Source organism: Pinus tabuliformis, chromosome X (genome assembly GCF_031772625.1).
Source record: "Pinus tabuliformis cultivar Carrire ecotype Pingquan chromosome X, CPIR1, whole genome shotgun sequence".
In the NCBI taxonomy this organism is placed as follows: Eukaryota; Viridiplantae; Streptophyta; class Pinopsida; order Pinales; family Pinaceae; genus Pinus; species Pinus tabuliformis.
In genome coordinates, this window is record NC_142308.1 from 525,420,472 (window position 1) to 525,564,650 (window position 144,179).

The 144,179-nt window shown below is 37.0% G+C and overlaps 3 protein-coding genes and 1 long non-coding RNA gene across 7 annotated transcripts; 2 read left to right on the forward strand and 2 right to left on the reverse strand.

Moving 5' to 3' along the window:
- The first annotated feature begins 6,410 nt into the window (after positions 1 to 6,410).
- On the forward strand, positions 6,411 to 26,338 carry LOC149141009 (uncharacterized). Of its 3 annotated transcripts, none has more exons than XR_016264044.1 (6): positions 6,411 to 6,970; positions 7,107 to 7,219; positions 7,496 to 7,608; positions 19,511 to 19,555; positions 19,997 to 20,092; positions 26,195 to 26,338. It is a non-coding gene; the product is annotated as an uncharacterized LOC149141009 (long non-coding RNA). The 3 variants fall into 3 exon arrangements; XR_016264045.1 differs by having other exon boundaries at positions 6,415 to 6,868; positions 7,107 to 7,177; XR_016264043.1 differs by having other exon boundaries at positions 6,417 to 6,868.
- LOC149141010 (26S proteasome non-ATPase regulatory subunit 2 homolog B-like) lies at positions 16,486 to 19,377 on the reverse strand. Of its 2 annotated transcripts, none has more exons than XM_089446471.1 (2): positions 18,538 to 19,377; positions 16,486 to 17,127 (listed from the first exon to the last, which is right to left on the reverse strand). In XM_089446471.1, exons 1-2 carry the CDS (start codon positions 18,827 to 18,829, stop codon positions 17,117 to 17,119), a joined length of 303 nt encoding a protein of 100 aa, XP_089302597.1. In that variant the 5' UTR covers positions 18,830 to 19,377; the 3' UTR covers positions 16,486 to 17,116. The 2 variants fall into 2 exon arrangements, with proteins under 2 accessions (XP_089302597.1, XP_089302596.1); XM_089446470.1 differs by lacking the exon at positions 18,538 to 19,377 and adding an exon at positions 17,503 to 17,867.
- Positions 22,906 to 26,338, forward strand: LOC149141011 (uncharacterized). The gene is made up of 2 exons (XM_089446469.1): positions 22,906 to 26,037; positions 26,192 to 26,338. The coding sequence occupies exon 1, from the start codon at positions 23,287 to 23,289 to the stop codon at positions 26,023 to 26,025; it is 2,739 nt and encodes a 912-aa protein (XP_089302595.1). The 5' UTR covers positions 22,906 to 23,286; the 3' UTR covers positions 26,026 to 26,037; positions 26,192 to 26,338.
- Positions 26,339 to 67,861: 41,523 nt separating this feature from the next.
- On the reverse strand, positions 67,862 to 116,939 carry LOC149141012 (alcohol dehydrogenase-like 3). The gene is made up of 10 exons (XM_089453256.1): positions 116,903 to 116,939; positions 116,686 to 116,822; positions 115,814 to 115,857; positions 115,414 to 115,736; positions 68,881 to 68,963; positions 68,709 to 68,784; positions 68,564 to 68,625; positions 68,328 to 68,423; positions 68,060 to 68,221; positions 67,862 to 67,972 (listed from the first exon to the last, which is right to left on the reverse strand). The coding sequence occupies exons 1-10, from the start codon at positions 116,937 to 116,939 to the stop codon at positions 67,862 to 67,864; spliced, it is 1,131 nt and encodes a 376-aa protein (XP_089309382.1).
- Positions 116,940 to 144,179: the final 27,240 nt, after the last annotated feature.

Here is a 144,179-nt window from a genome sequence, read left to right on the forward strand (position 1 = left end):
CATATTTGAAAAATTAATTATTTATGTGAATATCTATAAATAGAAATATATTTACATAATCAATTTTTTTTAACTAATTTTGTTTACCTATTTTTAATGTTAGTGTTTAAATTTTTTTTTAGTATTTTCCAATTTTCCATGCATTTAAAAAAAATTATTCCAAAATTATCTTTCTTTCCTAATTTTTTCAACTTTCTATCTATACATTTAAAGAAAAAAGAAAACAAAACAAAACAAAACAAAACCAAATTTATAGCTACCTTCCCATTCATTTCCTTCTGCCCCATGTGATTCCTACTATCTTCTTGCAAGCGATCACCCTATGCATTTTTTGTTTAGACAAAATTGATCCATTATTTGTTTAGACAATATTACCCTCAGCATTATATTCAAGGGCGTGTTTGGAAAACTACACACCGTTGGATCAACTTATTGCACTGTGAATTGCTTCGAATTTCATCGAATTGTTTGCTTTTTCAAAATTTTCATGAATGCTTTGTTACATAAATGACTCATAGGATGCTCAAATTTCGTTTTCAGGATTCCTGCTATCTTTTTGCAAGCGATCACCCTATCCATTTTTTGTTTAGACAATATTATCCTCAGCATTATATTCAAGGGCGTGTTTGGGAAACTACAAACAGTTGGATCAACTTATTGCACTGTGAATTGTTTCGAATTTCATCGAATTGTTCGATGTCGTTGTTTCAAAATTTTCATGAATATTTCATTACATAAATGAATTATAGGAGGCTCAAATTTCTTTTTTTCACTTTTGGGTATGAGTACTAATCACTAAGCTCCATGTGAGTTGGGGTTGGGACTTATACTTAAAACACTTATTTCCTCATTCCTCATTCCTCATACATCTAAACTCGAGCTAAGGCTTAACCATATAACACCATATGACTTCATTCACCATTGGATGGTTGGATTAGCCTAATAACTCTTCTCACACTAAAAAGAAGAATTCATTTTGAATTTTCAATATTGAGAAGATAAATTAAATTATTTTTTTCATATGAAAATGAAAGAAAAAAAAAAGACAAAAGAAATCATCTTTTTTATCTATTTCTCACACATCACATCTCGTATTGTATCAATTTTATAGACTAGATTAGAACTCTAAGTACACTTGAACAAGTACACATAAGCAACATTGGTTAAAAATTGGTTCACTAGTATTACAATCTAATATTCATATAGAAGAAATTTTATAGAACTATTTACTTACAGTCTATATAAAAATCATAAGGAGGAAATAAAATTGGACTATTTATTTATAATTTATTATGGAAGCATATGGAGGGAATTCAATAGGACTATTTACTCGTTCATCTCCTGAAAACTAGTCTTCAAATACAATGAAATTGTTTTACAAAGAAACTATTCATCTTTCTTATAGAGATTCTAATGAGCTAATTGGTCCAATTGTTCAAAAAGTTGCAATTGATTCATTTATTAATGAGATTCAAACCCATCTAACAGAGGACATCACAAACCAACTTAATCATACATCAGTAATACATTATATTCATTTTATATTTTGATTTTTGAATATTTTAATAATTATAAATAATATAAAAAATTACACAGTTAAAAAAAATATACCTTACTTCCCTCCAAAATCTCTTTTTATTTGAAAACAACCTCGCTTCCCTTTAAAATCTATCTTCATTTTAAAACTTCCAAAATCTCTTTTTATTTCAAAAAAAACTTCACTTCTTTTAAAATCTATCCTCATTTTAAAACTTAAATCTAATGTAACCTATAATTTCAAAAAATTACAAAAAATATTTTTTTAATAAATACATATTTTAAATATGAGTATTCAAAACTTTTTTATCTAAATTTATAGGTCCAAAGCTTATTTATCTATACAATAAAAATAATAAATACATATTTGAAAAATTAGTTATTTATGTAAATCCCCATAAATAAGAATATATTTATATAATCAAATTTTCATAACAAATTTTATTTACCCACTTTTTTTCACCATTTTCTCAATTTTCCATGCATTTAAAAAAAAAAAATTAAAAAAAAAAAGTATTTTTCCAAATGAAAAATTTATATTTCTTTCACAAATTTTTCAACTTTCGAAAAAGACCAAAAAAACCAAATTTATAGCTACCCTCCCATTCATTTCCTTCTACTCCAAGTGATTCCTTCTACTCCATGTGATTCCTATATCTTCTTGCGGGATCACCCTATCTATTTTTTGTATAGACAATATTAGACAATATTACCCTATATTCAAGGGCGTGTTTCGAAAACTACAAACCAACTGGATCAACTTATTGTACTGGATCAACTTATTGTACTGAATTGTTTCGAATTTCATCGAATAATTCGGTGTCGTTTTTTCAAAATTTTCAGGAATGCTTTGTTACATAAATGCTCAATGTTTTTTTTTTACTTTTGGGTATGAGTACTAATCACTAAGCTCCGTGTGAGTGCGAGTTGGAGTTCGAGTTCGGACTTATATTTAAACACTCCTTTCTTCCTTTTTCATATATCTAAATTCCAGTTAAGGCTTAACTACATGATTATATATCTAAATTCCAGTTAAGGCTTAACTACATGATTATATATCTAAATTCCAGTTAAAGCTTAACCACATGACTTTATTTACTATTGGATGGTTGGATTGGTGACTTTATTTACTATTGGATGGTTGGATTGGTCTAATAACTCTTCTCACACTAAGAAAAGAATTATTTTGAATTTTCAATATTGATAAGATAAATTAAACTATTTTTTCATATGAGAATGAAGGAAAAAATGAAAAAAGAAAAAAGAAAAAAAATCTTCTTCCTTTTATCTATTTCTCACACATCACACCTCCTATTGTATCAATTTTATAGACTAGATTAGAACTCTAAGTACATTTGAACAAGTACACAGAAGAAACTGGATCAGTAGTGGTTCACTAGTATTACAATCTATAAAAGAATATTCATAAAGAAGAAATTTAATAGAAAAATCATAAGGAGGAAATTGAATTGGACTATTTATTCATAGTTTATATATGAATCATATGGAGGGAATTCAATAGGACTATTGACTCGTTGATCTCCTAAAAACGAGTCCTCAAATACAATGAAATTGTTTTACAAAGAAACTATTCCTCTTTCTTGTAGATTTTTATGAGCTAATTGGTCCAATTGTTAAAAAAATTGAAATTAATTCATTTATTAATGAGATTCAAACCCATCTACCAGAGGATATCACAAACCAACTTAATAGGACATTAGTAATACATTATAATCATTCTTTTCTTTATTTTGATTTTTGAATATTCTAATAACTATAAAAAATTACACAGTTAAAAGAAAACACCTTACTTCCTCCAAAATCTCCTTTTATTTCAAAACAACCCCACTTCCTTTTAAATTCTATCTTCATTTTAAAACTTAAATCTAATGTAAATCATAATTTCAAAAAATTACATAAAATATTTTTCTAATAAATACATATTTTAAACATGGGTATTCAAAACCTATCTATCTAAATTTATATCTTCAAAACTTATTTATCTATACAATAGAAATAGTAAATACATATTTGAAAAATTAGTTATTTATATAAATCTTTATGAAAAGAAATATATTTTCCTAATCAATTTTGATAACAAATTTGTTTACCCACTTTTAGTATTAGTGCTAAATTTGTTTACCCACTTTTAGTATTAGTGCTTAAATTCTTTCTTTCACAGTTTTCTCAAATTTCCAAGCATTTAAACAAAAAAAATCCTAAATAAAAAAATTAATATTTCTTTCACAAAATTTTCAACTTTTCGTACATTTAATAAATAAATAAACAAAAAAAACCAAATTTATAGTTACCTTCCCATTCATTTCCTTCTGCTCCATGTGATCCGTGCTATCTTCTTGCAAGCTATCACCCTATCCATTTTTGGTTTAAACAATATTACCCTCAGCATTATATTCAAGTGATCCCTGCTATCTTCTTCCAAGCGATCACCCTATCCATTTTTGGTTTAAACAATATTACCCTCAGCATTATATTCAAGTGCGTGTTTGGAAAAGTACAAACCGTTGGATCAACTTAGTGTACTGCAAATAGTTTCGAATTTCATCGAATTGTTCGGTGTATTTTTTTCAAAATTTTTGCCTGGGGAATTTGGTAACTGTGATTTAAAGCATCCTTTATTTGATTTTTTATTTTCTTTCAAATAACATTCTACACAGAAAGTTAATTCTCTGCATTCCTCCGCCAGCACAGAGAAGAAAAACTCACTTTTTTAATCAAAATTTTCACGTTTGTAATTTCTCAGGAAGAACAACTTTGTACCCTTGCCCAACACAATATTTTCCTGCAGTGCACTGTGTGTCAAGCCCGCCACCGAAATCAGAGTGAACAGTACAGAGATGGCCACTGACTCTCTGCAAGCGACGTCGGGCAACTTCGAGGCCTTTCTCATTCTCCATCATCAAAAATAAAATCGAAATACAACAGGGAATTCGACCGAGAGAAACAGTCCAAGGGGTCTTGTACTAATTCCAACCTCACCCAGCATACATTACATACTCGTCGAGGTTCACTGTTGCGAAACTTCTGAGGTAGCAAGCACCTTCCTCTAGAACAAACCCCACAGAGAAATTTCTACAACAGAATCTATAGTGGTGATGCCTTGGACAGATGATTGGGTGAAATGCTAAATTGAATGCGTTGCATTCTGATTCATAGAAATTTTTGCTCCGAATCTAGTGATATCATTTTAGGTTATTTTGGCTTTGAATTCTGTGATACTATTTCAGGAGATAATGTTATTTTGGATCATTTAAAATATATTTTCGAGTAGATAAAATATATTTAATATTTTAAATAATATTTAAATTTATGTATTAAATAATATAAATTTATAATTTTAATTTTTTTCCAAGTAATTAAACTAGCACAATTATATTAATAAATGCTGTTGAATATGCTAAATTAATATATTAATATATCAAATCTAAGATTAATATCAAAAACTCAAAAATTAGAAAGTCAAGGAATCATAAACCCAAAAGATTATTTATATTATAAACCCAAAAAATAAATATTGAAAATCCAAAGAAATAATAATAAGCCAAACGAATTAATATTAAAAATGCAAGAGATTATTAATATTACAAATCTAAGAAATCAGTAAACCCAACGCATCAGCACATTAATATCAAAAAACCTTTGAGACTAATATAAAAGAACTAAGAGGATACTAATAGTACAAACCCATGCATAAATATTCCCAGGTTTTAATATTATTCCCTTGGGCTTACAATATCAATCCCTTGGGTTAACTAATTTAAGATTTCATATTCCTAGGGTTTAATATTATTCCATTGGGATTAATATTATTCTCTTCGGTTTATAATCCCAATGGGATTAATATTATAAGCTCAAGGGATTAATATTATAAATGTAAATGATTATTATATTATAAACCCAAGAAATTTATATTATAAAACCAATGGATTTATACTAAACCTAGGATTAATATTGTAAACCATATCATTAATATTATACCCTAGGTATATGAACCCTTAGATTAAAAAAACACAACAGATTGATATTATAAACCTAAGGCACCAATAAAGCCAAGGGTTTGAGACTAAAAACTCAAAGGAACAATACTAAACCTAAGGGATTAATAAACCTAAGGAATTTATAACATAAACTGAAAGGATTATAAACACAAGGGATTTATATTAATATTCTTAAGATTAATACTATAAAATCTATCAATAATATTATACCTTTACAATATCAACCCTTGGATTAATAAACAGAATGGATTGATATTATAAACCCCAGGCACTAATAAACCCAAGGGATTAATACTAAAAACTTAAGGGAATAATATTAAACCCAAGAGATTAATATTGTAAACCCTAAGAATATAGACCCTAAGATAATTAATATAAACCCTAAAACAAATATGGTCAACCATGATTGATTTTCATATTGAGACAATCTTTGTCACAATGCGACATTGGACCATGGTTGACCATGATGATTTCATATTGAAATAATTTTTGTCACAATGTGATATTGGACCATGGTTGACCATAGTTAATTTTCATATTGAAACAATATGACGTTGGACTATGTTTCACCAACCAAAAAAAATAAATATGTAACACCAAATTCTAACTCTTGAGAAACTATTTGTACATCCTATGCTACCCATTCTTATTGGCTTATGTTCTATTTAGAACCCTAACTACATGGATAGATGGGAATCTATGACAAGACCATTCACAAACTTGTCACACGAAAAAAAGAAAATGGCACGAACCCCTTAATTTGAATCATAATTCAAATAAATTTTATGTCTTATACTATATGATGCTATAAAAACCGGGGATGATTCTACGTATGAAATTCACATCACTGTAATTACGCCGTAAGGCGTTCCCTCTGAGAGGGACCTCCCAAAATGTCTTCGTGTCGAAATTGTAGCCCTTAGATCTAGTGTTAGACGATGGGAGAAAAATGAGCCGTTGATTAAGAGGTTAAAGATTTTTAGGGTTTTGAGAGTGTTGACGGGGCGGCGGCGGACCTGCACAGGCGACCTGCAGAGGCGGACTCTTCTGCTGCCTTCCCATGCTGGCAAAGAGACTCTGCGATGGCGGACCTGCGACCTGCAGAGGCGGACTCTTCTGCTGCCTTCCCATGCTGGCAAAGAGACTCTGCGATGGCGGACCTGCGACCTGCAGAGGCGGACTCTTCTGCTGCCTTCCCATGCTGGCAAAGAGACTCTGCGATGAGACTCTTCTGCTGCCTTCGCATGCTGGCAGAGATTCTTTGTCGACAGTTATTTGGCCTCCATGATTCAGTGGATTAGTAGCTATTTAAGGTTCGACCCACAGCTATCAAACCCTCATCGTTTACGTTTTCCTACTGTTCATACTACATAGCTGTCTCTTCTATAAGCTTACATGCTTTCTGGGTTTGTCAGGTATCCAGTTATGATCCAAGTCCTCTTCTTCTGCACACATAATCCTTTGATATCATTTTTTTATTTTACTTAAATCGCTTCAGATGGGAAGGTAGCCTTCCCAACTTATTTTTTTTCCTGTTCAATGTTTTTCCAGGTTGTTAACTCAGACAGATTACCAATTTGGGGAGGAATTGAACCACTGAACTGGCAGACTGAGACATTCAGGTACTCAAGCTTTGCAAGTCACTGGCAGACTGAGACATTCAGGTACTCTTGACCGGATCCTGGTATAAAACTTCATCTGTAAAGTCAATAATGTTTAATGTCTTCATTATACTCTGTCTTGTATTGTTACTATCAAGTAACTTCTTCTCTAGCTCGGCACAATGACTTTTTAAGGAAAATACATCTGTTTCTAGACTTTCAAAGCGCTCCAGCTCACTTGACAACTCGCTGATTCTCTACTTATGTTCATTAATCACAGAGTCACGTAATTGCAACTCCGTTTTTAGCTGCTCATGTTCCTGTTCAATGTTTTTCCAGGTTGTTAACTCAGACAGATTACCAATTTGGGGAGGAATTGAACCACTGAACTGGCAGACTGAGACATTCAGGTACTCAAGCTTTGCAAGTCACTGGCAGACTGAGACATTCAGGTACTCTTGACCGGATCATGGTATAAAACTTCATCTGTAAAGTCAATAATGTTTAATGTCTTCATTATACTCTGTCTTGTATTGTTACTATCAAGTAACTTCTTCTCTAGCTCGGCACAATGACTTTTTAAGGAAAATACATCTGTTTCTAGACTTTCAAAGCGCTCCAGCTCACTTGACAACTCGCTAATTCTCTGCTTATGTTCATTAATCATAGAGTCACGTAATTGCAACTCCGTTTTTAGCTGCTCATGTTCTACTATTTTTTCATCCAGAGATTGTTTCAAATTTTCTCGTTGTTGAGCTAACCCTTTTCCTTTTTTCACTGCCATAGTCAGTTTCTCCCTTATTACTGATGATCTCTCTTCTGCCTCCTCAAGCTGTACCTGTAAAGCATCCTTTTGTTTTTTCACTGTCTCTAGCTCTTCAGCCATTATTCTATTTTGTTGTATATGACTTTCTATCTCTACTCTATGTGATGCCACTGTGTATCCTGTTTATGGAAACTCTTGTTGCGCTGATAAAACTATCAAATGATGGACACGTAGAACACCTTATATCATTGAAATTCTTTACACAATCATCTGTAGTGTTGGTTACAGTACAGTCTACACATTCAACACTTAACCTTCACTGAATCTATTTTAGCAGAGGGCTTCTTTTATGTCATATGGTTTTATACATATTTGTGTGCAGAGGGCTATATAATCTTCATGATTTCTCTTGCGGTATTTCAATATGATTGGTAATTTAAAAAAAATTTGAGGCTTGCTGTTCAGACCATTTAGGACTAACTCTTTGCCATGCTTAACAAACTTAACATAGATTCACGGACTTAACTGTGTTGCTTTCTGTCACAACATATATAACTCAGGGTTAGGGTCTGCCCATAGACAACGCCTAATGAGTACGGCATCCATTTATAATTTTGTTCATGGCAGTCGAAGTGACCTGGGTCCTTGGGCACTCTTCAAATTGCCTCCGCTCAATGGATCCAACAGTGCTGTTCACAAGAGGAGGGGGCCAAACAGATCAAGCCTGTTGAGAGCTTCAAACATAGCTCCTTACAAGGATATCTTTAATGGAGCAGTGGGCTTATTGCTTTTTTTAAATAACCTGAAATCTCCAACAACTTATGTGTGCCTCTCAAAGAATTGAATCTTGGTGGCTGGCCAACACACCAACGATCTCACTGCTGAACCTTCACTGAATCTATTTTAGCAGAGGGCTTCTTTTATGTCATATGGTTTTATACATATTTGTGTGCAGGCCAACTAATACATGAATTCATTTGTCCATGGGTTTTGATAAATACTATCATGTTTCAAAATTCATTTGTCCATGGGTTTTGATAAATACTAGCATGTTTACAGCATCACACTCTCCTTTCATTTCTGAAAGCGTTTTGATAAATACTATCATGTTAACAGCATCACACTTTCCTTGCAAGCTTATCCCAAATGAATCTTTCCTTATCCAAATTAAATCGATTCAAAATCAGGCCATTGGTATCTTTATAGGCTGGTGCACCTTGCAAGTTTTGCATCAAAATAGCTCTAATTTTGTATAACTGTGTTGCTTTCTGTCACAACATAGCTCCAAACAAGGAAGCCTGTTGAGAGCTTCAAACATAGCTCCTTACAAGGATATCTTTAATGGAGCCTTCCATGTCCAAATCAAACCTCATTCAAAATCATTGCATTGGTGTCTTTAGAGGCTTTTGTGCCCTGCAACTATTGTGGCAAAATAGCTTTAATTCTACCAATGTGCTGCTTTTGGTCATGCTTTAAGTTGCAAACTTAACATAGATTCAGGGACTTAACTGTGTTGCTTTCTGTCACAACATATATAACCCAGGGTTAGGGTCTGCCCATAGACAACGCCTAATGAGTACGGCATCCATTTATAATTTTGTTCATGGCAGTCGAAGTGACCTGGGTCCTTGGGCACTCTTCAAATTGCCTCCGCTCAATGCATCCAACAGTGCTATTCACAAGAGGAGGGGGTCAAACAGATCAAGCCTGTTGAGAGCTTCAAACATAGCTCCTTACAAGGATATCTTTAATGGAGCAGTGGGCTTATTGCTTTTTTTAAAGAACCTGAAATCTCCAACAACTTATGTGTGCCTCTCAAAGAATTGAATCTTGGTGGCTGGCCAACACACCAACGATCTCACTGCTGAACCTTCACTGAATCTATTTTAGCAGAGGGCTTCTTTTATGTCATATGGTTTTATACATATTTGTGTGCAGGCCAACTAATACATGAATTCATTTGTCCATGGGTTTTGATAAATACTATCATGTTTCAAAATTCATTTGTCCATGGGTTTTGATAAATACTAGCATGTTTACAGCATCACACTCTCCTTTCATTTCTGAAAGCGTTTTGATAAATACTATCATGTTAACAGCATCACACTTTCCTTGCAAGCTTATCCCAAATGAATCTTTCCTTATCCAAATTAAATCGATTCAAAATCAGGCCATTGGTATCTTTATAGGCTGGTGCACCTTGCAAGTTTTGCATCAAAATAGCTCTAATTTTGTATAACTGTGTTGCTTTCTGTCACAACATAGATCCAAACAAGGAAGCCTGTTGAGAGCTTCAAACATAGCTCCTTACAAGGATATCTTTAATGGAGCCTTCCATGTCCAAATCAAACCTCATTCAAAATCATTGCATTGGTGTCTTTAGAGGCTTTTGTGCCCTGCAACTATTGTGGCAAAATAGCTTTAATTCTACCAATGTGCTGCTTTTGGTCATGCTTTAAGTTGCAAACTTAACATAGATTCAGGGACTTAACTGTGTTGCTTTCTGTCACAACATATATAACCCAGGGTTAGGGTCTGCCCATAGACAACGCCTAATGAGTACGGCATCCATTTATAATTTTGTTCATGGCAGTCGAAGTGACCTGGGTCCTTGGGCACTCTTCAAATTGCCTCCGCTCAATGGATCCAACAGTGCTGTTCACAAGAGGAGGGGGCCAAACAGATCAAGCCTGTTGAGAGCTTCAAACATAGCTCCTTACAAGGATATCTTTAATGGAGCCTTCCATGTCCAAATCAAACCTCATTCAAAATCATTGCATTGGTGTCTTTAGAGGCTTTTGTGCCCTGCAACTATTGTGGCAAAATAGCTTTAATTCTACCCATGTGCTGCTTTTGGTCATGCTTTAAGTTGCAAACTTAACATAGATTCAGGGACTTATCCATATACAAATTACAAAGCCTAGTGAATGTTGCATCCACAATGTCAATAGTGGTCTTTTTTGTTTGTTCTTTCTCTCTTGCAAATTTATTGTTTTCCCTTGTACTCATTAATGGGTAGAATGCAAAATCCTTGTTTATTCGCACATATGTGCATGAGAGACTTGGGAGGAGTGTGCTGCACCTGAGGTCATGGAGGAAACAGGGCCAAAATCCCTATTAAAATGACACATGCACTGAATTTGTCTGTAAAAACATTTGCTAAGATTATGCCAGATAAATCTTTAATATGGTTTTCCCTGTTCATAGTTTTTATTTTTTCACCAAAGAACTCCAGGTAAACGCTCCACTATTGGCAATTTTAATAAGGGGTCATTTTGGCTATATAATCTTCATGATTTCTCTTGCGGTATTTCAATATGATTGGTAATTTAAAAAAAAATTGAGGCTTGCTGTTCAGACCATTTAGGACTAACTCTTTGCCATGCTTAACAAACTTAACATAGATTCAGGGACTTAACTGTGTTGCTTTCTGTCACAACATATATAACCCAGGGTTAGGGTCTGCCCATAGACAACGCCTAATGAGTACGGCATCCATTTATAATTTTGTTCATTGCAGTCGAAGTGACCTGGGTCCTTGGGCACTCTTCAAATTGCCTCCGCTCAATGGATCCAACAGTGTTGTTCACAAGAGGAGGGGGCCAAACAGATCAAGCCTGTTGAGAGCTTCAAACATAGCTCCTTACAAGGATATCTTTAATGGAGTAGTGGGCTTATTGCTTTTTTTAAATAACCTGAAATCTCCAACAACTTATGTGTGCCTCTCAAAGAATTGAATCTTGGTGGCTGGCCAACACACCAACGATCTCACTGCTGAACCTTCACTGAATCTATTTTAGCAGAGGGCTTCTTTTATGTCATATCGTTTTATACATATTTGTGTGCAGGCCAACTAATACATGAATTCATTTGTCCATGGGTTTTGATAAATACTATCATGTTTCAAAATTCATTTGTCCATGGGTTTTGATAAATACTAGCATGTTTACAGCATCACACTCTCCTTTCATTTCTGAAAGCGTTTTGATAAATACTATCATGTTAACAGCATCACACTTTCCTTGCAAGCTTATCCGAAATGAATCTTTCCTTATCCAAATTAAATAGATTCAAAATTAGGCCATTGGTATCTTTATAGGCTGGTGCACCTTGCAAGTTTTGCATCAAAATAGCTCTAATTTTGTATAACTGTGTTGCTTTCTGTCACAACATAGCTCCAAACAAGGAAGCCTGTTGAGAGCTTCAAACATAGCTCCTTACAAGGATATCTTTAATGGAGCCTTCCATGTCCAAATCAAACCTCATTCAAAATCATTGCATTGGTGTCTTTAGAGGCTTTTGTGCCCTGCAACTATTGTGGCAAAATAGCTTTAATTCTACCAATGTGTTGCTTTTGGTCATGCTTTAAGTTGCAAACTTAACATAGATTCAGGGATTTAACTGTGTTGCTTTCTGTCACAACATATATAACCCAGGGTTAGGGTCTGCCCATAGACAACGCCTAATGAGTACGGCATCCATTTATAATTTTGTTCATGGCAGTCGAAGTGACCTGGGTCCTTGGGCACTCTTCAAATTGCCTCCGCTCAATGGATCCAACAGTGCTGTTCACAAGAGGAGGGGGCCAAACAGATCAAGCCTGTTGAGAGCTTCAAACATAGCTCCTTACAAGGATATCTTTAATGGAGCCTTCCATGTCCAAATCAAACCTCATTCAAAATCATTGCATTGGTGTCTTTAGAGGCTTTTGTGCCCTGCAACTATTGTGGCAAAATAGCTTTAATTCTACCCATGTGCTGCTTTTGGTCATGCTTTAAGTTGCAAACTTAACATAGATTCAGGGACTTATCCATATACAAATTACAAAGCCTAGTGAATGTTGCATCCACAATGTCAATAGTGGTCTTTTTTGTTTGTTCTTTCTCTCTTGCAAATTTATTGTTTTCCCTTGTACTCATTAATGGGTAGAATGCAAAATCCTTGTTTATTCGCACATATGTGCATGAGAGACTTGGGAGGAGTGTGCTGCACGTGAGGCCATGGAGGAAACAGGGCCAAAATCCCTATTAAAATGACACATGCACTGAATTTGTCTGTGAAAACATTTGCTAAGATTATGCCAGATAAATCTTTAATATGGTTTTTCCTGTTCATAGTTTTTATTTTTTCACCAAAGAACTCCAGGTAAACGCTCCACTATTGGCAATTTTAATAAGGGGTCATTTTGGCTATATAGTCTTAATGATTTCTCTTGTGGTATTTCAATATGATTGGTAATTTAAAAAAAAATTGAGGCTTGCTGTTCAGACCATTTAGGACTAACTCTTTGCCATGCTTAACAAACTTAACATAGATTCAGGGACTTAACTGTGTTGCTTTCTGTCACAACATATATAACCCAGGGTTAGGGTCTGCCCATAGACAACACCTAATGAGTACGGCATCCATTTATAATTTTGTTCATGGCAGTCGAAGTGACCTGGGTCCTTGGGCACTCTTCAAATTGCCTCCGCTCAATGGATCCAACAGTGCTGTTCACAAGAGGAGGGGGCCAAACAGCTCAAGCCTGTTGAGAGCTTCAAACATAGCTCCTTACAAGGATATCTTTAATGGAGCAGTGGGCTTATTGCTTTTTTTAAATAACCTGAAATCTCCAACAACTTATGTGTGCCTCTCAAAGAATTGAATCTTGGTGGCTGGCCAACACACCAACGATCTCACTGCTGAATCATGATCCCATTGGTATCATCCTTTATTTTACTTTCTCCTTGGGAAGAAACTGTGTAAAGTGCATGTCAAACTCCCTTCCGGACACAAAGTTATCCAATATTGGTTTGCTAAACTGTGTAAAGTGCATGTCAAACTCCCTTCCGGACACAGGTTATCCAATATTGGTTTGCTATAGGGAGTAACCTTCACTGAATCTATTTTAGCAGAGGGCTTCTTTTATGTCATATGGTTTTATACATATTTGTGTGCAGGCCAACTAATACATGAAATAATCCTGCAACTAGGTTATGCAGAATTAGGGTACATGTTCAATGATTCCTCGGATTTATTATCAATGATTAATCACCATCATTTAATTACACATCAGAACCCAGAATTAGGGTACATGTTCAATGACTCCTCGGATTCATTATCAATGATTAATGACCATCATTTAATTACACATCAGAACCCGGAATTAGGGTACATGTTCAATGACTCCTCGGATTTATTATCAATGATTAATGACCATCATTTAATTACACATCAGAACCCCAATAGATAAATAGAGAATATATTGATGTGTCCCTCTCAAAGAATTGAATCTTGGTGGCTGGCCAACACACCAACGATCTCACTGCTGAACCATGATCCCATTGGTATCATCCTTTATTTTACTTTCTTCTTGGGAAGAAACTGTGTAAAGTGCATGTCAAACTCCCTTCCGGACACAAAGTTATCCAATATTGGTTTGCTAAACTGTGTAAAGTGCATGTCAAACTCCCTTCCGGACACAAGTTATCCAATATTGGTTTGCTATAGGGAGTAACCTTCACTGAATCTATTTTAGCAGAGGGCTTCTTTTATGTCATATGGTTTTATACATATTTGTGTGCAGGCCAACTAATACATGAATTCATTTGTCCATGGGTTTTGATAAATACTATCATGTTTCAAAATTCATTTGTCCATGGGTTTTGATAAATACTAGCATGTTTACAGCATCACACTCTCCTTTCATTTCTGAAAGCGTTTTGATAAATACTATCATGTTAACAGCATCACACTTTCCTTGCAAGCTTATCCCAAATGAATCTTTCCTTATCCAAATTAAATCGATTCAAAATCAGGCCATTGGTATCTTTATACGTTGGTGCACCTTGCAACTTTTGCATCAAAATAGCTCTAATTTTGTATAACTGTGTTGCTTTCTGTCACAACATATATAACCCAGGGTTAGGGTCTGCCCATAGACAATGCCTAATGAGTACGGCATCCATTTATAATTTTGTTCATGGCAGTCGAAGTGACCTGGGTCCTTGGGCACTCTTCAAATTGCCTCCGCTCAATGGATCCAACAGTGTTGTTCACAAGAGGAGGGGGCCAAACAGATCAAGCCTGTTGAGAGCTTCAAACATAGCTCCTTACAAGGATATCTTTAATGGAGCCTTCCATGTCCAAATCAAACCTCATTCAAAATCATTGCATTGGTGTCTTTAGAGGCTTTTGTGCCCTGCAACTATTGTGGCAAAATAGCTTTAATTCTACCAATGTGCTGCTTTTGGTCATGCTTTAAGTTGCAAACTTAACATAGATTCAGGGACTTAACTGTGTTGCTTTCTGTCACAACATATATAACCCAGGGTTAGGGTCTGCCCATAGACAACGCCTAATGAGTACGGCATCCATTTATAATTTTGTTCATGGCAGTCGAAGTGACCTGGGTCCTTGGGCACTCTTCAAATTGCCTCCGCTCAATGGATCCAATAGTGTTGTTCACAAGAGGAGGGGGCCAAACAGATCAAGCCTGTTGAGAGCTTCAAACATAGCTCCTTACAAGGATATCTTTAATGGAGCCTTCCATGTCCAAATCAAACCTGATTCAAAATCATTGCATTGGTGTCTTTAGAGGCTTTTGTGCCCTGCAACTATTGTGGCAAAATAGCTTTAATTCTACCAATGTGCTGCTTTTGGTCATGCTTTAAGTTGCAAACTTAACATAGATTCAGGGACTTATCCATATACAAATTACAAAGCCTAGTGAATGTTGCATCCACAATGTCAATAGTGGTCTTTTTTGTTTGTTCTTTCTCTCTTGCAAATTTATTGTTTTCCCTTGTACTCATTAATGGGTAGAATGCAAAATCCTTGTTTATTCGCACATATGTGCATGAGAGACTTGGGAGGAGTGTGCTGCACGTGAGGTCATGGAGGAAACAGGGCCAAAATCCCTATTAAAATGACACATGCACTGAATTTGTCTGTAAAAACATTTTCTAAGATTATGCCAGATAAATCTTTAATATGGTTTTTCCTGTTCATAGTTTTTATTTTTTCACCAAAGAACTCCAGGTAAACGCTCCACTATTGGCTCTCCTAGCTCAGAATCACTTCTCTCCATCAAGGCAATAATAATTGACTGAGCCACTTCATCATTGCAAGATCCAACATAGATCAATCCAAGAGATATAGCAGTGAAGGCAATTACATCTATGGGAACCTTCCAGACTCATGGACTTAATAGATTGCTACCATCCTCAATTAATGAAACAGTACAAGTCTGTGCTAGGTTTAACATATAACTTTCAGATATATATTACAAGAGAAAATTGTAAGAATTTGATTGGCTATGTAGAAAACAATGAATGCTACCTTATAGCAAATTTAGGATTTTGAACTAAGCTGGGCTAAAACACAACTCCATACCCATCAATCACTGAGAATCTGATACACAAACTAACTTACAAATACATAAAAATAATAAGACCTTTTCCATAAGGTTGTCTCTGCAACAAAGCTGAGTCGCATCTTGCCTCAGGGATAGGTAGAAAGCATTCACCCTCTACCTCTGTTAACATATGTCTATGCTTGCACACATTGCTTGCAAAATTCATATTTTCTGATGTAGCTTTATGAAGCTCAAGTACCATATCTCTCAATTGCTTATCACGTTCTGATTTTTCATCTTGCCTCCTTGATAAATATTCCTTGCAATCATATAGCTCTGCAGAAAGTTTGGCATTCTCCTCAGAGAATCGATTCCTTTCTTCTTCATGTTTTTGGTGGAAATCAGCTTCTTTTTTCATTTGCTCCAGCTCAGCTCTCACTACATGAAGATATTCAGATAGCTCTGCTCTCTCATTTTCTAATTTTTTGACCAAGACCTTGAATTCATCAAGATCATTCATCGCTTTAACCTTTTCAGCCTTTATTTCATGCATTTCATCACTAAGTTGAGATATTTGACCATTAAGTTCATCAGTCAGCTGCCTTGTTCTCATAGCTTCTGTCTCAAGTTGTTCTTTTTCAACCATTGTAGGACATGTCTCCAGCTTATAACATTCAAATCTCTTGTAATCTGTTCTTTAGCTTTAATAGCTTCATCTAGAACAGGTCTCATTTCAGCCAATTCATTTCTTACCTTGAGAACATTTCCAGTCCCTGCATATGCACAGGACTCCAGCGTAACTTGACAATATCTTGATATTTTCTCATTGAATGTCTTTGCTACTTCCAAAGTTGCATCAACTTTTTCCTGTTTATTTCAAGAGAAGAGTTAAAAGCCTGTGACTTTGAGCAAAAGCGAGGAAAACCTGTATTCTTGTTAGCACAGACATTATGCAAGGCATACATCACTACCTAGTGCCATAACATCTCACAAAAATCAAACAAAACACTTCTTTAATACCTATAGCATCATTGGCAATAAATCTTCTTCAACATATTGGAAACACTTCTTTAATTTTCCTTTAAATATACCTCTTTCTTCACTCTTTTTAAAAAAAATCAGCATATCTTATGTTTCTTTTTCTTACAGCATATTCCCAAAGTAAGCACAAATCATTGACCAATATATGTCTGGAGGATATAATGGCAGTTAATGGACTCTGTTCAAAATCAATCCACTCACCTGCTTTCCAAGATATAAGAGGCCAAGGCCTAAACAAAGAAATCGAGTAAGTGGCTCTCCTAGCTCAGAATCACTTCTCTCCATCAAGGCAATAATAATTGACTGAGCCACTTCATCATTGCAAGATCCAACATAGATCAATCCAAGAGATATAGCAGTGAAGGCAATTACATCTATGGGAACCTTCCAGACTCATGGACTTAATAGATTGCTACCATCCTCAATTAATGAAACAGTACAAGTCTGTGCTAGGTTTAACATATAACTTTCAGATATATATTACAAGAGAAAATCTGTGTAAGAATTTGATTGGCTATGTAGAAAACAATGAATGCTACCTTATAGCAAATTTAGGATTTTGAACTAAGCTGGGCTAAACACAACTCCATACCCATCAATCACTGAGAATCTGATACACAAACTAACTTACAAATACATAAAAATAATAAGACCTTTTCCATAAGGTTGTCTGATCTGAGAATACTCATATTTCTGAATTCCTTCTTCAAATCCAAACAGTAGCTAAAACTGATTCCCTTTTACTTTTGTGTTCAGCTAATCTTAATGCTTTAGGGATGTAAAACCAATACAAGATTCTCCTTTTGTATTCTTAGATTTTCCAGGGTAAACAATCATGAAACTGAAAGAAAAATGCACTTAGACCATCCTAACTCACTTTGTAAGTAAATTATTCACATCAGAGACAATCATGTTAACATAAAATGGATTGATGGAGTATCATTCAAGAACAAAGTATAACCTACGATGTTAGACACTTTGCAAGTATATTGTTCACACCAGAGACAACCATGTTGACATAGAATGGATTGATGGAGTAACCTAAGATGTTAGACACTTTGTAAGTAAATTGCTCACATCAGAGACAATCATGTAACATAAAATGGATGGACAGAGTATCATTCAAGAACAAGCTATATCCTAAGATGTTAGAATGTATATGGTTTCTGAAAAGAAAATTAATGTTACCATAAAAAGAATGACCACTTATAGTTCTGAAGTTTGAAACTACTTTACCTGGAGCAATGTAGCCATAGGAGCCAATAACAGAAGACATGGCCTCCGAACCAGTTCGAATCAGCTTTGCAACTCCAAAATCTGCAACCCTTGCAGTCATGTCAGAATCAAGCAATATATTGCTAGGCTTAACATCTCTGTGTACAATGGCAGGACGGCAATCTTGATGAAGATAGCATAAGCCCAGAGCCTCAGGTTCCTGGATTCTTAGATACATGTGCTTCTTAAAACTCTGAACAATACAGATATATGAATTTCCACCATATCTGTCATTTGCAAATTTGTGCAACATTAAATATAAATCTAGGCTTCAACTTGGTGTTTTGAACTATGCTCTCAGGTTATTCAATCAGGCTTTGTTAACTTTGTCAGTGGTTTATCCTATGCTTTATGCCAAATTTTGTGCAACATTAAATATAAATCTAGGCTTCAACTTGGTGTTTTGAACTATGCTCTCATGTTATTCGATCAGGCTTTGATGTGCATATTTATATATCCCATGTAACGAAGTACAGCCTTATATTCTAGCTATACTCTCAATTACAGAGTATAAGTAGGGTAAAATGTTTTTAAATATGAAGGTCTTACAACAAGGTGGCTGGAAGTTCTTGTAACGAGATCCAATCTTGTTAACTTTGGAAGTAATTTGACTCATAAAATGTATTTATATATTTTACTTCTGAAATCACTATTTAAGTTTGCAAAGTTATGCATATTCTATTTTTAGTGTGCAAAGTCATGCATATTCTATCTGTAAATTTGAATTGATAACTTTTGAATGATGCAACATATTTTTTTAACCATCAAATTATATTAAAAGATGATATTAAACTACTTGTTCTCGGATCATCTTGCACGTAGTTTAATCTCTGCTTTGTTATTGAATTTCTCCCTGCCTTTATCTGACAATATCCATTTTTTACTATGTGTGAAGCAGTTGCAAACTAATTTGTAGTTGTTGTTCAACTTTCAGCGTTGAAGGACATTTCTGGACGTTCTCTGTATTGCTTCAACTCCGGTAACAACCTTAATCTCCTTTCCGAGTTTTTGCTTCATTTCTATTTCATCCATGGACCATGATAGAAAATCCTCTTCCATCAATTGTACATTAGCCACTCAGCAACTATAGAGTCTTACTTGCAAGCAGAAAGTGTTTTTCATATATTTAACATTATGTATATTATAGAAGTAAAAGATCAGTCTTTTATCATATTGTTCAAGTTCCTTTGGAGACAATGCTTAATAGTAAGTGGGTATTATGGTAAACATTTTTATTTGCTGGGGCACCCACATTTGCCTAGGATTTTATAGCATAAGAAAGCCTTTAAATCCCTGCAAAACCTTCCTTGCGAGGATTAGATTGTGTGGATTATGTTGGGTTTTCTTCTCGCAAAGACTATTAATTTGCATAGCAATGTGCAGCTTGTTTTGGTTACTCACACAACAATGTTAAATACAGATACTTTGCCTTGGCCTACTTTGTTTTGTCACTGGGCAATCCAACTTTCAGCGTTGACGGACATTTCTGGGCGTTTTCTATATTGCTTCATCTCTGGTAACAACCTTAATCTCCTTTCCGAGCTTTTGCTCCATTTCTATTTCATCCATGGGCCATGATACAAAATCCTCTTCCATCAATTGTACATTAGCCACTGAGCAACTAAAGAGTCTTATAAATTTCATTCAAAATTATTTTCCGATTGAAATGATTCAGTTATATATATGCTTTCTTGATAATTTAAACTTTATTCCTTTGTGTTTAACTAATGCAAAGTGGTGCCATCGTGGCTGTCTTGTTTTTTAGTGTGTGTTGATATTATATTCCACTTGTCATTTTTTTTGTCATCCACACATTAAGAAAGCGGAAAACAAATACATGCATGTACATTTACATTTAGAATGCATGTGGTAATTGATTTAGGACTTTGCGTGTGCTCTCTGCTCTATGTTCAAACAGTTTCGCTTCTCTTTCCTTAGTAGCTAGGCTTTTCATTGCAAAAAAAAGAAAGTAAACGATTGTTTATCATCTTAGATTGCATATTTAGGAATTGTATCTGTACATCACGCGATCAACCTTAAAGGCAAACTTCTTAAGAAAGATCAACTGTAAAATACATTTCAATAAACATAAAAACGCTTTGGAACCTAACGCACACCATTTAGAAGTCTAGGCTAGAGACGTGTTCCGGCGTCGTAAAACCTGGTAACTATCACTTTCATCGTAGGTTGGGTGATTCCTCCTCTTTGAAATGACAAGTGCCAATACGGACTTGTGCTCCCACGTACCGTCGAGTATATATTGGGAGACCACAGTAGGCTATAAAGACAAAAACTTTTAAAGAAGTCCCACGATTGAAATGCGTTATCATAAAAGAAGAAAAACTACATTTCACGACAGAATGCAAAAACATCCTTCGAGAAATTCAGAGCATCTCGACATTGTAAATAAATATTGCAGAATGTGTTCCTTGCTTTTTGGCAATTCCTATTGTCCAATTTTATAAATACAACTTTACAAGATATATTGTTGCATGTCTTCTTATGAAAATTTCTTATATACCATTGAAATAAATATTTGTTCTCCATTGTATCTAGCATTATGTTAGTAGAAAAAATCACATTTTTTTTTTCCTTTTATCAACTTTACACATGAAACTACCTACATGTATGCATCAAAAATACTAATACGTTCTTTCAAAAACATTTCTCAAATAAAAAAAATCACATGGCACTATTCAGAACTTAGATTTTTTTCCCCTTCTTTCGCTTTCGCTTGCATTTTTTACCCTTCTTTCGCTTTCATACAATAACGTGGTTGTTGTCTCTAAATAACATTCTTGTTTTCCCCTCCCTTGCTTATAGGTACCATAAATTTTGCGAATGGCTTCTTCTTCTAATAATGAACGTGCTCGAAGATACTATGCAACAAATAAAGAACGAATAAATGCACGACGCCGTGAGCTTTACCAAGCAAAAAAAAACATCATAGAATGTCAAAAACACAAAAAACAAAAGGGTGACCAACCTTCCTCGTCTGAAATGCCCCACCCTGAAAACAATCCTCCCTTGCAATTATCAGGCTCTTTATCTTCTCAGCAAACCTCTCAAACAAATACATCCATGCCTCATTGCCCTAACCCCTCCTTTGCACATGCTTTCAGCAACGTTTATACCGATCAAGCACATCGAGATTTCCGTTCAAAGCTTGATAAACTTCCACCTAAATGTCCATGCTCCATTTGTCTTGAATCATATCCTGGAATACATATCCGCAATTCCAACCACATGGATTGCTGCTCTAGATGCGCCTCTGAAACAAAGGGTCATCGCTTCTCATTATCAAACAACATGGACCCTGGCCCTCAACCAGCTGCTCTTACGTCTCTTTCGCAAATAGAAGAAATGCTCATTGCTAGGGTTAACCCTATATTGCAGGTAACACATGCACGTGGTGGCCAGTATAAATACAGTGGCCACACAATTTGTTTTCCTCAAGACATAACAAAAATCGCAAACATGTTGCCACGACGTGTTGAGCACTTGGACATCCTAATTGTCACGCGTCATAGTAATGACCATAAGGCTTATGATTTCATTGTCAGTAGACATCGCGTTCTCGCTGCATTGGAATACAAATTGGCTAATGACCCATACTATAAGAATGTTCGTATTGATTCCAATGCACTGGCATCCTTACCAGCAATCCCCACCGATGTCTCCTCCTCGCTTCACCATTCCAATACTACAGAAACCACTGTTCGCCTTCCACTTGAACCACCCCATGAGCTCACCGAAGATTTCGCAGACCCATCTGCTGCCCAAACATCATCGTTCGTACCCATCATACCCAATACAAATACAGAAATTCAAGAAATCCGCCATTATTTGCATGCTTGCAACCACCAATCTGATACTACAATTGAGTGGCCAACAATTGGTTTATCGCCAGTCAATGAATACAACACAGAAGGTCTACTCTCTATGGCTTTCCCCGCCCTTTTCCCGACAGGCGCTGCAATGCCAAATCAGCCAAGAATGAAAACAGTGCAGTTACATGAATATGCACTTCATCTCATACGTTACTGCGATAACAGATTTGGAAGCCACCCACGCTTTCGTTATTACATATATAATCTCATGATGCGGCATCGCAGCCAAGCAACAGCGTCGATTTTTGTGAAAAAAAGCATCACAGATAACTTTCCAATATCTATTCGAGATCTGAACATTCGCTTAGAACAGTTTCCAGATGAGCAATTGGCGGAGCAAGTCATGCGATTCGGTAGCTCTTTACGTGGAACAAGGTCATTCTGGCACAAAGCTAAAAATGAGCTAATGGACATGATATCTCAACTCAGTTGCCCGACATTCTTCTTCACATTAAGTGCAGCTGATACAAAATGGCCTGATCTTCATGCAGTCATGCCCGGATGCCTTCCTACTGATATTGGAAAACAACAAAAGTGGAGAAATGATAACATTATCTCTAACCCACATTTAACATCGCTATATATGCACCATAGATTCACAGCATTTCGTGAGATTATCTTGGAGAAACACCTGAATACAAAAGATTACTGGTACAGGTACGCATTCTACCGCATTTTTTTTTTCCTCCAAGAACTCTAAACATCATTCCTCACCTATTGCAAAATTATCTTACAAAAACGCATTCTTGTTAGGTATGAATGGCAACATAGGGGATCTGCGCACATCCATGGTTTCCTTTGGATAGAAAATGCACCTGATATGGGGAATCTCAACTGGGAAGACACAGAAGCAGTCGATATTGCAAGGCAGTTCTTCGACAAATATATTTCCGCTTGGAACCCTCGTGCTCCTTCGAGTTCAAACCAACCAAATGCTTGGACAAATCCCGAAGACCCTTGCCTGTTGTCCACACCGCAAATCTTCAGAACCAATCCTTTCAGTGACTATGAACAACTCGTCAATTGTGTTGAACGTCACACAAAATGCTTAGAAAGCACGTGCCTAAGAAAAAATGGATCCTCACTCCAATGTCGTTATAAAGCACCGTGGGAATTACATCCAAAATCGGCCTTATTCATTGATTCCAATGGCCAAAAAACATACACCCCTGCTCGGAACGACGATCGACTCAATAGCCATAACCCTACCATCCTATCTATTTGGCGTGCAAATGTTGACTGCCAACCAGTACTCTCCATACACGCTGTACAAAAATATATCGCCAAATATGCATCCAAAGCTGAAAAAAAATCTGAAAGCTTCCACGACATGCTACGTAGAATTGTCCTTGCTTCACCCATTGCTGACCCAGCAACATCCGCATTTCGAAAATTTCTTGCTGAAACCCTTGTTGATCGTGACATTGGAGCCCAGGAAACCTGCCATATGCTGCAAAAATTACCGTTAACATTATGTAGTCGGCCATTCATTTCTTTAAATGTAAACCAAAAAATTCTTATGCGCCTTCCACAAACGGACGCCACCTCCACTACATCCCCGCACTTCATAGATACATATATCCAACGCCCTTCTACCCTAGAGTCCACATCACTAATAGAGTTGGCAAGATCCTGGTCATATGATCCTCGTCGCAAAACAAACAAATGGAAACAAAGGCCTACAAAGGCAATTGTTCGGGTCATACCACGCTACTCCTCCATACCATCCACAACAGAACCTTGCTACGCTGACTTTTGCAGGGTTGAGCTTATGCTATACAAACCTTTTCGCCGTATCGTACAAGATATAGGAGATTCTGCTGCAGATTTCATCGCAAATTGGCAAACATTTCGCCCATTCTACAATCCTTGGCATCAACACCGCACACTATCTGATATTGAATCTGTCGCAAATGATACCTCAACTATGAATGAAGCCAATCCAGCAGACGCCATGGAAATAAATGAATGGGAATTACTTTCCCAATTACACCCTACAAATGAGCTTCTCATAAATGACCTTGACATGCTTGGTCTTCGTGGCTTTGATGACACCCATAACTGGAATCATACCACTATCCCATTGGATCTACAAAATAATGCAATACAATTCATTGAGAATAGCCGCTCCATCCACCGCATTCTTCAAACACATCAACATACCCTGCCGACCCTTACTACATTATCTCCAATGCAAAGAAAAGCTCTGAATATTATTTTTAATCATTTTGCTAGGAAGGATTATTTACCCGCTCTCAGAATGATAATACAAGGCACTGCTGGTACGGGAAAATCCCTCCTTATTAATTGCATCAAAGATATGCTCATAGGCCTTGCAAGCCTGGAACCTTCACCGATCATGCTCCTCGCCCCTACAGGGGTTGCTGCCTTCAACATACAAGCATCGACAATCCATTCTGCTTTGCACCTTCCTATAAAGGATCTTATGCCGTTAGAAGGTAGTGCTCTTGCAAAATTCCAGGAAGAACTCAAGCATATAAGATACATACTGATCGATGAAATGAGCTTCATTGGGCCAAAGCTTCTCAGCCATATTGATGCACGTCTTCGCGAGGCATTTCCCCACCAAAGAAACACTCCTTTTGGTGGTTGTTCCATAATATTAGTTGGTGATCTCGGTCAGCTACCACCCGTCAAAGACATACCTCTGTATGCAGGGACGAGCCACGGAAGCGCACTGTGGGGCACCTTCGACACAGTCATCACATTGGACACAATATTTCGTCAACAAGGCGACGACATCGCACAGGTTACTTTCAGGAACATTCTACAGAACATTAGAGATGCAAATCCAACAATCGATGACTACAACATACTCATGTCGCGCACAGATTCCTTTTTATCAGAAGAAGAAATACGTTCATTCCATGATTCCATGCATTTATTTCCAACAAATGCTCAAACAACGGTCCATAATAAGCAAATGATGAAATCTCTTAACACTCCTATCGCACGATCCATTGCTGAAGATGACACCACATATTCCAGTCTTTCCTCTGAAGATGAGCAACTTGAGCGAATTGTATTGCTATGCAATGGCGAAAAAGTTATGTTGACTTCCAACCTTTGGGTTTCAGCCGGTCTTGTTAATGGTTCCCTTGGAAAAATTGTAACCATCTTTTACAAAGAATCAACTGCACCACCACAAATTCCAACATTTGTTGTCGTAGATTTCCCCAAGTACATTGGGCCTCCTTGGGATGAAAGAAACCCCACTCACTTGCCTATTCCAGCAGTAAAAAGAAATGGTCGTGCACAAATTCCACTGAAGATGGCTTGGGCTTTAACCATACATAAATCTCAAGGTATGACCCTTCCAAAAGCAACAATTGACATTGGAAAAACAGAACGTCAAGGTCTCACATTCACAGCTATTTCAAGAGTGCCTTCTCTGCAAGATCTCCGGATTAACCCCGCATTCAGTTTCGATCGTTACGGTAAAATGAAGGACAACAAAAACATTGCTCGCAGAAAACACGCGGAGGAAATTCTCCGTTCAATGCCGCCTCCAGATAATCTGCTCCAACCCGTACTTTGACATCGCCAAAAGGTTTCCTCCATTTATTTACCTCATTCTCTTTATTAACATACTTTTCATATCTTTCAACAACAACAAACTTTAATCATTATTAGTAAATAAGCAAATATTAGGATGTCTTTATATTGTCTATACATCTCATTCTTACCTTTTCTTTCTTTTGCAGCAGGCCACATGGGCTCAGAAATAACATACCTACACAACTACATGTAGATTGGCAAGCAAAAAAACTGCATCTCCAGCTGTGCATTGACCTCCAATTGTGTTCAATATGCCGTTATTCACCATGCATCTTCCACTAACAATATATGGATCCCCATAGCAAAGGTAACTTCATTACCATTCATTCCAGATTCATTTTAACACAACTCACCTGCAGAGTATTACTAATACATTTCTGCAACTGGTTTACATATTGCTAATTCTAACAAAATATAAATTTTGCAGGCCCATTGCTGCATCTTCAAGGCCTTCGCTGCCTCCGCCATGTTTTCATACAACTTCAAATATGGAATGACAAGCACAATGTTCTTTAGACTATTATATTCCTTCTCGAACCTCTTTTGTTACAATTCACTGTTTGTATTTTCCATTTCAAACTTGAAAAAATATGTTTCAAGATCGAATACCGTTTTCATTGTTTGTTTCCTCACAACTATTTGTGTTTTCCATTCCAGTCTTTAAAAAGGATGTTACAACACACTTTGTATTTTCCATTTCAAACTTTAAAAAGGATGTTACAATACAATATTTGTATTTTCCATTTCACACTTAAAAAAGGATGTTTCAACATCAAATACCATTTTGATAGTTCATGTCCTCCCAACTATTTGTGTTTCCCGTTTCAAACTTAAAAAAGGGATGTTTCGACATCAATGCCATTTTGATAGTTTATTTCCTCACAACCATTTCATTGTCAATGGGTTTTAACATATTTTGTTTACAAAATCAATTGACTTTAATGATTATAATACATGTTTTCAAAATATCTTCATATTAATTTAATTTTCAATTTCAGTAATGGTTTCTTAAATAGCCCTTTCCAAATCAATATGGTTGCTCGGTTGTTGTTCGCATATTAATTTAATTTCCCATTTGAATAATGATTTCTTAAATAGCCCTTTCCAAATCAATATGGTTGCCCGTTTGTTGTTCACATGGACTCATTCATTTATCTTCACCTTTAACTCCACAGTTTTTCCAACAACAAACAAAGGTCTCTAAACAGGTTCAATGCATATTTATGGCTGCTTGCATTCTATTTCAACGGTTTCCGGCATCGCTCCCCCAAATAAAAGCTCGCATTCATCGACCCTTGCTTCCAAAAAAGCCCACAAAAACCTATTCACGTTTCAATATTCTTCCACACACTATGCCTTACGGCGTTTCCTTTGCAACACTAGGTGCAAATGCTAGTATATTCATTCTGGATTAATTTTACCTCTATCTTCCATGACACATGAGGGTGGAGTCTGAAGTATACACGCCACAAACACCATTTGAATAGGAAGCAATACCAGAGTGAGAATTAAGTGGAGCCATGGGTGGCAAAACGATATAGATAGCCACTGGCCTGGACGAAGGAAGCAATCAACTCTTCATTGGGATTTATGTGGACCTGCAATTGTTGTCTGATTGAAGGGCGTCGTTGGGGATCCGGATGTGAGCCAGCAAGTCCCAAAATCAGTGATCATTTCATTTGCTCTTCGTCAAATTCAGCATTCAATCTAGGATCTGCCGCCTCGATAGCTCTTCCCTTCCGTAAACACCCCATTTAAATCAGAATAATTTAACTAATACATATAATCGAACTATTATGAATTTCATAATAGGAATGTATATGTTGTTTGCTATAGGAACACGAAAGTATAAGAAATTGTTGTAATATTCATTGAAATAGAGATACTAGTTATGCATTTTATATTATAATTAATTATTATTATATTTACTTAAGATTAAATGTATTATTTATTTAATTAATATTATGTATAAGACAGATTAGTTAGATTTGGATTAGTCCAATTGATCCAAGGTTATGTTAAAGAAAAAAAGGATATGACTTTAAATTTATTGAAGGAGGGGATCTTGAAATTATCATCTTAACAACAAGTGACCAAGGACAAATGATCGTAGGATCTAAGGTAGGCTTTGAAATTTTCATGCGAGCCAAATTGTTTTAGGGTGGTTGTAGTCACTACAACACTTGGCAACACACTGGTAGAACTCCAACTCTCTAAATGAACCTTGTTCCATGAAAAGTGAGTCTAACCTTTCCAGAAGTATTATTCGATTATTTGATCATCATGGTTTCTACACTAGCTTATATGAAAGATGTAGTCCCTACCATTCTCTTGATCGATTAGCACACATTCCAAGCCAATTCAACTTAGTTATTTCGATTAGGGATAAGGGGTATATTTATGCACAAGTAATATGACTGTCAAAGTTCAAGTTTCATCTCTAGTGTTGATCTACTACCAGTGGGCCTAGACAATACCCCGACGGAGTCACGTAGGAACAAAAGCATCACTCCGCTGCCAACGAGCCTCGTCAGTACCTTGAAAGAGTTACTTGGATCACCTCTCTGTGTAAGAAGCCTTTCTCTTCTTTCACCTTATTCATTTTTCAATTTTTTTTCTAGATCTATGCATAGGCACTTATTTATTTCAAAGGTGAAAGAGGAATCCCAACTTATTGAGAGCAAAATAGGTTGTTCCTTTAGAGAAGTATGTTATGTATACCTATGACATACTTTTTAAGGTTTTCCCCCTCACCTTACTCTATTTGACTTAGCTAACAAGTGTTAATGCAAAAGAACTAATTAGAGTAGGTGGTACTAGTTAACAGTGCAAGTGTTGTGTTTTCACCAAGACTCACTCTAAACAAAAAGTATTCTTCATCAAGGCATCATCGAATGAAGACAAAAAGTTCTTCATAAAGAGAGAGGATAACAGATAACCAAATGTTGATAGCCATACAAGACATCTTAGATTCGCCTAGCTTGTCTCAAGAGCCCAACACAGTTTCATGAGAGGCTAACCTACGGGTACAAGCAAGAAAAGAAAGAAAAAAGAAAAAAGAAGTAAAGTGAGAGAAAAATAGGTAAGTAAATAAAGAAGGAAAGCAGGAAAGAAAGCAAAACCAAGTAAGCAATCAAAAAAACATGCAAACCAGAAAGAAAAGCAAAGCAAGAAGCAAATACTACTCCTACTCCTACGCTAAACAATGCATGGGCCTACTCACGTGAAGTGATATTTCCAATGCAGCGACCGACGCATTGGCTGGCCCATGTTGATGAAGGCATAGTTTGCAAGAAGCACAGTTAAGCGAATCAGCAAACATAAAAGATATAACAATGAACACTAACATGCTCCGAGTTCTAAAACATCCACAGAAAATAAAAGAGTGAATGCACAAGACAGACATTCTGCAGACTTAACATGGTGTTATGACACACTACATGCAGACAATAAACATACACACTCTTTGGATTGTGACATACGAACGGACATTAGAAATATTAACGAATTATGCTTTGCAATCGCACTTTTTTGTGTAAGATTCCTCCAAATCTTGAGTGATGGGATCATGTGATGGGATCATGATGACTCCCTTCCATCTACACCAACTCCGTCAACAACTTGATCCTCGCTCACAACACATGTGGAGTCTGCAATGGAAGGACACAAGACAGTATAATTCGGAGGATCAATGGAATGCGGGGATGGAGGTTGAGAGAACGAATTTACATGACAACCAGCATTCTTGTTAGCCAAATCTATCTAGATAACAAGAGCAGGTGGGGTAGGAGGATGTGATAGTTCAACAGATGTGTGTCCACCTTCTCCCAGCTCGCACTGTGGAGCTAGAGTTGTCTAATGAGAAGACGACGGACAATCGCTTGTGACAATGACCTCGTCTATCCTATATTTGGAAGCTCTAACACTAAGGTGTGTTGGGAGGGGTTCAAATGATTCCAAGAATTGCGGATTTTCGAATATGTAAAGAAGATACTCAAATCTTCCATCAAGAAATTCCCAATCAGTTTCATCTTTGATAAATCGGTATGCAAGATTACAAAGGCGTGTGTTAAATTGTTCAACAAATTCATCAGGTTATTTCTGTAATTTCAGAATTTCTTTATCGAGTTCTCCAAGGTCAAAATGACTGAAAGCGTGGTCTATATCTGCGACCAGATGAGAGAGAGTGAATGGATTTTTCAGGAAGCGTGGCACACCAATGCATTAGGTGCCCTCGAAGCTTGTCTGTGAACATCGCATAGGTCATGTAATATTCAAATATTTCATGTCTTTCACAGGAGCCTACAATGCCAACCACATGTCTGACCAAGGCTACTTGGCCGCCACCATCATATGTTTTATGTGACAAGTTATTCCAGAGCTCTTCCGAGATTTCAAAGTCGTTTCCACAAGACATACACTACAGTAGAGAAACTTTGTAGTTATTCATGATAAGTATGCAGATATTCAAAATAGATTGTGAGGATTCAGCTTATCATATGGCCCTTCTTCTAGTGCCAGAAATTTTGACGTTGTTGGACCCGGCAACATTCAAGGGATCTCCTCGATATGAATTCCCAACTAGACCTCACACCGTTTGATGTAGGAGTCCCATCTAGTATGATGGTGTGGTTTCCATTTTCTTAAAGGTTTGCCTTAGCTCTTTCTTGTCAGCACATGAGAGTGGTCTGCTTTGTCTTCGAACAGAGAGGTTCGCGTGCCTGGTGAGTGCTAGTGTTACTTTTGTCAAGGTTATTTCACCACAGAGGGAGAGGGTGAAAGTGAGTCTCCAGTCGAAAGAGAAGAGTCCCAACTCAATCAGAGACACACAACACAACCCATGCACAGCTTCCGACAGAGTAGTCCACATGGATGTGGTAGTCACAAACACACAAGAAGGGATAACACGTACAACACTCAATGAAGTAGTCCATGCGAGTGCGACGGTCGTTATAACAAGCTTATGGGAAAGGTTGTGTATGATGTTTGGTGAGGCAACCCACATGAGCAAGACAATGTTAACAACTTATACAACACATTTTCATAAACATATGTATTAGAATAACCGAAATAGTTCAATTGTTTTAACACAGGTCAAAGCAACATGAATTACAAGTGTTTAAAGATCAATCTTACAAACAATTACAATACATGCATGAAAATGTGTTGTCCTACTATTAGGCTTGTGAATTAAGCCAAGTTCCAAGACACATGGGTACACCATACATCACTAACCCCCTAAGCGAGGTGTTGGAGCCATTGCTTGCTCCTAAAAGAAAAGGCTACAGACTCTCAAGGCTATGTGAGAGGAGCCAAGGTCAAAATTCTTTTGCATGTATAAATGAGGGGTATTTATAGCCAAGGGTGAAATTGACCCTTGTGACTGTTCAACTTCCCTCATGATTGTTTGACTTACATGACTCTTCAACTTTACATGTGGGTCACTTGGACTTCCACGTTACATTACATTGATTAAAACAATATGGCCCACATTAGTGATGTGGCCGTGATGACTCATGACACAACATTGGTGGAATGTTCATGTTGTTGGTGGTGTCCATGTCGAGTTGCAGTGTTGTTGAGTGATGGATGTGCTCTTGGTGTATAATAGCTTCATCTCCGCATGTCAAGGCATGCGAAGTCTTCAATGGTCTTGGTGTTTGCTTGATGTTTTCATGTGCATGTTCCTCCTTCACTTGTAGTTTGACATGCTTCATGTGTTCATCCATTCGCGAAAAAATCTCCTTGCATGCATTCCTCGTTCATCCGTTTGTGAAGCAATCTCCTCACATGCATTTCTTATTCATCCGTTAGTGAACAAATCTCCTTGCATGCATTCCTTGTTCGTTCATTCATGAACGAATCTCCTCGCATGCTCTCCTTGTTCATCCCATTCATCATCGCATCATTTCTCATACATGTACTTGTATCTGCAATCTCTCATGACGAGACGACATCAAATCGAGAAATCTCCTAGTCTACCATGATGAGTTATTGTTCACTTTTAGATGCAGGTGGCTGAGAGAGAGGACAAAGCTCTGAAACTATGCAAGGAAAATTTCAAGCCGGGATGCGGGCTTCGGGAATTATCAGTGAAAATTGAGAAAAAATCACTAGGAGACTGAGATGGACAATCCAAATCAGAAGTGACTACATGCGGGATCTGGCTAGACTGGCGGGAAGATACGTGTAATTTTTTTAGGGAAGTAGTGTAGACAGCAGAGGGGGTTGGCAGCAAAAACTGTGCAACCCCTCCAGCGAGCTGGCAACGGGGTGTAGGAGGCTTGCTGGGAAAAAATGCGCAGTTTTTCGCGGAGCTGGCAACGGGTTAAAAGAGTGATGCTGGAAAAAACTGCGCAATTGCGGGGGGGTTGTCCTGTTGAACATCCCATCGCAGTGTATGAGTTGAGTGAGATGTTGGGCAGCTCAGAGACTACTCATGAAAACTACACAGTTTTATGGATGAGGAGAAAACCGACTGTCTAGGTGACTGGTTGGAAAAACTGCGCAATTTTTGTAACGAGACAATGATGGACACAGGGTCTTTGTCCAACATGTCTATGCAGTTTCTTTAGTCAGTGTAGTGGGAATTCTTTGCAACTTTTGCACAAATTTTTTGGGGAGTGAGTCCCAAGGTTACTGCCTGGGCAAACTCTCCGGTTGACTAGCTGGAGGCTTGGTTGATGTGCTTGCGGGCAACACAGATTGAAATGGCTTGCAGAGTAACTTCTGTGGTGTTATGGTTAACAGTCAGTTCAGTCAATTCCAGGATTGTGCATTACAGGCTGCCTGAGAGATAGCCTCAAGCTCTGCGTAGTTTTGGGCATCAGTACATGATCACTGAGGGCTAAAATTATGCAATGCAGCTCAGTGAAGGTCTAGTTGTTGGAGGGTGATCTGATCGTCAGAATTTTAGCAAAATGAATGTGTGTGTGAGCAATGAACTTGTTCATACATGACCTTCCGAACACACACTCAACATGACTCAACGATAAGACACCTCAAACCATCAGGATAACATATACTCAGTCTGACTGACCGACAATGCGAGTGACAAGCATGACACTTGTGATAGATCATTGAACGACCACGATGATGCTTGCGCAACAGTGCATAAAACATCATGTGTGAGTGCGATAGATGTTTACGTGGCGAACACAACTCAAACACAACCTTCCACATCACCATAACGAGGTCGCAAGTATTACATAGCAATCAACATGCAGAAGATGACAGTTGGTCGAACAAGTGAAAAAGAAGCAAGACATGTAGAAGAAACACATAAGATGACTTTTCACATTTGCGCACATGCATCTTACCGAGGATAGGGTGATATGACAATGACAAGCAGTTCTTCAAACTCAACTAAGAGGTGTACTTTGAAAGATGTTCCTTACTTACCATACTTACCCTCAATATGATCATGCATCTGACGGAGTTTGCATGTGGTCCTAATCTTTTCCATTACTTGGTTCCTTCGTCCTTCTCCTCAACTCTTTGGAGGTGATTTCAGCATGTCACCTTTTCCTGTAGTCACTGAGAGGTAGATCTGCACAATTTTAGCGGACAGTGACTGCTACTGAAATGAGGCCCTAGGAGGTCTGTCTGCATAGTTTCTGCATGCAAGACTGACAAGACGACTTGGACAACACTGCACAGTTTTGAGGCTCAAGGAACTGTGGCAGGACAGGGGTCTTAGGAGGACACCTCTATGGAATTTATGAGTGTCGTGCAGCTAGACTTCTCTGCACATTTCTAGAGAGTAGTGTTGGGTGGGGCCTCTGTAGGGTGCGAGGTTTTAGCAGGAAAGGGAGGTTGGTGTTTCTACGCATTGCGAAGTTTCAGTAGGCAAGGGAGGAAACTTGATGGTTACAGAAGCAAAGCACACAATTCAGGGAAGGTGGATGAGGCTAGGTTTCTCAGGAAAGTGGCTAAGTGTGAGATCAGTGAGACATATGTAAACATGATAGGACTTGACTGTGATCACACACGTACACTTAGTGACACAATGTAAACCATCCAAAATGCATAAGACATACTTTTCTTGATGTAACAACCTTCTTGAAAAGAGTGCGTGAGGTGAGTGTGAAACATGTCTATGTGATGACAACCACTCATGCACACATGCTTTCCCTTGAATAAAAACAACATTACCATTCCATGACAAACAACAACACCTATGCCCGAAAATTCCACATGCTGCATAAAGATGAGAATGCGGACAACTCTTAGGATCAAGAAGAGGAGCTTGAAATCATCAACTGACCAACAAGTGACCAAGTACAAATGATCGTAGGATCCAAGTAGGCTCTGAAATTTGCATGCGAGCCAAAATTTTGGAGGGTGGTTGTAGCCACTACAACAGGTTTATATGTAATGATTGTATTATTAAAGTTTATTAGGAAGAATTTGAAATCTCTCAATTATGATGTTTTGGTCTCTACATCGCCCTCTATTTAAGCCTATTCCATGATATGCATCTTCATATGATCTTGATGATGAGCCACACTAGCTGGTTCAGAACGTGTCAACAAAATTTTCTCCTATGTGATTTCTACTGAAAAGACTCTTTTAATGTAATATGGATCACAAAACCTTAAATTTAGGAAAAAAGTGCTTTTAACTTGGTTGTACTGAAAAATTTATGTATACTTTCATATTAGGTGGGTGCAAGAAAAAGAGAGTATATAGCAAGTGGATTTAATAGTTAAAAACAAGTGTTAGTTTCTTAAAAGTCATAGGACAAATTTGGAAGGGGTAGGGTATGTATCATTCTCTATGTTAAATAAATTCAAATTGTTGTGTGAATGGGGTTGTAAGACCCTTTGTTTTCATCTTGAGAAAATGGAGTCCTCCCCTAGTCACTCGCATATTTTAGGTTGTCATAAGAAAATAGGTTCTTTGCCTTAAGATGTGAATATTTCATTTTAAGCAATGTGATAATACAACTTGAGGCATTAATAGATGGAACAAGCATGCACATGTGGGATGATAATGTTATGGTATACTTGAGGCAAGAGTGCATGTCTAGGAAGACTCTAATAAGGGTTGAAGAGGTGGAATAGTTGTGAAGCAAACTTAAGACATTTGACGAGTTGCATGAAGGCAACTTGGCATTGGTACTAAGTTAATATTCATTTATCAATGTTGATACCCTCTCCTTGGCACAACCATTTTTCAAGATGAAGAAGAAATGTGAAATACATGTGTGACCCACTAAATAAGTTGGCAAGGTTGTTGCAACACATACAGATGGTTATGTCATGTTTCAAAAGGAAGTGTTGGAACTTGGAAGGTGACCATTGGAGTAGATTTATCATGGAGTGTGAAGGAGGTGCAAGGATCTGATAAGGATTAAATTATAGAAATCCAGCATATAGGACATATTTGGTTAGGATATGACTATTTTCGGATATCCAAAGTTGAAGGTGCATTTTATGGCGGTGTAGTCTAAGAACTTGGGTGCATGTCATATCTTAATTGTATCTTGGACTTTTGGTGTGTGTTGGTGGAGTTAGTGCATTGTGTTTAATGAGAACTAGCTATAATGTGTTCTATGAAGGCAAAAAGCCCACAAGTTAGAGATGACTTAACCATTTTGCATTGTAAGGTGTGTTAGGCCCTAGTTTGGAGGAGACAATTGAAACCATCTTACTGTGTGATGGGTTGTGGCATCAACTTAGGTCCACTTACATGGCTTCAGGTGTAAAGGTACCCCGTGATTTGAGAAAATTGATTACAATGCTTACCTATATAACGTGTTTATGATATAATATTAATGATATTTTGTTGGAGAATGGAAGAGGAAAATAATAAAGGAGAGGTGTTGAGGTTTGTTGTAAATTAATCAAAAGGAAGTGAAAATATCTCTTTTTAGGAGGATTGTTCAAGTTGTCTCTTCAAATAGGACTAAATTTTAGTTGTGGCTAGGGAGTTGGCCTCAAAAGAATTGATTGGGCACTCTCAAAATCTAATACCTAACATATATAAGCTAGTCCAATAGATAGATTCATGTTGGCAAAAGGTTGCAAAGGCTAAGGTGCAAATATCCCCTCTTTAATGTGGCTTTTAAACCTTCCATTTGAGAATTCTAAAAACAAGGTCGCAATCTTGAAGGTAGGTCCTTGATTTTACCAAAACTCAATGCCAATTCTCAATCCATGGTGTGATTCTTTCTATTTGGGTTTGGCCTTGAACGATGAGATCTATATTTGGGTCAATTTACTAGTTTGTTATTTAATTTATGTGTTGAGAAGATATTAAGGGCTATAGGGAATAAAATGGTTATTTTAAATACCCCTCTCTTGAAACCCTGTAAGAAGATGGTGTGACCCGTTTTTTTGTCATAATATTCAACCACGAGCTCTCTTGTGAGGATGTCACTGAAGGGAGGGTATGCAAAGGAAGTAGAAAAAATAAAAAATTCATGTTGAGTCAAGGGAGGAGTATATATTATAGGTGTATCTATAGGTCTTACCAAAGGTGAAGGGTAATGTTTTTTACCTCCTATTGTAATACCTTCTATTCTTCCATTTGAGGTGCTAGAGGGCCTTGAATTTAAGGGTCATAGTTGAAAGTTCGCAAAGATCTTAAAAAGTAGAAGGTATGTGTGATTTAGCATAGGATTTATTCTTAAATAGTTGAATTTTTGGTGATATTTTCTAGGCTTTGTTTCCATGGAACCCCAGTGGAAAGTTCATAGCATTTTGGTTGTGCTTATGACATCCACGACATTTGAATGGGATGCCCTGTATCAGAAGATAAGAAGATAATCTTAGGGTTGAAGTATCAGAAGATAAGAAGATAATCTTAGGGTTGAAGTATCAGAAGATAAGAAGATAATCTTAGGGTTGAAGTAACAGAAAGTTATAGAAATTTTGCCATTACTTAGGCTCATAATATGTTAATAGTGTGAAAGAATACAAGTAATATAGAAGCAAGCCTTATCTCCAATTTTAATCTTTAAAATTTTAATATTTGAAATCAATTTACACCAATCCCACCAATTCCAATCTAATTATCAGTCCCTCTCGTAACTTCCCTTGAACCACCCTCCATTTAAATATCTATAAAAATAAAAAAAACGTGTTCCGCAGAGTTTATTTCTAATTAACAAGTTATGAGTACCCTTACACTGACCTCGTGCATCCACAAAGTCATGTCGGTGTGGCAGAGGGAGGTGTGAGTAATTTTAATACGGACTTCCATAGACTTCGGTGGATCTACTTGAACTTCTTCAATAACCAGTTGTTGCTTCGGCCCCCATGCTACAGCCGCTGCTTGATATTTCAGTAAATTTAACAAGAGTCAGTAGAAAAACAATCCAACAATTTGAAAAAAAAATCTATAATTTTACCTTTGCAAGTGATAACATCACCGGCTGTGCTGCCCATTCTTTGAAATCGTTCATTGACATGATTCATAGCGCTGTTTCAGTTTCAAAATGCTTGTTATTTTATCTTTGACAATTTAATATTTTAATTAGAATATTGTTTTTGTTTTTAATAAGTTTGGTTAATTTTACCTTTGAAATAAGATTTTGGTTTTAAAAATATAATTTTATTTCATTTAATATTTTTAATATAAAATTTTAAGCAATCTGGTATATTATTAATAATCAATTTTATATATATATATATATATAACAACTTTTCTACCACATTCAGTCCATATTAAGCATTTTAACCTCCAGCCCAATGTAGGTAGTATCTTCATTCAGATTCTTAAATGAACTTTAACTCTGTCTAAGTCAGATACAGACTTCAAACCATTGCGAAATAAATGGAGAAAGCGGAAACAGTTGAATCAACGGTGTATATTAATCAATTTAATCATAAACCGTCCATATTTTTTGATTGAATGATTCCCAGTTTTTGATTGAATGATTCCTATTTTAGAAGCAACGCGAATAAGGGCATCCTGTCATCGTTTCATGTGGCTGGAAAAGAATCTCTACAGTGCATTGGTTAATGGAATAAATAGATAAATTAAATTTTTTAATTTATTATTTTTAATAAATTGAGAAATTTAGTTGTTTTAATTAATTATTTTTAAATAGAAAATTAATTCATTAATTTTAAATGGAAAAATAATTCATTATTTTTAAATTGAGATATTGTTTGAATTGAGTTATTTTTAGATGAAGATATTTTAAATTAAAATTTTATTTAAAAAATAAATTATTTTGAAATTTTGAAATTTAAAATTTAACAATAAAATTTTATAACTAATATTTATAAATATATTATCAATATATCCTTAAGGTTTAGATAGATTTTATATAAAATAATTATAACAGATAAGATAGGACTTGCAATTATAGATAATTTTAAATAAGTACATAGTTTACTTTAAATAAGTGATAAACAGTAGTTTAGTTTTTGGTAAAATTTAGAAAATATATAATGGATAATTAAATCTAATATATATATATATATATATATATATAAAAGTAAAGAGTATATTTTATTACAAGATAATTAAATTAAGAACAATTTTATTTATTTGTAGAATTTGTAAAGAAGAATTGAATCATTCTATTTAAATAATAAAATGAGATTTAAATATTTAAGAAACATGTTTATATAAACAATTATCAATGGTAAATTAGGTATTTCCACCATGGTAATATAATATATTTATAATATTTAATATATATTAAATATTAACATTGTGCATGTATAAAATAAATATATATCATGCTTTTTTTTGTGGTATGTATTTTATTTTCTCCTAAACATGAGTGGACATGGATATGCTAGACACTTTAGGTCATTCTTTTTGGGAGACCAGACCATGAAAAAAGGTTCACATGTTCACACTCATAGAGAGACATAGGATAGCATAGTGTTTAAAAAACCAAAAAAGATTATACATATACTAAAAAGCAAGTTGGATTGGTCATTAGGATAGCTTGTAATGCCATAAAACACAATAAGACTAAGCATAGCGTAAGACTAAGCAGAGGAATCGAATTTTGTAGCAACAACCTTAATGGGTTCCTCAATGCTGCTGAGAGTTCTTCATATTGCGGGAAGAATACCAAGGTGTTGCTTTAGGTGATTGAGGTGTTGGGCCAAGTCCCTCATATGGTGATGCAAATGCTATAGAGAGTGTAGGATGTTTTCTCAATGCTTGAATTGGCCCATTGGGATTCTATTGAGGAGAAAATTCTAATTCCAATACAAGTCAATCATGTACATGCATTAGTTGAAACAACCACATGTGTGTCCAACATCTGGCCCTCAATCTGCCAGTTCTATGAGAACCTCTATGTCTCGAAGATGATGTCACCGAGAGGTTGCTTCTCGTGCCATGTGGGTGAGCTCCTCCTGGATGGGACCTAGGGTAATTTCCCAAAACCTGGTAGTTGTTTCCACTATGTGTTAGTGGATACATGAGTGTCCCCAAGAGGTCCATTATTGGTAATAGGACGCGCCTCAATGAACATGTGCATGGTGAAAGGCCCAACAATGATTTGAAAGCAAGCTGTTAAAGGGGGAAGGGTACAAGTGGTAGGCACAAAGAAAGTAGTCATGTGTAGATGGGAAAGAGCAAGGTGATCGAGCAACGAATGAGGCTAGGATATACTAAGTAAGAAAATAGACAACAATCCATCAAAATGATGAGCCAACTTGGGAGGGACTTAAGAGGAAGACATAATGCTTGCCAAAATATTCAACTGAGGAAAGTGAACAACTATAGGAGACAAATAAGAGAGAGATAGAGAGAGCATAGAAACACAAAAGCAAGCCACGAAATGTGACGGAAGTTCCAAACAAGAATGCTAGTAAAGGATATGCCATTAAGGAATTTAAATGTAGAAACAACCACCAAGCAAAGGGAGCTATTCAAACCAGAAGTTGTTAAGAGTACACCCACTAAAAGTGTTGAGAGTCCAGATAAAACCACCATCTTGGATGTAAGAGGAGCCAAAATGGAAGGCAACATCATGAGCGTTAAACTTGTGAGGAGAGGAAAATAGCTAGACTAGTCCTATACTTTACACCAACAATTGGAAATAGTTGCTCAAACTCTAGCTTTTAAGGAAGGGATGAATAATTTTGGACCACAAATTGCATGCCAATGATAGAAGACCAACACCTCACCAAGGCTCAAGAAGGTGGGCTAGCAAGTGACCCTATTTGAGATTAGTAAGAGTAGAGGCCTAGTTCAGATTAGTAAGAGTAGAGGCTTGAGTTACATATGGGGAGCTTTGGTATCCAACAACACCAAGTGAAGGCCTAGCTAGAAACCAGCTAGCAGGATGATGAGCATTCAAAACTATGGTAATGATCATGCATGATTTCAAGTGGATTGCAAGCCCCGAGATCAATAGTGCCATAAATACTCTTTGTAGGAGCATGGTGTCATGTGCCCCACCACTTGGCCAAATTAAACGACATTGAGCTTTGGTATCCAACAACACCAATTGAAGGCCTAGCTAGAAACCTAGCAGGATGACAAGCATTCAAAACTATGGTAATGATCATGCATGATTTCAAGTGGATTGCAAGCCCAGAGATCAATAGTGCCATAAATACTCTTTATGGGAGCATGGTGCCATGTGCCCCACCACTCGACCAAATAAAACGACATTGCATCGTAAACACCCCATCCAAACAAATACACATATCTATTAGTGATATATTTTATTATTATATTTATATTTTATTTATTAATATACAAAAGATAATTAAAAAATATTCAGAATTAAATATTTTAAGTGAAAGAAATAATTAAAATAACATTTAACTTTTCTTTATCAATTATACTATTTCTTAAAAACCTTTTTAAATACCTTTTAATTTTAATTTTGTATTATTCTTATTCTTTCTTTTATTTTTCCTATTTTCAATTTAATAATACATTATAACTTCATTTGTTTTTATCAAAATAATACAAATAAATAAAATTTTAATATCTCCCATAAATAAAAAAATTATTTACATAACACTTAAATATTTATCCTCGGAGATATCTTCAAACTTAATATCGACAGATTTCATACCAAATCGAAATGAATCCCAGAAGCAGCAACAGTTGAATCAACGGTCTCCATTAATTAATTGAATCAGAAACGGTCCATATTTAGAGATTGAATACTTCCCACTTTTAGAAGCGATGCAATTGAATACTTCCCACTTTTAGACGCCATGTGAATAAGGATGGAAAAATAAGGGATATCGTTTTCTCTGAGTTGGTCGGAGGGGGCGGTGGACATGGACGTGGGCATTACAAGCTCAGTCATCGAGGCAGTCTGTGAGGCGGACGTCCACCGCTCATTTGTTGTCATTAAATTAGTCATCGAGTGCAGGCCCACTTAATCTCTCTGCACTCGATGACATTAACCTATGCTGGACCGTCTTTGTGACGATGAAAAGGTCTCTTTCACCAGATATTTATTGAACATCGGACTGCAGATATGCGGTGCAGATGATTAAAAGATTAAATGAATCGCCAGTGATCCCTTGGCATTCTCCAATGATTTGGACACAACGTTTTCCTCGACAATTTATAAAATAAATAAAAATAATTTCCAATATAACTCATTAGTGGAGTAGATTAAAAGAGTTTCACCCTCCACTGAATTTAAATTATTAACAATACAGCAGAAAAATATTTTTTTTTTTCATATTAAAATTTAAAATTGTATTAAATTAGCAATTGTATCAAATGTTGCAAAAAAATGTAATAGTAAAAAGTAGTATAGAAGAGGATATGTGTGTAAATGGATCTTTCAGAAGCTCTACCAGATGAAGTGATCCTGAAAGTCTTTGATGAAGAATGGGTGCAAACAGTAAACTATGAGCATATCCCATTCAGATGCTATAGATGTCACGAACATGGACATATATTTAGACACTGTCTACTCGGGAAAGTAGTAAATAACAGCAAGGCTAATACAGCGAAGGAAAAGCATAGCTTCCAGAAAGTGGTCAATCAAGGAAAAGGAAGCAAGAGAGGACCAAAGAAACATCAAGATGAAGGGCTTAAGGTCAGTCAAAATAAGTTCCAAGTTCTTGAGGAAGATGAAGAAATCACAAAGGAAGATCAAGTTATTGAAGGAAAGCCTGGGGAAAAGAGAAAAGAGGAAGAATGTGACCAAAACCAGGAAACTGGTTATCAGAAAGAAACCATGATGAGTGAAATAGAACTCGAGATGGATCAGGATATGACCCAGAGTGAAATGGACCTGGAGGACCATGAGCTACAGGAGATACTTGATAAAGAAAACCTAGATCTGGAAGGGTTCTTGATTCAGGGAACAACGGGAGGAGTGGATTCGGTACCTCAAGAAGAACTCAATAGAATATAGTAGTTGTTTTTATGGAAAACACAGACTAATGCATTGGAAAAAGGAAAAATATAGATAAGCAGGACAACAGAGGAGTGAAGGTGATGAAAACTACTCCAGAACTAGCAACAAGAAACCCAGGTAAGAAAGGAGGCAAGAAAAAGCAGAATGAACTCTTGATGGAGTGGGGTAAGCTAATGATAGATTCAGGTAAGATAAAAGATCTCGCCAGCTACTCCTTCACAAATCTTTAGTTATGAAGTTTACATCTTGGAATATCAAAGGTCTAGGGAGTAAGAGAAAGCAGAGAATACTCAGTAATAGAATGCAACAAGAAATGTCGGACATTATCTTTATCCAAGAAACGAAATGTTCAATTCAAAAAATAAGACAAATCCATAGTAAATGGCTCAATATATTTGAGTTTCTAGAAGTTAAAGCAGAGGATACAGTGGGGGGAATTCTCACTCTTTCGAACCATCAAAAAATTAGTATTATAGATGTTGAGGCTACCAGGAATTATCTATTAGTCGTCATCCAACCTGTAGGAGACAGGCACCCCTATCTGGTCACAAATGTTTATGGCCCTCAAAGAATAGATGACAAACTCAAGTTTCTAGACTCACTGGGGATCTCAGGGATAGACATGTAGGAATACCTTGGATCATGGGAGGGGATTTCAACATGATCAAATCTCTTTCAGAGAAAAAAGGAGGAATCAAAATCCTAATTAAAGACTCTTTGGAATTTCAAACCTTTATAGACAAGATGAACCTTGTAGATACTGAAATGAATACTGGCCTCTTTACTTGGAATAATAAAAGAGGCGGAGAGTCTCAAGTAGCCTCAAAGTTAGATAGATTCATGATCTCGAAGGATCTGATGCTAACAAATAAGGAAGTAATAGTGGAAGTTCTCCCCTTTGGAAGCTCAGATAACTGGTTGGTTCAACTAGAGATCAAAAGTATGGGCATTCTTAGAAACATACCTTTCAAATTTGAAAACATCTGGCTCTCCCACCTAGATTTCTTTAAAAATATTAAAAAATGGTGGACATAAGATTTACAGATTCAAGGAACAAGAATGTTTCTTCCTCATAAAAGATTAAAGCATATCAAACTCAGACTAAAGGATTGTAACATAAATGATTTGCGCAATATTTTTGTGGAGAAAAAATCAGTTGAAAACAAAATGAAGGTTCTCAACCAAGCTTTGATCAAGGAAGGATTTGATCAAGACAAAAGCAATCAAGTGGATAAATATCAGCAAGAATGGGACAATCTATGCAAACAGGAGGAGGTTTTTTGTAGACAAAAATCTAGAGTCCAATGGCTAAAAGAAGGGGAGCATAACACGAAAATTTTTCACAGGTCCACCATGGCAAATAGAATACATAACAGAATATTCAATTAAGAACAAAGAAGGGAATCTGCTCACCTCCCATGAGAATATTGAAGCTGTGTTAGTTCAGCACCTCCGAAGCATTACTCAAGAAAATAATTCGGATAGAGAACAGTCCATATGCGAGGTAACTAGAAATATACCAAATATGGTATCGAGAGAGGACAATTTCAATCTAAATAGGCCAATTTCTGAAAAGGAGGTAGATGATGTCCTCAAAGAAATGCAGAATGGAAAAGCACCAGGCCCAAATGGTTTTAATTTGGATTTTTTCAAAGCATGCTGGAATATTTTTAAACAAAATATTTTAAATGTGGTGGAGGATTTCAGGTTGAACATAACCATTTTGAAAGCACTGAGTACCTCCTTTATCTCCCTTATCCCTAAGCAAGACGATGCTCAAACACCGGATAAGTTTAGACCCATAGCTCTATGCTTTGTGGTTTACAAGATAATATCTAAAGTAGTGGTGAATAGACTTAAGACTTTGCTTCCTACCCTAGTTTCAGGGGAACAATCAAGCTATGTGGAAGCAAGACAAATTTTACATAATATCATTCAAGCTCAAGAGGTGGTTCACTCGTTAAAAAGAAAAAGGCAAGATGGAATGATCATGCAATTAGATATAGCCAAAGCTTATGATAAAGTAAACAAGACCTATATGAAAAGGGTACTTATTGCTTTTGGTTTTGATCATAATTGGGTCAAGTGGGTGATGGCCTTAGTTACTTCCTCCAGCTTCTCTATTTTGGGGAATGGCTCTCCCTTTGAGATTTTTAGCCCTTCCAGAGGCCTCAGATAGGGAGACCCACTCTCTCCATTTCTTTTCATTCTCATGATGGAAGGACTTGTTAGGTCCATCAAGCATGCTAAAGCAACAGGTAAGATTAAAGGCCTTCTACTAACAGACAATGGTCAGGCTCTAACCCATCAACAATTTGTAGCTGATACAATTCTACGAGGAATCCCCACTGTCGAAGAAGCTACAACTTATAAACAAATCCTGAACATCTTTGCCATGGCCACAGGTATGGAAGTTAACCTCTCCAAATCGAAAATATTTTTCTTTAATACCAATATTATGATCCAAAGGAATATTTCCAGAATTCTTGGCTTTCAAAGGGATGCCCTTCCCTCAAAATATTTGGGAATCCCTCTAATGGCTAAACCAATGCTTAAAAGAATTTGGGAACCCTTGTAATAGTAGATCCGGTGTAATATCCTATGTTTTCTCTCACAGTCTCACCTCTCTGTTTCTCACTCTGAGAATACACATGTTCCACAGCCTCAATACAATACCCTCATACAAAGAGAGAGGTTGCCTTCTAGGGCAAAAAACCCTAAACTAAACATAAATTCTACCATCAGATCATCCGCCTAATGAACAGCCCAGATTGACTAGAAATTACTATACTTTTACAAGGCAATTTACAACTTTTTTTAGCTTCGAGGGTGCTGCCCCCGAAACCCCCGCTGGGGGACCGCTATACCCCAGACCCCCCAGCCGGGGCGGATGGTACCCCCCCGCATGGAGGGGTGTACAATCTTCCTGGGGTATACATCCGACTAAAACGAACACCTTTAAGTTAGGGTGATAATCATGCTCCACACCCAATGCACATAAGCTTGAAGTATTTCTTCAGTCAACCTGAAATGAGTGATAGAGAAGCCAAGTGGATGGATTTTCTAAGTGACTATGATTTTGAAATAAAACATATTAAGTGTGAAGAGAATAAAGTGTCAAATTATCCAGGCTTTCCATGACTCACTATTTTTCTCATTAAATTTCCTGCGATCCTTTTTCTCTTGCAGCAACATTTCTTGCATATAGAGATGCTCTTTTTGAAATCTTTCAGAAATCAAGCAAAGCAAAAAAGATTAAGTGATCCAGAAAATTTTGTTGATGAAAAAATGGCTAAAAATGTTGTAATAATTCCTTCTCCTCTAAGGATTCCAGAGTTTGATCCAAAAGTTCAAAAAATGATAAGTAAACCAAACACCCCTAGAAATTTAGTTTATATCAGACAAAAGGGAGAAGAACTAGTAAGAGAAGTTTGTTCTAATCTTAGAATAAACATGATAAGATCAGGAACTCCTGCAAAGCATAAATGGGAGCTCCTTGATGGAAATATTTTTGAGACAGAAAATGATTTTCCTCCTTGGAAAAATTTGGTCATTAGAGGACAAGATGGGAAATTGTATAAACTTTTGCCTTCCCATCCAGATGATCCAAATTCTTCAGCCAAAGATATGATAGCTGCTACTAACTGGACTAATCTTGCTCTATTTAGCTTGGAAAGATTTGCTAAAGCTAAATTTGATAATTTAGAAAAAGCAAATAGTGAAATGAAAGCACTTCTGGATAGAATTTTGCAAAAGCAAGATTACAATACTATGTACTTAAATGAGCATGTAAAGACCTTGGCTGAAAATGATCAGACTATAGCACAGAGTCTTGATAAGCTGTCTTTAAAGACAGAAAAGTAGATCCATGATGTATCAATTACTCATGGACGAGAGATTGTTAGAGTCAATAACAATCTAGATTTGATAAAAGGATACGTGAAAACTGTTTCTTCAGATTTAGCTACTTTAAAGAAGAAGCCAAACACTGAAAGCTATAAATCTGCAACTTTGTTTTCCAATCTAGTTACTACTGTTCCTTATTCTATTTCTCCTTCTGTGGAAAGTTTAATCAAAACTCCAAGCATTATAAATTTTCCTCCTCCCACTTCTTCTCATCCATACTCTCTATTTGCTAATCCAAGTTTCTTTACACCACTTCTAAAGCCGGTCCCTAAAGAGACTCCTGGTTCAAAGAAAGAAGAAGCAGAATCTAAAGAATTCAAAGGAAGTTTTTCAGAGTTCTTTGCTTCATCTAGTCATGATGAAGAAGAAGAAAAATCAGATGCAGCAATTACCAGTATCAATAAGATAGATGATACACCTAAACTTGAAGAACTAGAAAGCTGCATAAATAATTTTTCTCAGCAGGATAAAGAAAAATTTGGTATTTCAGAACTGGATCCTTCTGAAGAAAAAGAGACTTCTGACATTGACCAGCAAGTCCATGCTACTACCTCTAGATCTACTTGGACTTCTACTTGGAACTCTGCTCCTGACCGTCGTGATTTAATGAAATCAGAATATCATAAGGATTGGTCAGCAAGTTCCACTTATTCATGGAACATTGACAACTATACCGAAGCCGAAGTAATGTTTGTTCTGCATTCTATGCTTTTATGTTATCGTACTTATCTTGCAGATAAAATTGGTCCAATAAATGCTACAAGAAGAATAATAGCTGCCTTTGAAGGAACATTAGACTCTTGGCTTAAAGCTGAGACTTTAAAGTTACCTACTCTGCTTTCACAATGGGAACAATCAGTCATTCTAAATGCAGATGGCACTACATACATGGACCCCGTCACTACTCTCCCTGTAAATAATATGATAGGTTGTTTGATTTATGGCATCACAGTTAATTTCATTGGATTTCCTCAGATCACCAATGATATAACTGTCATTACTCTGCTTGCAGTGAAACTGCACAACATGCAGCACTTTGATGAATATTTCAATAAATATCTGCATCGTCTCCATACTCTTTCTCCTGATTTAATTCTTGAACCAAAATGGAAAGAGATTTTTGTTGCCTCTCTACCTAACTGGGTTTCTTCAGCAATTGTAGCTAAACTCCCCGGCAAAATTGGAGACTACAAATTTGGCATTATTCGTCAAGCAGTTAAGGCAGTCATTGTTGAACTTTGCTCCCAGATGAAGATTGCATGCGCCGCCACTAATCCTAAGAAGCCGCATGGCTATCAGCAGCTATGTAAACAATGGCATTTGGGCAAAGCTGGCAATTCTGAAGGGGTGAGAAGAAAGAAAAAGAGATTCCCCAAGAAGAATTCCCCGCTTCACCACAAAAAAGACGATCAGCACAGAAAACCAAAGCCATACAGAAAAACAGAAATGTTTTCCAAAGAAGTAATTTGTTACAACTGTCAGAAGAAAGGACACACTGCTAATAAATGTCCTGAGAAGAAGAAAGAGTTCTCTAAAAAGAAAATTGCTTATAAGAACAAAAAGGGTAAAGTAAATTACTTTGACCTTCCCAGCAGTTGTGATGAGCTAATCTCCTCTGATTCAGAATCAGAGAATGAATTGAACTTTGCAGATGACTCTTCCTCAGAAGAAGAAGAATACTGCAGAGACCCCTATTGCACAAATTGCAATGATTGTAACTGTAGTGACCCTGATGTTTGCAAGTGCAATATGATAAGTATGATGAAAAGCGAAGATGATGAGATTAGCAGAAATCTCTTCAGTCAGATGATGGCAGCTAGTGATCAGCAGCTAAAAGAAATGTACAGATCTATGCTAACTGATCATCTTTCAAAGAAAACCTCAAAGTCATCTTCAAATCAAGGTTATGTTCCCCCTGCATCATTATTTTCAGTAGAAGCACTAACGAGACAATTCAAGAATGAAGAATTTGGCGAAGATCTACCACAAACATTGCCTGCTATGCATATGGCTATTAAAGAACTGAGGAAAACAGTAAAAGAAAATAAAAGACTATGCATAGAAAATCATAGAGATCTTTCTGTCAAATTACTTCATGCAAATACAACTTCTACTTCATATTTTAAACCAAGTCCTGAAAAAAAGATTTAGATGATGAGTCTGAAGCAGAAAGATCGGGTTTGAGTTGCCACTATGTAAACCAAGATGTAATGTACTGTGTCAAACTAAAGGTACAAATTGGTAATCACACAGAGTTTTGGAATGTTTTGATGGACACTGGATCTCGCCTAAACATTGTCAGTGATATAGTTGTTCCAGCACATCTAAGGAGGCCTAAAGAGTGTCCAAAGGTGATAACTGCCAGTGGAACTATTCCTACAAAGCATGAAGCTGATGTAAATATCTTTTTGATAGAAGCCACTGGAGTTCATCTTGTCTGTCCAATAGTCCCGGGAATAGACTGTGCCATGTACCTTGGGACTCCCTTCTTCAAAAATTTTGAGAAGCATGGCGCCAAGCTAGATCGAGCATCAGGAAGGTATGGTTATTTTTTTAGCTTGGATGAAAAAGAAATTTTCTTTCCTTTTATTAATCCTAATTCTCCAAATAGAATATCTAGGATTGAAAGGATGGAACATCTCTTAGCTAAAATGGAGGTGAAGAAAGAAGTTCTAAAAGCAGAAGAACTTCTTAACAATGGAAAATACGCCAAAGAAATTGCAGATATAACAGCCAAATTCAGAGAATGTTGCTCTGATGATCCAAATGCATTCTGGCATATAAAGAAGCAAGAAGTAGAGTTTCCACTAAAGAAAGATTTTAATGGCAAGCTCAGAAGATCTAAAGCTGTTGCTATGAATGAAGAGCAACTAAAGACATGCAAAGCAGAAATCAAAGATCTCTTAAAAAAGGGGTTAATTAGGAAAAGCAAGAGCCCTATAGCTTGCTTTGCATTTTATGTAAATAATCATGCTGAACAGGCCCGGGGTAAACCAAGACTAGTTGTTAATTATAAGCCCCTGAATTCTATTTTGGATTATGATGCTTATCCATTGCCCAAACCATCAAGCATTCTGGCACAGATTTCCAAATCAAAAATCTTTTCTAAATTCGATTTGAAGTCTGGATTCTGGCAGGTTGGGATCAAAGAAGAAGACAAATGGAAGACAACTTTCTCTGTTCCTGAAGGACATTTTGAATGGAACATTATGCCATTCGGCCTGATCAATGCTCCATCCGCCTTCCAAAGAATTATGGATGAAACCTTTGAAGGTATGGATGAATTTCTAAAGAAGTATATAGATGATCTTCTGATTCATTCTGATAACATTCCTGAACATATCAAGCATCTAAAGATCTTCTATAAAAGAGTGAAAGAAATGGGAATAGTCCTCTCTGCATCCAAGATGAAGCTTTTCAAAACCATGATAGATTTTCTTGGATACAATATTCAGTATGGTTCCTACAGTGTGATACAAAGGAGTCTCAATTTTGTTGATCATTTTCCTGATGAGATAACTGATAAAAATCAGTTACAGAGATTCCTAGGCAGTTTAAATTATATCTCAAAGTTCCTGAAACATTGTGCTCAGGAAAGAAAGTTGCTAAATAAACGTCTACAGAAAGATCCTATTCCCTGGAATAAAGATTGCACTGAAGCAGTCCAAAGAATTAAAGAAAGAGTGAGAAATATACAGCCCCTTTCACCTATAAGAGAAGAATGGAAAAAGATCATAATGACGGATGCAAGCCATGCCAGCTGGGGTGCAGTCTTATGTCAGGAAAACCCCATAGATTAAAAGGTACTAGAAGTTTGTCAATACTCCTCGGGTCTTTGGGCTAAGAACCAGTTGAACTGGTCTAGCCTTAAAAAGGAGCTGCGAGCAATATGCCTTGGCATTTCCAAGTTTAAAGACTTTGTCATTTACACACACTTTACAGTAAGAACAGACTGTCAAGCCCTGAAATTTGCTATTCAGAATTGTGAGTTTGAAGACGCAACCATGGTGCGCTGGGTAATGCAACTCAGCCAATATTCTTTTGATATCAAGTTTTTCAAAGGAGATAAAAATAACTTTGCTGACATGCTCAGTAGAGAATTTCTTGAAGAAAATTCAATGCACGCCTTATCCCTGAATTTTATCCGAAGAAATCAAGAAGAAGTAGAGATTGAAACATCCACTGGATGGGTTTCTTTCAATTTACAGAAGAGTTTGTTTGACCATGAGCATAACTGGATCCCAATCAAAGAAGTCAGACAGAGAATTGGTATACCATACAAATGGACAGATCCACTTCAAGATGAAATGAATGAAGAAGCTTTAGAGGCTCTTGATTATCTCAGACATATTGGAAGCATAGCCTATAGGCTAGAAAGAGATGAAGAAGATAGTACACGGATCACTAGTTGCCACATTACTCTAAGAAGATTCTGCAACTTTCTGGATCGAGACAACTTTGATGAAGAACGGCAAGAACAGGCATTCTACACAGGTATGGGATTACAAAATTTTGTAACTAATTTATTTTACTCTGTACAGTTCTCCTTTTGGTATGAGCACATGCCAGTCGAAGATATGGAAGAAGAAGATCCACTTCCAGAGTGGTTCTTAGATTGGTGGAAGATTTATGGATTATCTCCATTAATCTTAAAACCACATTCCTTCACCTTATTAAAGATTCCTAACTTCACTCCGCAGACACCATGCCTGACAGATGTCCTAAGAAAAACAATCAATGATCTTGTCAATCTGAGTGATCTTGATTTTCTACAAGGAGTACGAAGATGTGGCCATATACGTTGGTTCGTAATGAATCACTACAAAGAAAGAATACTTTACACCAGCAATAATTCCAATTATGAAGATTTTCATCAGCAGATAAGTCCAGAACACAATCCTTATCTTCATCTCAGCTACTTGGAATTACCAGATCCCCATGACACGAATATTTGGGAAACAGAGAAAGAGATATGGGTCTAGTACTATTCAAATTACTTGATTGAACGGTGGAATCTCCAACACTACAGCTGGCCTCAAGTAGATTACTACACCATGATGTAAAGTCTTTCCAACCGACAATGGAGTTGGACGGGTCTTGCGTAGATTCCTCGATCAAGAATATCTACTGTGTAAATAATGAGATATGCAAATCTCATCTTTTCAGTCTTTCGAGGGTTCTCTTGTACGAATCTCCTCTGTGTAAACATAAAGTAAATCTGGTCCCCATATGCCTCTGGCTTTCCGTATCAGAATAGGGATGAGATAACATGAGTAGTCCCCTCATGCTTGGATTTGGTCCTTTTAAAGCATCTTGCTTTTGTCAGTCTGTACATCCTACTGTCAGCAGAAGCATCTTGCTATCTGTCAATCTTGTTGATGACTCATGAGATGCTTGAGTCCTATAAATAGATGAGACCTGAGGATGGAGGGGGCATTCGGGTCTGAAGAGTTTAGAGTCTTGTGAGTCTGGAGTCGAGTGATTTTCCTGCTCTGCATCTGCGGACCATAGTGTCTGATCTGCTTGCATCACGAAAAGTTCACTCTGGTCTTATAGTATTGGTTTGGAAGCCTGCGCATCAGTGTGCTCGGCACTGGTGAGAACCTAAAGTGGCTGAACCATAGGAAAAGTCTGAAAGTCTGTCATAAGATTTCTGAGGCAGAGTCTGTCCATCGCCAGGTAGCCTCCAGTAATACTTGTTCCCAGCGAACGGTATGAAGTCCGGTAAAAGCGATGACAGTCGATCTCTGTAAAGAAATAATCCTTCTGTAATATATGAATCCTATTTCTGATAATATAAATCAAAGCCTCTGGCTATCTTCATTTACTTTCTGCATTTGTGTTGTTAATAAATCAAAGCCTCTAGCTATCTTCATGTACTTTCCGCATCTGTGTTGTTAATTTAATTCGAAGCGTAAAACAAGTCTATGAAATTATTATCAGCAAGAGTGAGACAAAGTTATGGGAGAAAATAAAAATGGTAGCTACATTAGACTGGTCCTATAATCAAATATATGAAAATATGAAAATTTACATGGGATCTGATCAAGAACTTGATTACCAAATTAGTGAAGAAGGGTTGTTGATGTACAAGAAAATATTATATATACCAAAAAAAGGACATATAAAAAAATTGATATTATATGAATCACAAAAAACCATTTGCAAGACATCCTGGATATCAAAAGTTGGCAACAACTCTCAACAAGGAGTTCTTCTAGCCAAGCATGAAAAAGGAGGTAGTAGAGTATCTCGGATAGTGTAAAGAATTTTAGCAAGTAAAAATAGAACATTAATATCCAATAGGGTTATTAAATCCATTACTGGTACCAAAATGGAAATGGGAGGTGATCTCCCTAGATTTCATCATAGGACTGCCCCAAATTAGAAGACAGTGTGATTCTAAAATGGTGGTGGTGGATAAATTAACCAAAGAAACCCAGTTCATTCCTCTACAGTCTACATATATAGTTGCACACAAAGTTAACATTTTCTTAAAGGAAATCTTTAGGCTACATGGTATACCTCAAGTGGTTATTTCGGAAAAAGATCCAAAGTTTACTCAATTTTTTGAAGGCCTTGTTTATGGGTATGGGTACTCAATGGAATTTTAGCATAACATATCAACTGCAGTCAGATGGAGAGAATAAAAGGATCAATTAGATTTTAGAAGACATGTTATTGATGTATTGCATGAATCAACCCACTAAGTGGGAGGCGTATATCCACCTAGTGGAATTCACATATAATAGTAGTTACTAAATGTTATTAAAGATGAGCCCCTTTGAAGCTATTTATGGCACAAAATGTTATATTCCTTTGATCTGGAGTCACCGTAAAGATAAAATAATATTAGGACTTGATATGATTTAGGAAATGAAGCAAATGGTGAAACAAATCCAACAAAATTTAAAGGAGGCTTAATATTGGAAAAAACATTATGTTGATATGAAAAGAACCCCTAGAGAATTCCAACTAGGAGATCATGTGTACCTAAGAGTATAACCTAAGAAAAGCTCTTTGAAGCTGGGAAACTGTGTTAAATTGGCTCCTCACTACTGTAGCACATTCGAGATACTGACCAGCAAAGAGGTGGTTTCTCGAAGACAAAGTGGTATTTTGGGTGAGGTCTAAGTGGTAAGTAGTATTGCAGGGTGAGCACCTGATTCCACTAACCATTCGACACATAGCACAAGAGTGGAGAGAGAAAATTGCTTTATCGGGCGGGTATTCTCCATGCTTGTTGTCTACCCAAAATCAATGTCAACCATCAGATCCATCGAGTGTTAGATCAGTGGTGGAGGACTATCGTGCAAGTTATGCATCCGAAATCCTTGTGAACCATTGGATCAAAAGAAGGAGATCAACAGAGGAGATCGAGCGGATTGGTTGGTGATCAGGCTAAGAGACAACCATCAAATCGAGCACCAAATCAACGGTTGTGATTTAAATGCTAATCGCAGAGGTGAAGGGTTGATCGGAGATTAGAGAGAGGAAGGAGCAGCATTGCGGAGATATCTTTGTTGTGCAAACCCGACGATTTATAGATGTGGGCATAATGTATTTGAAGTCTGGCCTTCTGTGTTCGAGTGCATTGTTCCTGTGTTTCCCGTGTTATCCCAATAATTGTATGGTCCTGGGTTTTGAGGCTTAAGCGAAATATAAAACGCTTTCGATAGTTAAGTGGGCCATAACCCACAGGCGTCAGGATCGAAATTTGTAAATGAAAGGGATTTTGCCTTACCCAAGTTAAATCTCCTTTCAACAGTTGGTATCAGAGCAAGGAAGGGTTAAGGGGAAGATTTCCAGCGAGATGGAAGAAAGAGTGCAAGCAGAAGGAGAAGAAGGTACAGTTGATAAAGCTGGAGAGTTATGGTCTTACTGTCGTCCAAAGAACGGCAGCCGAAGGTGAGGAAAATTGCAGCAACCTAGAGCAAGGAGTGCTCAATTGGTTCCAGAGAAGAGAACTAGAAGGATGCCAAAAGACTAAAGTTCAAAGGAGAAAGCTTGGTGAGGTATCGTGTAGCAGAGAAGACTGTTACTGCAGAGGTTGGTTGCAGCTCACAGAAGATCATGAAGGCAGTTCCACTGAGAAGTGGGTAGAATTGCTAAGAAGAAGGAGAAGCATATGACCAGGAGGTCATAAATTTTTGTGTCTTGGGAGTCTGATACAAGAGCATCTGGAACTCTTTATTAAAGGAGGAATCCAAAGCGGAGCAAGGAGGATGTGGACCATCGGAGCTAAACATGGGACATTTCTATTAAAATAGAGCTAGTTTGATGGAAGCGATAAGTCTCTAGAAGACTTGATTAATGTAATGTAATCTGCCATATGTATACGAATAGAGAGATTTAGGGGTTGTTGAGGAAATCAAGGAGAGGATTGATCGGATCCTTTCAGTGATCCAATCCAATATTCTTGTAATGATGAACCTGTGTGTTCTCTCTCTCTCTCTCTCTCTCTCTCTCTCTCTATATATATATATATATATATATATATCATGAGACAGATAGAGAGGAGACAGAGGGCGAATAATAGAAATTGTGTAACAGAGATAGATACAATGTAGTCAAGAGGGAGTTTGTTCTAAGGCTAAAATTCCTTAGCTTGTAATCATCTGTATATAATAGAAAAGTGTGTGTTCAGTGTTGATTTTGTGCGCCTGTGTGTAATGTATAAACCATCTAAATATTCAAGTGTTGTAGGTTTGATCAACCATCGATCACTGTAGGATCGATGGCGATCCAAAGATATCGAGTCATTGATATATATGTGGAGTTATCGTGTATTTAAAATAAATTATGGTAGAAACCATGGTTTTAACACAGAATCCATCAATAAGCAGAAGATCAATGGCGTAGGCGACAAAGAACGAGAACCATCGATCGTTTAGATAAGCAGTCATAGCATGGTGGAAGAGTGTGAAAGATAACCAGTGAAGAGGTGGTTTCTCAGACACAAAGTGGTATTTCGAGCGAGGTCTAAGTGGTATGTGGTATTGAAGGGTGGGCACCTGTTCGACACGTAGCACAAGCGTGGAGAGAGAAAACCGCTTTATCATGCGAGTATTCTCCGTGCTTGTTGTCTACCCAAAATCAATGTCGATCGTCAGATCCATTGAGTGTTAGATCAACGGTGGAGGATTGTCGTGCAAGTTGTGTATCCGGAATCCTTGTGAACCGTTGGATTAAAAGAAGGAGATTAACAGTGGAGATCGAGCGGATTGGTTGGTGATTAATCTAAGCGACAACCATCAGATCGAGTGCCAGATCAACGGTCATGATTTAAATGCTAATGGCAGAGTGAAGGGTTGATCGGAGATCAGAGAGAGGAAGGAGCAGCGCTGCGGAGATATCTTTGGTGTGCAAACTCAACGATTTATAGATGCGGGCATAATGTATTTGAAGTCCAGCCTTATGTGTTCGGGTGCCTTGTTCTTGTGTTTCCCATGTTATCCCAATAGTTGTATGGTCCCGAGTTTTGAGGCTTAAGCGAAATATTAAATGCTTCTAATAGTTAAGTGGGCCATAACCCACAGTCCTCACAATCGAAATTTGTAAATGAAAGGGATTTTGCCTTTCCCAAGTTAAATCTCCTTTCATCAAATTTTTATTATGCGAACGTTAACAACTTATAAATTATGTAAAAAATATATAGGTGAATGAAGTAAGAGCAAGCCCAGGGATAGTTCACGAGCAATCAGTCTTTTGGAAACCAGCTGCTTGTTACAATCCCCATCCATTCTTTCCATAATCTAACGAACCCTAGTGATACTATGTGAGGCCTAACCAAGAAACTAGATAATATAAATACTTATATCTGTACATGATTTCAAAAGAAGAAAAAGGGATAAATATTCCGCATCAAAGGAATTTTCATACAAAACTATAGAGTGGAAAATAAAAAAAACAATTTATTTGCATACAAAACTATAGAGTGGAAAATAAAACAACATTTTTTTTATATATGTACATGTAGCGAGCAATAAAATATTTCTATTAAGAAAACATTAAACCCTAAGAAAAACTAATCGAATCTATAGAAAAACCCATATATGAAAAATAAATTCATCTAATAATAACAAGAGGCAACATTATAGATAAAAATTTTGGTGTATTCGGATACAGAAACTTTGAGTCTTAATACAAGAAAAAATATATGAAATGTAATGCATCAATCTGAATATTTAGTGAAAGCTTGAGATTAGATATGTGGGTGAGATATAATTTTAAAATAATAAGAAAAAACATTGTAATTGAGGGTATTAAACAAAAGAGATAGAATCGTAAATATCACCGTGCAACTTGAAATCCTTAAGACAAAATCAGTATATATCTTTCTAATGGCTGACATACATATAAATATAAAAACTTGAATGAGACGAAGGCCATTAAAACAATATAATTTTCCAATGTAACACCCTCCTCCCATATCTACCCAAGCAACCAACCAACTAAGGTAAACATGCGACAAGAGGCCACTATGGATAAGATTCAACCTCCTTGGTGACTTTAAGGAAATGGAATCAAAAAAGAAATAAACTAAACAAGATCATAACCAAAACCCCATTAGCCATGATAGGCGTTTTGTCAAACATATCATCGATATGTAATCTACAAGTGTAAATAACATAATTAAGTGTAGGGATCTCATACTTATCTGAGAATCGCTATGAACCATTTTTCCCTCATGCCATTTGTTGCATTATCCTCCATTAATTCATAGACATGTTATCCATTCACATACAAGTAAAAACATGTTGAGAGACATACATAACTACTATCATAAAATGTGCATATAACCAACATAATAGGAACAAGAATACAATAAACATATCAACCATCAAATCCGTAAATACATCACTACCTTTACACATAAAAATCAAGGGAATGGATTTCTCGTTAATGATTGCAATGAACCAACCAGAGATGGGACCACCACGTTCCACCAAACCGTAGAATGGTTGAGCCAAATCTCTATTCAACCATTCGCCCTCGTGTCATATTCCAAGCATGAATGTGGGATCTCATAGAACACATCAATCAAAACTCATCTAGGGCTTGCAGAGGCCATCCACCACAACCCATCAAATAGTGATTCCACCTCACAGTCGAACATCACCAAAAAAACCATCATCAGATCAAGGCTTCCAGAGCATTTATCCAATCAAGGTTTCTAGAACTAGTAATTCAACCCACAACTTATACATGGATTCTAGAGTGTTTGTCCAACCAAGGCTTCCAAGACTAGTAACTCAACCCACCAAGGGCTTCCAGGACTAGTAACTCAACCCAAGTTGTTACAGGGCGTCCAAAGTGTTTTTTCAACTAGGGCTTCCAGAACTAATAACTAAACCCAAGCTAAGGAAACATGAGAACCAACAAACAAAAACACAATGAAATTAAATCCACAATCACCATGGCTATCCAAGAAATGGAAAGGCTAGGCAATCCACTGTCGATTCAGGAAATCTTCCATGCCAATGATAGATCACAACCAAGAAACCACATGCATGTGCCATGCATGCCAAAATAGTGAAGAGATCATGCATGCAACTTGGTACCTGCAAGAAAATCTGATGTAGTTGTTGATGTCGATGCCTTCTTATGCTTTCCTTCTCTTCCTTTGCCTTCTTGCTCCAAGAATCCAAGTATGCCACAACCATCAAGAGTGCTCCAAGAAAAAACTAAGTCTCCAAGAGTATGAGGGATCCAAGAGTATGAAGGAGAGAGAGAAAGAATAATGAGAGAGCTCCAAAACTGAATTGACAAAAGGTTCACTCTGAAAGTAAAAAGCTTGCCAACTGATCCTTAGAAGCCTTTTTTATTAATGAGGCATCAATTTTCTTCATTTTCCATTATTTTCCTTCATTTTCCTCCTCACATGCAACCTGTGACCTTTTACCCTCCTTTTCTCCTAATTTCCATTATTTCCCTTCATTTTCCTCCTCACATGCAACTTGTGACCTTTCACCTCCCTTTTCTCCTAATCTCCATTATTTTCATAAATAAATGTGCCAAAATACCTTTTTTCCTCTTTAATGCCTTAGTCATTGACTTTGCCGGTTTCCTTAACCATAAACAACCAAATGAACACCCACTAGGATGTCGTACCCACCATTCAACTTGGAATACGTGTCCCAGTCATCCGTGGTTATTGATTTTTTTTAACATTTATTACATGTAATTTTTATTGGGATGTTACATCATAGACATAGTAATATTTCAATGGAAAGGTCATAGCCATGAAACTATTAAAATTAAAGGCTTGGTAATTGAAACCCTAATCTTTTATATTGCAGAAAAATTCAAAGAAGCCAACATTGTTGACGACTTGTGGCTCATAATGTTGTGGCCTCTATTGAAACAGACCTGAATGAAAATTAAGTGAAGAGTAGTTAAAACATGGAATTTGATACAAAAGGTAATGTTAGTTGGAAAGCATTGAGAATTTGAAGGTGTCATACGCGAGAATGGGAAAACCCTTTAACAAAACACTAGTAAGAAGGAAAGTGTCTGGAGACAAAATGATACCAGTCCCCAAGGATATTGATTAAGGCATACCCATGGGAGCCCTCACACGGCCACATTTTGCATTCCATGATGACTTAGCCACAATTGGGAGCAAAATAGAATGGAAGAGTTAATAAAAAAATTGAAGTTCTTAAGTGGAAATCTCTAAGAATATGTATGAAGAAAATAAAAGGGGAAAACCCACCTGACATCTGTAATGTGGAGACCCTGATGGCCCATGCTAAGATTGAATCGAACTAGTGTTTGTCCCCAAATTCATAGAACCTATGGAAGAATTAAACACTAAGAAAGAACCGAATATATTAATAAATGAAAACATGTTACAAATACTATCGAATTTGGAAAGAGAGTGAGTTATATGTGAAGTGAAATGATGTGGTTTTATACATGAATGAAAGAAATAACACTATGAATGTTGCAATGGCAATAAACTAATGGCCTCCAATGATTAATTAAACAACACAAGTCATAGCTTAGATTCTAGAAGAAGTACAGTAAAAACCCAAGGTGGCAAGTGTTTTCCCTACCGGTGAGAAGTGTAAATGAAAATTCTGGGCAGAAACGTCAAAGGTGGTTACACCTCTACCTGACGGGAAAAATATTATCCGTCAGATAAGACTAAGGGAAAGTGTACTGCACAGATGAAAAGAGGACAAGATTGTTCCTAATGATGAATAGATGGATGGTTGAGAACCTTCCCCCAAAATATAGCAAATAACTACAAGTTGAAAACTTCACTCCTACATCATTCCACTAATATAATTCATGCCACATGTTAAGGTTTGTGAATAAATTAATAATCTCGTATACACGGGATGTTCGGTAACAATATCAAATATAACAAAATCAAGTATAAACTATAATCAAGGAGTTGGGAATTTCATAACAAGAGTGAGGATATAGTTAAGGTATGGAATAAAACCACACAACATCACATATGAATAGCTAGGTGTAAGATATGTGATGTATAGAAGTCTACATAACAATTTTTCCTTAAGTTGAAAATATCATGTTGTTTCTTGGCAAACTTAGTTGCATCTTAAGTAACGTGGATAGACATTACCTTCACTCTTAGTTGCACCTTAAGTAATGTGGATAGACATTATTGAAACATAAATTTTAAGCATAATAGTAATGTATTGCAAGGGAATGATAATTGTTTCTTGGTAACGTGTATAGACATTACCTTCACTCGTAGCTGCACCTTAAGTAATGTGGATAGCCATTACTGTGTTAAAAGGAAACAAAAAATTTTAAGCATAATAGTAAACACAAATTTTCAGCATAATAGTAATGCATTCAAAGGGAATGATAATTGTTTCTTGGTAATGTGGATAGACATTACCTTCACTCTTAGTTGCACCTTAAATAATGCTGATATACATTACTGTGTTAAAAGGAAATACAAATTTTAAGCATAATAGTAATGTTTTCTAAATGAATGATAATAATTACGTGATTAGTAAGTGGAAAAATTGTTTTGATGACCCTATGTGAAGATATAGTGAGTTAAAAATAAAATATTATCATTTCCTTATTTACAAAATTATCATTTACTGAAAATATCCATAAGTTTATGGGTGATATAACATCATTCAACTAGTTGAGAGCTTTCCATTTATTTAATTTTTACCTCAATCTAAGTCTTGGTTAGAAAGTTATTCCCCTTAAAACTTTAGTTCATTAAATAAGCCATGCCATCAAAAGGAATCTATATGGAATCCACATGGCCACACTTGGACCATGTGGTGCCACATCCCAACCACATGGGATTCGATATGGGAAAAATTTCATATTGGTACCGGTACATACTTTTAGTTCCCTGATACTGTATTTATGGTACTGTCTTTCCCTAGGATGGTATTTTAATGCTTTGTCCTGGTACCACAATCCCTTGTGTCACTCCCCCTTAGGATCATATCCCTAGGTGCCATGTTCCCTAGTATCCTTTCCCTAGGTTCCACTTTCCTTGGTACTACATTTTCATGGGACTCATATCTTTTACCTCCCTTGGTACTTCTTTTCTCTCGTATCACATCCCCTTGGTACCATTTCTCCTAGGTGTCATTTCCCTTGGGATCACAACCCTCAGTTACCATTTTCCTTGGGATCATGTTGGTTGACACCAATTCCCCAGCTTTGATTTCATTGGGATCATTTCCCTTAGGCTCTCATTCCCCAAGATGGTATAATTTATTCCCCCCTTGGCAACACCTCTCCTTGAGGTGGTAGGTTTGATTCCTTGCATAACTTGTAATCAGGTTAAACTTATCCAATTAAATATAAGTATCAATAACTAGGCATGAACACAAAGGTTCTCATAACTATACAGGAAGAGTTGTAGTCTATTAGGCCCCTATACTACTAGTGTAACCCATTATTGTTATTAGTAAAACCAACTTATTATATTGATGTACCTATGTAGTGCCCATATTGTTACTAATGTGCCCCATATAAGCCCACTATTGTTATTATTGTGCCCTTACATTATTATTGTTATGTCGGCTCTGATTATGTTATGACCCCTTAGAATCCTATATATAGAAAGGAGGTCTTTTCATTTGTATCATCCAAGAATTGTTCATTTATGTAATGTAAAGGAGGTTTCCCCCTCGAAGAGGCTGAATTATAAGGCATTGATCTATCTTTTCTATCTTTTCTTGAGCTCGTTTCATAACATTTGGTATCAGAGCTTTGGATTCTAGGGTTTCGCTGCTCCAAACAGGTCATCGTGGAATTTTCGCTATAACTTTTTTTTGTGACATTTCAGGAGTCACAAAAAAAACCCATTTGAGAAGAAATCGCACTGAACCTTGGGTCCGAATTTTAGAGATTTTCACGCGATATTTGCAGAGATATGATCTGAGGAAGTTGGTATTTTTGAAGACTCCTGAATTACATTCAAAACAGGTGACCTGGGAAAAATCGTCATAACTTTCTCTCTGGGGATCGGATTGAAATTTCGTAAGAAGGTACAGAAATATGACGGACTGTAGTTTCTTGTATGCATTTTTCAGATCCATAGGTCGAACCACTGACTCGTGGCACGTCGTACAAGTTCGCTCTACTGAACTAGTCTATAATCAAGTCACTGTGGGAGATTTCGCATAACGTTTCCTTGGAGAATCCAATTTGGGTCAGACTTATGGCATTGGAAAGAGGACGCAAAAGGCTACTAGAGGTAGCAATTTCAGAACTTAAATATCCTCAAGTACAGAGATACAGTCGTTTCAAGATCAAGGTCCTAAAATCAAGAAAAAGCAAGATGAGGAAGTTTGATGGCAAGGATCCGGTAAATTAGATACTTCAGATGGAGCAATATTTTGATCTACATGGTGTACCACTGTTACAAAAGGTATGTATTGCATCTTCATATTTAGAATCAGATCAATTTTTATGGTATAAAGGGCTTTGTTCTCGTAAAAAACTTGTTACGTGGTCAATTCTCACGGAGGAAATGATAGCACATTATGAGGATACAAAGAGCAACACCTTCTTTAGAGCAACACCACAACAATTGGAAAGAGTAAAAGGGCTTTGTGACATATTTGAAAGTAAAATTATGGCAACAAGGAAGTCTACCCCTCACAAATTTAAAGATGGACGTGTTGTTTCTCCTAGCCTTCCACAACCTACAAGGGCTACACCACAACAATTGGAAGAAAAAAGAGAAAAAGGGCTTTGTTACAATTGTGATAGCAAATGCACTAAAGGTCATAAGTGTGTTGAGAAGAAATTATTTTACATAGAGTATCAAGAGGAGGAAGAAAAGGATCAAGAAACATCAAAAGAAGAGGATATATGCTAGGACCCGACCCCAGAGAAATAAGAAATGAATCAAAACATATCTTGTAAACTATTGGCAAGAATGACCACTCCTCAAACTCTCAAGATAGAAGGACATATCAAGAAGAAAAAGGTGCAAGAAGTGAGAGATCACATCAAGAAAGAAGAAATGAATCCAACCATATCTTTTAATTCACTGGTCGGAATTACCACTCCTCAAACTATCAAGATAAAAGGACATATCAAGAAGAAAAATGTTCAAGACGTGAAAGATCACATCGAGTGTAAAGAAATGAATCCGACCATATCTTGTAAAGGATTGGAAGAAATTACCACTCCTCAAACTCTAAAGATATAAGGACATATCAAGAAGAAAAAGGTTCAAGCAGTGAAAGATCACATCAAGCATCAACAACAAGTTCTCCAACTTTTAAAGGATAACGCCACTTCGGTGCAAAATCAAATGAAACAACAGGTAGATCAACATCATAGTGAAAAATGTTTTGATGTAGGTGATTGGGTATTTTTACTGCTACATCTAAAGCAAGCTGTTTATGAGAAGGAAATGTTGGCAATACTACATGCACTTAAAAAATGGCGACCTTACCGAATGGGAAGACTCTTCAAGGATGAGGATGTGGAAGCATTGTTTTGTGCTACTTCTATTATCCAACCAGATTGGATAAACAAAGCAGGGGATCAATGGAAGAAGGACAAAGAAGTATGGCCACTTATTCAAAAGTTGCAAAAGATCCCAATTCAAACAATATTGCCAGATATTGAAAAGGAAGGAAAAATCATATTGGAACCTGGAGTAGTCATAGAAACAAGAACCTGATAGCTACGGAATCGATCAATTTTAGAGTATCTCATCAAGTGGAAGAACTTACCCGCTGAAGATTCCACATGGGAGGACAATAATTTTATACAGAAGCATCAAGAACTACTCAAGCGTTGAGGACAACGCTTTTTGAAGGAGAGGGGCATGTTAGGCCCCTATACTACTAGTGTAACCCCTTATTGTTATTAGTAAAACCCACTTATTATATTGATGTACCCATGTAGTTCCCATATTGTTACTAATGTGCCCCATATAAGCCCACTATTGTTATTATTGTGCCCTTACATTATTATTGTTATGTCGGCTCTGATTATGTTATGACCCCTTAGAATCCTATATATAGAAAGGAGGTCTTTTCATTTGTATCATCCAAGAATTGTTCATTTATGTAATGTAAAGGAGGTTGCCCCCTCGAAGAGGTTGAATTCTAAGGCGTTGATCTATCGTTTCTATATTTTCTTGAGCTGGTTTCATAACATAGTCCATCTATTAAACTTCACTAATCCTCCAGAAAAGTGTAGCTATTATATATATAAGCCATTGTTGTCAACTAAGAGAGCATAAAAAAAAAACATCTCAATCATGAAGATAAGTTCAACATCGCACTGTAGGAATTCATTATAAATCATAGACATACAAGATCTCATACTAATCATAAACATAAAATTGAAAATCAAAGTTCATGATTAAAGTATACAAATGTAATATACTTATTTGGGTGTCCTAAACTAACTCACAATTGAAGGAGGGACTTCCACTTTCACCCAATCATAAGCCATCTACACCGTAAATTACTTGCAGCTAACCACCCCCAAGCCAAATCCAATGCCTAAGAAAATTCTTGCTTAGGGAATTCACACCAAAGGCTTGGATAAACACTTAGAATATGGAGCCTACTATTTTCTGGTTTATGGATTTCCCTCTAATAGAAAACACCAATGTGGTCTATTGATTGTACTAGTGTTAATATCCAAGTTGGTTTATTAGTTGTTCCTAACCAAAAACACAACAATGACACACTCTTTCGTTTGATTTCATTCACAAGGGCTCACCCAAGGTTCATATGTGGCATTTCCCAGTCTCAGGAGTTGGATTCCACTGTCCAGGTGGTTTATCAGTTGTCTCCTCATAGCAAGCACCGCAAGGGTCCAATGTCAATTATTCAAGTGGTTTCTCAGTTACCCAACAAATAACACAATGAACTAGAATTCCCTATCCAAATGTTTTATCAGTTATACAACAAGCACCATAGTGATTCAGTGTCTCATTGAGCCTCCCACTGACCTCATAGAGTTAGACAACATTGTACAGTGGCCCCACAAACAATTCATAAGGGATTCATCGAAAATTCACAAGGGTTTAACTCATGCATAGGTTTATGCATGCTAGCTCAAACACCACTCTATCTTCTTCTACCAATTCCCACTTGTTCTAGCGATCAACTAAGCACAATCACAGGGAGAGAAACTTAGTCTAGGAAAAATATTCGGTAAGATTAATTAGTAAGAGAGATTTTGAATATCAATAAACCAACTAGTGAGAGCCAACCAACAACAACCAATTTCTTCAGTTGTGCCCTCAGATATTTCTCTTCTATTTTCCATCCATTTGTGTGCTTGTATAGGCATATGTTGTTGATGCACTAGGGGAACAAGCACTATCCTTTTATCCATTGCCTCTAATCGTGCCTTGCAAATCGAGTATTAAGAAGTTGCTCGATGATGTTTGCACCACTGCCTCCAATCACATATGATAAATTAACTGTTAAGAAGTGGCTTGCTTAGGTCTGCAAGTAATAGGTCATTAACTTCATGTTTTAAGTTTAGGGATGGGTTTGTGGCTTTCCAAGTAAGCAGACTCCATCAAGCATTGGGATCTGAAATATTTTCCTCTCCTTTAGTTAGCGATGATAAGGATTGAATTAAAAAATTTAAAATACATTGTAACAACTAGATGTGGCTTTTGTTCCCATACTCGCATTATAGTCACATTATAAAAATGGTTTAAACAAGAGGATTGTCACAAACATCATCAACACTCTTTAACCCTTAATATAATAAATATTGTAACATTAATGTAACATTTACATTAACATTAATATAACATAAACCATGGTCAACATTAATGTAACATGAATGTATCAATCTAACAATCATCAACATCAATGTAACATTATTATACTAATGCAACATAAATACATTGTTATATTAATGGTTGATCGTGGTCAACATTGGACAACCATGATCAACCTTCATCAACTATCTTCAACCTCAGTCAACCTCATCAACCCTGTTCAACCATCATCAACCATAAACAACCCTCAACAACCATGTTGAACCATTCCCAACCATGGTTAACCTTTGAAATCCATTTTTAACCTTAGTCAGACAATATGAACTACAGTCAATGATGGTTTATGAATTTGCCCCATGCATGTTGGTCATCTACTAGCATAACCACGTCATTAAATATGGTTGATATATGTCATATGGTGGTATTTTCCACATTTTATATGCCAATTGACATATGGAAATGACACCAATCAACATATATCAATCACATTTACAAATGTGGTTGTGCTAGTTAATAGAAATTTTGGATTTGAATTTAGGACACTATTTTAGATCATAATGTCATTCCTAAAGCACTCACAAAACACTCTAGTGTCACACACCTAGACTAATTTATATCTATAGCAGACTCCTCTCACATCTCTCACATATTCTTAAGCCCTCCCTTAAAGGAATTACACCTAAAATAGATACAAATTTAGAATAATTACTACTACTACTATCATCATCTATTTATACAAGAAATTAAGTCTAAGAAATATTAACTATTTTACCTAACCAATTTAGCTAGTTAAACTAATTGACAACTATAAATTAATCTAGTATCTAGTAACAAACTCCTAACCAAATGACTATTAAATATTCAAACGGAAAGTCATATCTCCCACAGAAATTTAGAAATGAAACATATATATATATTAAAAAGTCAAACCTACTAATTGAAATTAAATAAAATACAACAATAAAAATAATAGATTCAAAAATACATGTTTCAGCTTATTCTTTTAAATGTGTGAAGAATACATGATTATAAAATATAATAATAAATAAACGAATATAATATTAATAAAAATAATTTGTTTTATGGATTTAATTTATGTTAATTTTATATCTAAATTGATTTATATTAATATTTTTTATCAACTCAATTACTTATATTAATATTATTATAAATTTATTGACTTAGATAACTTCGCACTTCATGGGAATACCAGGCTAAATCGGTTCACCACATTAAATAAACCAAAAAAATTCAGTCTTATCTCTAACAACATATTACAATCTTTTTATGGAAAACAATAAATATGACCATGTTATGGTATTGTTGTAATTATGAAATAAAACAATTTGTTAAATTACACTGTAATATCTACAATATATAGGATGTAATTTAAACGGTTCATATATCTGTGGAATAATTTTATGTCGTAATATCTATGATATATTAATTTATTTATTTATTTATGTGGAATTTTTTTTCATTAAAAACTTACTAACGTACCTTGTCCTTAGAAATATAAATACACAAACTTTATAGTGTAGATGACAATAAACATTACTACCTCATTATCATTGGACAATTAATTTAAACTAAAAATTAAAATGAATTTTTTTTTTTATAAAAATAATATTTAATTGAGTTTAGAGGTTTATATACAAGAACTTTATAGTGTAGATCACAATAAACATTACTATCCCATTATCATTTGACAATTAACTTAAACTAAAAACTAAAATAAAAATTATGTTTTTTTATAAAAATAATATTTAATTGAGTTTAGAAGTTTATTGAGTTGAAACTTTTTTTTACAGCCTAGTATAATGTATAAGGTTCTTTGGCTGTTTTTTGGCTGTCATCAAAGTTGAAATTTTGTTCATTTTGATCAAAATAAAAAATTTAAAAAATCTAAATAAATAAATAACTATATAAAACATTTAAATAATATCAACTCATAAAAAAAATTACGCTTATAAAAATTGGATCTATTTAAACTCATAATAAATTGATATAATAAAAAAATAAATAACTATACAAAACATTTAAATAATATTGACTCATAAAAAAATTAGGCCTATAAAAATTATATCTATTTAAACTTATAAAAAATCTATATTTAAAATAGATATATACTAATATTTAATATTTATAAAAAAATAATATCAAAAAATTACTGTTGTCAATCTATGAAGGCCGGGATCAGGGTACATTGACTATTATTGTCATATGTAGGGTACCTGTTATGGCAGGTTGCAGGGCATTGTATATATGTACGGCATGGAATACCATGATTATATTAAACATAAATATTTTTGAAAGTGGATGATTTGGTGGCACCATACTTCGATCATAGATGCATCATAGATACATCACACATCTCAAGCAGTTTCCTTCCAACAACAAATCGAATGCTTTGTTTATATCGGAGAAGGGCAACTCATGTGTAACAAATTCTTCCACTCTGATCTCCTGCAACAAACACACCAAAACTGTTATATATTCTTCAACGCTAAAGACAAATTTGAAAATTAACAGACGACATGAATTTGGTTGCACCTTGTTGATGCATTTTTCAACCAGGTCGGGCAGTTGGGTTTTCCCCTTGAATCCCCCGAATGTTGATCCATCAATCCTCCTTCCATCGAAAAATTCCAATGGACGAAGGCTTATCCTGCGCGAGCTCGGATCGATTCCAACCAGCACTGCCAAACCCCACCCCTGTGCCAAATTAACACTCATTAAGTACATCATCTGTTGCAGTGTAGGGGTTTGAAACTTGCACAATTTTTTTTTTAGAGAAAGAGAAAGGAGAAATGGAAATTACATCATGTGCAGATAAGAATGCCTGGTACATTATATATGCATGTCCAATGCACTCGAAGCTGTAATCTACACCTCCATCTGATATTTGTTGTATCACCTGCCAGAAAGTTGACCTCTTGAGCTAATAAGAATAGAATTTACAGGATTTCCCAAGGATGTTAATAAGAGATGTGTATTGAAATCAGCTACACAGAATTTCAGATGTAGTGCCTTATCCGAAAGGACATGAAAGTATACCTCGTGTATGGGATTGGAGTAGTCTTTAGGGTTGATGCATTCTGTTACTCCTAGGGCCATGGCTGCAGGGAATTAAGAAAATTATGGATTGAGTCTGTGCGTTAACAACTTAGTAAGTTGCAGAAGTGTGGATGTGTTCATTTACCTTTGGGGAACTTGTTAGGGTTGGTGTCAACTCCAATTATTCTGGATGCTCCCCTCATTCTGGCGCCCTCAGCAACCTTCGAAAATTTCGGTGAATCAAATAGGTAAGTCATGAAAAACATTCGAAAATTTCGTGACGGGTCTAGATGTGAAATTAGGTAAAATTTACTGACCGCAAGGCCGACTGAACCGAGACCGAAGATGGCTACTGTTGAGCCCTGTTCTACGTTAGCTGCATTCCACGCAGCACCAACACCTGCATGTCGGATATGTACATCTCCAACAAAAAGTTTAATGGAATCTTATTTCGGCTGGCATGTGCAACGCATAATTTTTAGGCTTTTGTTTGTAAATAATTTTAGTGGGTAATTACTATAAATTAACATATTATAGGTCTTGGAAATATTTTGAAATTTGAATACTCTAAGTAATTTTTTTATTTATCATATTTTAAAATATTTTTGAAATTTGTAATTTAGATAAAATGTTTGGGTAAATAAAAGCAAGATAACTGACGCATAACAATGGCGGGAGCAACCTAGGGTTTGCAGCTGCAACCTGTAACCTCAGCAACAGTTCTGGCAGCACAAAGGGACAGATTAGCAGATTTACTCCACAGAGGTCGAGGAAAGGGACAGATTAGCAGATTTACTCCACAGAGGTCGAGGACTGACCCGACAAATGGTAAACAAGGGGTCCACTGGGACCCCAACCTTCAAGCAGGTCGTCGTGCAAAAGCAAAAAACGTTAGAAGGGTTTAAAATCAATGGCTCTGGAAACTGTAAGGATGGCAGCGGCAGCAGAGGAGAAAGGACACAGCCGCTGCAGAAAGAGACAGGAAAAAACCCCCCGATGAAGGGCAAAGCCAATAATGAACAGGAGACAGAGGGTAAAAGACCGGAAGCAGAACAAAGGAATACAGTACCAATAACAGCCCACAATGAAGGCGGGAAAGAAAATGGTAAAGAGCAGCAATCACAAGCGGAAAAGGAGCAAGCAAAGACAGACAACCCCGGCTCCAAACAGCCAACTCAAGGGGCTTGCAAACCTAAGAAAAAGGAAACCCTCCGAGTTGTTTTCTCAGATCCAGATATTCAGGCCTATAGAGACCACATGATGGAGCACGCAGTTATCTGCAAATTTATGGGACTATGGCCAACAGAACGCACTCTCTGCCAATGGATAAAACAGCACTGGAAGCCAAAAGGGGACGTTAGACTCCACCTTGGAGCTAAAGGCTTCTTCACGGTTGTCTTCACAAACCTAGAAGACAAGGACAGAATCTTCGACGGCGGCCCTTACTTCTTTGCCTCTGCTGGACTCTATATGAGGCCATGGAAGGCAAACTTTGTACCTGAACAAGAGACATTCACACAAGTTCCAGTGTGGATCAGGCTATTTTCACTACCCATAGACTATTGGGGACTGGAAATGCTCAAGCAGATTGGAGACCGGCTCAGAACCTTCATCAAGGCTTCTGAAGCCACAGTGCAACGAAGATATACCTCCTGTGCGCACATTTGTGTTGAGATGGACGTCTCGGGGGCCCTGCATGAAGGCCTGTGGCTAGAATTCAGAGATGAAGACTACTATCAGGCCATCGACTACGAACAGATCCCCTTCCGTTGCAGAAAGTGCCATGAGCACGGACACCTAGTCAGAGAGTGCCCTCTCAACAAAACAGGGGAAGAACACAAACAAGAACAAGCAACAAAGAATAAAGAGGCTTTCACAAGGCCAAAACTACGACAGAGAGCCAACAGGAAACGAACACACAGAGCAGAGACAGGACATGGTATCATCACTAACACCTTCAGCATCCTGGAAACGGACACAGACTCAGAAGGCACTAACAGAGACACAAAACGCATTGAAGCACCAGACAACAAGATAGAACATACTATTCAGGATGGGGAGGAAAATACACTCAGAACAGAAGTGCAAATGCAAGAGCACGACGAGGTACATGATGAAGACACTGATATGTTAACCAGCGATGGGGGAAGTGAGGATCTAGAGCTCAATGCAATCCTAGAAAAAGAAGGAGTCAACCTACCAGCTCTGGAAAAAAGCTGGAAATCCCAAGGGCTAGACAACATACCTGAAGAAGAAATCAGGAAAATCAGTGATCTCTTCATAGAAAGACAAAAAGTGGAAATCGAAAGGCAAAACAGAAGATTAGGCATCGCAAAAGGTACAAGTAAGCAATCAAAACTCATAGCTCTCAACCCTACAGGCCGAAAGCCAAATAAAAGAAGAGGCAGAAGAACCAGCGGAGAGGTATTGCATGACCTCGGGGTTCTAATGATTAATTCTGGGAAAATGAAGGCTCTTCATGCCTTCCAGACCTACCAATGAGTCTTTTAGTTACCAATGAAGGTCATCTCATGGAATGCAAGAGGGCTAAACAGCCAAGCTAAGCAGAGACTACTCAAGAGAAAGTTCCAACAGGAAAAGCCAGATATCATGTTCATCCAGGAGACCAAATGCGCCACCAACCAAATAGAGATCATCAGCAAGAGACTTGGTAAACCAATCAAATATATAGAGGTAGCCAGTCACGGATGGGAAGGAGGCATAGCTACATTTTGGGACACCCGAGCAATAAACATCATCTCAATGGAGGCTGCGCGCTCGTTTATTGCCACTGAAGTTCAAATAACAAGTAACTCTGATACCTACCTATGCATTGATGTCTATAGCCTGGAAAGACTAGAGGACAAATTTTCTTTTCTTAGTTCTCTTATGAATTTAAAGTTAAGATACCCCACCTCTAAGATCATCATGGGGGGAGACTTTAACATGATAACATCCCTGCTAGAGAAGAAGGGAGGTCTCAGAAAGCTCAACAAAGATTCAGAGCTATTTGTTGATTTTATAGACGCTGCAAAGCTCGTAGACATCCTCCCCAAAAATGGTTCCTACACATGGAACAATAGAAGAGGAGGAGACAATAGGATCGCCTCCCGGTTGGATCGATTTCTGATTTCGGAAAGCATCCTACTCGGAGGAGCTACTGTGGATTCTGATATCCTCCCCAGTGGAGGATCGGATCACTAGCCCATAGCTTTGGAAGCAGCCATTCTTGGCACCCCCAGAAACAAGCCATTCCGATTTGAAAAGTTTTGGTTAACTCATCCCGACTTCCCAAATCTGCTGAAGGAATGGTGGCACGAACCATTGGATCTAACAGGTACCAAAATGTTCAAGTTTCAAAGCAAGCTAAAACACATCAAACACAGAATCAAAGAATGGAACACTGAAAAGTTTGGAAACATCTTCCAGGAAAAGAACATTATTGAAGGAAAGTTAAATCAAATTCATACAGAATGGGCTTCCGGGACCTACAAAGAAGACTCAAAAGAACAGGAGAAGGTTCTGATGCAGCAATGGCAACTTCGCTGCCAACAGGAAGAAACTTTGTGGAAACAAAAATCAAGGATCCATTGGCTGAAGGAGGGAGAGCAAAATACAAAATTCTTCCACAGATCAACTATGGACTACAAGGGAGCAAACAAAATCCTTAGGCTCAAAAATGAAACAGGGGAAATCCTTCAAAACCACAAGGACATATCAACGCTGCTCACCAAGCACTTTCAGCACATAGCTAAGGAAACACAAGAAGATAGATCCGAGGCCATAGAGGAACTAACTAAAGCAATACCACGCACCATAACCTCAGAGCAAAACTCTGCACTGCTCAGAAAAGTTTCAACGGAGGAAGTGGAGGAAGCGGTCAAAAGCATGCCAATGGATAAAGCACCGAGACCGGATGGCTTTACAATCAACTTCTACAAAGCTTGCTGGTCAACCATCAAAACAGAGGTATGGGAAATTGTCGAAGACTCAAGACGCTCAGGTTCTATTCTCAAATCCCTGAACGCCACTTTCATAGCGCTTATCCCCAAGGAAGAAGAAGCCAATTCCCCTAACAAGTTTCGGCCTATAGCCCTCTGCAATGTGATCTACAAAATCATTTCTAAAGTCATTGCAAATAGACTTAAGCCTGTTCTTCCTAACCTTATCTCAGAAGAACAATCAGGGTATGTGGAAGGCAGGCAGATTCTAGATAATATCCTTTTAGCTCAGGAGATGATTCACACCCTACAGACAAGGAAACTTCCAGGTATGCTAATGCAACTAGACCTCTCAAAAGCATTTGACAAAGTAAACTGGAATTACTTGGAGGCCATTCTAAAGGCCTTCGGCTTTGACTCGCAATGGATCAAATGGATCCTCGCTCTAATCAAGTCTTCCAACTTTTCCATCCTAGTAAACAGATCCCCCTCTGCTCCATTCTCCCCATCCCGTGGTATTCGTCAAGGAGACCCTCTCTCCCCTTTCCTTTTTGTAATCCTCATGGAAGGGCTCAGTAGGCTCATTCACAAAGCAAGAGAGGAGAGAAAGCTTTCTGGCCTACGCCCTTTCCCCTCCATTCCTGCCACTACGCACCAGCAATTTGTTGACGACACAATGTTACATGGCTCTCCTACTGTCAAAGAGGCTACGGCCTTCAAAAGTATCCTCCATCTCTTTAGTAAAGCTTCAGGTATGGAGATAAACCAGGCCAAATCGACTATATTCTTCTTCAACACTCATCCTGCCATCCAGATCCATCTTTCCAATATCCTGGGGTTTCGAAAAAGCTCTCTCCCTTCTAAGTATCTGGGAGCCCCTCTCACCACCAAGCCTTGGCAAAAAATTCACTGGGAAAACATCTTAGCAAAACTGGAGAAAAAATGCAAGCATTGGACTCACAGGGCGCTTAACCTAGCAGGGAGACTTGTCCTAACCAAAGCTGTTCTGCAGGCCATTCCGCAGTATTTGCTTTCCATCATGCCAGCCCCTAGCGGCATCATGCAGAAGATTAGAAACATCCAACGATCCTTTCTATGGAGTGGTAATGCGGAAAAAAGAAAATGGGCACTAGTGGCCTGGAGCAAGCTTTGCACCTCGAAAGCAGTTGGAGGTTTAAACTTAATTGACCCCCATATCGTCAACAAGACATGTGGAGCCAAGTTATGGTGGCGTTGGCTGAAGGAAACCAACCTACCGTGGGCCAGACACTGGAAGGAGAAATACACTCCCCACTACAACAATCAGGACCTAATCAGGATACAAGAAACTCCGGAGGGCTCTCCAATATGGAACTTAGCCAGAAGAAACCGCAACTTAATTCAGGACCATAGCTTTTGGGAGATCCGCAACGGAGAAACTGCCCTCTTTTGGGAAGATGCATGGCAGCAGCTTCCAAAACTGGAACAACCAGAGCTGGAAGAGTTCAAAACAGATTGCCAGAACAGGGGAAAATTCACAGTCCACCACTACTGGAACCCTAACAGTTGCGACCAGGAATGGAGGGAATGGGCTGTCCAGGATGAGGAGAACCCAATTGAAGAAAATAACAGCACAAAAAACCTCCTGAAAGGCCTAAATAACCGCACTATCAGGAAGACCACAGAAAACGACATCCTGAGATGGGGTATGAAAGGCAGCGGGAACTTCACTCTCAAAGAAGCCAGAGAGCAACTTGAACTCTCGGAGCAACTGGAGGCGACTCAGTGGAGCAGCAAGGTTTGGGACGCCACATTTTGGCCTAAAATAAAAACATTCTTATGGCTCCTCATGAACAGGAAAACCCTCACGTGGGAGAACTTGCGCAGAAAAGGTTTCGAAGGCCCCTCCATTTGCCCCATGTGCAAACAGGCAGAAGAAACCATGAACCACCTTTTCAACTCCTGCAACTGGGCCGATCAATTATGGCAACGAATGGAAACTACATTGAAGCAAACAAACAGAGACAGGGAATCCATACACAATACCATCACGCACTGGCCTACCAATTACTCCAACAACACAAGAATCAACAACATATGGAAAATTCTACCAGGCTTCATCACTTGGACCCTATGGAAAGAAAGAAACCGCAGAATTTTTCAGGATGAGCATAGAAGCATAGAATACCTGCATAGCATCTTAATCCAAAACATGCGCCAGCTAATCCTCGTGAAATGCAAGGTAGATCCTGACAATCATCCTTCGGCCGAGGACCAACGAATACTGGAAGCCTTCAACCTGCTCAATGCTCCTCAACAGGGCTCATCCGATCAACAGCAACACTTCAACACAGAACCAAAGAGCTGGAGGCCACCACCGGAAGGGTTTTTAAAACTCAACTTTGACGGTGCCTCGAGAGGCAATCCCGGCCAAGCAGGGATTGGAGGAGTTATCAGAAATCATGAAGGAGACATACTCTACATTTACAGCAAAGCTCTGGGGGAAGGCACCAATAATGAAATGGAGTTTGCGGCGCTGGAAAAAGGGTTGAGGATCCTCCAAACTAATCAAACAGGCAAGGCAGTAATTGAAGGAGACTCAGAGGTGGCCATTAATGTAGCCAGGAGAATTCAGGGAGGAACGCCGGCTAGCAAGGCAACCAAACATTGGCGACTGTCCAAAGTCACAGATAACATTGCCAAAATGATCGGGGCAATGAAAGGACTCATCTTTCAAGCAGTAAGGCGTAATGCCAATACAGTTGCTGACCACTTGGCTAATCATGGGATTGAACACCCCAACGAAATTTGGGACAGCTGTTGGCAGCAGGTCGACAACCCGCAGTTAAAGAGCAAGTGCATCCAGCTCTCACAATTGGATATGGTGACGACAGTGGAGCCCGTCCGGAGGGTCGAATAGACCTTCTCCATAATGGCATGAACAGGCTGACTAGGCGTATAACATTTATTCCAAGCAGCATGCGAAGGACATACAGGATGAGGGCAACCATGAACGCAGCAGATGACAAAGATTTGGGCAGAGCCATAATCTGGAGTGATATGAGCCGCCGAATCATTACAACGAACAGGGACACATGGCACATTTTGGGGCATGCAGGGCGCGGCGACCGTAGGAGGGCTCAATTATCCCAAATCCCAAACAAAATTCCTTCACGTCGCAATAATGGTGAGCAGACGTGCAAGTTGCACAAATTTATCCGATCACTCGCCGGAAAACTCCCCAATTTTGATTATATAATCACTCTCAATCACCCAACGACAGACATTGTTTCTGTGGATAGCATTCTCGTCCCTCCTCTTTCTGCAATTAACGATCGAGATCTTGCCAGGCAAGAGAGCAACACTATAGCTGGGGAGACTAGCCGCAATCAATCTGCCAACAGAGATTTGCAGCAGGGCAGGGAAATGTTCGAGAGACGAACCTCGCAGCGAAACAAGCGCATAATTATTTATTTAGAGGCCACGGTCAAGGATGAGGAAATCAAACTCTCTGATCAGCAAATCGAAAACGAAGTCGACTGGATCCAGGACCCGGGAACTCCCAGCACCAGAGCCACTCAGTTCGTAAGAACTCAAGCAGAAGCTTGGCGAATGAAGACCCTCCTTGCCAAAGCCATGGACGTCCAGGGGGAGCACGTGGATCAGCTGTGTAAACTCAAGCAGTTTGCTGAAACTATTGCGCATGATCACATGGCCATGGTGGAAAGCAGCGAGTTTAAACTGAGTGCAATCCAACAGCAGGTCGACACCATAACGAAGAAACTCGCTGTGCTGATCAAGATTCTGCAGCAATTCATGGGGAAAGACAACAAGCCTGCTGACGAGCAGAAGACTGAACCGTCAGGTGACCAGCAGGGTGCCTCTTCCAGGCCTGGGCAAAGCTACATGGCAAAACCCAACCCGGCTCTGGAAATGTTCAAACGCCTCTGATTCGGCAGTCCTTCTGGCCTCCCCTGCTCTTCTCTTCTCGGCGGGTTATATGTCTTCGTTCCAGGTTTCTTTTGTCTGTGTCTACTGTCCACTCGTGCTTACTGCCGCCCTGCGTGGTGTGCATGCTCTCAGTCCTCAGTTATATAGTTTTTTCTCATTCGTTTAACAAGAATTAGTATAAAAACAATCCAACTAATCTAGCATGATGGATACACAATCAATTTGAAAAAAATCTATAATTTTACCTTTGCAAGTGATAACATCACCGGCTGTGCTGCCCATTCTTTGAAATCGTTCATTGACATGATTCATAGCACTGTTTCCGCTCATTGTTTCTTCCATGATTCTTTAACTAGAGGCGCTCACCATGTATTTCAGTTTCAAAATCATTTGACATTGTATATTTATAAGAGAAGTTCCTATATGCTTGTTATTTTGTCTTTGAGAATTTAATATTTTAATTAGAATATTGTTTTTGTTTTTAATAAGTTTGGTTAATTTTATCTTTGAAATAAGATTTTGGTTTTAAAAATATAATTTATTTCATTTAATATTTTTAATATAAAATTTTAAGCAATCTTATATATTATTAATAATCAATTATATATATACATATATAACAACTTTTCTACCCCATTCAGTCCATATTAATCATTTTAACCTCCGGCCCAATGTAGGTAGTATCTTCATTCAGATTATTAAATGAACTTTAACTCTGTCTAAGTCAGATACAGACTTCAAACCATTGCGAAATAAATGGAGAAAGCAGAAACAGTTGAATCAACGGTGTATATTAATCAATTTAATCATAAACCGTCCATATTTTTTGATTGAATGATTCCCAGTTTTAGAAGCAATGCAATTGTATAATTCCTATTTTAGAAGCAACGCGAATAGCCTGTCATCGTTTCATGTGGCTGGAAAAGAATCTCAACAGTGCATTGGTTAATGGAATAAATAGATAAATTAAATTTTTTAATTTATTATTTTTAATAAATTGAGAAATTTAATTGTTTTAATTAATTATTTTTAAATAGAAAATTAATTCATTAATTTTAATTGGAAAAATAATTCATTATTTTTAATTTGAGATATTGTTTGAGTTGAGTTATTTTTAGATGAAGATATTTTAAATTAAAATTTTATTTAAAAAATAATTTATTTAATTATTTTGATTTAAAATTTAACAATAAAATTTTATAACTAATATTTATAAATATATTAAAAAAAATATTATCAAATATCGTTAAGGTTTAGATAGATTTTATATAAAATAATTATAACATATAAAATAAGACTTGCAATTATAGTTAATTTTAAATAAGTGCATAGTTTATTTTAAATAAGTGATGAACGGTAGTTTAGTTTTTGGTAAAATTTAGAAAATATATAATGGATAATTAAATCTAATATATATAAGTAAAGAGTATATTTTATTACAAGATAATTAAATTAAGAACAACTTTATTTATTGTTAGAATTTATAAATAAGAGTTGAACCATTCTATCTAAATAATAAAATGAGATTTAAACATTTAAGAAACATGTTTATATGAACAATTATCAATTGTAAATTAGGTATTGCCACCATGGTAATATAATATATTTATACCATCTAATATATATTAAATATTAACATTGTGCATGTATAAAATAAATATATATATCATGCTTTTTTTTTGTGGTACATATTTTATTTTCTCCTAAACATGAGTGGACATGGATATGCTAGATACTTTAGGTCATTCTTTTTGGGAGACCAAACCATGACAAAAGGTTCACATGTTCACACTCGGTAGAGAGACACACGATAGCATAGTGTTTAAAAAACCAAAAAAGATTATACATATACTAAAAAGCAAGTTGGATTGGTCATTAGGATAGCTTGTAATGCCATAAAACACAATAAGACTAAGAATAGCATAAGACTAAGCAGAGGAATCAAATTTTGTAGCAACAACCTTAATGGGTTCCTGAATGTTGCTGAGAGTTCTTCATATTGTGGGAAGAATACCAAGGTGTTGCTTTAGGTGATTGAGGTGTTGGACCAAGTCCCTCATATGGTGATGCAAATGCTATAGAGAGTGTAGGATGTTTTCTCAATGCTTGAATTGGCCCATTAGGATTCTACTAAGGAGAAAATTCTAATTCCAATATAAGTCAATCATGTACGTGCATTAGTTGAAACAACCGCATGTCTGTCCAACATCTGGCCCTCAATCTGCTAGTTCTATGAGAACCTCTATGTCTCAAAGATGATGCCACCGAGAGGTTGCTTCTCGTGCAATGTGGGTGAGCTCCTCCTGGATGGGACCTAGGGTAATTTCCCAAAACCTGGTAGTTGTTTCCACTAGGTGTTAGTGGATACATGAGTTTCCCCAAGAGGTCCTTTATTGGTAATAGGATGCGCCTCAATGAACATGTGCATGGTGAAAGGCCCAACAATGATTTGAAAGCAAGCTATTAAAGGGGGAAGGGTACAAGTGGTAGGCACAAAGAAAGTAGTCATGTGTAGATGGGAAAGAGCAAGGTGATCAAGCAACAAATGAGGCTAGGATATACTAAGTAAGAAAATAGACAACAATCCATCAAAATGATGAGCCAACTTGGGAGGGAATTAAGAGGAAGACATAATGCTTGCCAAAATATTCAACTGAGGAAAGTGAACAACTATAGGAGACAAATAAGAGAGAGAGAGAGCATAGAAACACAAAAGCAAGCCACGAAATGTGAGGGAAGTTCCAAACAAGAATGCTAGTAAAGGATATGCCATTAAGGAATTTAAATGTAGAAACAACCACCAAGCAAAAGGAGCTATTCAAACCAGAAGTTGTTAAGAGCACTCCCACTAAAAGTGTTGAGAGTCCAGATAAAACCACCATCTTGGATGTAATACTTCTGGTTTAGAGATTGAATACTTCCCACTTTTAGAAGCGATGCAATTGAATAATTCCCACTTTTAGACGCCATGTGAATAAGGATGGACTGGCATAGTTTTCTGATGGAAAAATAAGGGATATCGTTTTCTCTGAGTTGGTCGGAGGGGGCGGTGGACATGGACGTGGGCATTACAAGCTCAGTCATCGAGGCAATATGTGAGATGGACGTCCACCGCTCATTTGTTGTCTTTAAATTAGTCACCATATGTCATTAATAACAGAGAGTTCTTGGCAGGCCCACTTAATCTCTCTGCACTCGATGACATTAACCTATGCTGGACCGTCTTTGTGACGATGAAAGGGTCTCTTTCACCAGATATTTATTGAACATCGGTCTGCAGATATGCGGTGCAGATGATTAAAAGATTAAATGAATCGCCAGTGATCCCTTGGCATTCTCCAATGATTTGGACACAATGTTTTCCTCGACAATTTAGAAAATAAATAAAAATAATTTCCAATATAACTCATGAGTGGAGTAGATTAAAAGAGCTTCACTCTCCACTGAATTTAAATTAACAATACATCAGAAAATTATTTCTTTTTTTCCATATTAAAATTTAAAATTGTATTAAATTCAGAGTAGATTAAAAGAGCTTCACTCTCCACTGAATTTAAATTAACAATACAGTAGAAAATTATTTCTTTTTTTCCATATTAAAATTTAAAATTGTATTAAATTAGTAATTGTATCAAATGTTACAAAAAAAATTCGGTAAAGCTTAGCATAGTAAAAAGTAGTATAGAAGAAGATTGAACCATTGCTAGTTTTCTGAACAGCGAAGACAAACTTCTAGGGTTTCAGTGGGTCGCGGACGGTGTTCCTCATGGAGGGTCGTAGAGGAGGGAGAGCCTCTCCCTCCTTCAAGGAGGTTGTTGCTAGTAGAGGTAAGAAACCTCTAGAAAATACTAGAGGTGCTCCAGAGGAAGGGAAAAGAACTATGGAAGAGGAGACAGCAGGAGGCAATACCAAAAAAATCAATGGCACAAAGGACAAGGAGGGAGAAGACAAAAAACAGGGCACTAAAGACAAGAAACAAAAGGGACCCTGCAAACCCAAAGTTGAGATCACACCAAGAGTTGTTTTAAACGACCCTGCCCTACAGGCACATAGGGATCACTTGCGGACATATGCTATTATCTATAAGTTATGGGACTATGGCCCATTGAAAAAGCATTGCAGACATGGATCAAATATCACTGGAAACCTAAAGGGAGCATCAACCTTCATCTTGGGTCAAAGGGTTTCTTCACTGTGGTATTCACGAATATTGAAGACAATGACAAAGTATTTGAAGGAGGACCCTACTTCTATGCAGCAACTGGACTCTACATGAGGTCATGGATGATGAATTTTGTCCCGGAACGTGAGACTTTTACCTCGGTACCGGTCTGGGTAAGACTCTATTCTTTACTTCCTGATTATTGGCAAAATGAATCGTTAACAGCCAGAGGCAATAAATTAGGTCGTTTTGTCAAAGCTTCTCAAGCCATAAGAAGAGGGAAATACACTTCATTTGCTAGGATATGTGTGGAAATGCATCTTTAAGAAGCTCTACCAGATGAAGTGATCCTAGAAGTCTTTGATGAAGAATGGGTGCAAACAGTAGACTATGAGCATATCCCATTCAGATGCTGTAGATGTCACGAACATGGCCATCTATTTAGAGACTGTCCACTCGGGAAAGTAGTAAATAACAGCAAGGCTAATACAGCGAAGGAAATGCATAGCTTCCAAAAAGTGGTCAATCGAGGAAAAGGAAGCAAGAGAGGACCAAAGAAACATCAAGATGAAAGGCTTAAGGTTAGTCAAAATAAGTTCCAAGTTCTTGAAGAAGACGAAGAAATCACAAAGGAAGATCAAGTTATTGAAGGAAAGCCTGGGGAAAAGAGAAAAGAAGAAGAATGTGACCAAAACCAAGAAACTGATTATCAGAAAGAAACCATGATGAGTGAAACAGAACTCGAGATGGATCAGGATATGACCCAGAGTGAAATGGACCTGGAGGACCATGAGCTATAGGAGATACTTGATAAAGAAAGCCTAGATCTGGAAGGGTTCTTGATTCAGGGAACCACAAGAGGAGTGGATTCGGTACCTCAAGAAGAACTCAATAGAATACAGCAGTTGCTTTTAAGGAAAACACTGACTAATGCGTTGGAAAAAGGAAAAAATATAGGTAAGCAAGACAACAGAGGAGTGAAGGTGATGAAAACTACTCCAGGACTAGCAACAAGAAACCCAGGTAAGAAAGGAAGCAGGAAAAAGAAGAATGAACTCTTGATGGAGTGTGGTAAGCTAATGATAGATTCAAGTAAGATAAAAGATCTCGCCAGCTACTCCTTCACAAATATTTAGTTATAAAGTTTACATCTCGGAATATCAGAGGTCTAGGGAGTAAGAGAAAGCAGAGAATACTCAGTCATAGAATGAAACAAGAAATGCCAAACATTATCTTTATCCAAGAAACGAAATGTTCCATTCAAAAAATAATACAAATCCATAGTAAATGGCTCAGTAGATTTGAGTTTCTAGAAGTTAAGGAGAGGATACAGTGGGGGGAATTCTCACTCTTTGGAACCGTCAAAAAATTAGTATTATAGATGTTGAGGCTACCAAGAATTATCTATTAGTCGTCATCCAACCTGTAGGAGAGAGGCACCCCTATCTGGTCACAAATGTTTATGGCCCTCAAAGAATAGCTGACAAACTCAAGTTTCTAGACTCGCTGGGGGATCTCAAGGACAAACATGTAGGAATAACTTGGATCATGGGAGGGGATTTCAACATGATAAAATCTCTTTCAGAGAAAAAAGGAGGAATCAGAATCCTAATCAAAGACTCTTTGGAATTTCAAACCTTTATAGACAATATGAACCTTGTAGATACTGAAACAAATACTGGCCTCTTTACTTGGAATAATAAAAGAGGAGGAGAGTCTCAAGTAGCCTCAAAGTTAGACAGATTCATGATCTCGGAGGATCTGATGCTAAAAAATAAGGAAGTAATAGTGGAAGTTCTCCCCTTTGGAGGCTCAAATCACTGGCCGGTTCAACTGGAGATCAAAAGTATGGGCATTCTTAGAAATAGACCTTTCAAATTTGAAAACATCTGGCTCTCCCACCCAGATTTCTTCAACAATATTAAAAAATGGTGGATAGAAGATTTACAAATTCAAGGAACAAGAATTTTTCTTCCTCATAAAAGATTAAAGCATATCAAACTCAGACTAAAGGATTGGAACATAAATGATTTTGGCAATATTTTTGTGGAGAAAAAATCAGTTGAAAACAAAATGAAGGTTCTCAACCAAGCTCTGTTCAAGGAAGGATTTGATCAAGACAAAAGCAATCAAGTGGATAAATATCAGCAAGAATGGGACAATCTGTGCAAACAGGAGGAGGTTTTTTGGAGACAAAAATCTAGAGTCCAATAGCTAAAAGAAGGGGAGCGTAACACGAAAATTTTTCACAGGTCCACCATGGCAAATAGAATGCATAACATAATATCTTCAATTAAGAACAAAGAAGGGACTCCGAAGCATTACTCAGGAAAATAATTCGGATAGAGAATAGTCCATATGCGAGGTAACTTGAAATATACCAAAGATGGTATCTAGAGAGGACAATTTCAATCTAAATAGGCCAGTTTATGAAAAGGAGTTAGATGATGTCCTCAAAGAAATGTAGAATGGAAAAGCCACTAGGCCCAGATGGTTTTAATTTGGATTTTTTCAAAGCATGCTGGAATATTGTTAAACAAGATATTTTAAATGTGGTGGAGGATTTCAGGTTGAACAAAACCATTTTGAAAGCGTTGAATACCTCCTTTATCTCCCTTATCCGTAAGCAGGATGATGCTCAAACACCGGATAAGTTTAGACCCATAGCTCTATGCAATGATGTTTACAAGATAATATCCAAAGTAGTGGTGAATAGACTTAAGCCTTTGCTTCCTACCCTAGTTTCAGGGGAACAATCAGGCTATGTGGAAGGAAGACAAATTTTAGACAATATCATTCAAGCTCAAGAGGTGGTTCGCTCGTGAAAAAGCAAAAGGCAAGATGGAATGATCATGCAATTAGATATAGCCAAAGCTTATGATAAAGTAAACTAGACCTATATGAGAAGGGTACTTATTGCTTTTGGTTTTGATCATAATTGGGTCAGGTGGGTGATGGCCTTAGTTACTTCCTCCAGCTTCTCTATTTTGGGGAATGGCTCTCCCTCTGAATTTTCAGCCCTTCCAAAGGCCTCAGATAGGGAGACCCACACTCTCCATTTCTTTTGTTTCTCATGATGGAAGGACTTGGTAGGTCCATCAAGCATGCTAAAGTAATAGGTAATATTAAAGGCCTTCTCCTAACAGATAATGGTCAGGCTCTAACCCATCAACAATTTGTTGCTGATACAATGCTACAAGGAATCCCCACTGTCAAAGAAGCTACAACTTATAAACAAATCTTGAACGTCTTTGCCATGGCCACAGGTATGGAAGTTAACCTCTCCAAATCAAAAATATTTTTCCTTAATACCAATATTGCGATCCAAAGGAATATTTCTAGAATTCTTGGCTTTCAAAGGGATGCCCTTCCCTCAAAATATTTGGTAATCCCTTTAATGGCTAAACCAATGCTCAAAAGAATTTGGGAACCCTTGATGAATAAGTTGCAAGATAAAGTCATAAATGGACCTTCAGATCTCTAAATCTTGCAAGCAGGTTCGTTCTCACTAAAGTGGTTCTACAAGCCATCCCTATTTTTATGTTATCTGCCCTCCCAGCTCTGAAAGGAGTCCTTCAGCAACTCAAAAATATACAAAGAAACTTCCTTTGGGGTAAGGAGGAGAGGAAGAAGAAATGGGCCTTAGTGTCTTGGGAGAAAATTTGTCGACCCAAAACCCACGGAGGGCTTGGCTTGGACGATCAGGAAATACTCAGCAAGGTTTTAGGGGCCAAACAATGGTGGGGCTGGGTTCAGAATCCAAAGAATCAGTGGGAAAATATATGGAAAGAAAAATATGCAAGATCCTCGCAAACTAGTGATCTCATCAGAATGTCAGGTAATATTAAAGGCTCATACATCTGGAACAAAGCTTGGGAAAATAGAAGATTAGCTCAAGACAATAGTTTCTAGGAAATCAGAGAAGGGAATCAAGCTCTTTTTTGGGAAGATAAGTGGCAACAGGAACCAATACAGTTAAAAGAAGACTTCCTCGACCTTAAACATGAAACAGATTCACAAGGCTTAATTAAAGTAAAGGACTTCTGGGATAATACTCATTCTATGGAGAAATGGAGAATCTGGAGGAACATTGATTGCAGAAATAATAACCCCTTGAAAACTAAAGCAAAGGAACTAAGGAAAATGGTGGAACAAATGATGATCTTAGTTTCTAAGGGGCAAGACCAGCTAAGATGGGGCAATAATAAAGAGGGCACCTTTAATCTCAAAGAAGCCAAAGGTATTCTCCTTGAGCTAAATCCCCTGGTTCTAGACAAAATCTGGCAGAAACTTTGGAGGCACCAGGGGTGGATGAAAATTAAACTCTTCATGTGGTTAGTTTACCACAGGAAAATCCTGACTTGGGACAACATTAGGAAGAGGGGTGTTCTGGGCCTTCTAGGTGCCTACTCTGCGGGGAGCAAGAAGAAAAAATGGAACATCTTCTCAACAACTGCATTTTCACCGCCTAGTTATGGGACATATTTGCCAAAATCTTTCAACAATCTGACAGGGACAGAGGAAGCATCTTCAATACCCTCATTAGTTGGAGGGGAAAATTTTCAGAACATGAAATTCTCAACTCAGCATGGACCCTTACACCAAGCTTCATTATATGGAATGTTTGGAAGGGGAGGAACAAAAGAATATTCAAGGAGGAAAAAAATCCCCCATATCGCCTATTTGAGACTATACTGAAGCAACTTAAGGAGAAAGTGGGTTCCACAATATGCAACCACCATAATAATCCTCCCTTAGATCTAGAAAGGAAAATTCTCCGATAGCTAGGGCTCTAGGGACTAACTCCTCAAGGTCTTAATAGAAAGGTTACATCAAGGGGTTTAATTGAGTCAGGCTTAATTGACTCTCATTGTGTGCTTAATTGACTTGTTTTGTATCTACTATGAGCCTTTATAATCATGAATGATTTGTTACATAAATGAGTCATAAGATGCTCAAATTTCCCTTTTTCACCTTTGGGTATGAGTACTAATCACTAAGCTCCTTGTGAGTTCGAGTTGAGACCTATACTTAAACACTCACTTCCTCATTCCTTAGACATCCAAACTCAAGCTAAGGATTAACCACATGAATCATTCACCATTGGATGGTTGGATTGGCCTAACAACTTTTCTCACACTAAGGAGAAGAATTCATTTTGAATTTTCAATATTGAAAAGATAAATTAAACTATTTTTTTCAAATGAAAATGAAGGAAAAAGAGAAAAAGGAAAAAAGAAAAAAGAAAAAACCATCTTCTTTTTGTCTATTTCTAGCACATCACACCTAGTATTGTGCCAAATTTGTCGAATAGATTGGAACTCTAAATACACTTTAACAATTACACATAACCAACATTGGTTAAAAATTGGATCACTAGTATTACAATCTAAACATGAATATTCATATAGAAGAAATTTAATAGAACTATTTACTTACATTCTATATAAAAATCATAAGGAGGATATTGAATTGGACTATTTATTTATAATTTATTATGGAATCATATGGAGGGAATTCAATAGGACTATTTACTAGTTCATCTCATGAAAACTAGTCCTCAAATATAATGAAATTGTTTTACAAAGAAACTATTCCTCTTTCATATAGATTCTTCTAAGCTAATTGGTCCAATTGTTCAAAAAATTGAAATTGATTCATTTATTAATGAGATTCAAACCCATCTAACGGAAGACATCACAAATCAACTTGATAGTACATAGTGATGCATTATATTCATTTTATATTTTAATTTTTGAATATTTTAATAATTATAAATAATATAAAAAATTAGACAGTTAACAAAAAAAAAAAACACCTTACTTCCCTCCAAAATCTCTTTTTATTTCAAAACAAGCTCACTTCCCTTTAAAATCTATCTTCATTTTAAAACTTCCAAAATCTCTTTTTATTTCAAAAAAAACCTCACTCCCCTTTAAATTCTATCTTCATTTTAAAACTTAAATCTAATGTAAGTTATAATTTCAAAAAATTACTGGAACTACTAGTGATCTAGGGGAGGAAAAAACTAGGGTTTGAAACAGGGGTGACAGAAGAAAGCTGGTAATTATGGAGGGGCAAGGAGGAGGGAGCTCCACTCCCTCCTACAGTAATGTAGTTTGAAACAGAGGCAAAGCGACGAGTAGGAACAAGCTCTAAAATCCTTCGGAGAATGAGACAAAAACTACTGGAACCCAAAAGACAGAAGGCAACAAACCCCATGATAAGGAAGGGACCCACGAGGAGGGTCGGCAGGATACGAAAGCGGGTGACAGTGGTCAGAGGATGGAGGGTAGAGCTACAACGGGACCTTGCAAACCCAAGTCCAATATTAAACCACGGGTGGTCCTGAATGATCCGGCTCTGCAGGAGCACAGAGATCACATGGCAACCTATGCGGTCATATGCAAGTTTATGGGTATTTGGCCCATGGAGAAAGCACTATACACATGGATAAAAAACACCTAGAAACCAAAAGGAGAACTAAACATACATCTTGGGTCTAAGGGTTTTTTTACAGTGGTATTCACAAACCTGGAGGACAAAGATAGAATTTTCGAAGGTGGACCATACTTCTGTGCTGTCAAAGGTCTCTACATGCGACCTTGGACGATGAACTTTGTGCCGGAGCGAGAAATGTTCACATTGGTCCCAGTATGGATTAGATTATATTCCTCACCTTTAGATTACTGGCTTCCTGAATCCTTAAAAGCTATAGGTAATAAATTAGGACATTTTATAAAGATATCAAAGGCAACTCTGCGAGGGAAATATACCTCCTTTGCCCGCATCTATGTAGAAATGGACTTATCGGGGGCACTCCCAGAGAAAGTCATCCTGGAAGTGTATGATGAGGACTGGGTTCAGGTGGTTGACTATGAACACATCTCTTTCAGATGCTGCAAATGTCATGAACATGAGCACCTATTTAGAGAATTCCCACTCAACAAAAGAGAGGAAAAACTAAAAGGCAACATCAGAAGAGATCCTGAAGGATACACCAAAGTGGCAGGCAGGGGGAAAGGAGGGGGAAAAAGAACCAAAAGAAACCTAGTGAGAACAAGATACCAATTCACAATAGTTTTGATATTTTAGAAGAAGAGGGGCAATAAAATGGACAGAGTAAGGATCTGGAGGAAACTCCATCAGAAAAAAGAAAAAGAGGACAACATGGACATCACATTGCTAGATAATGAACTAAAGGAGAATCCACTTAGCACCATAGGACTTGGAAGGGACCAGGAGATGACCCCAAGTGAAGGAGGAACAGAGGACCAAGACCTACAGGAGATTCTGGATAGGGAGAACCTAGAACTAGAACACTTTCTAGAACAAGGAACCAACAAAGGGATAGACTCTCTACCACAAGAGGAGTTTGATACAGTGCAACAACTATTCCTCCAAAGGTCCCAAACAAAGGTTGTAGGAGTCAAAAGGAACCATGACAGCCAGGAGAATAAATTGGTCAAACAAATGGAGATTACATCTCGATACTCCACCAAAAACCCAGGAAAGAAAAGTGGAAGAAGGAGACAGAATGAACTCTTGTCAGCATGCGGGAAACTCATGATTAATTCAACTAAGATGAAAGATCTTACCAGCTACTCTTTCACAAACATATCATTATGAAGCTCACATCCTGGAACATTAGGGGGCTAGGTAGCAAGAGAAAGAAAAGAAATCTCAGTAACAGAATAAAAGAAGAAAAACCAGACATGGTGTTTATTCAAGAAACAAAATGCTCAGTAGACAAGATCAGAGAATTACACAGCAAATGGCTCTACAATTACGAGTTCCTTGAAGTCAAAGCAATCAACACAGCGGGGGGAATTATTAACCTATGGAATCCGCAAAAATTTGAGATCATAGACGCAGAAGCTACTAGAAATCACCTTTCAATGGTAATACAACCTTTGGGAGACACAGGGTGCTACTTGATCACAAACGTATATGGTCCTAAAATGCTAGAAGAAAAACTAAAGCTCCTTACCTCTCTGGAGGAGCTAAGAGAGAGACACTCTATTATCCCCTATATTATGGGAGGGGATTTCAATATGATCAAATTCCTCTCTGAGGAAAAAGGGGGAAGAAGAATGTTAGGACGCAACTCACTGGCATTCCAGAACTTCATGGACAACATGAGATTGATGAGTATGGAAACAACAAATTGCACCTTCACTTGGAACAAAAGGAGAGGGGGAACCACCCAAGTTGCTTCAATATTAGACAAATTCATAATCTCGGAGGATCTCCTTCTTTCCGGTCACTCTATGACTACATGGATCCTTCCTTTTGGAGGCTCAGACCACTCGTCGATCCAGTTGGAAGTTTCTTTTGTTGGAACCCCAAGGAACAAACCTTTCAGGTTCAAAAATGCATGGCTCACTCACCCCAACTTCATTTCTAATATTAGAAATTGGTGGGTGGAATACATGCCCACCCAGGGCACAAAAATGTTCCTCCCGCATCAAAGACTCAAACATATCAAACAAAGGCTCAAAGAATGGAACAGAAATGAGTTTGGCAACAGATTTGAAGCCAAAAGAGACGTAGAAAGAAAATTACAAGAAGTTAATCAAATTCTCATCAAGGAAGGATTCACTGAGGAAAGGAAAGGACAGGCAGACTTTCTACAACAAGAATGGGACTATAGATGCAAGTAGGAAGAAATCTTATGGAGACAGAAATCTAGAATAAAATGGATAAAGGAAGGGGAGAGAAACACTAGATTCTTTCACAAATCCACCATAAAACACAGGGCTCATAACAGGATCACTAAACTCTGAGATCCACAAGGGAAAGAGTTAAATACTCACAAGGAAATGGAATCGGTTCTGGTGCAACATTTCGAAAGCATAGCTGAGGAAAACATTGCAGATAGATCTCAATTCATCAAAAGCTTCACAAAGAACATTCCAAAATTGGTGACGATGGAAGACAACCATAATCTCAATAGGAAAGTAACAGAAGAAGAGATCAAGGAAGTCATCAAAGAGATGCATAATGGGAAAGCTCCAGGCCCAGATGGATTCAATGTAGACTTCTTCAAAACATGCTGGGAAATTGTCAAATCTGACATTCTAGATGTGGTGGAGGACCCGAGAAAATCGAGAACATTTCTTAGAGTGATTAATGAATCTTTCATAGCATTAATCCCTAAACAGGAAAAAGCCATGACACCTGAAAGATTTAGACCCATAGCTTTATGCAATGTGGTGTATAAAATCATTTCCAAATTTATTGCTAACAGACTCAACCTCTACTTCCATCGCTTGTGTTAGAGGAGCAAACCGGATATGTGGAAGGTAGACAAATTCTCAACAATATCATCTAAGCTCACAAAGTGGTGCACTCCCTCAAGACCAAAAAGCAAGCAGGGATGATAATACAACTAGACATAGCAAAAGCTTATGACAAGCTAAGCTGGCCTTACATAAAGGAAATTCTTAAAGCTTATGGCTTTGACTACAACTGGATAAAGTGGGTTATGGCCCTATTTAGCATGGCAAGTTTCTCTATCCTTCTCAATGCTCTCCATCAAGAACCTTCAGGCCTTCAAGGGGCCTCAGGCAGGGTGATCCTCTTTCCCCATTCCTCTTCATTCTCATGATGGAAGGATTGGGCAGAATGATAAACTCAGCCAAGGAAGAAGGAAGAATTAAGGGGCTAAAACTCACTCAGAATGGGGACACTTTGACTCATCAACAATTTGTGGATGATAATATGCTGCAAGGCACACCCATAGTCAAGGAAGCCAAAGCCTTCAAACAAATCCTACATGACTTTTCCATGGCCGCCGGCACAGAGGTAAGCCTCAAAAAATCAAAAGTTTTTTTTTCAATGCGTATATTTCCATCCAAAGACATCTCTCAAGAATTCCGGGATTTCAAAGAGAGAATCTTCCATCTAAATATCTGGGAATGCCTCTCACTGATAAACCTTTGAAGAAGGAAGTATGGGAGTCAATTACGAATAAACTGAAGGAAAAAGTCAATAACTGGACTATTAGATCTTTGAATTTAGTAGGAAGATTAATTCTAACAAAGGCTATTCTTCAAACCATTCCAGTTTATATGTTTTCATCCCTTCCTGCCCCAAAAGGATTTTTATAGCAAATTAGGAATATTCAAAGAAACTTTCTTTGGGGTAAAGGAGAAGAGAAAAAGAAATGGGTTGTGGTAGAGTGGGAGAAGCTTTGCAAACCCAAAACCCATGGTGGTTCAGGTCTACATGACCCAGACATCCTGAGCAAAGTCTTGGGAGAAAAACTTTGGTGGAGATGGCTAAAGGAAACCAACAACCCATGGACCAAGCTGTGGAAACAAAAGTATGCAATGGATTGGTAGGAAGAGGACCACATTTGGATGTCAGGGCATATTATGGGTTCTCATATTTGGAACAAGGCTTGGGAAAACAGAGCCTTAGTTCAAAATCATAGTTTCTGGGAGATAAGAAATGGAATCTTGCCTAGTTCTGGGAGAACAACTAGCAACAGGAACAAAATCTCAGCAGGGAAGGCCTAGATATCATCAGAGATGACACCCTCAATAAAGGTCTAAAAAGGGTATGTGACTTCTAGGATTAGTCAAGAGAGGAAAGGAAATGGAGAATCTGGAGGGTACCAGAATACAGTGCAGTGACCCCTTTGAAGGCCCAGGCTAAAGTCCTAGAAGAGATCCTAGAAAAAAGGCAAATTTTAACTTCTAACTCGAATGACCTACTAAGGTGGGGTAGAAACAATGAGAGCAACTTCAACCTCAAAGAAGCCAAAAGAATAATCACTGGATTTGATCATCCAAATCCTGACAAGACATGGCGAAACCTTTGGAGCAACCCTCACTAGATGAAGATCAAAATGTTCATATGGCTAGTTCAGCATAAAATGATTCTGACCTGGGAAAATCTTAGGAAAAGAGGTTTCGCAGGTCCTTCAAAATGCCATTTATGTGGCCTGCAGGAGGAGACCATGGATCACATTCTTAACCTTTGTGTGTTCACCTCCTCTATATGGAACTTGGTAGCCTCCATCTTCAACTAGACAGTCAGGAAGGATGATGATATTACTGCTACTCTAAAGAAGTGGAGAAAAGACTTTTTGGACTGTGAGACAGTCAATGTATCCTGGACACTGATTCCAGGTTTTTTGATATGGGATGTGTGGAAAGAACGCAACAACGAGATCTTCAAGGATAAATTTGGTTCAGCTCAAGGCATCATGGCTTAGATCAAAAAACAGCTCAAAGAAACAGTTAATGTCTTTCTGAAGCATCCTCCAGAGAAATCGCCGAGTCAAAGGGACACTCACATCCTTGAAATGTTGGGACTTAAGTATAACGACCCTTTTGACACCCATAAGAAAGCAAGGAACAAATCAGATGGCAAGGCGTTCTAGCAACCCCCTCCCCAAGGCTTCCTAAAACTCAACATAGATGGAGCCTCAAAAGGGAACCCAGGGGACGCAGATTTCTGGGGAGTCATTAGAGATGCAGAGGGCAATATCAAAATCATTTTTCATATTCATTTGGGGAGGGCTACCAACAATATGGCTGAACTCATGGCCATGGAGCAAGGCCTAGAAATCCTAAGAGAGTAGAATTTACATAATATTATCATAGAGGTAGACTCAGAATTAACGATTAACTCAGTCAAAAGGATAAGCACTGGCACAACAGGTCCAGACAAAGTTTCAAACCACTAGAGACTCTCGCAAGCTTTTCATCGAGTTCAATCTCATCTTAGAACTCTTATAACTTTGAGCTTCGTTCACGTGCACAAAGATGCCAGCAGAGTGGCTGACAGGCTAGCCAATGAAGGGGTGATTTGCGCAAGAGAAAACAAGTATTGTTAATGGGAGTTTGCTCAGAATGGACAACTGAGAAAGGTCTGCAACACTCTAGCGCGCGAAGACAGGGATCTTTATCATCACTCCAAGGGGAAACATCCGACAGATATCTAAGTGGTTGGAAGTCAAGGGTAATTCTAACTGGTAGCCCAAGTTTAGGATCTTGTAGGGGACTGGTGGGCAAAGGAGAAAAAACATCAAACTAAAAAGTGGTTCGAAGCTTCTCTTTAGAATCAGGTGGTTTAGCAGTAGTTACCAGGGTTGTCAAAGAGCCGAGTGTTCCCGAAGTGGTTTTACCGAAATGTCTCTGATGCCACAAAAGGAGTTACATGTGTCGCTAGGAAGACCATGACAGTTTTTCTAGTGGGACCGTGACGTTTTTTCTACAATGTCCCTGGGTATCAGGCGTCGGCTATACCATAAGCGGATTTTCGGATATGCCTCTGATTCCACTGACCGTGTTACACGTGTCTCCAAGCTATTTTGATTACTGCCCTCATCAGATGGGTAATCCTAGTTCTTTTATCCTGCCTGATATCCCTCTCAGTCGTTGGATTTTGCAGATGCAGATCAACGACTCCGTTATGTCGTGCATGTTTCCCACCATCGGGTTGACTCGTATTCATTTTTGAGGCCGCCCTTTGGCTTTGTTGGTTTTAATGTTTTGTAGGCCCTTAGTCACGTTCTTGAGCATGTTGCTCAGTTCTCAAACTAAGAGGGTATGTCAAACCATTGACATCTTGTATACTATGTATCCTCCTTGTTGTTTAATTTGAATAGAAGGTCCGTTTCTTGCTTGAGCAAAACAAAATATAATTTCAAAAAATTACATAAAATATTTTTTTAATAGAAACATATTTTGAATATGAGTATTCAAATTTTATTTATCTAAATTTATAGGTTAAAAACTTATCTGTCTATACAATAGAAATAATAAATACATATTTGAAAAATTAATTATTTATGTGAATATCTATAAATAGAAATATATTTACATAATCAATTTTTTTTAACTAATTTTACCTATTTTTAATGTTAGTGTTTAATTTTTTTTTTTTAGGATTTTTTCAATTTTCCATGCATTTAAAAAAAATTCCAAAATTATCTTTCTTTCCTAATTTTTTCAACTTTCTGTCTATACATTTAAAGAAAAAAGAAAAAAAAAACAAAATAAAACCAAATTTATAGCTACCTTCCCATTCATTTCCTTCTACCCCATATGATTTCTGCTATCTTTTGCAAGCGATCACCCTATGCATTTTTTGTTTAGACAATATTGATCCATTATTTGTTTAGACAATATTACCCTCATCATTATATTCAAGGGCGTGTTTGGAAAACTACACACCGTTGGATCAACTTATTGCACTGCGAATTGCTTCGAATTTTATCGAATTGTTTGCTTTTTTCAAAATTTTCGTGAATGCTTTGTTACTTAAATGACTCATAGGATGCTCAAATTTCGTTTTCGGGATTCCTGCTATCTTTTTGCAAGTGATCACCCTATCCATCTTTTGTTTAGACAATATTATCCTTAGCACTATATTCAAGGGTGTGTTTGGAAAACTACAAACAGTTGGATCAACTTATTGCACTGTGAATTGTTTCGAATTTCATCGAATTGTTCGATGTCGTTGTTTCAAAATTTTCATGAATATTTCGTTACATAAATGAATTACAAGAGGCTCAACTTTTTTTTTTCACTTTTGGGTATGAGTACTAATCACTAAGCTCCATGTGAGTTGGGGTTGGGACTTATACTTAAAACACTTATTTCCTCATTCCTCATTCCTCATACATCTAAACTCGAGCTAAGGCTTAACCATATGACACCATATGACTTCATTCACCATTGGATGGTTGGATTAGCGTAATAACTCTTCTCACACTAAAAAGAAGAATTCATTTTGAATTTTCAATATTGAGAAGATAAATTAAAAAAAATTCATATAAAAAAAATCATCTTTTTTAATCTATTTCTCACACATCACATCTTGTATTGTATCAATTTTATAGACTAGATTAGAACTCTAAGTACACTTGAACAAGTACACATAAGCAACATTGGTTAAAAATTGGTTCACTAGTATTACAATCTAATATTCATATAGAAGAAATTTTATAGAACTATTTACTTACAGTCTATATAAAAATCATAAGGAGAAAATAAAATCGGACTATTTATTTATAATTTATTATGGAATCATATGGAGGGAATTCAATAGGACTATTTACTCGTTTATCTCTTGAAAACTAGTCTTCAAATACAATGAAATTGCTTTACAAAGAAACTATTCATCTTTCTTATACAGATTCTAATGAGCTAATTGGTCCCTCAATTTTTTCTTTTTTCTTTTTTTTTTTTTACTTTTGGGTATGAATACTAATCACTAAGCTCCTTGTGAGTTGGAGTTGGAGTTGGAGTTGGGACTTATATTTAAACACTCATTTCCTCATTCTTAGTATATCTAAATTCCAGTTAAGGCTTAGCCACATGACTTTATTTACTATTGGATGGTTGGATTGGTCTAATAACTCTTCTCACACTAAAAAAAGAATTCATTTTGAATTTTCAATATTGAAAAGATAAATTAAACTATTTTTTCATATGAGAATGAAGGAAAAAATGAAAAAAGAAAAAAGAAAAAAAATCTTCTTCTTTTTATCTATTTCTCACACATCACACCTCCTATTGTATCAGTTTTATAGACTAGATTAAAACTCTAAGTACATTTGAACAAGTACACAAAAGAAACTGGATCATTAGTGGTTCACTAGTATTACAATCTATGAAAGAATATTCATAAAGAAGAAATTTAGTAGAAAAATCATGAGGAAATTGAATTGGACTATTTATTTATAATTTATACATGAATCATATCGAGGGAATTCAATAGGACTATTGACTCGTTGATCTCCTAAAAACGAGTCCTCAAATACAATGAAATTGTTTTACAAAGAAACTATTCCTCTTTCTTATAGATTATTATGAGCTCATTGGTCCAATTGTTAAAAAAATTGAAATCGATTCATTTATTAATGAGATTCAAACCCATCTCACAGAGGATATCACAAACCAACTTGATAGGACATTAGTAATACATTATAATCATTCTTTTCTTTATTTTGATTTTTGAATATTTTAATAATTATAAAAAATTACATAGTTAAAAAAAACACCTTACTTCCCTCCAAAATCTCCTTTTATTTCAAAACAAGCCCACTTCCTTTTAAATCTATCTTCATTTTAAAGCATAAATCTAATATAAATTATAATTTCAGAAAATTACATAAAATATTTTTCTAATAAATACATATTTTAAACATGGGTATTCAAAACCTATCTATCTAAATTTATATCTTCGAAACTTATTTATTTATAGAATAGAAATAGTAAATAGATATTTGAAAACTTAGTTATTTATATAAATCTTTATAAATAAAAATATATTTACATAATCAATTTTGATAACAAATTTGTTTACCCACTTTTAATACTAGTGCTTAAATTCTTTTTTTCACGGTTTTCTCACATTTCCAAACGTTTAAAAAAAAAAATTTCTAAATAAAAAAATATATATATATTTTTTTCACAAAAATTTCAACTGTTCATACATAAAAAAAACCAAAAAAACAAAACATTACCTTCCCATTCATTTCCTTCTCTCCATGTGATCCGTGCTATCTTCTTGCAAGCTATCACCCCATCCATTTTTGGTTTAAACAATATTACCCTCAGCATTATATTCAAGTGATCCCTGCTATCTTCTTCCAAGCAATCACCCTATCCATTTTTGGTTTAAACAATATTACCCTTAGCGTTATATTCAAGTGCGTGTTTGGAAAAGTACAAACCGTTGGATCAACTTAGTGTACTGCAAATAGTTTCGAATTTCATCGAATTGTTCGGTGTATTTTTTTCAAAATTTTTGCCTGGGGAATTTGGTAACTGTGATTTAAAGCATCCTTTATTTGATTTTTTCATAAAGAGAGAGGACAACAGAGAACCAAATGTTGATAGCCATACAAGACATCTTAGATTCGCCTAGCTTGTCTCAAGAGCCAAACACGGTTTCATGAGAGGCTAACCTACGAGTACACGCAAGAAAAGAAAGAAAAAAGAAAAAATAGGTAATGTGAGAGAAAAATAGGTAAGTAAATAAAGAAGGAAAGCAGGAAAGAAAGAAAAACCAAGTAAGCAAGCAAACAAATATGCAAACCATAAAGAAAAGCAAAGCAAGAAGCAAATACTACTCCTACTCCTACGCTAAACAATGCATGGGCCTACTCACGTGAAGTGATATTTCCAATGCAGCGACCGACGCATTGGTTAGCCCATGTTGATGAAGGCATGGTTCGAAAGAAGCACAGTTAAGCAAAGCACAGTTAAGTAAAAGATATAACAATGAACACTAACATGCTCCGAGTTCTAAAACATCCACAGAAAATAAAAGAGTGAATGCACAGGACAGACATTCTACAGACTTAACATGGTGTTATGACACACTACATGCAGACAATAAACATACACACTCTTTGGATTGTGACATACGAGCGAACATGAGAAATATTAACGAATTATGCTTTGCAAGCGCACTTTTTGTGTAAGATTCCTCCAAATCTTGAGTGATGGGATCATGTGATTCAAGTGGAGGAAGCGAAATATGGGTGTTTGATTGATCTTCAATGTGAAGTGGAGAGTGATGAGGAGCCTTGGGTGTTTCAAAATTTTTTTGATTAGAAGTGGAACTAACCTCAGGACATCCCTGACATAACCATCAACCAAGGCTAAAGTGCCTCGGTAGCCTGCGGGTTTTCCACTCCATCAATAGGTAGATCATCGGAGACCAATGGCTTAAACATATTAATAGCAAGTGAATCAACATCATGATCAAATGAAGAAGTACAAAGATTATGACAACCACGATCAGAAAATTTTGGATGTTCGTCGGCATCCTAATGATTTGATGAATCATGAAGAGGGGTATATGAGAAGTAAGAATGTTCACCCTCTGTGTTTTCAGAAATGATAAACATTAGATGGGATGGATTTTCAAAGGAAGATGTGTCCTCTCTGCAATGTATTGATAGACTGACATTCGGTGTGCCTTTGAATGATCGGAAATAGAAACATTTGGAAATGAGTTTTCATAGGTAGAATCAAAAGTTGCAGAATCACAAGGGATGTCAAGATAGAGCAGATGAGATGCGGATGGAAGGGAGTCATCATTCACCACAGATTCTTCTTTAGATTACCTCACACAGTTGTCATGAATGATAGCGCAGGTTTCCTAAACAACACCAACTCCATCAACAACTTGATCCTCGCTCACAACACGTGTGGAGTCTGCAATGGAAGGACACAAGACAGTATAATTCGGAGGATCAATGGAATGCAAGGATGGAGGTTGAGAGAACGAATCTGCATGACAACCAGCATTCTTGTTAGCTAAATCTTTCTAGATAACAAGAGCAGGTGGGGTAGGAGGATGTGATAGTTCAACAGATGTGTGTCCACCTTCTCCCAGCTCGCTCTGTGGAGCTAGAGTTGTCTAATGAGAAGACTACAGACAATCGCTTGTGACAATGACCTCGTCTATCTTATATTTGGAAGCTCTAACACTAAGGTGTGTTGGGAGGGGTTCAAATGATTCCAAGAATTTCAGATTTTCGAATATGTAAAGAAGATACTCAAATCTTCCATCAAGAAATTCCCAATCAGTTTCATCTTTGATAAATCGGTATGCAAGATTACTAAGGCGTGTGTTAAATTGTTCAACAGATTCATCAGGTTATTTCTGTAATTTCAAAATTTCTTTATCGAGTTCTCTAAGGTCAAAATGATTGAAAGCGCGGTCTATATCTGCGACCAGATGAGAGAGAGAGTGAATGGATTTTTCAGGTAGCGTGGCACACCAATGCATTAGGTGCTCTCGAAGCTTGTATGTGAACATCGCATAGGTCATGTAATATTCAAATATTTCATGTCTTTCACAGGAGCCTACAATGCCAACCACATGTTTGACCAAGGCTACTTGGCCTCCACCATCATATGTTTTATGTGACAAGTTATTCCAGAGCTCTTCCAAGATTTCAAAGTCGTTTCCATAAGACATACACTACGGTAGAGAAACTTTGTAGTTATTCATGATAAGTATGCAGATATTCAAAACAGATTGTGAGGACTTAGCTTATCATATGGCCCTTCTTCTAGTGCCAGAAATTTTGACGTTGTTGGACCTGCCAACATTCATGGGATCTCCTCGATATGAATTCCCAACTAGACCTCACATCGTTTGATGTAGGAGTACCATCTGGTATGATGGAATGGTTTCCATTGTCTTAAAGGTTTGCCTTAGCTCTTTCTTGTCAACACATGAGAGTGGTCTACTTTGTCTTCGAACAGAGAGGTTCGCGTGCCTGGTGAGTGCTAGTGTTACTTTTGTCAGGGTTATTTCGCCACAGAGGGAGAGGGTGGAAGTGAGTCTCCAGTCGAAAGAGAAGAGTCCCAACTCAGTCATAGGCACACAACACAACAGGACATGCACAACTTCCAACAGAGTAGTCCACATGGATGTGGTAGTCACAAACACACAAGAAGGGATAACACGTACAACACTCAATGAAGTAGTCCATGCGAGTGTGATGGTCGTTATAACAAGTTTATGGGAAAGGTTGTGTATGATGTTTGGTGAGGCAACCCACATGACCAAGACAATGTTAACAACTTATACAACACATTTTCATAAAGATATGTATTAGAATAACCGAAATAGTTCAATTGTTTTAACACAGGTCAAAGCAACATGAATTACAAGTGTTTAAAGATCAATCTTACAAACAATTACAATACATGCATGAAAATGTGTTGTCCTGTTATTAGGCTTGTGAATTAAGAAAAGTTCCAAGACACATGGGTACACCATACATCACTAACCCCCTAAGCGAGTCGTTGGAGCCATTGCTTGCTCCTCAAAGAAAAGGCTACAGACTCTCAAGGCTATGTGAGAGGAGCCAAGGTCAAAATTCTTTTGCATGTATAAATGAGGGGTATCTATAGCCAAGGGTGAAATTGACCCTTGTGACTGTTCAAATTCCCTCATGATTGTTTGACTTACATGACTCTTCAACTTTACATGTGGGTCACTTGGACTTCCACGTTACATTACATTGATTAAAACAATATGGCCCACATTAGTGATGTGGCCGTGATGACTCATGACACAACATTGGTGGCATGTTCATGTTGTTGGTGGTGTCCATGTCGAGTTGCAGTGTTGTTGAGTGATGGATGTGCTCTTGGTGTATCATAGCTTCATCTCCGCATGTCAAGGCATGCGAAGTCTTCAATGGTCTTGGTGTTTGCTTGATGTTTTCATGTGCATGTTCCTCCTTCACTTGTAATTTGACATGCTTCATGTGTTCATCCATTCGCGAAAAAATCTCCTTGCATGCATTCCTCGTTCATCCGTTTGTGAAACAATCTCCTCACATGCATTTCTTATTCATCCGTTAGTGAACAAATCTCCTTGCATGCATTCCTTGTTCATTCATTCATGAACGAATCTCCTCGCATGTTCTCCTTGTTCATCCCATTCATCATCGCATCATTTCTCATACATGTACTTGTATCTGCAATCTCTCATGACGAGACGACATCAAATCGAGAAATCTCCTAGTCTACCATGATGCATTATTGTTCACTTTTAGATGCAGGTGACTGAGAGAGAGGACAAAGCTCTGAAACTATGCAAGGCAAATTTCAAGCCGGGATGCAGGCTCCGGGAATTATCAGTGAAAATTGAGCAAAAATCACTAGGAGACTCAGATGTACAATCCAGATCAGAAGTGACTACATGCGGGATTTGGCTAGAATAGCGGGAAGATATGTGTGATTTTTTTAGGGAAGCAGAGTAGACAACAGAGGGGGTTGGCAGCAAAAACTGTGCAACCCCTCCAGCGAGCTGGCAGCGGGGTGTAGGAGGCTTGCTGGGAAAAAATGCACAGCTTTTCAGGGAGCTGACAATGGGTTACAGGAGTGATGCTGGAAAAACTGCGCAATTGTGGGGGGGTTGTCCTGCTGAACATCCCATCGCAGTGTATGAGTTGAGTGAGATGTTGGGCAGCTGGTAGACTACTCATGAAAACTACACAGTTTTATGGGTGAGGAGAAAACCGACTGTCTAGGTGACTAGTTGGAAAAACTGCGCAATTTTTGTAAGGAGACAATGATGGACACAATGTCTCTGTCCAACATGTCTATGCAGTTTCTTTAGTCAGCGTAGTGGGAATTCTTTGCAACTTTTGCACAATTTTTTTGGGGAGTGAGTCCCAAGGTCACTGCCTGGTCAAACTCTCTGGTTGACCAGATGGAGGCTTGGTTGATGTGCTTGCGGGCAACACAGATTGAAATGGCTTGCAAAGTAACTTCTGCAGTGTTATGGTTAATAGTCAGTCCGGTCGATTCCAGGATTGTGCATTACAGGCTACCTGAGAGATAGCCTCAAGCTCTGCGTAGTTTTGGGCATCAGTACATGATCACCGAGGGTTAAAATTATACAATGCAGCTCAGTGAAGGTCCAGTTGTTGGACGGTGATTTGGTCGTCAGAATTTTAGCAAAATGAATCTGTGTGTGAGCAAGTGGACTTGTTCATACATGACCTTCCAAACACACACTCAACATGACTCGACGACAAGACACCTCAAACCATTAGGACAACATATACTCATTGTGACTGACCGACGATGCGAGTGACAAGCATGACACTTGTGATAGATCATTGAACGAACATGATGATGCTTGCGCAACAGTGCATAAAACATCATGTGTGAGTGCGATAGATGTGTACGTGGTGAACACAACTCAAACACAACCTTCCACATCACCATAATGAGGTCGCAAGTATTACATAGCAATCAACATACAGAAGACGACAGTTGGTCAAACAAGTGAAAACAAAGCAAGACATGTAGAAGAAACACATAAGATGACTTTTCACATTTTCGCACATGCATCTTACCAAGGATAGGGTGATATGACAATGACAAGCAGTTCTTCAAACTCAACTAAGAGGTGTACTTTGAAAGATGTTCCTTACTTACCATACTTACCCTCAATATGATCATGCATCTGACAGAGTTTGCATGTGGTCTTGATCTTTTCCATTATTTGGTTCCTTCGTCCTTCTCCTCAACTCCTTGGAGGTGATTTCAGCATGTCACCTTTTCCTGTAGTCATTGAGAGGTAGATCTGCACAATTTTAGCGGACAGTGATTGCTACTGAAATGAGGCCCTGGGAGGCCTTTCTGCATAGTTCTGCATGCAAGACTGACAAGACGACTTGGACAACACTGCACAGTTTTGAGGCTCAAGGAACTGTTGCAAGACAGGGGTCTTAGGAGGACACCTCTATGGAATTTATGAGTGTCGTGCAGCTAGACTTCTCTGCACATTTCTAGAGAGTAGTGTTGGGTGGGGCCTCTGTAGGGTGCGATGTTTCAGCAGGAAGGGGAGGTTGGTGTTTCTACGCATTGTGAGGTTTCATCAGGCAAGGGAGGAAGCTTGATGGTTACAGAAGAAAAGCACACAGTTCAGGGAAGGTGGATGAGGCTAGGTTTCTCAGGAAAGTGGCTAAGTGTGAGATCAGTGAGACATATGTAAACATGATAGGACTTGACTGTGATCACACACGTACACTTAGTGACACAATGTAAACCATCCAAAATGCATAAGACATACTTTTCTTGATGTAGCAACCTTCTTGACAAGAGTGCATGAGGTGAGTGTGAAACATGTCTATGTGATGACAACCACTCATGCACACATGCTTTCCCTTGAATAAAAACAACATTACCTTTCCATGACAAACAACAACCCCTATGCCCGAAAATTCCACATGCTGCATAAAGATGAGAATGCGGAAACCTCTTAGGATCAAGGAGAGGAGCTTGAAATCATCTGTTGGCATTATGATTCAAGTGTTGTCCTTGATGGCAACTCACTCAGAGGATGGTACAGGTGCTCAGAGGTTGGTACAGGTGATGGCAACTTAATCAGAAGACAGATCTCAGTACAGCATGCCAAGGAAGCTCATACACGCCGTTTTGTTAAGCCCAAGTCGCGTGTACACGCTAGTTCGATTCATAAAAAGCGCGTGTATGTGGAAAGGTTCCTTTGGTCCATGGTGGTTAGTCCTTGGAAGTTGTGCCTATGATTTCGGACCATTGTGTCTCGACGGGCGTGTCGATCCCTAGTTTTGAAGTTGATGGTATTGTGTTACTATGGTTTTGGCTCTTGGTATTGAGCTAGGCCTAAGACTATATAAGGAGAAGAAGATCATTAGGCAATCTCATCTTTCGACAAGGCTTGAATATCTAAGAGAGAAAGAGATCTGATATGCAGGTTCTGGGTTGCTTGATCTAAGCCAAGGAGAGATCACATCGGTTGATGGAAGACTAGATCTAAGGGTAGATCGGGATCTAATGGTTTGAAATGCACTATCATGATATGGTTGATTATGCGTATTTCTAGATCTGCATATTGTCGCAATGTTACGTTTTGGATCTAACTAATGTCTGGTACAGCTGCAAATTGAGAAAGTTTATTTTTAGATCTGTACGCAGGTTGGCTTCGGTAAAAGAGCGTGTATACGCGGATTTTGCTCATTGAAGTAGCGTATATCTTTTGAAGCTTGATTTTGGGTTTACAGTGGGGTCTGACTGTTATTGCAGAGTTCTGTAGTCTGCTCTGTGTTCTGGTAACTGGTGATTGACAGGGTTCAGTGGTTCAGTGATTCAAAGTTTGGTTGTTTTATGCTTCAATGATCTGTTGTGGAAATTGAATGATTTGTGGTCTTCAGATTGTAATGTTGTGCTTCAGGAATATCCAAGTCTGAAAATGTATGAAAAGTGATATCTGAAAGAAGGAAGATTGTAGGTCAGCACCTACGTACTAGTATCTTGGCTAGTACAAGAGCAAAGGGGGTTGGAGCTCCCTTCCAAGGAAGTTTGGAGAACGAGAGAAGGTTGTAGCCTTCTGCAGGTTGTAGCCTGCGTACTGGTATAAGGCTGCACCAGTACAAAAGATTGTAAACTGAAGTTTCATATTAAAGAAAGATAGAGACAACTTGCAGCAGGTGGTTTTCACCCACATTGGGTTTCCACCTTATATCTTGGTGTTCATGTGTGTGGCTTTTTATCTGTTCTGTTATACTGCACATGTTTACTGTTAATGTGGTGAATAATGTCCTGATGCACTTAATTGAAGAATAAGCTAACTAAATTGTGAGTTTTCTTCTTATACGCTGTTTTACTTCGTCACAGTAGCGTGTACACGCTGGTTCACTTAACTGAAGTAGCGTATATGTTTCTGAGCATTTGAAAAGTTTGATTAATCTGATAATACTGATTCACCCCCCCTCTCAGTATTATTTCCAACAATTGGTATCAGAGCAGGTCCTTCAGAGAAGCTTGATCGCTTGAAGGAAGATCATTCATCATGAGCAATTACGAGAAAGAAGCATCAATCAGGCCACCGGTTTTTGATGGAACAAATTTCAATTATTGGAAGGTAAGAGTTACTGCATATCTTCAATCTCTTGGTACAGAAGTTTGGGATATTGTAGAAACAGGCTATGCTTTTCCTTCAGCTACTCCTACAGATCCAGCTGAGAAAAAGGCATATGAAACAAATGCAAAAGCAGTCAGTACTCTATTAGGAAGTATATCTCAAACAGAATTCATGAAGGTCATGCACTTCAAATCAGCAAAAGAGATATGGGACAAAATGATCACTAGCTATGAAGGAGATGAACAGGTAAAGCAAGCTAAACTTCAAACTCTCAGGATTCAATATGAGACCCTCAAGATGTATAATGATGAAAGTGTGGCTAATTATTTTCTTCGGGTAGATGAGATTGTTAATTGTATGAAAATTTGGGTGAAGAAATAAAAGAGACTATAGTAGTTCAAAAGATTCTAAGATCATTATCCCCCAAGTTTGAATCCAAAGTATCTGCAATAGAAGAAAAGGAAAATCTCAAAGTTCTCACTATGTCTCAGCTACATGGAATTCTAACTGCTTATGAAATGAGAAAGGGAGGTCCATCAGACAGAAGGGAAGCTGCTTTTAAGGCATCAAGAAAAGAAGATTACTATGAAGCAAGCCATGTTCCAGAAGAAGAGGAAGAAGAATCAAATTTTGTCAGAAATCTTCAAAGGGGTGCTGGAAGGTTCAGAGGTAAGCTACCTTTCAAATGCTTTGCTTGTGGAAGAGTAGGTCATTATGCTGCAAAATGTCCTAATAAGGATAAAGGAAAAGAACCTGCTAGATGGAATAAGAAACAAAGTGCAAATAAGAAAAGCTACTACACCCATGAAGATAGTGATGGCTTATCAAACAGTGATGAAGATGAACAAGGTAATAAATATAAGCTATTAATGGCATTTGAAGATGATGATTATGAGGATGCTGTAGATGTGGATAATCTCTATAATGAAATCACTAGACTCAAGAGATGCATAGAAGAAAAGAGTGTGATCATTGATACTTTGCAATTTCAAATTGATGAAAAGGAAAAACACCTTGAAAAACTAGAAGGTGAAATTGTTGGTCTCAGAAAAGAAATTGAGAAAACAAAAGCTATTAATCTTAAGTTTGTCAAAGGATCTGAAACTTTGGATGAGATTATCAATGTGCAGCGGTCTCCTCTAAACAAGACAGGTTTGGGCTATAATGGAGAAACCTCTCAAGCATCCACCTCAAAGAGTTATCTTGATGCAGCAAGAAGAAATGAGCAGAAGAACAATGAAGATAATCAGGTAAAGCAGGGACGAATTACAAACAGAAACTATCAGGGACAATCCTTCTTAAGGGTGAACAAAAGCTACAACCAACCACAGGTAAAATCTTCTCAGTTTGGCACAAGAATAGATGAAAATAGAAATTACAATCAGTTGGCTGGTAGATTCAATAACCGCAGAAGCTTCTTCAATGGACAATGCTTTTCTTGCCATAACTTTGGTCACAAAGCAGCTCAATGTGTTGCATATAAAACAATCATGACTAGGGAAGCTCAAAAACAAAGAAGTATGACAGGGATTACAAAGAGGACCTATAACAACTTTTCGGTTCTTGAAAATGAAGTTGAATGTTCTATTTGCAATAATTTTGGTCATAAAGAATCTGAATGCAGGAGCAGGTTTCAGGAGAAAAAGGAACAAGCCACGAGCACCAAAAAATGGAGAATAAAAGAACCTCAGACAGAAAGATGTGGGATAGCGTTTTATGCAGAAGGACAGGAAAATCTATGGTACATTGACAGTGGATGTTCGAAACATATGACAGGTGATAAAGAAAAACTTGAATCTTATTCTACTTTAGAAAAGGGAAAGAAAGTTTCTTTTGGAAATGATACTCCTGCAACTATAAAAGGAAAAGGTATTGCTCCTTTGAAAGAAAAGGTCAAGGCTGGAAATGTTTTGTATGTTGATGGATTGAAGCATAATCTTCTAAGTGTCAGTCAGATGTGTGATCAAAAAACCGAGGTTATTTTCAGATCGAATGGATGTCTTGTTCGTGATCTTGATACAGGTAAAACAGTTCTCAAAGGCAAAAGAACTCCAAATAATCTGTACATATTTGAAGAAGGACAACAACAATGCTATCTTAGCAAGGATGAAGAGCACTGGTTATGGCATCGAAGGTTGGGACATCTAAGCTTCTCACAAATAAGAAAAGCATGCAAATATCAGGCAGTTCGCGATCTTCCAGATATCAAAATTCCAGACAACACTATATGCAAATCTTGTCAGTTTGGAAAGCAAACCAGAACTAACTTTCCAGAAAAGGAAGGATCAGCTAGCTTGCCTCTTGAGCTAGTCCATACAGATGTATGTGGTCCATTTAGGAAAAGGACACGAGGAGAAGAATATCTGATATTATTCATTGATGATTTCTCAAGGTTTGTTTGGTTAGGGCTTATGAAGCACAAAGATGAAGCATTCGAAAAATTCAAATCCTTCAAAGCATTGGCTGAAAATGAATCAGGACACAAAATTAAGTGCCTCAGATCTGACAGAGGTGGGGAGTTCACATCAAATGAATTTTTCGATTTCTGCGATGAACATGGGATAAGAAGAGAATTCTCTACAGCTAGAACTCCTCAGCAAAATGGGGTTGTGGAAAGAATGAACAGAACTATCCAACAAATGGCTCGTGCTATGCTCGATGAATCAGGTACTCCTGCAACCTTCTGGGGTGAAGCTGCACATGCTGCTGTTATCATTCTTAACAAAACAAATGTCCGAGTAAACAGCACTCAAACACCTCATGAGCTTTGGAGTGGTAAAACTCCTTCCGTGAAGCATTTCAAAATCTTTGGGAGCAAATGTTATATTAAGAATACTGATGAGCAACTTGGCAAACTTGAACCTAGAGCAGATGAGGGCATTCTTCTTGGTTATTCTCCACATAGCAAAGCATACAAGTGCTACAATAAAAGACTTGGCAGAATTGTTGACAGTATTGATATAGTGGTTGATGAGAAGGGATATATTCCTAGGCAAGTTCATCATGAAGACATTGAAGAAGATGAAGGTTACTCTCAAAGGCGAAATGATGAAGAAGAAGAACCTCAAGAAGAAGAAGAATCTCAAGAAGAACCAGAGGAGCAGACAAGAATAGAAGAGAAGACTCCATCCAGATATGTCCAAAAGAATCATCCAGAAACTCAGATTGTGGGGCAGAAAGAAGCAGGAGTACAAACAAGAAGGACACTTGCAGAAGCTTCAAGCTACTTGGCTCTACTCTCCTCCATTGAACCACAAAATGTGAAAGAAGCATGCAAAGATGAATGTTGGGTCAAAGCAATGGATGAAGAACTTGAGCAAATCGAAAGGAACAACACTTGGGAATTAGTTCCTAGACCAAAAGATAAGAATGTAATAGGAACAAAATGGGTCTTCAAGAATAAGTTAAATGAAAATGGAGAAGTAATTAGAAACAAGGCCAGACTTGTTTGTAAAGGGTATGCACAGCAAGAAGGAATAGATTTTGAAGAGACCTTTGCTCCTGTGGCAAGACTAGAGGCCATCCGAATGTTCCTTGCTCTCTCAAGCTTTCAAAACTTCAAGGTATTTCAAATGGACGTGAAATCAGCCTTCCTGAATGGAGACTTAGAAGAAGAAGTATATATTGAGCAGCCAGATGGGTTCATTCTTGGAAATGATCCAAACCTTGTATGCAGATTGAAAAAGGCACTCTATGGGCTCAAACAAGCTCCAAGGGCTTGGTACTATCGGTTGGACAAATATCTTCACCAACAAGGCTTTTCAAAAGGATCAGCAGATAGCAATCTCTATATAAAAGTTGAAAATAACAAATTGCTAATTCTTGTTGTTTATGTAGATGATATTATTTTTGGCAGCAATGAAGAGACCATGAGTCAAAACTTTGCCTTGGTTATGCAGAAAGAATTCGAAATGTCACTTCTTGGAGAATTGACATATTTTCTTGGATTGCAAATCCAACAAAATGAAGGAGGTATCTTCTTGTCTCAAACCAAATACCTCAAGCAGATCTTGAAGAAGTATGGCATGGAAGAGTCAAAGCCAGTATGTACACCCATGGTTACAGGATGCAGCCTCAGTGCAAATGATGAATCAGCAGCAGTTCACCAACCCACTTATAGATCCATGATTGGGAGTTTGCTTTATTTGACAGGTACTCGACCAGATATTACACATGCAGTAGGAATGGTTGGAAGATTTCAAGCCAACCCAAAGGAAACTCATCTTCAGGCAGTCAAAAGAATCTTCAAATATCTTCAAGGGACCCAAAACTATGGCTTATGGTATCCTAGAAATACTAATCTCACTCTTCATGCTTACACAGATGCAGATTGGGCTGGAAGTGTGGATGATAGGAAAAGCACAAGTGGAGGTGCTTTCTTCATGGGTTCTAGATTAGTATCTTGGTTCAGCAAGAAACAAAGTTCGATTGCCTTATCTACAGCTGAAGCAGAATATGTGGCTGCAGCATCTTGTTGCACACAACTTCTTTGGATGATGCAGACCTTGCAGGACTTTCAAATCACTTGCACTCCACCTGTCTCTATCTTATGTGATAATACAAGTGCAATCAGCATTTCAAAGAATCCTGTCATGCACTCAAAGACCAAGCACATACCAATCAAGTACCATTTTCTTCGGGAACAAGTGCTTGAGCAGAAGGTCAAGTTGGAGTATGTTCCTTCTAAGGAGCAAGTTGCTGATATTCTCACAAAACCACTGCCCAGGGAAACTTTTGAATATCTCAGACAAAAGCTGGGAGTAGTTGATGCTTCATCCTGTTGTTGAAGTTTGTTTGTTCTACAGAAAAGTTGGTATACGCAGATTACGGAAGGGATATGAGCGTATACACGCGGATTCATGCTGGGTAAGTCGCGTGTATGCTGGACGCTTGTTGCAGAAAGAACATCTGCGTACATACGCTGTTTTATACAGGATAAAACGCGTATATGAAGTTCTGAACAGCAAGAGAAAACTCTGAAGTTCTGAACAGCAATAGGAATGTCAGAATTCTTCAGGCACAGTTTCAGGGAGTGCAACAGGCACAGGTTCAGGGGGAGCAGCTCAAAAGTCTCATAAAGCATTGTTGGCATTCAGATGTTTTGGTTGTTGGTTTCAGGAGAAGGAGCTCAGAAAGAAATTCTGGTTGCTGATCTAACAAGATGTTTATCAGATGCTGCTGGTGTCTTTCCTAAGTCTTGGTCTAGATCTGTTGTCTCTATGTCATGTATCTCTCTTGTCATATCTCTTTTATGGTGTCAAGGTCATGTAACGGCCTATGTTGGTTTCCCCACTATGCCTGGGATGAATGCTGTAATATAATTGGTTGTTTCTGATATGTCCCCTCTTGGTAGGGAGTATGGATGTATGTATTGAGTCTTTTGGTGATAGGAAGGTCCCTTATGGTGTATAAATCTTGGTTCTTGTTGAAGAACATCTTTTTCAGATCTGGCCTACTGTCAGGGGGAGCACGAGTCAGCACAGCCAAGCAGAGGTATCAGCATGTCCTCAGGGGGAGCACAGCCCTTTGCCCTTGATGTCAAAGGGGGAGAGTGACTTGGTGTGGTGGTTGCCATCAAGTCCAAAGGGGGAGATTGTTGGCATTATGATTCAAGTGTTGTCCTTGATGGCAACTCACTCAGAGGATGGTACAGGTGCTCAGAGGTTGGTACAGGTGATGGCAACTTAATCAGAAGACAGATCTCAGTACAGCATGCCAAGGAAGCTCATACACGCCATTTTGTTAAGCCCAAGTCGTGTGTACACGCTAGTTCGATTCATAAAAAGCGCGTGTATGTGGAAAGGTTCCTTTGGTCCATGGTGGTTAGTCCTTGGAAGTTGTGCCTATGATTTCGGACCATTGTGTCTCGACGGGCGTGTCGATCCCTAGTTTTGAAGTTGATGGTATTGTGTTACTATGGTTTTGGCTCTTGGTATTGAGCTAGGCCTAAGACTATATAAGGAGAAGAAGATCATTAGGCAATCTCATCTTTCGACAAGGCTTGAATATCTAAGAGAGAAAGAGATCTGATATGCAGGTTATGGGTTGCTTGATCTAAGCCAAGGAGAGATCACATCGGTTGATGGAAGACTAGATCTAAGGGTAGATCGGGATCTAATGGTTTGAAATGCACTATCATGATATGGTTGATTATGCGTATTTCTAGATCTGCATATTGTCGCAATGTTACGTTTTGGATCTAACTAATGTCTGGTACAGCTGCAAATTGAGAAAGTTTATTTTTAGATCTGTACGCAGGTTGGCTTCGGTAAAAGAGCGTGTATACGTGGATTTTGCTCATTGAAGTAGCGTATATCTTTTGAAGCTTGATTTTGGGTTTACAGTGGGGTCTGACTGTTATTGCAGAGTTCTGTAGTCTGCTCTGTGTTCTGGTAACTGGTGATTGACAGGGTTCAGTGGTTCAGTGATTCAAAGTTTGGTTGTTTTATGCTTCAATGATCTGTTGTGGAAATTGAATGATTTGTGGTCTTCAGATTGTAATGTTGTGCTTCAGGAATATCCAAGTCTGAAAATGTATGAAAAGTGATATCTGAAAGAAGGAAGATTGTAGGTCAGCACCTACGTACTAGTATCTTGGCTAGTACAAGAGCAAAGGGGGTTGGAGCTCCCTTCCAAGGAAGTTTGGAGAACGAGAGAAGGTTGTAGCCTTCTGCAGGTTGTAGCCTGCGTATTGGTATAAGGCTGCACCAGTACAAAAGATTGTAAACTGAAGTTTCATATTAAAGAAAGATAGAGACAACTTGCAGCAGGTGGTTTTCACCCACATTGGGTTTCCACCTTATATCTTGGTGTTCATGTGTGTGGCTTTTTATCTGTTCTGTTATACTGCACATGTTTACTGTTAATGTGGTGAATAATGTCCTGATGCACTTAATTGAAGAATAAGCTAACTAAATTGTGAGTTTTCTTCTTATACGCTGTTTTACTTCGTCACAGTAGCGTGTACACGCTGGTTCACTTAACTGAAGTAGCGTATATGTTTCTGAGCATTTGAAAAGTTTGATTAATCTGATAATACTGATTCACCCCCCCTCTCAGTATTATTTCCAACATCATCAACTTACCAACAAGTGACCAAGGACGAATGATCGTAGGATCCAAGGTAGGCTCTGAAATTTGCATGCGAGCCAAAATTTTGGAGGGTGGTTGTAGCCACTACAACAGGTTTATATGTAATGATTGTATTATTAAAGTTTATTAGGAAGAATTTGAAATCTCTCAATTATGATGTTTTGGTCTCTACATCACCCTCTATTTAAGCCTATTCCATGATATGCATCTTCATATGATCTTGATGATGAACCACACTAGCTGGTTTGGAACGTGTCAACAAAATTTTCTCTTATGTAATTTCTACTGAAAAGACTCTTTTAATGTAATATGGATCACAAAACCTTAAATTTAGGAAAAAAGTGCTTTTAACTTGGTTGTACTAAAAACATTTATGTATACTTTCATATTAGGTGGGTGCAAGAAAAAGAGAGTATATAGCAAGTGGATTTAATAGTTAAAAACAAGTGTTAGTTTCTTAAAAGTCATAGGACAAATTTGGAAAGGGTAGGGTATGTATCCTTCTCTCTGTTAAATAAATTCAAATTGTTGTGTGAATGGGGTTGTAAGACCCTTTGTTTTCATCTTGAGAAAATGGAGTCCTCCCCTAGTCACTCGCATATTTTAGGTTGTCATAAGAAAATAGGTTCTTTGCCTTAAGATGTGAATATTTCATTTTAAGCAATGTGATAATACAACTTGAGGCATTAATAGATGGAACAACCATGCACATTTGGGATGATAATGTCATGGTATACTTGAGGAAAGAGTGCATGTCTAGGAAGACTCTAATAAGGGTTGAAGAGGTGGAATAGTTATGAAGCAAACTTAAGACATTTGACGAGTTGCATGAAGGCAACTTGGCATTGGTACTAAGTGAACATTCATTTATCATTGTTGATACCCTCTCCTTGGCACAACCATTTTTCAAGATGAAGAAGAAATGTGAAATACATGTGTGACCCACTAAATAAGTTGGCAAGGTTGTTGCAAGACATACAGATGGTTATGTCATGTTTAAAAAGGAGGTGTTGGAACTTGGAAGGTGACCATTGGAGTAGATTTATCATGGATTGTGAAGGAGGTGCAAGGATCTGATAAGGATTAAACTATATAAATCCAGCAAATAGGACATATTTGGTTAGGATATTACTATTTTCGGATATCCAAAGTTGAAGGTGCATTTTATGGCAGTGTAGTCTAAGAACTTGGGTGCATGTCATATCTTAATTGTATCTTGGACTTTTGGTGTGTGTTGGTGGAGTTAGTGCATTGTGTTTAATGAGAACTAGTTAGAATGTGTTCTGTGAAGGCAAAAAGCCCACAAGTTAGAGATGACTTAACCATTTTGCATTGTAAGGTGTGTTAGGCCCTAGATTGGAGGAGACAATCGAAACCATCTTACAGTGTGATGGGTTGTGGCATCAACTTAGGTCCACTTACATGGCTTCAGGTATAAAGGTACCCCGTGATTTGAGAAAATTGATTACAATGCTTACCTATATAACGTGTTTATGATATAATATTAATGATTTTTTCTTGGAGAATGGAAGAGGAAAATAATAAAGGAGAGGTGTTGAGGTTTGTTGTAAATTAATCAAAAGGAAGTGAAAATGTCTCTTTTTAGGAGGATTGTTCAAGTTGTCTCTTCAAATAGGACTAAATTTTAGTTGTGGCTAGGGAGTTGGCCTCAAAAGAATTGATTGGGTACTCTAGAAATCTAAGACCTAACATATCTAAGCTAGTCCATTAGATAGATTCATCTTGGGAAAAGGTTTCAAAGGCTAAGGTGCAAATATCCCCTCTTTAATGTGGGTTTTAAACCTTCCATTTGAGAATGCTAAAAACAAGGTCACAATCTTGAAAGGAGGTCCTTGATTTTACCAAAACTCAATGCCAATGCTTAATCCATGGTGTGATTCTTTCTATTTGGGTTTGGCCTTGAACGATGAGATCTATATTTGGGTCAATTTATTAGTTTGTCATTTCATTTATGTGTTGAGAAGATATTAAGGGCTATATGGAATAAAATGGTTATTTTCAATACCCCTCTCTTGAAACCCTGTAAGAAGGTGGTGTTACCCATTTTTTTGTCATAATATTCAACCACGAGCTCTCTTGTGAGGATGTCGCTGAAGGGAGGGCATGCAAACGAAGTAGAAAAAATAAAAACTTCATGTTGAGTCAAGGGAGGAGTATATATTATAGGTGTATCTATAGGTCTTAACAAAGGTGAAGGGTAATGTTTTTTACCTCCTATTGTAATACCTTCTATTCTTCCATTTGAGGTGCTAGAGGGCCTTGAATTTAAGGGTCATAGTTGAAATTTCAAAAAGATCTTAAAAAGTAGAAGGTATGTGTGATTTAGCGTAGGACTTATTCTTAAATAGTTGAATTTTTGGTGATATTTTCTAGGCCTTGTTGCCATGGAACCCCAGTGGAAAGTTCGTAGCATTTTGGTTGTGCTTATGACATCTACGACATTTGAATGGGATGCCCTATGAACCTATTCAGACTTGTTGAAAAATAAAATGAGCCAACCTCTTACCAGTATCATGTTAGGGAGTGTTATGGAGTGCCACAAAAACACAAGGGAGAACTAGTTCAAAATGCATTGAAATGAATAAGAGTGTGTGATAGGGAGTGACAGAGAGTCCTATGTGTGTTAAGGAGGGAGTGACAAGGTTATATGCTAGGAAGTGCCAAGGCATGTTAGAGTGCCAGGATGTGTCATGGAGTGCTAAGGTGTGCTAGGGAGAGACAAGGATTGCCAAAGAATGTAGGGGATGATAACACATGCCACATATCACCAATGGATTGTTAGACATGCGAGGTGCTATGGCATGTCAAGATGTAAACTATGTTGCTTAGTTGTTTTATGGCCACGATTTGATGTGAGCCTTGACTTGGTAACTTTTTAAGTAGGATGAGTTGAGATTGGACATGAGTAGCCTAATATGAGTTATAGGCAGTTTTTAAGTGAACAAAACATAGTCTATTTGTCGTAATCATAACTTGGTCAATTTTTTGTAGTCGAGGCAAGACTTGCTTGGGTTCCCAAGTCCCAAAAAAAGTAAGGGTGGCTGTGAGGGCATGATAGATAATGAGTGTCAAGGAATACCAAGGAATGAAAATGCATGTTAACACATTCCAGGTAGTGTCAATGCATGTTGAGGAGTGATAGGAAGTGTCAGGGCATCACAAGGGAGAACTAGGTCAAAATGAATGGAAATGAATGAATAAGAGTGTGTGCCAATGAGTGTTAGAAAATTCTAGGTGTACCAAGGACGAAGTATGTTAGGAGAAGTTCAAAATGGAACTTGCAAAAGGCAAGACTATGGTTGAAATAAGGGGCTGGAAAAATCAATTTGAAACAAAGGGAGACTTTGGGTTGGGCACAACACTGTTTTGCCAACGACTTGGTTGGATTCCTAAGCCACAAAAAAGGTAAGTCTATCTATGAGGGCATGGTAGCTATGGGGTTCCAAGGTATGCCAGGGAATGCTAGGAAGTTCCAAGGCATGCTATGCATGCCAAGACAAGCCAAGTGTTAAGGAATACTAATATGTGCCAGGTGCCACGATGTGGCACCAATGCATGCTAAGGAGTGTTAAAGCCAAGTGCCAGGGAAACAAAAGGGAGAACTAGTTTCAAATGCACATAAATAAATGAATATCAGTGCATAATAGGGAGTGTCAGTGATATCGAAGTGTGATAAGGAGGGAGTGACAAGGTATGCTAGGTAGTGCCAAGGCATGCTAGAGTGTTAGGGAAGCATGCTAAGATGTGCCAAGTGCCAAGGTGTTCCAATGCTTGATAAGGAGTGTTAGTGAGTGCTATGGAAACACAAGGGGGCACTAGGTCAAAATTCATGGAAATGAATGAATAAGAGTGTGTGAGAGGGAGTGTCAATGAGTTCAAGGTGTGTTAAGGAGGGAGTGACATGGTATACTAGTCAGTACTAATGCATGCTAGAGTGTCAGGGAAACATGCGTTCAAGATGTGCCATGTGCTAGGGTGTTCCTATGCACCTAGGAAGTGTTAGGGATTCCAGGGAAACACAAGGGACCACCAAGTCAAATTAATGCATAGTAATGAATGAATGAGAGTTTGTGACAAGAAGTGTCAGTGAGTTCCAAATGTGCTAAGGTGGGAGTGACAAGGTAAATTCATATAGTCAAAAACCTAATTTAAATTCATATGGTCAAACACCTAATTTAATTATATAGTTAAAACCCTGACTTAAACCATAACAAAACAAAAACTTGCCAAATTCCAACCGACGTCTCAAAATGAAAAAAAAGTAAACAACGCCGATGAAGGGGTTCACACACCTGTTGCTAATCCACAGCCGAGAAGGCATGCTTTTTCGAGAGGAGCGTTGGGGTTTATTTTGACAACACAGGCATAGTCAACAACTGTGTACTCGCTGAACGTGGAGCACATGAAATGATACACCGGTTTTCCACGAACAGAGAAACGAGATTTCTGATCACTCTGCATTACAGTTCTAAAGACGTCCACTCTGAACTTTCCGCATAAATTGGTCTTCTTGGAGTTACAGTAAACACAATCTCCACACTCCCCAACGAACAATGGAAGCACATGGTCTCCTTTCTTTAGATCTGTTGAACCTGCTCCAACGCTTTCCACTATTCTGAAATTCGTCACAGCTTATCAATTAACATTTTCTTTGTTTGTGATAGAAACAACAGTTCAATCAAACTCACTTACCCTCCAACATCATGGTCGAATATGCACGGAAATAGTTTCTCATCCTGCATGCACAAAGAAAGATAGTATGTTCAGGAAGATATAAGTAATATAAAAGCAAGTTTTATCCACAGGATTCACTCAATGACATATCGCCTGTGTTCGTGGCATATTAAACAATATCTTTAATTTGACTACATATTGGAAAATCCCTCTAAAAGTCACATTGTTTAACCCCTACGAATATAAACCCAATATAGCTTCCCAATTTAGAAAACCCCTAATTTCACTAGATATTGTAGGTATCCCTTTTTCATTAACATTTTTTATGCCCTTTTATATTTTTTCATTAACTTTAAGCTCCATTTTTTATATTTACCAATATAAAAACCCTTTACCCTTATATCCCCTAATATATTATGTCATTTTTCCTAATTAAATATCTTGCAATATAAACCCACTTAGTATGATATTACTCTCCCAATCAAGCCCCGTAATCCTATCACCAATTTCAATCTTTAAAATTTTAATATTTGAAATCGATTTACACTATTCTCAACAATATCGAACATAATATATCCCCCAATATATTATGTCGATTTTCCTCATTAAATATCTCACAATATAAACCCACACAATATGATATTGCTCGCCCCATCAAACTCAGTAATCCTATCACCAATTTCAACCTTTAAAATTTTAATATTTGAAATCGATTTACACTATTCTCAACAATGTCGTAACATACTAGATACTAGAGTGCAATTCCAATCTAATTATCAGTCCCTCTTGGAACCTCCCTTGAACCACCCTCCATTTAAATATCTATAAAAAAAAATGTGTTCCGCAGAGTTCGCTTCTAATTAACAAGTTATGAGTACCCTTACACTGACCTCGTGCATCCACAAAGTAATGTCGGTGTGGCAGAGGGAGGTGTGAGTAATTTTAATACGGACTTCCATAGACTTCGGTGGATCTACTTGAACTTCTTCAATAACCAGTTGTTGCTTCGGCCCCCATGCTACAGCCGCTGCTTGATATTTCAGTAAATTTAACAAGAGTCAGTAGAAAAACAATCCAACAATTTGAAAAAAAAATCTATAATTTTACCTTTGCAAGTGATAACATCACCGGCTGTGCTGCCCATTCTTTGAAATCGTTCATTGACATGATTCATAGCGCTGTTTCAGTTTCAAAATGCTTGTTATTTTATCTTTGACAATTTAATATTTTAATTAGAATATTGTTTTTGTTTTTAATAAGTTTGGTTAATTTTATCTTTGAAAATAAGATTTTGGTTTTAGAAATATAATTTTATTCCATTTAATATTTTTAATATAAAATTTTAAGCAATCTTATATATTATTAATAATCAATTATATATATATATATATGTATAACAACTTTTGTACCCCATTCAGTCCATATTAAGCATTTTAACCTCCAGCCCAATGTAGGTAGTATCTTCATTCAGATTATTAAATGAACTTTAACTCTGTCTAAGTCAGATACAGACTTCAAACCATTGCGAAATAAATGGAGAAAGCAGAAACAGTTGAATCAACGGTGTATATTAATCAATTTAATCATAAACCGTCCATATTTCTTGATTGAATGATTCCCAGTTTTAGAAGCAATGCAATTGTATAATTCCTATTTTAGAAGCAACGCGAATAAGGGTAGCCTGTCATCGTTTCATTTGGCTGGAAAAGAATCTCAACAGTGCATTGGTTAAGGGAATAAATAGATAAATTAAATTTTTTAATTTATTATTTTTAATAAATTGAGAAATTTAATTGTTTTAATTAATTATTTTTAAATAGAAAATTAATTCATTAATTTTAAGTGGAAAAATAATTCATTATTTTTAAATTGAGATATTGTTTGAATTGAGTTATTTTTAGATGAAGATATTTTAAATTAAAATTTTGTTTAAAAAATAAATTATTTAATTATTTTGAAATTTAAAATTTAACAAAAATTTTTTTATAACTAATATTTATAAATATATTAAAAAATATATTATCAAATATCGTTAAGGTTTAGATAGATTTTATATAAAATAATTATAACATATAAAATAAGACTTGCAATTATAGTTAATTTTAAATAAGTGCATAGTTTATTTTAAATAAGTGATGAACGGTGGTTTAGTTTTTCTAAAATTTAGAAAATATATAATGGATAATTAAATCTTTTATATATATATATATATATATATATATAAAAAAGTAAAGAGTATATTTTATTACAAGATAATTAAATTAAGAACAATTTTATTTATTTGTAGAATTTATAAAGAAAAATTGAACCATTCTATTTAAATAATAAAATTAGATCTAAATATTTAAGAAACATGTTTATATGAACCATTATCAATTGTAAATTAGGTATTTCCACCATGGTAATATAATATATTTATACCATTTAATATATATCAAATATTAACATTGTGCATGTATAAAATAAATATATATCATGCTTTTTTTTGTGGTACATATTTTATTTTCTCCTAAACATGAGTGGACATGGATATGCTAGACACTTTAGGTCATTCTTTTTGGGAGACCAGACCATGACAAAAGGTTCACATGTTCACACTTGGTAGAGAGACATAGGATAGCATAGTGTTTAAAAAACCAAAAAAGATTATACATATACTAAAAAGCAAGTTGGATTGGTCATTAGGATAGTTTGTAATGCCATAAAACACAATAAGACTAAGCATAGCGTAAGACTAAGCAAGGAATCAAATTTTGTAGCAACAACCTTAATGGGTTCCTCAATGCTGCTGAGAGTTCTTCATATTGCGGGAAGAATACCAAGGTGTTGCTTTAGGTGATTGAGGTGTTGGGCCAAGTCCCTCATATGGTGATGCAAATGCTATAGAGAGTGTAGGATGTTTTCTCAATGCTTGAATTGACCCATTAGGATTCTACTAAGGAGAAAATTCTAATTCCAATATAAGTCAATCATGTACGTGCATTAGTTGAAACAACCGCATGTGTGTCCAACATGACCTCTATGTCTCAAAGATGATGCCACCGAGACGTTTCTTCTCGTGCCATGTGGGTGAGCTCCTCCTAGATGGGACCTAGGGTAATTTCCCAAAACCTGGTAGTTGTTTCCACTAGGTGTTAGTGGATACATGAGTTTCCCCAAGAGATCCATTATTGGTAATAGGACACACCTCAATGAACATGTGCATGGTGAAAGGCCCAACAATGATTTGAAAGCAAGTTGTTAAAGGGGGAAGGGTACAAGTGGTAGGCACAAAGAAAGTAGTCATGTGTAGATGGGAAAGAGCAAGGTGATCGAGCAACAAATGAGGCTAGCATATACTAGGTAAGAAAATAGACAACAATCCATCAAAATGATGAGCCAACTTGGGAGGGAGTTAAGAGGAAGACATAATGCTTGCCAAAATATTCAACTGAGGAAAGTGAACAACTATAGGAGACAAATAAGAGAGAGAGAGAGAGAGAGCATAGAAACACAAAAGCAAGCCACGAAATGTGAGGGAAGTTCCAAACAAGAATGCTAGTAAAGGATATGCCATTAAGGAATTTAAATGTAGAAACAACCACCAAGCAAAGGGAGCTATTCAAACCAGAAGTTGTTAAGAGCACTCCCACTAAAAGTGTTGAGAGTTCGGATAAAACCACCATCTTGGATGTAAGAGGAGCCAAAATGGAAGGCAACATCATGAGCGTTAAACTTGTGAGGAGAGGAAAATAGCTAGACTAGTCCTATACTTTACACCAACAATTGGAAATAGTTGCTCAAACTCTAGTTTTGAAGGAAGGGATGAATAATTTTGGACCACAAATTGCATGCCGATGATAGAAGACCAACACCTCACCAAGGCTCAAGAAGGTGGGCTAGCAAGTGACCCTAGTTCAGATTAGTAAGAGTAGAGGCTTGAGTTACATACGGGGAGCTTTGGTATCCAACAACACCAAGTGAAGGCCTAGCTAGAAACTAGCTAGCAGGATGATGAGCATCCAAAACTATGGTAATGATCATGCATGATTTCAAGTGGATTGCAAGCCCCAGCATCAATAGTGCCATAAATACTCTTTGTGGGAGCATGGTGCCATGTGCCCCACCACTTGGCCAAATAAAACGACATTGAGCTTTGGTATCCAACAACACCAATTGAAGGCCTAGCTAGAAACCTAGCAGGATGACAAGCATTCAAAACTATAGTAATGATCATGCATGATTTCAAGTGGATTGCAAGCCCAGGGATCAAGAGTGCCATAAATGCTCTTTATGGGAACATGGTGCCATGTGCCCCACCACTTGACCAAATAAAACGACATTGCATCATAAACACCCCATCCAAACAAATACACATATCTATTAATGATATATTTTATTATTATATTTATATTTTATTTATTAATATACAAAAGATAATTAAAAGATATTCAGAATTAAATATTTTAAGTGAAAGAAATAATTGAAATAACATTTAGCTTTTCTTTATCAATTATATTATTTAAAAAAAATCTTTTTAAATACCTTTTAATTTTAATTTTGTATTATTCTTATTCTTTCTTTTATTTTTTCTATTTTCAATTTAACAATACATTATAACTTCATTTATCTTTATCAAAATAATACAAATAAATAAAATTTTAATATCTCGCATAAATAAAAAAATTATTTACATAATACTTAAATATTTATACTCGGAGATATCTTCAAACTTAATATCGACAGATTTCAAACCAAATCGAAATGAATCCCAGAAGCAGCAACAGTTGAATCAACGGTCTCCATTAATTAATTGAATCAGAAACGGTCCATATTTAGAGATTGAATACTTCCCACTTTTAGAAGCGATGCAATTGAATAATTCCCACTTTTAGACGCCATGTGAATAAGGATGGACTGGCATAGTTTTCTTTGGGTGGAAAAATAAGGGATATCGTTTTCTCTGAGTTGGTCGGAGGGGGCGGTGGACATGGACGTGGGCATTACAAGCTCAGTCATCGAGGCAATCTGTGAGGCGGACGTCCACCGCTCATTTGTTGTCATTAAATTAGTCACCATATGTCATTAATTCTTGGCAGGCCCACTTAATCTCTCTGCACTCGATGACATTAACCTATGCTGGACCGTCTTTGTGACGATGAAAAGGTCTCTTTCACCAGATATTTATTGAACATCGGTCTGCAGATATGCGGTGCAGATGATTAAAAGATTAAATGAATCGCCAGTGATCCCTGGGCATTCTCCAATGATCTGGACACAACGTTTTCCTCGACAATTTAGAAAATAAATAAAAATAATTTCCAATATAACTCATTAGTGGAGTAGATTAAAAGAGCTTCACTCTCCACTGAATTTAAATTAACAATACAGCAGAAAAATATTTCTTTTTTCCATATTAAAATTTAAAATTGTATTAAATTAGCAATTGTATCAAATGTTGCAAAAAAAAATCGGTAAAGCTTAGCATAGTAAAAAGTAGTATAGAAGAGGATTGAACCATTGCTAGTTTTCTGAACAGCGAAGACGAACTTCTAAGGTTTCAGTGAGTCGCGGACGGTGTTCCTCATGCAAGGTCGCAGAGGAGGGAGAGCCTCTCCTTCCTTCAAGGAGGCCGTTGCTAGTAGAGGTAAGAAACCTCTAGAAAATACTAGAGGTGCTTCGGAGGAAGGGAAAAGAACTATGGAAGAGGAGACAGCAGGAGGCAATACCAAGGAAATCAATGGCACAAAGGACAAGGAGGGAGAAGACAAAAAACAGGGCACTAAAGACAAGAAACAAAAGGGACCCTGCAAACCCAAAGTTGAGATCACACCAAGAGTTGTTTTAAACGACCCTGCCCTGCAGGCACATAGGGATCACATGCGGACATATGCTATTATCTGTAAGTTCATGGGACTATGGCCCACTGAAAAAGCATTACAAACATGGATCAAATATCACTGGAAACCTAAAGGGAGCATCGGCCTTCATCTTGGGTCAAAGGGTTTCTTCACTATGGTATTCACGAATATTGAAGACAATGACAAAGTATTTGAAGGAGGACCCTACTTCTATGCGGCAGCTGGACTCTACATGAGGCCATGGATGATGAATTTTGTCCCGGAATGTGAGACTTTTACCTTGGTACCGGTCTCGGTAAGACTCTACTCTTTACCTCTTGATTATTGGCAAAATGAATCGTTAACAGCCATAGGCAATAAATTAGGTTGCTTTGTCAAAGCTTCTGAAGCCATAAGAAAAGGGAAATACACTTCATTTGCTAGGATATGTGTGGAAATGGATCTTTCAGAAGCTCTACCAGATGAAGTGATCCTGGAAGTCTTTGATGAAGAATGGGTGCAAATAGTAGACTATGAGCATATCCCATTCAGATGCTGTAGATGTCACGAACATGGACATCCATTTATGAAGGGCATAAGGTCAGTCAAAATAAGTTCCAAGTTCTTGAGGAAGACAAAGAAATCACAAAGGAAGATCAAGTTATTGAAGGAAAGCCTGGGGAAAAGAGAAAAGAAGAAGAATGTGACCAAAACCAGGGAACTGATTATCAGAAAGAAACCATGATGAGTCAAACAGAACTCGAGATGGATCAGGATATGACCCAGAGTGAAATGGACCTGGAGGACCATGAGTTATAGGAGATACTTGATAAAGAAAGCCTAGATCTGGAAGGGTTCTTGATTCAGGGAACTACGGGAGGAGTGGATTCGGTACCTCAAGAAGAACTCAATAGAATACAGTAGTGGTTTTTATGGAAAACACAAACTAATGCATTGGAAAAAGGAAAAAATATAGATAAGCAGGACAACGGAGGAGTGAAGGTGATGAAAACTACTCCACGACTAGCAACAAGAAACCCAGGTAAGAAAGGAGGCAAGAAAAATCAGAATGAACTCTTGATGGAGTGTGGTATGCTAATGATAGATTCAGGTAAGATAAAAGATCTCGCCAGCTACTCCTTCACAAATCTTTAGTTATGAAGTTTACATCTCGAAATATCAGAGGTCTAGGGAGTAAGAGCAAGCAGAGAATACTCAGTAATAGAATGAAACAAGAAATGCCGGCATTATCTTTATCCAAGAAACGAAATGTTCCATTCAAAAAATAAGACAAATCCATAGTAAATGGCTCAGTAGATTTGAGTTTCTAGAAGTTAAAGCAGAGGATACACTGGGGGGAATTCTCACTCTTTGGAACCGTCAAAAAATTAGTATTATAAATGTTGAGGCTACCAGGAATTATCTATTAGTCATCATCCAACCTGTAGGAGACAGGCACCCCTATCTAGTCACAAATGTTTATGGCCCTCAAAGAATAGATGACAAACTCAAGTTTCTAGACTCACTGGGGGATCTCAGGGATAGACATGTAGGAATACCTTGGATCATGGGAGGGGATTTCAACATGATCAAATCTCTTATGGAGAAAAAAGGAGGAATCAGAATCCTAATTAAAGACTCTTTGGAATTTCAAACCTTTATAGACAAGATGAACCTTGTAGATACTGAAACGAATACTGGCCTCTTTACTTGGAATAATAAAAGAGGTGGAGAGTCTCAAGTAGCCTCAAAGTTAGACAGATTCATGATCTCAGAGGATCTGATGCTAACAAATAAGGAAGTAATAGTGGAAGTTCTCCCCTTTGGAGGCTCAGATCACTGGTCGGTTCAACTGGAGATCAAAAGTATGGGCATTCTTAGAAACAGACCTTTCAAATTTGAAAACATCTGGCTCTCCCACCCATATTTCTTCAACAGTATTAAAAAATGGTGGACAGAAGATTTACAGATTCAAGGAACAAGAATGTTTCCTCCTCATAAAATATTAAAGCATATCAAACTCAGACTAAAGGATTGGAACATAAATGATTTTGGCAATATTTTTGTGGAGAAAAAATCAGTTGAAAACAAAATGAAGGTTCTCAACCAAGCTCTGATCAAGGAAGGATTTGATTAAGACAAAAGCAATCAAGTGGATAAATATCAGCAAGAATGGGACAATCTGTGCAAACAGGAGGAGGTTTTTTGGAGACAAAAATCTAGAGTCCAATAGCTAAAATAAGGGGAGTGTAACACGAAAATTTTTCACAGGTCCACCACGGCAAATAGAATGCATAACATAATATCTTCAATTAAGAACAAAGAAGGGAATATGCTCACCTCCCATGAGAATATTGAAGCTGTGTTAGTTCAGCACCTCCGAAGCATTACTTAGGAAAATAATTTGGATAGAGAGCAATCCATATGCGAGGTAACTAGAAATATACCAAAGATGGTATCCAGAGAGGACAATTTCAATCTAAATAGGCCAGTTTCTGAAAATGAGGTAGATGATGTCCTCAAAGAAATGCAGAATGGAAAATCACCAGGCCCAGATGGTTTTAATTTGGATTTTTTCAAAGCATGCTGGAATATTGTTAAACAAGATATTTTAAATGTGGTGGAGGATTTCAGGTTGAACAGAACCATTTTGAAAGCGCTGAATACCTCCTTTATCTCCCTTATCCCTAAGCAGGACGATGCTCAAACACCGGATAAGTTTAGACCCATAGCTCTATGCAATGATGTTTACAAGATAATATCCAAAGTAGTGGTGAATAGACTTAAGCCTTTGTTTCCTACCCTAGTTTCAGGGGAACAATCAGGCTATGTGGAAGGAAGACAAATTTTAGACAATATCATTCAAGCTCAAGAGGTGGTTCACTCGTTAAAAAGCAAAAGGCAAGATGGAATGATCATGCAATTAGATATAGCCAAAGCTTATGATAAAGTAAACTAGACCTATATGAAAAGGGTACTTATTGCTTTTGGTTTTGATCATAATTGGGTCAGGTGGGTGATGGCCTTAGTTACTTCCTCCAGCTTCTCTATTTTGGTGAATGGCTCTCCCTCTGAGATTTTCAGCCCTTCCAGAGGCCTCAGATAGGGAGACCCACTCTCTCCATTTCTTTTCATTCTCATGATGGAAGGATTTGGTAGGTCCATCAAGCATGCTAAAGTAACAGGTAAGATTAAAGGCCTTCTGCTAACAGACAATGGTCAGGCTCTAACCCATCAACAATTTGTAGCTGATACAATACTACAAGGAATCCCCACTGTCAAATAAGCTACAACTTATAAACAAATCTTGAACGTCTTTGCCATGGCCACAGGTATGGAAGTTAGCCTCTCCAAATCAAAAATATTTTTCTTTAATACCAATATTACGATCCAAAGGAATATTTCCAGAATTCTTGGCTTTCAAAGGGATGCCCTTCCCTCAAAATATTTTGGAATCCCTATAATGGCTAAACCAATGCTCAAAAGCATTTGGGAACCCTTGATGAATAAGTTGCAGGATAAAGTCAATAAATGGACCTTCAAATCTCTAAATCTTGCAAGCAGGTTCGTTCTCACTAAAGCGGTTCTGCAAGCCATCCCTATTTTTATGTTATCTGCCCTCCCAGCTCTGAAAGGAGTTCTTCAGCAACTCAAAAATATACAAAGAAACTTCCTTTGGGGTAAGGAGGCAAGGAAGAAGAAATGGGCCTTAGTGTCTTGGGAGAAAATTTTCCGACCCAAAAACCACGGAGGGCTAGGCTTGGACGATCAGGAAATACTCAGCAAGGTTTGAGGGGGCAAACTATGGTGGGGCTAGGTTCAGAATCCAAAGACTTAATGGGTAAATATCTAGAAAGAAAAATATGCAAGATCCTGGCAAACTAGTGATCTCATTAGAATGTCAGGTAATATTAAGGGCTCATACATCTGGAACAAAGCTTGGGAAAATAGAAGATTAGTTCAAGACAATAGTTTTTGGGAAATCAGAGAAGGGAATCAAGCTCTTTTTTGGGAAGATAAGTGGCAACAGGAACCAATATTGTTAAAAGAAGACTTCCTCGACCTTAAACATGAGACAGATTCACAAGGCTTAATTAAAGTAAAGGACTTCTGGGATAATACTCAGTCGATGGAGAAATGGAGAATCTGGAGGAACATTGATTGCAGAAATAATAACCCCTTGAAAACTAAAGCAGAGGAGCTAAGGAAAATGGTGGAACAAAGGATGATCTTAGTTTCTGAGGGGCAAGACCAACTAAGATGGGGCAATAATAAAGAGGGCACCTTTAATCTCAAAGAAGCCAAAGGTATTCTCCTTGAGCTGAATCCCCAGGTTCTGGACAAAATCTGGTAGAAACTTTGGAGGCACCAGGGGTGGATGAAAATTAAACTCTTCATGTGGTTGGTTTACCATAGGAAAATCCTAACCTGAGACAACATTAGGAAGAGGGGTGTTCTAGGGCCTTCTAGGTGCCTACTCTGCGGGGAGCAAGAAGAAACAATGGAACATCTTCTCAACAACTGCATTTTCACCTCCTGGTTATGGGACATATTTGCCAAAATATTTCAAAAATCTGACAGGGACAGAGGAAGCATCTTCAATACCCTCATTAGTTGGAGGGGAAATTTTTCAGATCGTGAAATTCTCAACTCAGCATTGACCCTTACACCAAGCTTCATTATATGGAATGTTTGGAAGGGGAGGAACAAAAGAATATTCAAGGAGGAAAAAAACCCCCCATATCGCCTGTTTGAGACTATACTGAAACAACTTAAGGAGACAGTGGGTTCCACAGTATGCAACCACCATAATAATCCTCCCTCAGATCTGGAAAGGAAAATTCTCAAACAGCTAGGGCTGCAAGGACTAACTCCACAAGGTCTTAATAGAAAGGTTACAACAAGGGATAGGGAGAACGATTTTTGGCATCCTCCCCTCGAAGGATATCTAAAATACAATATTGATGGAGCATATAAAAGTAACCCAGGAATGGCTGGGTATGAGGGAGTCCTTACAGATGTCAATGGATGTATTATCTTCATTTTCCATTGTCACCTAGGTACAACCACCAATAACATGGCTGAACTAATGGTTTTGGAGCAATGCCTCAATTTTCTAAGTCAGGATAATTGCTGCAATGTGATAGTAGAAGCGGATTCAGAGCTAGTAATTAACTCAGTGAAAATAATAAATAGTGGAACAGTGCCGAAGAAAGTCTCCAAACACTGGAAATTAATGAGGGTTTTACAAAGAATTTAGGATCACCTACAACACTTGCGCACTGTCAGATTCCAACATGTTCGTAGAAAAGCCAACAATTTGGCAAATCTTCTTGCCAATCAGGGGGTCAGCAGTACAGAAGTCAAGGTTTCGATGGGATGGCAGGAGCTGCGACAAAGCAGATTAAAAACTCTTTGCAGTGAACAAGAGGAGGAAGATAGGAGAGTGTTCAGACACAAATCCATGGAGGCAAGCTCTTAATCTCTTGGCCTTTGCATGTGTCATCAGCTTCAAGCAAACAGGTCTTTGAGGAGGGAACGAACACGGATGGTCAATAGACCCCTTGGTATCAGTGAAATAGTGAGCAATGTTCATTGGGGGAAGTGCAAAGGTTACCAAAGCTCCTTAATTAATGGTGAGCCTCTCTTCTTCTCTAGAATGCATGTTCAGGCTAGGAAGATGAGTAGACGTGGAAGGAATCCATATTTCACTGGCAGCCGGAATCTTCGCTTTTTTATGCCTCGGAGAGGAAAACTGCTTCCTTGGCGGTATTTGGATGATCGCACTGCTCTAAGGGGGAAAGTGGTTTTAGTGATTTTGCAGCGATCCCATACATCTTCCCACATGTGGCAGAGGGAGGATTTGGAAAACCACCCTCCATCGCACATTAACGTCTGGTTAACTTGGGCAATGTGATATTATTGTCAACTGTTGGATCTCTCTGTTTGGATCAACGGTCATGATTGGTCATGCAGATTGGAGGAACAACACGTTAAACCTCGGTTAGCTTTGTTGTGCGATATCTTCCAGGATTGTTGGTTTAAGCGTCGGAATGTACGACTCAGATCAAAGAGTCTCTTCCGGGGTCTGTTGGGTGGAAGATCTCGTGGGCTTCTTGGAGCGGGTTGTAATTTCGAGTTATCTGATTTTGGGGTCAAGATTAATGATTATCTTCCGGGTATGTTGTGTCGTGAGGACGGCATCGGTGGATTTCGGGCAGACCATATGTGCGATGTTTATTCCACAATTCGGACCCGAAATTTGTTTAGTTGGGTTTCTATTTTTTCATCGAGTCTGTTTTTGGAATCAAAGAATATGCCCTTCTCTGTCCCGATATGATTCTCAATAGATAGATCTTTTCAAACAGTTCGAGCAGTTTAGGCATTGGTTTGGTTTTTTTGGAGGTCTCGCAGTTAAGTTAGTGGGCCCTTGGCTTGGTACCCAAGCCCTGAGTGGATTGTTGATGTTTGACCCTCAGGTCTCTTTGGGTAGTTGTAATATATGTAACTTGTGTCTTTTTTTATAATGAATAGAAGGTACAACTCTTGCTTTAGCAAAAAAAAAAGTAGTATAGAAGAAATAATTTTTTAGTGATCATTAAAGCTTAACTTATGCTAATAACATATTGAAAATTATGTATTGAATGTTGTCACATATTTTTCCTTTGCTAGTGTTGAGTTTGGATAAAATTGTTGTGAGAATTTTCATTTCTTCTACACTCATCTAAAATAAAATAGAGTATAGAGTACTCATAGCATAAACCAAATTGGGAAAGATGAGTTCTTCTGCAACTTGACCATAAAGAATAAATGATTGTTGCAAACTAAACAATGACAATGTTGGCTACGAGCAACCTTCTTCCCTTACATCATCACCATTAACAATGCATCAGTGACCAACATCAAAGGGATGCATAATGAACACAAATACAATTGCTTCAAAAATGACATGGGATGTGGCAATCCCTAAAATAAGTATTTTGACAATTATCGTGACTATAGTGACAATCACATTGGTATTTTTAAAATATTGTATTCACCTCTAGAAATTATTTAACTACATTTTTATTTACTTCCTACACTTCCTCATATTTTGCATTCACCTCTAGAAATTATTTATCTACATTTGTTTTTATATTTGGCCCGAGACCACTTTAACCCATTTCTTGTCACTTGTCCTATTTTGTCTCCATTTACCTTCAACCCCCTTTCTTGGCACTTGTCCTATTTTGTCTCCATTTACCTTTAGCACCCTATCTTGGGACCAAGCACCAAGACCATAGGCTTAACTTATTCTTGTTGTGTATCTAGTATCTAATCCTTTATATTCATGAATGCTTTGTTACATAACTGAATCAAAGGATGCCCAAATTTCCCCTTTTCACCTTTGGGTATGAGTACTAAGCACTAAGTTCCTTGTGAGTTGGGGTTTGGACTTAAACATAGAAGAATTCATTTTGAGTTTTCAATATTGACAAGATAAATTAAACTACTTTTTTCATATGAAAATGAAGAAAAAAAAGAAAAAAGAAAAAAAATTCATCTATTTCTCACACATCGCACCTCATATTGTATCAATCTTATAGACTAGATTAGAACTCCAAGTACACTTGAACAGGTACACATAGGCAACATTTGTTAAAAATTGGTTCACTAGTATTAAAATATATATAGGGATATTCATATAGAAGAAATCTAATAGAAATATTTACTTCTTTCTCACACATCACACCTCTTATTCTATCAATTTTATAGACTAGATTACAACTCCAAGTACACATAGGCAACATTAGTTAAAAATTGGTTCACTAGTATTAAAATCTATATAGGGATATTCATATAGAAGAAATTTAATAGAACTATTTACTTCTATATAAAAATCATATGGAGGAAATTGAATTGGACTATTTATTTATAGTTTATATAGGAACCATATGGAGGGAATTCAATAGGAAGATTTAATTGGTTCACTAGTACTAAAATCTATATAGAAATATTCATATAGAACAAATTCAATAGAACTATTTACTTTTGTATAAAAATCATATGGAGGAAATTGAGTTGGACTATTTATTTATAGTTTATATAGGAATCATATGGAGGGAATTCAATAGGACTATTTACTCTTTCATCTCCTGAAAATCACTACTTAAATACAATGAAATTGTTTTACAAAGAAACCTCTTTCTTATAGATTCTTATTAGCTAATTAGTCCAATTGTTCAAAAAATTGTAATGAATTTTTTAAAGACAATCAAAATATAGTATTATTTTATGGATATTAGTGCAATGTTGAATAGATAGTAAAACAACAATTTTTTACAACATCCAACATGTAATTCTCTATAAAATAAATATAACTTACAATAGCATTTTCCATTAAGAATTATAGGCCTAATTATTGGTGCTATGATGCAAAACACCATATGCATATGAACACACATAAATAACATTAATTTTTGTGAATGAAAATGAATGTTTAAATTCAATACTACTTATTCAACATGAATGAAATCTAAACACCAAGACCATAGGTTTAATTGACTCAGGCTTAATTGACTCTCACTGTGTGCTTAATTGACTTGTTTTGTATCTACTATGAGCCTTTATAATCATGAATGATTTGTTACATAAATGAATCATAAGATGCTCAAATTTCCCTTTTTTCACCTTTGGGTATGAGTACTAATCACTAAGCTCCTTGTGAGTTCGGGTTGAGACCTATACTTAAACACTCACTTCCTCATTCCTTAGACATCCAAACTCGAGCTAAGGATTAACCACATGACTTCATTCACCATTGGATGGTTGGATTGGCCTAATAACTTTTCTCACACTAAAGAGAAGAATTCATTTTGAATTTTCAATATTGAAAAGATAAATTAAACTATTTTTTCAAATGAAAATGAAGGAAAAAGAGAAAAAGGAAAAAAGAAAAAAGAAAAAATCATCTTCTTTTTATCTATTTCTAGCACATCACACCTAGTATTGTACCAAATTTGTGGAATAGATTAGAACTCTAAATACACTTTAACAATTACACATAACCAACATTGGTTAAAAATTGGCTCACAAGTATTACAATCTAAACAAGAATATTCATATAAAAGAAATTTAATAGAACTATTTACTTACATTCTATATAAAAATCATAAGGAGGAAATTGAATTGGACTATTTATTTATAATTTATTATGGAATTATATGGAGGGAATTCAATAGGACTATTTACTAGTTCATCTCATGAAAACTAGTCCTCAAATACAATGAAAATGTTTTACAAAGAAACTATTCCTCTTTCATATAGATTCTTCTAAGCTAATTGGTCCAATTGTTCAAAAAATTGAAATTGATTCATTTATTAATGAGATTCAAACCCATCTAATGGAAGACATCACAAATCAACTTGATAGTACATAGTGATGCATTATATTCATTGTATATTTTAATTTTTTAATATTTTAATAATTATAAATAATATAAAAAATTAGACAGTTAAAAAAAAAAAAAAACACCTTACTTCCCTCCAAAATCTCTTTTTATTTCAAAACAACCTCACTTCCCTTTAAAATCTATCTTCATTTTAAAACTTCCAAAATCTCTTTTTATTTCAAAAAAAACCTCACTCCCCTTTAAATTCTATCTTCATTTTAAAACTTAAATCTAATGTAAGTTATAATTTCAAAAAATTATTGGAACTACTAGTGATCTAGGGGAGGAAAAAACTAGGGTTTGAAACAGGGGTGACAGAAGCAAGCTGGTAACTATGGAGGGGCAAGGAGGAGGGAGCTCCACTCCCTCCTATAGTAATGTAGTTTCAAACAGAGGAAAAGGGACGAGTAGGAACAAGCTCTAAATTCCTTCGGAGAATGAGACAAAAACTACTGGAACCCAAAAGACGGAAGGCAAAAAACCCCATGATAAGGAAGGGACCCACGAGGAGGTTCGGAAGGATATGAAAGCAGGTGATAGTGGTCAGAGGATGGAGGGTAGAGCTAAAACGGGACCTTGCAAACCCAAGTCCAATATTAAACCACGGGTGGTCTTGAATGATCCGACTTTGCAGGAGCACAGAGATCACATGGCAACCTATGCGGTCATATGCAAGTTTATGGGTATTTGGCCCACAGAGAAAGAACTATACACATGGATAAAAAACACCTAGAAACCAAAATGAGAACTAAACATACATCTTGGGTCTAAGGGTTTTTTTATAGTGGTATTCACGAACTTGGAGGACAAAGACATAATCTTCAAAGGTAGACCATACTTCTGTGTTGTCATAGGTCTCTACATGCGACCTTGGACGATGAACTTTGTGCCAGAGCGAGAAATGTTCACATTGGTCCCGGTATGGATTAGATTATATTCCTTACCTTTAGATTACTAGCTTCCAGAATCCTTAAAAGCTATAGGTAATAAATTAGGACATTTTATAAAGATATCAGAGGCGACTCTGTGAGGCAAATATGCCTCCTTTGCCCGCATCTATGTAGAAATGGACTTATTGGGGGAACTCCCAGAGAAAGTCATCCTGGAAGTGTATGATGAGGAATGGGTTCAGGAAATTGACTATGAACACATCTCTTTCAGATGCTGCAAATTTCATGAACATGGGTACCTCTTTAGAGAATTCCCACTCAACAAAAGAGAGGACAAACTGAAAGGCAGCATCCGAAGAGATCCTGAAGGATACACCAAAGTGGCAGGCAGGGGGAAAGGAGGGGGAAAAAAGCACCAAAAGAAACCTAGTGAGAACAAGATACCAAGTCACAATAGTTTTGAGATTTTAGAAGAAGAGGGGGAAGAAAATGGACAGAGTAAGGATCTGGAGGAAACTCCATCAGAAAAAGAAAAAGAGGACAGCATGGACATCACACGACTAGATAATGAACTAAAGGAGAATCTACTTAGCACCATAGGACTTGGAAGGGACCAGGAGATGACCCCAAGTGAAGGAGGAACAGAGGACCAAGACCTACAGGAGATTCTGGATAGGGAGAACCTGGAACTAGAACACTTTCTAGAACAAGGAACCAACAAAGGGATAGACTCTCTACCACAAGAGGAGTTTGACACAGTGCAACAGCTATTCCTTCGAAGGTCCCAAACAAAGGCTGCAAGAGTCAAAAGGAACCATGACAGCCAGGAGAATAAAGTGGTCAAACAAATGGAGATTACATCTGGATACTCCACCAAAAATACAGGCAAGAAAAGTGGAAGAAGGAGATAGAATGAACTCTTGTCAGAATGTGGGAAACTCATGATTAGTTCAGGTAAGATGAAAGATCTTATCAGCTACTCTTTCAAAAACATATCATTATGAAGCTCACATCCTGGAACATTAGGGGGCTAGGTAGCAAGAGAAAACAAAGAAATCTCAGTAACAGAATAAAAGAAGAAAAACCAGACATGGTGTTTATTCAAGAAACAAAATGCTCAATAGACAAGATCAGAGAATTACACAGAAAATGACTACAATTCTGAGTTCCTTGAAGTCAAAGCAATCAACACAGCGAGGGGAATTCTTACCCTATGGAATCCGCAAAAATTTGAGATCATAGACGCAGAAGCTACTAGAAATCACCTTTCAATGGTAATACAACCTTTGGGAGACAAAGAGTGCTACTTGATCACAAACGTATATGGTCCTAAAATGCTAGAAGAAAAACTAAAGCTCCTTACCTCTTTGGAGGAGCTAAGAGAGAGACACTCTATTATCCCCTAGATTATGGGAGGGGACTTCAATATGATCAAATCCCTCTCTGAGAAAAAAGGGGGAAGAAGAATGTTAGGACGCGACTCACTTGCATTCCAGAACTTCATAGACAACATGAGACTGGTGAGTATGGAAACAACAAATGGCACCTTCACTTGGAACAATAGGAGAGGGGGAACTGCCCAAGTTGCCTCGATATTAGACAGATTCATAATCTCAGAGGATCTCCTTCTTTCCGGTCACTCTATGACTTCATGGATCCTTCCTTTTGGAGGCTCAGACCACTCGTCGATCCAGTTGGAAGTTTCTTTTATTGGAACCCCAAGGAACAAACCTTTCAAGTTCGAAAATGCATGGCTCACTCACCCCAACTTCATTTCTAATATTAGAAATTGGTGGGTGGAAGACATGCCCACCTAGGGCACAAAAATGTTCCTCCTACATCAGAGACTCAAACATATCAAACAAAGGCTCAAAGAATGGAACAGAAATGAGTTTGGCAACATTTTTGAAGCCAAAAGAGAGGTAGAAAGAAAATTACAAGAAGTTAATCAAATTCTCATCAAGGAAGGATTCACAGAGGAAAGGAAAGGACAGGTAGACTTTCTGCAACAAGAATGGGACTACAGATGCCAGCAGGAAGAAATCTTCTGGAGACAGAAATCTAGAATAAAATGGATAAAGGAAGGGGAGAGAAACACTAGATTCTTTCACAAATCCACCATGAAACACAGGGCTCATAACAAGATCACTAAACTCTTAGATCCGCAAGGGAAAGAGTTAAATACTCACAAGGAAATGGAATCGGTTCTGGTGCAACATTTCCAAAGCATAGCTGAGGAAAACATTGTAGATAGATCTCAATTCATCAAAAGCTTCACAAAGAACATTCCAAAATTGGTGACAAGGGAAGACAACCATAATCTCAATAGGCCAGTAACAGAACAAGAGATCAATGAAGTCATCAAAGAGATGCACAATGGGAAAGCTCCAGGCCCGGATGGATTCAATGTAGACTTCTTCAAAAAATGCTAGGAAATTGTCAAATTTGACATTCTAGATGTGGTGGAGGACTCGAGAAAATCCAAAACAGTTCTTAGAGTGATTAATGAATCTTTCATAGCATTAATCCCTAAACAGGAAAAATCCATGACACCTAAAAGATTTAGACCCATAGCTTTATGCAATGTGGTGTATAAAATCATTTCCAAAGTTATTGCTAACAGACTCAAACCTCTACTTCCATCGCTTGTGTCAGAGGAGCAAACCGGATATGTGGAAGGCAGACAAATTCTCAACAATATCATCCAAGCTCACAAAGTGGTGCACTCCCTCAAGACCAAAAAGCAAGCAGGGATGATAATACAGCTAGACATAGCAAAAGCTTATGACAAGCTAAGCTGGCCTTACATAAAGGAAATTCTTAAAGCTTATGGCTTTGACTACAACTAGATAAAGTGGGTTATGGCCCTAGTTACCATGGCAAGTTGCTCTATCCTTCTCAATGGCTCTCCATCAAGAACCTTCAGGCCTTCAAGGGGCCTCAGGCAGGGTGATCCTCTTTCCCCATTCCTCTTCATTCTCATGATGGAAGGATTGGGCAGAATGATAAACTCAGCCAAGGAAGAAGGAAGAATTAAGGGGCTAAAACTCACTCAGAATGGGGACACTTTGACTCATCAACAATTTGTGGATGATACTATGCTACAAGGCACACCCACAGTCAAGGAAGCCAAAGCCTTCAAACAAATCCTACATGACTTTTCCATGGCCGCCGGCACAGAGGTAAGCCTCAAAAAATCAAAAGTTTTTTTTTTTCAATACGGATATTTCCATCCAAAGACATCTCTCCAGAATTCTGGGATTTCAAAGAGAGAATCTTCCATCTAAATATCTGGGAATGCCTCTCACTGACAAACCTTTGAAGAAGGAAGTATGGGAGTCAATTACGAATAAACTGAAGGAAAAAGTCAATAACTGGACTATTAGATCTTTGAATTTAGTAGGAAGATTAATTCTAACAAAGGCTATTCTTCAAACCATTCCAGTTTATATGTTTTCAGCCCTTCCTTCCCCAAAAGGAGTTTTACAGCAAATTAGGAATATTCAAAGAAACTTTCTTTGGGGTAAAGGAGAAGATAAAAAGAAATGGGCCCTGGTAGAGTGGGAGAAGCTTTTCAAACCCAAAACCCATGGTGGTTCAGGTCTACATGACCCAGACACCCTGAGCAATGTCTTGGGAGCAAAACTTTGGTGGAGATGGCTAAAGGAAACCAACAACCTATGGACCAAGCTGTGGAAACAAAAGTATGCAATGGATTGGTAGGAAGAGGACCACATTCAAATGTCAGGACACATTAGGGGTTCTCATATTTAGAACAAGGCTTGGGAAAACAGAGCCTTAGTTCAAAATCATAGTTTCTAGGAGATAAGAAATGGAATCTTGCCTAGTTCTGGGAGGACAACTGGCAGCAGGAACAAATCTCAGCAGGGAAGGCCTAGATATCATCAGAGATGACACCCTCAATAAACGTCTAAAAAGGGTATGTGACTTCTGAGATCAGTCAAGAGAGGAAAGGAAATGGAGAATGTGGAGGGTACCAAAATACAGTGCAGTGACCCCTTTGAAGGCCCAGGCTAAAGTCCTAGAAGAGATCCTGGAAAAAAGGCAAATTTTAACTTGTAACTCGAATGACCTGCTAAGGTGGGGTAGAAACAATGAGAGCAACTTCGACCTCAAAGAAGACAAAAGAATAATCACCGGATTTGATCATCCAAATCCTGACAAGACGTGGCGAAACCTTTGGAGCAACCCTCACTAGATGAAGATCAAAATGTTCATATGGCTAGTTCAACATAAAAAGATTCTGACCTGGGAAAATCTTAGGAAAAGAGGTTTTGCAGGTCCTTCAAAATGCCATTTATGTGGCCTGCAGGAGGAGACCATGGATCACATTCTTAACCTTTGTGTGTTCACCTCCTCTATATGGAACTGGGTAGCCTCCATCTTCAACCAGACAGTCAGGAAGGATGATGATATTACTGCTACTCTAAAGAATTGGAGAAAAGACTTTTCGGACTGTGAGATAGTCAATGTAGCCTGGACACTGATTCCAGGTTTTTTGATATGGGATGTGTGGAAAGAACGCAACAACAGGATCTTCAAGGATAAATCTGGTTCAGCTCAAGGCATCATGGCTCAGATCCTAAAACAGCTCAAAGAAACAGTTAATGTCTTTCTGAAGCATCCTCCAGAGAAATCGTCGAGTCAAAGGGACACTCACATCCTTGAAATGTTGGGACTTAAGTATAACAGCCCTTCTGACACCCATAAGAAAGCAAGGCATAGATCAGATGGCAAGGCTTTCTGGCAACCCCCTCCCCAAGGCTTCCTAAAACTCAACATAGATGGAGCCTCAAAAGGGAACCCAGGGGACGCGGATTTCGGGGGAGTCATTAGAGATGCAAAGGGAAATATCAAAATCATTTTTCATAGTCATTTGGGGAGGGCTACCAACAATATGGTTGAACTCATGGCCATGGAGCAAGGCCTAGAAATCCTAAGAGACTACAATTTACATAATACTATCATAGAGGTTGACTCAGAATTAACGATTAACTCAGTCAAAAGGATAAGCACTGGCACAGCAGGTCCAGACAAAGTTTCAAACCACTAGCGACTCTCGCAAGATTTTCATCGAGTTCAATCTCATCTTAGAACTCTTAGAACTTTGAGCTTTGTTCACGTGCACAGAGATGCCAATAGAGTGGCTGATAGGCTAGCCAATGAAGGGGTGATTTGCGCAAGAGAAAACAAGTGTTGTTTATGGGAGTTTGCTCAGAATGGACAACTGAGAAAGGACTGCAGCACTCTGGCGCGCGAAGACAGGGATCTTTATCATCACTCCAAGGGGAAACATCCGACAGATCTCTAAGTGGTTGGATGTCAAGGGTACTTCTAACTGGTAGCCCAGGTTTAGGATCTTGCAGGGGACTAGTGGGCAAAGGAGAAAAAACATCAAACCAAAAAGTGGTTCGAAGCTTCTCTTCAGAATCAGGTGGTTTGGCAGCAGTTACCAGGGTTATCGAAGAGCCAAGTTTTCTCGAAGTGGTTTTACCTAAATGTCTCTGATGCCACAAAAGGAGTTACACGTGGTGCTAGGAAGACCGTGACAGTTTTGCTAGTGGGATTGTAACGTTTTTTCTACAATGTCCCTGGGTATCGAGCGTTGGCTATACCATAAGCGGATTTTCGGATATGCCTCCGATTCCACTGACCGTGTTACACGTGTCTCCAAGCTGTTTTGATTACTACCCTCATCGGATGGGTAATCCTAGTGCTTTTATCTTGCCCGATATCCCTCTCAGCCGTTGGATTTTGCAGATGCAGATCAGCGGCTCCATTATGTCGTGCATGTTTCCCACCATCGGGTTGACTCATATTCACTTTTGAGGCTGCCCTTTGGCTTTGTTGGTTTTAATGTTTTGTGGGCCCTTAGCCGTGTTCTTGAGCATGTTGCTTAGTTCTCAAACTAAGGGGGTATGTCAAACCGTTGACATCCTGTATACTATGTATCCTCGTTGTTTAATTTGAATAGAAGGTCCGTTTCTTGCTTGAGCAAAAAAAATAAAAAATTCAAAAAATTACATAAAATATTTTTTTAATAAAAACATATTTTAAATATGAGTATTCAAATTTTATTTATCTAAATTTATAGGTTAAAAACTTATCTATCTATACAATAGAAATAATAAATACATATTTGAAAAATTAATTATTTATGTGAATATCTATAAATAGAAATATATTTACATAATCAATTTTTTTTAACTAATTTTGTTTACCTATTTTTAATGTTAGTGTTTAATTTTTTTTTAGGATTTTTTCAGTTTTCCATGCATTTAAAAAAAAATTCCAAAACAAAACCAAATTTATAGCTACCTTCCCATTCATTTCCTTCTGCCCCATGTGATTCCTGTTATCTTCTTGCAAGCAATCACCTTATGCATTTTTTGTTTAGACAATATTGATCCATTATTTGTTTAGATAATATTACCCTCAGCATTATATTCAAGGGCGTGTTTGGAAAACTACACACTGTTGGATCAACTTATTGCACTGCGAATTTCTTCGAATTTCATCGAATTGTTCGCTTTTTTCAAAATTTTCGTGAATGCTTTGTTACATAAATGACTCATAGGATTCTCAAATTTCGTTTTCAGGATTCCTGCTATCTTTTTGCAAGCGATCACCCTATCCATTTTTTGTTTAGACAATATTATCCTTAGCATTATATTCAAGGGCGTGTTTGGAAAACTACAAACAGTTGGATCAACTTAATGCACTGTGAATTGTTTCGAATTTCATCGAATTGTTCGATGTCGTTGTTTCAAAATTTTCATGAATATTTCGTTCCATAAATGAATTATAGGAGGCTCAAATTTCTTTTTTTCACTTTTGGGTATGAGTACTAATCACTAAGCTCCATGTGAGTTGGGGTTGGGACTTATACTTAAAACACTTATTTCCTCATTCCTCATTCCTCATACATCTAAACTCGAGCCAAGGCTTAACCATATGACACCATATGACTTCATTCACCATTGGATGGTTGGATTAGCCTAATAACTCTTCTCACACTAAAAAGAAGAATTCATTTTGAATTTTCAATATTGAGAAGATAAATTAAATTATTTTTTTCATATGAAAATGAAAGCAAAAAAAAATCATCTTATTTTATCTATTTCTTACACATCACATCTCGTATTGTATCAATTTTATATACTAGATTAGAACTCTAAGTACACTTGAACAAGTACACATAAGCAACATTGGTTAAAAATTGGTTCACTAGTATTACAATCTAATATTCATATAGAAGAAATTTTATAGAACTATTTACTTACAGTCTATATAAAAATCATAAGGAGGAAATAAAATTGGACTATTTATTTTAATTTATTATGGAATCATATGGAGGGAATTCAATAGGACTATTTACTCGTTCATCTCCTGAAAACTAGTCTTCAAATACAATGAAATTGTTTTACAAAGAAACTATTCATCTTTCTTATAGAGATTCTAATGAGCTAATTGGTCCAATTGTTCAAAAAATTGTAATTGATTCATTTATTAATGAGATTCAAACCCATCTAACAGAGGACATCACAAACCAACTTAATAATACATCAGTAATACATTATATTCATTTTATATTTTGATTTTTGAATATTTTAATAATTATAAATAATATAAAAAATTACACAGTTAAAAAAAATATACCTTACTTCCCTCCAAAATCTCCTTTTATTTGAAAACAACCTCACTTCCCTTTAAAATTTATCTTCATTTTAAAACTTCCAAAATCTCTTTTTATTTCAAAAAAACTTCACTTCCTTTTAAAATATATCTTCATTTTAAAACTTAAATCTAATGTAACCTATAATTTCAAAAAATTACAAAAAAATCTTTTTTTAATAAATACATATTTTAAATATGAGTATTCAAAACTTATTTATTTAAATTTATAGGTTCAAAGCTTATTTATCTATACAATAAAAATAATAAATACATATTTGAAAAATTAGTTATTTATGTAAATCCCCATAAATAGAAATATATTTATATAATCAAATTTTCATAACAAATTTTATTTACCCACTTTTTTTTCTCCATTCTCTCAATTTTCCATACATTTAAAGAAAAATAAATTAAAAAAATAATTTTCCAAATGAAAAATTTATATTTCTTTCACAAATTTTTCAATTTTCCATGTATTTAAAGAAAAAGACAAAAAAAAAAATAAAATCTATAGCTACCCTCCCATTCATTTCCTTCTACCCCATGTGATTCCTATATCTTCTTGCAAGCGATCACCCTATCTATTTTTTGTATAGACAATATTACCCTATATTCAAGGGCGTGTTTGGAAAACTACAAACCATTGGATCAACTTATTGTACTGAATTGTTTCGAATTTCATCGAATAATTCGGTGTCGTTTTTTCAAAATTTTCAGGAATGCTTTGTTACATAAATGCTCATTTTTTTATTTTTTTTTCTTTTGGGTATGAGTACTAATCACTAAGTTTCTTGTGAGTTGGAGTTGGGACTTATATTTAAACACTCATTTCCTCATTCTTCATATATCTAAATTCCAGTTAAGGCTTAACCACATGACTATATATCTAAATTCCAGTTAAGGCTTAATCACATGACTTTATTTATTATTGGATGGTTGGATTGGTCTAATAACTCTTCTCACACTAAAAAAAAGAATCCATTTTGAATTTTCAATATTGAAAAGATAAATTAAACTATTTTTTCATATGAGAATGAAGGAAAAAATGAAAAAAGAAAAAAGAAAAAAAATCTTCTTCTTTTTATCTATTTCTCACACATCACACCTCCTATTTGTATCAATTTTATAGACTAGATTAGAACTCTAAATACATTTGAACAAGTACACAAAAGAAACTGGATCACTAGTGGTTCACTAGTATTACAATCTATAAAAGAATATTCATAAAGAAGAAATTTAATAGAAAAATCATTAGGAGGAAATTGAATTGGACTATTTATTTATAGTTTATATATGAATCATATGGAGGGAATTCAATAGGACTATTGACTGGTTGATCTCCTAAAAACGAGTCCTCAAATACAATGAAATTGTTTTACAAAGAAACTATTCCTCTTTCTTGTAGATTTTTATGAGCTAATTGGTCCAATTGTTAAAAAAATTGAAATTAATTCATTTATTAATGAGATTCAAACCCATGTAAGAGGATATCACAAACCAACTTGATAGGACATTAGTAATACAATATAATCATTCTTTTCTTTATTTTGATTTTTGAATATTTTAATTATTATAAAAAATTACACAGTTCAAGAAAACACCTTACTTCCCTCCAAAATCTCCTTTTATTTCAAAACAACCCCACTTCCTTTTAAAATCTATCTTCATTTTAAAACTTAAATCTAATGTAAATTATAATTTCGAAAAATTACATAAAATCATTTTCTAATAAATACATACTTTAAACATGGGTATCCAAAACCTATCTATCTAAATTTATATCTTCAAAACTTATTTATCTATACAATAGAAATAGTAAATACACAATTAGTTATTTATATAAATCTTTATAAATAGAATTTTGACATTTTTAATATTAGTGCTTAAATTCTTTCTTTCACGGTTTCCTCAAATTTCCAGACATTTAAAAAAAATTAATTTTCTAAATAAAAAAATTAATATTTCTTTCACAAAATTTTCAACTCTTCATACATAAAGTTACCTTCCCATTCATTTCTTTCTGCTCCATGTGATCCGTGCTATCTTCTTGCAAGCTATCACCCTATCCATTTTTGGTTTAAACAATATTACCCTCAGCATTATATTCAAGTGATCCCTGCTATCCTCTTCCGAGCGATCACCCTGTCCATTTTTGGTTTAAACAATATTACCCTCATCATTATATTCAAGTGCGTGTTTAGAAAAGTACAAACCGTTGGATCAACTTAGTGTACTGCAAATAGTTTCGAATTTCAGCGAATTGTTCGGTGTATTTTTTTCAAAATGTTTGCCTTGGGAATTTGGTAACTGTGATTTAAAGCATCCTTTATTTGATTTTTTATTTTCTTTCAAATAACATTCTACAGATGAAATTAATTCTCTGCATTCTATCTTTTACTGTAGATTTTGGATTGTCTTTCAAATGACATTCTACACAGAAAGTTAATTCTCTGCATTCCTCCGCCAGCACAGAGAAGAACAACTCACCTTTTTAATCAAAATTTTCACGTTTGTAATTTCTCAGGAAGAAAAACATTGTACCCTTGCCCAACACAATATTTTCCTGCAGTGCAGTGCACTGTGTGTCAAGCCCGCCACCGAAATCAGAGTGAACAGTACAGAGATGGCCACTGACTCTCTGCAAGCGACGTCGGGCAACTTCGAGGCCTTTCTCATTCTCCATCATCAAAAATAAAATCGAAATAAAACACGGAATTCGACCGAGAGAAACAGTCCAACGGGTCTTGTACTAATTCCAACCTCACCCAGCATACATTACATACTCGTCGAGGTTCACTGTTACGAAACTTCTGAGGTAGCAAGCACCTTCCTCTAGAACAGACCCCACAGAGAAAATTCTGCAACAGAATCTATAGTGATGCCTTGGACAGATGATTGGGTGAAATACTAAATTGAATGCGTTGCATTCTGATTCATAGAAATTTTGGCTCCGAATCTAGTGATGTCATTTTAGGTTATTTTGGCTTTGAATTCTGTGATACTATTTCAAGAGATAATGTTATTTTGGATCATTTAAAAATGTTATTTTGGATCATTTAAAATATATTTTGGAGTATATAAAATATATTTAATATTTTAAATAATATTTAAATTTATGTATTATATAATACAAATTTATAATTTTAATTTTTTTTAAGTAATTAAATTAGCACAATTATATTAATAAATGTGGTTGATATATTTATGCGTCAATTTAATATATGTTAAATTAATATATTAATATATCAAATTTAAGATTAATATCAAAAACTCAAAAATTAAAAAGTCAAGGAATCATAAACCCAAAAGATTATTAATATTATAGACCCAAAAAATAAATATTGAAAATCCAAAAAAATAATAATAAGCCAAACGAATTAATATTAAAAATGCAAGAGATTATTAATATTACAAATCTAAGAAATCAATAAACCCGAGCCCATTAATATGAAAAAATCTTTGAAATTGATATAAAAAAATTAAGAGAATACTAATGTTACAAACCCATGCATAAATATTCCCAGGTTTTAATATTATTCCCTTGGGCTTACAATATCAATCCCTTGGGTTAACTAATTTAAGAATTCATATTCCTAGGGTTTAATATTATTCCATTGGGTTTAATATTATTCTCTTGGGTTTATAATCCCAATGGGATTAATATTATAAGCTCAAGGGATTAATATTATAAATGTAAATGATTATTATATTATAAACCCAAGCGATTTATATTATTAAACCAATGGATTTATACTAAACCTAGGATTAATATTGTAAATCATATCATTAATATTATACCCTAGGTATATGAACCCTTAGATTAAAAAACACAACACCAATAAAGCCAAGGGTTTGAGACTAAAAGCTCAAAGGAACAATACTAAACCCAAGGGATTAATAAACCTAAGGAATTTATAACATAAACCCAAAGGATTATAAACACAAGGAATTTATATTAATATTTTTAAGATTAATATTATAAAATCTATCAATAATATTATACCTTTACAATATCAACCCTTGGATTAATAAATAGAAGGGATTGATATTATAAACCCAAGGCACTAATAAACCCAAGGGATTAATACTAAAAACTTAAGGGAAGAATATTAAACCCAAGAGATTAATATTGTAAACCCTAAGAATATAGACCCTAAGATAAATAATATAAACCCTAAAACAAATATGGTCAACCATGATTGATTTTCATATTGAGACAATCTTTGTCACAATGCGACATTGGACCATGGTTGACCATGATGATTTCATATTGAAATAATTTTTGTCACAATGTGATGTTGGACCATGATTGACCATGGTTAATTTTCATATTGAAACAATATTTGTCACGATATGACGTTGGACTATATTTCACCAACCAAAAGAAATAAATATGTAACACCAAATTCGAACGAAACCTGACATTTAAGTAGTCTTGAGAAACCTGACATTTAAGTCGTTCCATTTACTATTTGTACATCCTATGCTACGCATTCTTATTGGCTTATGTTCTATTTAGAACCCTAACTACGTGGATAGATGGGAA

Bases quoted from the DNA above. Each gene is read 5' to 3' on its own strand.
- LOC149141011 (XM_089446469.1), top strand. From the start codon at position 23,287: ATGGGGAATCTCAACTGGGAAGACACAGAAGCAGTCGATATTGCAAGG.
- LOC149141012 (XM_089453256.1), bottom strand. From the start codon at position 116,939: ATGGGCAGCACAGCCGGTGATGTTATCACTTGCAAAG. The intron at 68,785-68,880 runs GTCAGTAAATTT...AAATTTTCGAAG, and splicing joins TCGGTTCAGTCGGCCTTGCG to GTTGCTGAGGGCGCCAGAAT. The intron at 67,973-68,059 runs GTGCAACCAAAT...TGTTTGTTGCAG, and splicing joins TTGAAAAATGCATCAACAAG to GAGATCAGAGTGGAAGAATT.
- LOC149141010 (XM_089446470.1), bottom strand. From the start codon at position 17,586: ATGGAGAGAAGTGATTCTGAGCTAGGAGAGCCACTTACTCGATTTCTT. The intron at 17,128-17,502 runs GTGAGTGGATTG...TGAAATAAACAG, and splicing joins TCTTATATCTTGGAAAGCAG to GAAAAAGTTGATGCAACTTT.